General features: G+C 41.5%; 2 protein-coding genes and 1 long non-coding RNA gene across 27 annotated transcripts; 1 reads left to right on the forward strand and 2 right to left on the reverse strand.

Moving 5' to 3' along the window:
- Nucleotides 1-10628: 10628 nt before the first annotated feature.
- On the reverse strand, nucleotides 10629-121574 carry dysf (dysferlin, limb girdle muscular dystrophy 2B (autosomal recessive)). 24 transcript variants are annotated; one of them, XM_077228239.1, is made up of 57 exons: nucleotides 115708-115923; nucleotides 107837-107892; nucleotides 107607-107698; nucleotides 105890-105995; nucleotides 103024-103138; nucleotides 102636-102853; nucleotides 97962-98090; nucleotides 97796-97858; nucleotides 97660-97710; nucleotides 97399-97429; nucleotides 97072-97187; nucleotides 96835-96961; nucleotides 96653-96756; nucleotides 95731-95799; nucleotides 95607-95650; nucleotides 95234-95316; nucleotides 94106-94138; nucleotides 93704-93819; nucleotides 90936-91049; nucleotides 90641-90818; nucleotides 89201-89325; nucleotides 89006-89112; nucleotides 88727-88922; nucleotides 86145-86291; nucleotides 85900-86031; nucleotides 84891-85057; nucleotides 84664-84778; nucleotides 84375-84480; nucleotides 84118-84260; nucleotides 82075-82245; nucleotides 80186-80273; nucleotides 80019-80096; nucleotides 75061-75242; nucleotides 73431-73571; nucleotides 72910-72939; nucleotides 72195-72230; nucleotides 72031-72072; nucleotides 61773-61874; nucleotides 61476-61637; nucleotides 60495-60660; nucleotides 60057-60130; nucleotides 51666-51722; nucleotides 44021-44119; nucleotides 41638-41766; nucleotides 40219-40374; nucleotides 39519-39610; nucleotides 39022-39192; nucleotides 38012-38154; nucleotides 36365-36504; nucleotides 36075-36163; nucleotides 35884-35979; nucleotides 35459-35600; nucleotides 28351-28450; nucleotides 27323-27495; nucleotides 20673-20782; nucleotides 20362-20509; nucleotides 10629-12315 (listed from the first exon to the last, which is right to left on the reverse strand). In XM_077228239.1, the coding sequence occupies exons 1-57, from the start codon at nucleotides 115799-115801 to the stop codon at nucleotides 12262-12264; spliced, it is 6348 nt and encodes a 2115-aa protein (XP_077084354.1). In that variant the 5' UTR covers nucleotides 115802-115923; the 3' UTR covers nucleotides 10629-12261. The 24 variants fall into 24 exon arrangements, with proteins under 24 accessions (XP_077084354.1, XP_077084352.1, XP_077084351.1 ...); XM_077228237.1 differs by having other exon boundaries at nucleotides 44021-44116; nucleotides 82075-82248; XM_077228236.1 differs by having other exon boundaries at nucleotides 82075-82248.
- On the reverse strand, nucleotides 64079-67010 carry LOC143737193 (uncharacterized). Its single transcript, XR_013203637.1, has 2 exons — nucleotides 66924-67010; nucleotides 64079-64146 (listed from the first exon to the last, which is right to left on the reverse strand). It is a non-coding gene; the product is annotated as an uncharacterized LOC143737193 (long non-coding RNA).
- An 11167-nt stretch (nucleotides 121575-132741) lies between the features above and the next one.
- Nucleotides 132742-138166, forward strand: LOC143737194 (zinc finger protein RFP-like). 2 transcript variants are annotated; one of them, XM_077228263.1, is made up of 8 exons: nucleotides 132742-132813; nucleotides 133086-133138; nucleotides 133346-133932; nucleotides 134530-134625; nucleotides 134783-135016; nucleotides 135097-135262; nucleotides 136629-137015; nucleotides 137102-138166. In XM_077228263.1, exons 3-8 carry the CDS (start codon nucleotides 133354-133356, stop codon nucleotides 137668-137670), a joined length of 2031 nt encoding a protein of 676 aa, XP_077084378.1. In that variant the 5' UTR covers nucleotides 132742-132813; nucleotides 133086-133138; nucleotides 133346-133353; the 3' UTR covers nucleotides 137671-138166. The 2 variants fall into 2 exon arrangements, with proteins under 2 accessions (XP_077084378.1, XP_077084377.1); XM_077228262.1 differs by lacking the exon at nucleotides 133086-133138 and having other exon boundaries at nucleotides 132748-132813.
- Nucleotides 138167-144179: the final 6013 nt, after the last annotated feature.

Below are 144179 nucleotides of genomic sequence, written 5' to 3' on the forward strand. Positions count from 1 at the left end.
CTGGCACGGCTAGCGTTACCACACCCGAAGGGGGCAACGCAGTCGAGTCTTCATCTCCAAAAAATGACCGCTCTCCCTCCGATGCAGCGATCGACATCTGGTCCTCCGGCAGAGCCCCGAAGGAAACGACTGTGACCACACGGGATGGCCCAGTGCGCTCCTCCGGAGGCTCCAATGGCAGCGATGCGGAGGAGTGAGGAGCCTGCGGGGGTCTTTCACCCAGCTGGACATTCCTCACTGTAACCCTTAGACCACCAATGGGATTAGCCGAAGTAGCCTTCTTCTGCAGTGAACCAGAAGAAGAACTAGATGGGGGAATCTCCAAATGGACTCCCCCTCGTTTGAGGGATCTTAGTCTCGATCTAAGCATCGCGACGGTCATGTTCCCGCAGTGCGCAAGGCCCAAGCACGAGAGACAGCGATCGTGACCATCAACCGGCGGCAGATATCAACCGCATCCAGAAACACACGGATGAAACGTCATCCTGAAAAGGACGCAATCTTCACCCGTGTTCCTCTTTTATAGAATGCTCTCTTATTGTGCTGAAGCACTCAACCGAATACCAGCTGTGAAAACAGCTCTTTTGAAAGATGTAGATGGCGTGTAATCACAACCGGCAGCCGGGAGCTCGCGAAGATCACTGAAGCGCCGTCACACCAACACAGAGAGATCCAGGCAAAGAGCAGACTCGTTTAGCACGAAAAAAACACTTTCTTGAAACTCATTCACTCAGAGGTCGGTCGGCTCCGAAGCAAAAAGCAAATGTTTGTGCGCTTGATTCCACTTTATACCCGCACTTGTAGGCGGCGCGCGAAATGCAAATCTTACATGCCAATGTTTATTGGCTCGTTTTAGTTCACTCAAAGGCAGTTGGTCTCCCTAGCGTGATCCCAATTAGTTGGAAACTCCTCCGACGAGACGTAGGAGTTCCCAAGAAAGGGAACCACTGTTCCTTTAATTTGAACTTGCGAACTATGTTTCCAACGGTGTCTCTAGGAACATTTAGTGCCTTTACTATCTTTTTGTTTCCTGTTCCTTGTTTGTGAAGGGCGGTGATATCTTCTCTTAACTTTTTGGACAGTCTTTTAACTTAGCCATATTTATAACATGCAGATTTGTGCTGTTGTAGGGGATTCTATTCAGTGAGTTGAATAATTTTCAGACTGCAGAAGTCATTATAAGTTGCATTTGGGGAAACCACTTGAACATTTGTTGTGTTGAACTATTTTAATTTCTTCTGTTTGATTTCGATTCCAATGGTATTTGTACAGTTACATTATATTATTACTCTTTTCATTGAATTTATGCGCATGTACGCAGAACCTGATTTTCCCAAGTGCAACATGTTCCTGGATCAATGTCTTTCAATCAGACAAATCAGATTTGAGGGACAAGTTTACAGTTTATGTCAAGTTAAGGCTTACAACCAGGGTTAGGTGCTTCTACATCAGTGTTAATCATCTATGATTTCCCTTTGATTTTAGGTATAAAATCTGATGTTTTGTCCATCTGACAAAATATATTGACCCAGGAACGTGTCTAATTCAGCAAAATCAGGACATGCATAAATTTACAGTTACAATTTAAGTGACAAATTCTTAAGCAGGAATTTTGTGAATGTAACCATTATATGAAAATGGGTAAAATAAGTTTGATAATTAATCTTGATTAAATATGATAAAAGCAACCTATTCATTTCATAAATGTAATATTCTTGGAACCTACAAGACTTTTCTTAGGTTTATATGTCTCTAAAGGTTTAAAGGTGCTGTAAATACTTTAATAATGTAGGCTATGGTTGAGTGTCTTTGCACATGTACAAAAATGTAGAACCATACTTTATGTATATGATTACTAATGAGATTATGTTTGATGATCGAGTAATGTCTAGAAAAGATTTCTTGATTTTTTAAGTGCATTATTTCGCTATTCAGAGAAAGCAAACATGTTAAAGCTCAGGCATTGTCAAAACAAGGGCAAGAGAAACAAAGGTGACTCAACACATCAAAATCTAGTGATTGCTCAGCTTGTAAAATTATATAGCTTTTTCCACTTCGCAGTTCAAAATTCCGCCTTGTTTATTCAGTTGATAATTAAGTGTAAAATGAGATAATACATATGTATATGCTTGCAAAAAAAATGCTTTAAGAGGCCACTTAGCGAGACTATTATGCAGTTAGCTGCCATAAAGGCAGAGAATAAACATGCAACAAATGCAAATCTAAAGATGGCTAATTATCGAGGACCCACGTCCAACATCATCTACTTCTTACAGCACCCATGATGTTCCCATAGTTCTGGGGTTATTAAGATTTGGTCTATGGATGTGAGATAGTGGCTGGGGGCGATCTTGGCAAGATCAGAGCAGTCAATGCAGATGTGGTTTTATAGGAAAGGCTTTTTGATGTTGATTGTCTGGATTTTTCCATGTTCTCACTCAAGAAACATTAAAAAATAAGTTCTGTTAAGCCCAATGATCCTTTTCCATGTGGAGAACAAGTCACGCCTTTGCCTCAAACATAGTGAATTTCCTTACAAAGCACATTTGAAAACTCTGAGGCCTATTCTAAACTAGGCTATTATGAAGTATTATAGATATCAGCGTAAATTTAAGCAACATTTCCATATTTCCTAGCTTCATCAGGAGCCTAATTTACAGGAACCTCTCAGCTGGTGACATCTGATATTTCCTCAATACAAAGGAGAGACCAAAAGTGGTGACAAGGGTCTGGCTCCTGCCTCCCACCCATGCAGAATGTGGACAGCAGTCAGGGAGCACAGGAAGTTCACCAAGGCTGAAATAACACACCCAAACCAAGCCTGACATTCACGTGCCTGTTATCTACACAGGGCGAAGTGTAGAGAGCAGGAGAAACGCGGCAGCAATTAAGGAAATCTAGAAGACTGTTGAAACAAAGTTACAGTCAACTTTTTGCAGACTTCACAAGTAGGTCAGTGAACAGAGAATGTATTTCACTTCTTTTTGCTGTTTAAGAGAAGAGTTAATTGTCTTGTAAGATTGACATAACTATGATGTCACTTCCTTTACAGAAAGACAATTCAATGCCTAAGCAATATTAAGTTGATTTTGTCCACGGGGATATTGCTTTTTTTTTTCTCCTATAGAAACAAAATATGTCCTTCTCTTGTTCGTATGTATAAAGTGTCAATGAGCATGTTTTTAAGCAACTGAATATCAACTGTCACATTAATAAAGCTCTCCTCGAGCTGGATTTAATCCTAAAGTCCTACGTTAAAAGCAACAAATAAATAAGCATGTATAAAGGGAGAAACTGACATGGAAAAATTATTTATATGTTTGCCGAATTAATACTTTGAATACTAGTATGCCAATAATCTGCACTGACCTGATTTTCTGATTACTTTTAGTTCTGTCATGACAAATCCCTTAGGGACTAGCATGGTAATGGCACTGGATATGGCAATGTTTATGTATTTGGACTTGGCGGAATAGATCTGTTACGCTGCTGCTGCAGAGCAAGTACCGAGACTTGCTACTGCTAACACATTCACAGACATTGCTGTGAGCATGTAAGACATTCTGCTGCTGTTGCACATGTAATGAATAACCCTCTTAGCAGATCTATACAGGTGGAGCTGGGGAAGTGGAGGGTTTCTGAAAGCATGCTGCAGTCTGCTAACAGCAACACTACCGGTATTCATTTAAATGTTGAGCCGCAGCTCATTGGCCGCTGATGCAACAACAACTAATCAGCTGCGCTGTGATGATGATGATGATTCGATTGCTACCAAATGACTTAAGGACCTATCAGCCTGCGTCATCTAGAGTTTCATGCCATAACTAGTTAATAATACAAAAGGAATACTGAAGGAGTGACCATGTTTACATACACAAAAATTCTTCAGTAAAAAAAATCATATTATGGGAAAATTACGAACAGCAATGTTGCATCCTTGAAGGGCACTTCGGGAAAAGGGGATGCCATTTGTAGGGGCATTCCAAACGAGAGTCTTAAATGTAATGTAAGAATGCACAAAGTTGACAACAGATGCCCCTTTTGGAACAGTTTTGAGATTCCAGTTTCACTAACTGTCTGTGACTTCACTAAACTTCACTAAACTAAGTAGAAGAGGAGCTCATGACCTGGTCATCGAAAGAAAATTACAAACAGCAATGTTGCGTCCTTGAAGGGCACTACGGGAAAAGGGGATGCCATTTGTAGGGGTGTTCCAAACGAGAGTGAACAACTGAATCCCTTCACAAAGGGCCCTTCCTCGAGTCAGTTAGTGAAGGATACATGTGATGCTTACTTCAAGTAATTTTATCGTTTATGGTCATGTCACCCAGGGTGGCGAATCCTCGTGATTCATAGGGATGCTCACTTCCGATTGGAATTTGTCCTAGGCAGTATATCATTTGCTGAATTGTTTGCATCCAATACTCCAGTTTTCAGTGTAACATGACCCTTCAGATATCATTTGAATATGTTGGTTTGGTCCTCAAGAAACATGTATTATTATTATTATCAATGTTGAAAACGTCTCGGTTACGTATGTAACCCTCGTTCCCTGAGTAGGGAACGTAGACGTTACGTCGGATGATGACGAATGGGGGTTTCGCTTAGAAGCCTATCACTTTCGAGTATTAAAAAACGAGCCAATGGCAAAAAAATGCCATGGGTCTGCATAATTGCATAGCGTAGCTCCGCCCCACCTTGTGGGTATATAAGGAAGGACGCTGGCAACATGCAGATATGTTTTCCTGCTGAGGAGCCAAGACTGAACCCGGCTTTCCAGCGGAACAGCGGAAGTGGCAGGAAGATATAACGTCTCCGTTCCCTACTCAGGGAACGAGGGTTACATACGTAACCGAGACGTTCCCTTCCGTTGTCACTCCGAGTTACGTCAGATGACGACGAATGGGGGTACCAGTCTAATCACGCCAATTCTCGGCTGTCTTCCAGTGCCCTGCGTAAGTGTGAGCTCCCTGTCGTGAGACTGGCACGGACGAAGGACTCCAACTTAACACAGGAGTACCAAGGTACACTGGGAAGCATATCTCAGTGGAAATATGCAAACCATGCCCGCCCGAAGGGAGGTCTTAGGAATACACGTATGGCCCGAGAGCGGGTAACATACGGAGAAACACTGGAGTGTCCAGCCCGTAGGGTGGAATCTTTCAACTCCAGGGGTGGCAAGGTGGCTTGCCGAGGGAAAGACACATGCTCAAGGAGGCTTATAGTGGAAATACACATGTGGGGGTAACCCAGTGGGGGGACCATGCACACGGAGGCACCTAGCCAACTGCGAAAGCTGCCGGAGGCATAACCTTGGCGTTGACATCAACAGTGGTGGAGGGACCCAGGGTTTCTCTGGGAAACTCACCTGAGGAAATATCGCACTCTCCAGTCTGAGGAGTGGAATGGCGAGCAAGCGAAGACACCTGAGCGGGTCCTAGTTACTGGCTAGTTGAAGCGAGTACACGAGACGACACTGGCTCCACTCAGAGATTATAGAATCTCGCGAATGTGTTCGGTGTCGCCCAGCCTGCAGCTCTGCAGATGTAGGTTAGCGAGGCGCCATGCGCTAGAGCCCAAGAGGAGGCCAGACTCCGAGTGGAGTGGGCCTTCACACCGAAGAGCACAAAGAGCGCGTACTGGACAGAGCAGTGGCAAGGCTGGGTCTTCCTCCTCTGAGGGCAGCGCTTGAAGGCTCACCACCTGGTCCCGAAAGGGAGTGGTAGGAACCTTGGGCACGTATCCAGGCGGGGGTCTCAGGATCACGTGAGACTTAGCCAGCCCGAATTCCAGGCACGCTAAGTCGACGGAACATGCCTGCAGGTCCCCTACCCTCTTGATGGAGGCCAATGCAATCAAGAGCGCAGTCTTCATCGACAGGAACTTAAGCTCCACTGAATGCAGAGGCTCAAAGGGAGCACTCCGCAGGGCAGTCAAAACCACTTAGAGGTCCCAAGAGGGAACGAGAGGAGGACGAGGAGGATTTAGTCTCCTCGCTCCTCTCAGGAACCTGATGATCAGGTTGTGCTTTCCAATGGACTTACCTTCAACTGCGTCGTGATGTGCAGCAATAGCGGAAACATACACTTTCAGGGTGGAGGGAGTGAGCCTTCGCTCCAACCCGTCTTGCAGGAAGGAAAGCATGACACTGATCGGGCAATTCCTGGGGTCTTCTCGGAGAGAAGAGCACCAGCCGACGAAGAGGTTCCACTTCAACGCATAGACGTGTCTTGTGGACGACGCTCTAGCGGAAGTGATGGTAGCCACCACCGCTGGTGGTAGGGTACTCAAACCTGCCTCGTCCCGTCCAGGAACCACACGTGGAGGTTCCAAAGATTGGGAAGAGGCTGCCATAGGGTGCCCCGTCCCTGAGAAAGGAGGTCCTTCCTCAGAGGAATAGGCCAGGGATGTGCTGTCGCGAGGAGTTCAAGTTCGGAGAACCAGGTCCGGGTGGGCCAATGAGGCGCAACCAGAATGACCTGCTCCTCGTCCTCCCTGATCTTGCACAAGGTCTGTGCGAGAAGGCTCACTGGGGGAAACGCATACTTGCGGAGGCCCTGCGGCCAGCTGTGCGCCAGTGCATCCGTGCCGATCGTGCCCTTGGTCAGGGAATAAAACGGGCTGCAATGGGAAGAGTCGTGGGAGGCAAACAGAACTACCTGAGCGTCCCCGAACCGTTCCCAAATCAGCTGAACCGACTGGGGATCGAGTCGCCATTCGCCGGAGACAGGCTGAATCCGTGAGAGCTCGTCGGCTGCACAGTTCAGGTCTCCTGGAATTTAAATAGCACGAAGCAACCTCAGATACTTCTGACTACATAGGAGGAGGTGGCGGGCGAGTTGCGACATACGGCGGGAGCGTAGACCACCTTGACGGTTGATGTACGCTACAGTCGCGGTATTGTCTGAACGGACTAGTACGTGTTGGTCTTTGAGGAAGGCATGGAAGCGGTGCAGAGCCAACCATACTGCCAGCAACTCGAGTCAATTGACATGTAGAAGGTGCTGGGGTCCTGTCCAGGAGCCCGCGGCAGCATGTCCATTGCACATGGCACCCCAGCCCGTGGTGGAGGCATCTGTTGAGACAACAAAATGCCTGGAAACTCGATCTAGGGGCACACCGGCCCGTAGAAAGCTGAGGTTCGACCACGGGGTGAAGGTTTGACGGCAGGTCGGAGTAACTGGTACCCGGAGCGTGCCCTGTTGCCATGCCCACCTCGGGACTCGATCGCGGAGCAAATGCTGAAGCGGTCTCATATGAAGCAAACCGAGTGGTATGGCTGCCGCTGCGGATGCCATATACCCCAGGAACCCCTGAAATAGTTTCAGTGGAACCGCACTCTTGTTCTGGATTTGACGCAGGCAAGTCAGCAGTGACTGCGCGCGCTCGCTCGTAAGCTGCGCGGACATGGCGACCGAGTTGATTTCCATACCGAGAAAAGAGATCCTCTGCACGGGGCAAAGTTTGCTCTTCTCCCAGTTGACCCGAAGGCCCAGACGAGCCAGGTGCCGGAGCACTAGATCTCTGTGTTCGCAAACCTGGTCTCGAGAGTGAGCTAGGATTAGCCAGTCGTCGAGATAGTTCAGGACGTGAACCCCGTGTAGCGGAAGCGGTACAAGGGCTGCCTCGACGACCTTCGTAAAGACGCGAGGTGACAGAGCTAGCCCAAAGGGGAGATCCGCGTACTGATATGCCTTCCCCTTGAAAGCAAATCGAAGAAACGGTCTGTGTTGAGGAAAAATGGAGACATGAAAGTAGGCGTCCTTCAGGTCGATCGCTGCAAACCAATCCTGTGGCTGAACACATTCGAAAATGCGTTTGGCCGTGAGCATTTTGAACGGAAGCCTGTGAAGGGATCGGTTCAAGACACGCAGGTCCAGGATTGGCCGTAACCCACCGCAATTTCTTCGGTACAATGAAGTAGGGGCTGTAGAACCCGGACTTCATTTCGGCTGGAGGGACAATCTCGATCGCACCTTACGCCAGCAAGGTTGCGACTTCCGCACGCATGACAGGGGCATTGCCACCGGTCATAGTGTAGCGGACTCCCCGGAAGCAGGGAGGAGATCGTGCGAACTGAATCGCATAGCCGAGCCTGATGGACCTGTAGACCCAGTGGGACAGGTAAGGAAACTGAAGGCCAGGTTCCCAAAAAGCTGTACCAGCGGAGTCATGGGGACCACAGACGTACCCTCGGTGAGGCAGCGAAACGGTATGACTGGCCCGGACTGGGGAGGCATAGCGTCCCGGTGTGAGGGCACAGTCATAGACCGCGTCCTGACAGAGGAGACCAGGGAAGGACGTGCGTTCCGCTGGGGTCTCGTCTGACAGGGGTCTGGCTATAGAGGGGGATGCGAGAGGCGAGGCTCGTGAGCGGCACACACTGTCATCCGCGCACTCTGGGGGCTCAGAGATGGGGGAGTTAGTTCTGTCCTGAGCGGGCTGGGGCACCTTCCTGCAGCTACCTCAACGGCGTGGCCCAGTAAAGGCTGCTGCTGGGGCCAAGCGGGAGGGGCGGGAGTCGCAGGAGGGCGCCCTCGACAGCAAACAGACTGAGTGAACTGACCTGTCTGAGGGCGGCCGAGAACTTTTGGGCGAAGTCCTCGACCGCGCCGCCAAAAAGGCCTCCCTGGGACATAGGGGAGTCGAGGAGACATATCCGCTTGACATCCTGCATATCGGCCAGGTTAAGCCACAGGTGTCTTTCTTGGACCACAGCTGTGGACATCACCTGACCAAGGGAGCATGCGGTCACCTTCGTCGCTAGAAGAGCAAGGTCAGAGGCGGCGCGCAGCTCATCAAAGAGCCCTTGGTGAGCTCTGCCCTCGTGCATGTCCCTGAGCATCCTGGCCTGGTAGACCTGGAGGATGGCCATGGCATGCAGAGAGGCGGTGGCCTGCCCCGCAGCTCTGTAGGTACTCGCCACCAGGGTAGACGAAAACCTACAGGCTTTGGAGGGGTGCTTTGGGTCACCACGCCACATCGAAGCACACAGTTGCATCGCAACAGAGCATTCGACAGAGCTTGTGACCTCCTCATGCACTTCCGGGAAGAAAGGAACTAGGAGGGGTGCACCGACAAGAGTCAGCGCGTGCAGCCCCCAAGAACCAATCATCCGACCGCGAGCGTTCAGGAGAGGGTGGAGAGTACCACGCTAACCCGACACTCGCAGCGGCCCGGGAAATCATAGCTGTTAGTTCCGGGTCGGACTCGGACATTGCTGCGACCCCGGGGGGCGGCAGCACATCCTCATCCTCATCCACAGAAAATACCAGCTCGCCTTGTGATGCGTTGATCGACATCGCATCATCATCTGGAGCACCGAATGAGACACGGGGCACATCAGGAGACGGCCCCGCGGCTGCACCTGAGAAACTCGCGGGTTGCTGCGCTGGTGAGGGGGGTGTGGCCCGAGGACGCATCGTCGGGGCAGAATACCACACCGTAACCCTCAGATCACCCTGGCCACCAGCCAAAGTGTCGCCTCTCATGGAGGGGACATAACGGGGTGTGGCAGAGGGGACTCTACTCTACTTAATAAGGTCACGGAGTCTCGATCTCAGTGCAGCGATGGTCATGTTCCCGCAGTGAGAACATGACTCATCCATGAAAGCTGCCTTTGCGTGTTCTAAGCCCAAAAACGCAAGACAACGATCATGCCCATCAGATAATGAGACGGAACGACCGCACCCAGAGATACACGGGCGAAACATCTTGAAAAAGACGTGCCCGTGCAAGCTCTTTTGTGAAAGGACGCTCAGCAGCCTGTGCTGAAGCGGCCAGGGAGAAACACACACGCTGGATGCAGGCCACTGCACAGATCAGCAGGCAGGAATGTGAAACTCGCTGGAAAATCGCCTTTGCACCAACACAGACTGGAGAGCTGCTCGTCTCAAAGTATACTCGATGACACTCAGAGAGAATTGAGGCTGTAGGAGTGAAGAGGACCTCTTGGCTCCGAAGCTAAAACATATCTGCATGTTGCCAGCGTCCTTCCTTATATACCCACGAGGTGGGGCGGAGCTACGCTATGCAAATTCCGCAGACCCATGGCATTTCTTTGCCATTGGCGCGTTTTTTAATACTCGAAGGTATTATGCACAAGTTCATGTGTATATGTGTGAAAATATTTGTATCTACAGGAATATATAATATATGTACACAACCATTCAAAAGTTTGTAGTCATTATGATGTTTTTAACAAAAAAAAACATGGTCTCTGGTCCCATTCCGATGGAGCGTTACGCAGAGCTACAGTGAGGATGTGGTGCCAAATACACATGTAAGAGCACCCTACAAGAAAAGCGAACTCAGAACACTGTATTATTGTATCAAAAAATGTGCTGCATCATTTTTTTAATCACTCACTTTACAGAACAGCTGGTAGAAATGCAAGAGTAAGTTGCCGTTGGCTACATGAATCCCTGGCTAGGCACTAGAGTGTTTCTAATTTGCTCTCAAGTCAAACACCCTGACCAGTCCGTTGTGGTTTGGCTTTAAAAGGTTAAATCTGCACATAAGGTGGTCCGAGAATCTGGTGGGGGATATAGAATCAGTTCTTTAGAATAGATTTCAGTTACATCTGACTCAAAGTGGCTCAATCAGAAAAGATCAAAATATACAAAATAGAATATATATAGGTATATATTTGATATATTACACCGTGCTCATGAGGAGATACAAATACAATGAATTTAACACAGTGAATTCATTAAAGCAGAAGCTTTAAGGCAATTAGACGTCATGCATCATTACAGTAAAACGGCAGCATATCATTCTTAAGTTCAATAACAGAAATATCCATCTTGATTGTCAAATTAAGAGACTTGTTGTGAAACTTGTATATGAATGACAACTTTTCATAGATGCTCAGCATTACCAGAGATGATTTGTGTTTGCATAAATCCAGTTATTCAGCTATATACTGTACAGTATTTGGTAAGAGTGTTTTTGCTTAAATGCAAGGGTTTTTGGTTCATCTGATTCATTTTACTTTCATAAATCAGTGATATTTTAGATCCATGCACAGAAAATAGTTATAAACGAATAAAATAAAATAAATTGTAATCACTCTTTTTGTACTTTCTTTGACAGATGCAGAATGCATTCTCATTACTGTCAAATCAGTGACGTTTATGGAAACATCAAATCCTTTCCTCTTTACATTTACCCTACTTTCTTTAAGAATAAAATGTAAGCATTTCTGGAAATCCTAAAGATCATGTCGGATTAACCTAGATCTCTTGACATTTCCTGTTCATAGAGAAGATAGTATGATTCTTGCCATCAGATAAATGTAATGTGAGAACGCACAAAGTTGACAACAGATGCCCCTTGTGGAACAGAGTTTTGAGATTCCAGTTTCACTAATTGTCTCACGACCTGGTCATGGAGAGAAAACAAACAATTTGTGTATTTTATTATGTAACAGCTCGTTCACAGGCATGTTTAGAAGTCTGGCAACTTCTTCCAGATGCGCCTGTTCATTTTCATACTTAACAGAGTAAAAAGCAAAAAGGCACAAAGGTGCGAGTGTAACATTTAAACAAATAAACAAGACTTTTTTCTCTTGTTCTCGTTTGCACCCCACATTCCACACATGTACACATTAACACACATGATGGGAACCCACAGGTGACCTTGAATCCCTTTAGTAGGGATTTCGCTAAAGCAAAATAACATTGTTTGATAGTAGTAATCAGAGAGGTGGGCTTGCTGACAGCGGGGGCTCAGCTAATAACCAGCCTGTCTTGGACCTTACAGCCTAACTGTACAAATCAGGGTTGAACCTAAAGGAAGGAAAGGAGAGGAACGAATGGATGGGAGGTGGTGCGACACGGCTCTGTCTCCCTCTCTCTGCGTGAAGGAAGAAGAAAGAAGCATCTGGCTGTGAAGAAAGAACCCTGTTTTACAGGAGACATGAAAAAGGATTAAACAGGCAGGGAGATGAAAGTGCAAGTGGGAGTTAAAGAGAATACTGAGAGAGTTCAGGACCAGGTCAGATAGCTTGATGTGTAATACATGTACAAACACAGATGTTATGCATCTTTCATGCATATAGGACTAGAACAGCTAACGAACACATGAAGGCACAAACACACACACACACACACACACACACACACACACAGAAGTCTTCAGCTTGCACATGTGCACGAGAAAGGCAGATCTCTTCAGTAGGATGGAGTTGTGGATTTTGATGGATTATTGGTGAGGTTGGTTTTGAACGTGAGGATCTATGTCCTTTTTCCCACAATAGTCTCACTCTGTTCCCTTTCCACTGAAGGGTCCAACCATCTTCATAGCAGCATAGTTCTGTAAAAAATTATAATAATGTTTAAAAATACTAAATTCTAACATGGGTATATTTACATGTATGCATTTCATTAATGTTATACAGAATTACATGAAATCTCTTAATATAATATACACTACAATTTGAAAGTTTCAGTGTTTTGGGGGATTTTTTTGAATGTTTTGAAAGAAGTATCTCGTGCTCACCAAGGCTGCATTTATTTGATCAAACATACAGTGAAATTACTCCAGTCTTCAGTGTTGCATGATCATATGATGCTCAAGTACATAGCATTTCACTATCAATTTCGAAAAACAGCTGTGCTGCTTAATTCTTTTGTGCAAACTGCATTACATTTCTTTCAGAATTATTTAAAGTCAAAAGAGAGTTTATTTGAGATAGATATATTTTGTTACATTATAAATTTCTTCACGTTTGATCAATGTAATGCACCTTGTTGAATAAATGTATTAATTAAAAAAAATAAGTACAAATTTTACTGAAGTACTGCTCTACAAAGCAAAAAGGCAGTAACTACGCAGAGTGCAGAACTGAGAAAAATGACTTTAAAGGTATCCTGTCATCCAGCCTATGTAGTTGTAGGTAGATTATTGGACATGTGACTGTTTTGTTACTTTATATTAGCTAATTCTTTGTACATATCAATCCTCATATTTAATTTGATATTTTACCCCTATTTTGCAGTTACTGTATTCTTGCTTTGTATTACTTACCAAAAACGTGGCACCATACCAAGGAAAAAGGCAGTAACTACAGATTCTCCAAAAATAGTTGCCACAACTTGGGCTCTGGGTGTGTTAGATACACTGTATTTGAAATAATTTGAACCATTTGTTTTCCTGAACATGGATATACCAAACCCAAACTAATTTGAACATTTTAGGTCAATATTTTCCACCCGGAAGCTGTTCTGGTGCTGAAACGGCTGCTTAAAGTTTCACAATACACATTATTATGTGTGAGTATTAGATTAATGTGTGTCTGGGGGTGTTTCTGTATCTGTAATGTATGTCTATATATCATAATATTTCATTGTACAGGGAATAACTTAAATTAGGTCCATTACAAAATAATGCATGAATTAGGCTAACACAATAAATTAATAATTTTGCACCCTTAATGAAAATGAAGAAAGAAAAGCCAACACACAAAAACGCAGCTTGGCTTCATAAGTTACATTAGGCCTACAATAATAGGATAAAACATAGAAGCTTGCAGTCATGCAGAGGGACAACATTTTCATAGGTTAATATAATTAAGGGGAATCCAAATTAAATAGATAATTTTATATTCAGAAGAAGAAACCGTGCAATAAATAAATGCTTAGGAACAGGAACCAATGTGTTTGAGCCTGAGCGCTAAGGGGGGGGGGGGGGGGGGGTAAATACCTGCCGGCTCGCTATGCAGAAGTTTGTTTTTGTTGAAAGCATGGATGCTTACAACAGTAAAGAGAAAGATGTCAGTTTTGCTCACAACTCGCTAACTTATCTAAACAGCGGACTGTGGTGAGGGGGGCGTGGTTCTCGCGGCGTCTGTAGGGAGAGACGAGTCAATGAGCTGTGCGGTGAGTAAGTGGGTCAAGTGCAGATGATGAACACCTGTGTCTGATTGCAGTTATTGGCGTGGGGAGACCGATAAAAGCCACACAGTGGGAGAATGCGAGAGAGAGAGAAGGAACTGGAATCCAGGAAGCTGAGACCTAACTGATCATCTTGAAAAGAACTTATTTTCTGTGGACTGAGTTGTGCCGTACTTGGTATGGTGAATGCGCTGTGCGCGCGCCTTTTATTTTGTTTCTTTGATTCTGAATAATAAAAACCTACGAGTTCCAGTTTCGCCGACCCCGTCTTCTTCTTCCCACCACACTACTTTGAACCGTATTACACTGGTGCCGAAACCCGGGAAGAAGGAGACTGCCGCCGCCATGCAGAATCCGTCAGCATCGCCATTTGCGGAGATCATCCAATCACTCGCGGCTCTTCAAAGGGAACAACATCAAGCCCTGCTGAGCGTAAAGGACGAACATGAGCAGCGTTTTCGGATGCTGCTCCAAGGCCAGCAGGAAGACCGCGAGTTGTTCCGGAGCTGTTTAGACCGGGAGATTCCAGCCACCCCCTCTCAAGAGTCGGCCTCGGCCCCGCCTCTCACGCTGGGGAAGATGGGTCCACAGGACGAACCGGAGGCGTTCCTGGACCTGTTTGAAAGGTCGGCCGAGGCCCGGGGGTGGCCCAAAGGAGACTGGCCCCTGCGTCTCATCCCGCTGCTATCCGGTGAGTCGCAGATTGCAGCCCACCAACTGCCAGTCTCGAATCTCCTGGTCTATCAAGATCTACGACGCGCCATTCTTCAGCGGGTCGGCCGGACCCCTGAACAGCACCGGCAACGCTTCAGGTCCTTGACCCTAGAAGAATCCGGCCGGCCCTTCGTGATGGCGCAACAGCTCCGGGACTCCTGCCGCAGATGGCTGATGGCCGGGGGAAGCGACGTCGAGAAGGTTATCGACCAGGTGGTACTGGAGCAGTTTATTGGAAAGCTGCCCAAGAAGACTGCACAATGGGTCCAGTGCCACCGCCCGACGTCGCTGGACCAGGCCATCCAGCTGGCGGAAGACCACATGGTGGCGTGCTCCGGGGTCGGCGAGCCCCTACCGGCTGTCTCTCTCTCTCCCTCTCTGTCTCCATCCTCTCTCTCTTCCCCCTCTGCCAAACCTGTTCCCCTTCCCAGGTCTCGAAGGAGGTCTGGCGCCCAGACCAGCGCCGAGGTGGAGGTCCGGATGGTCAGGGGATACCACTTCCCACGGGAGGGCCGCTCCGAGGGGGATGCCTGCTGGGGATTCATCCACCCTGGCTCCGCTGGCGCCGCTCTCCCCACGTCAATCTCTAGGCCCACTTCCCGCCGCTGGGACAGCGGTAAAGCCTGGGCCGGCCTGTTGGCGCTGTGGGGACCCGGGTCACTTTATTGACCGGTGTCCAGTGATGGAGGTGGGGACGCTGCTTCGGGTCCCCGACGCGCCACGGGCCGCCCCCGATCAAGCTGGCCTGTACCAGATACCTGTGAGTATCAAGGGGGGTACTTATCAGGCTTTGGTGGATTCAGGGTGTAACCAAACCTCCATTCATCAAAGCCTGATTCAGTCTGGGGTATTGGATAAAAGCCGCATGGTTAAGGTTCGGTGTGTTCACGGGGTGGTGGTGAGTTATCCTTTAATGTCCGTGGCGATTCTATTTAGGGGACAAAAACATAGTGTAGAGGTAGCAGTTAACCCGCACCTCCGGCATCCGATAATTCTGGGAACGGATTGGCCAGGCTTCGGGAAGTTATTGGGGTTTTTATGCGCGGATGCCTCTTGGGGAAAGAAGCAGAAGGGGAAGACAGCGGTGGTTCAGGCGGGAGATGCTGTACCGGGGCCTCTGGGTATTGCTATAGGGGAAGAGAGCTCTCTAGAGAGATTTGTTCTCTCTGAGCGCGATGACTTTCCCCTAGAGCAGTCCCAGGATGAGACGCTAAAACACGCATTTGATAAGGTCCGTTCTATCGACGGTCAGGTACTCCAGCCGAATCAACCGCTCTCTTACCCCTATTTTTGCGTGATTAAAGACAGGTTGTATCGGGTGGCCCAAGACGCCCAGTCAAAAGAAGATACAACTCAGTTGTTAGTTCCTAAGAGCCGCGGGGAAATGCTTTTTCAGGCGGCTCATTGTAATCCAATGTCCGGACATTTAGGGCAAACGGCGACACTAAACCGTCTCATGGCCCGATTCTTTTGGCCGGGCATTCACGAGAATGTGCGCAGGTGGTGCGCGTCTTGTCGTGAATGTCAGTTGGTTAATCCACCGGCCAACCCAAAAGCACCTTTGTGCCCCCTTCCGCTGATGCAGGTCCCCTTCGAACGAATTGGCATGGACCTCATCGGGCCATTAGAACGGTCGGCACGAGGGCATCGTTTTGCGTTAGTCCTAGTGGATTACGCAACACGATACCCGGAAGCAGTCCCGCTTCGCAATATCTCGGCTAAGAGTGTGGCGAGCGCGCTGTTTTCATTAATCTCCCGGGTGGGGATCCCTAAGGAGATCCTCACCGATCAAGGCACGGCGTTTATGTCACGAACGGTTCGCGAACTTTATGAGTTACTGGGCATTAAATCGATTCGCACCAGCGTCTATCACCCACAAACGGACGGACTGGTGGAACGGTTTAATCGTACTTTAAAAGCCATGATTCGTAAGTTCGTTCAGGAAGACGCCAAAAATTGGGATAAATGGCTAGAACCCCTGTTGTTTGCTGTACGCGAGGTCCCCCAAGCCTCCACGGGGTTTTCCCCCTTCGAGCTTCTCTTCGGTCGTCAGCCCCGCGGGGTGTTAGACGTTCTGAGGGAGACTTGGGAGGACGGACCGTCCGCTAGTAAAAATGAAATTCAGTATGTCCTGGACTTGAGAACAAAACTCCACACATTGGGGCGGCTATCCTTGGAGAATTTGTTACAGGCCCAGGACAGACAAAGACAGCAGTATAATAGGGGGGCTAGACTCCGTCAATTCTCACCGGGAGATAAGGTACTTGTATTACTCCCCACGTCCAGCTCGAAATTACTCGCAAAGTGGCAAGGGCCCTTTGAGGTCACACGGCGGGTTGGTGATCTCAACTATGAGGTAATTCGAACAGATAGGGGCGGGGGACGTCAGATTTATCACCTCAACCTTCTTAAAAAATGGGTTGAGGCTGAAGCGGTGATGCTGGCGACGGTTGTGAGCGGAGAGGAGGATCTCGGGCCAGAAGCGAATATAAAACCTCAATCACTCGCTCTGGCTCCCGCTGGAGACCACCTCTCACCCTCCCAGCTCACTGACATTAAGAAGTTACAAGCAGAATTTGCAGATGTGTTCTCGCCCCTGCCTGGTCGAACGAATCTCATTCAGCACCACGTTGAGATGGATCCGGGGGTCGTTGTGCGTTGCCGCCCGTATCGTTTACCTGAACACAAAAAGAAAACAGTTCAGACCGAATTAGAGACAATGCTCGACATGGGGGTAATAGAAGAGTCCAACAGTGACTGGGCGAGCCCGATAGTTTTAGTGCCTAAACCTGACGGCTCGATTCGTTTCTGTGTGGACTATAGAAAGGTGAACGCGGTGTCTAAATTCGACGCTTATCCAATGCCGAGGATTGACGAATTGCTTGATCGGCTTGGTTCTGCTCGCTTTTACTCGACACTGGACTTAACGAAGGGGTATTGGCAGATCCCCTTATCTCCAATGTCCAAAGAAAAAACAGCTTTCACCACGCCGTTCGGATTACACCAGTTCGTCACGCTTCCTTTCGGTTTGTTCGGGGCACCTGCGACTTTTCAGCGTCTGATGGACAGAATTCTCCGGCCGCATGCGGCATATGCGGCTGCTTATCTGGATGACATTATCATCTAAGCAATGACTGGCAGCGGCATATGCAGTATTTGCGTGCTGTCCTAAAGACGCTGAGGAGGGCAGGGCTCACGGCCAACCCAATGAAGTGCGCAATTGGGCGGGTGGAGGTAAAGTATCTGGGCTTCCACTTAGGTCACGGACAGGTGCGTCCACAAATTGATAAGACAGCAGCCGTTGCAACCTGTCCGGGTCCTAAGACCAAGAAGGGGGTTAGACAGTTCCTGGGGCTAGCGGGATATTATAGGAGGTTTGTGCCTAATTGACCTTGCTAGCCCGCTGACTGATCTAACTAAAAAGGGGGCTCCAGATACGGTCCAGTGGACGGAACAGTGCCAGCAGGCTTTTACCCAAATAAAGGCTGCTCTGTGCGGTGGACCGTTTTTACATGCTCCTGACTTTTCTCTCCCTTTCATCCTACAGACGGACGCTTCGGACAGGGGTCTGGGCGCGGTACTGTCCCAGGAGGTGGAGGGAGAGGAACGGCCGGTGCTGTACATCAGTCGGAAGCTTTCTAAGAGAGAGACGATGTACAGCACCATTGAAAAGGAGTGTTTGGCCATCCGATGGGCTGTCCTCACCCTTCGCTACTATCTCCTGGGCCGGGAGTTCACCCTGTGTTCGGACCACGCGCCCCTTCAATGGCTCCACCGCATGAAAGATACCAACGCGCGGATCACCCGTTGGTATCTCGCTTTACAACCTTTTAAGTTTCAGGTGCTCCACAGGCCGGGGGCACAGATGGTGGTGGCCGACTTCCTCTCGGGGGGGGCGGCTGCAGGCCGGATGGCTCCCCGGCCTGAGTCGGGCGGTGGGGGTATGTGGTGAGGGGGGCGTGGTTCTCGCGGCGTCTGTAGGGAGAGACGAGTCAAGTAGGTGGGTAAGTGGGTCAAGTGCAGATGATGAACACCTGTGTCTGATTGCAGTGGTTGGCGTGGGGAGACCGATAAAAGCCACACAGTGGGAGAATGCGAGAGAGAGAGAAGGAACTGGAACTCGTGCGGGAGCTGTGTAATCCAGGAAGCTGAGACCTAACTGATCATCTTGAAAAGAACTTATTTTCTGTGGACTGAGTTGTGCCGTACTTGGTATGGTGAATGCGCTGTGCGCGCGCCTTTTATTTTGTTTCTTTGATTCTGAATAATAAAAACCTACGAGTTCCAGTTTCGCCGACCCCGTCTTCTTCTTCCCACCACACTACTTTGAACCGTATTACACGGACATAGTCTTCCAACAGCGGCCGCGAAGAGAGTGTGTTTCAAGTTGAACAGACACCTGTCACGTTAAAGAATAACTGCTACACCGATAGCTGTGTTTATGGACAGTTACATTCTCCTGCTGGACAATAACGCCGTGAATGATTAGTCTATGAAAAAAGAAGAGCCGGTCATGTAGGCTAATAAGAGCGAAGATCATGCTGACTGCTTGGATGTTAGGGGATAGCCTGATGCCTTTAGAAGTTTTACCTCCACCCAAAAGATTATCTTTTGGTGCCGTTTATGTTTGTCTGTTCATTAGTAAGATAACTCGAAAAGTACTGTACGGATTTGGATGACATTTTCGGACAACATGGGTATTAGGACAAGGAACAGATTTCTACATTTTTGTGGTGATCCGGAACACGGGACATTTGGAATTGCCTCGGTGACCTATTAGGCTACCTTGACAGAGGTTAGTGCTCTCCGAGTGCTTTTCTAGTTATTGAATATTTATCACCGCTGGTTGGATTATAACTTTGTGACATGAACAACGAAATGATGACATGGCATCGGCGATGATGTGAAGTTACAGAGGATAAAGTTACAGCTAGGAGCAGGGTGGATCAGGGGGCAGGTAAGCAAAGCTATTTAAAACATCGCCTGTTAAATAGCACAATGCTATCTGAATGGACCTCTGAGAGGAAGTTCCGCCCTGGCGGAACAGGTGTTTATATTGTGATAGCCTAGCCTCTAAATGTTTAATCTGTCACTGTTCTCCGGGTATTTTCTTTTCAACGCCAGTTCTACCATCTTCTTTCCCTGGCTTTGTGCCATCTCAAACAAAATATGTGTGAAGTCAGAAGGGTGAAATCGCAAATGTTAAAACTGTCCCGTGAGTATGCCGCGAAATCAGCTGTGTGTGTTCACCATGGCAACAGTAACTACACTGCGCAGCAACACGGTTATTTTTTGTTAGGTAAAACATAACAAGAATACAGTAATGGATGTTACTGTATTCTTGCTTTGTTTTATAGGGCTTTTTGCAGTTACTGTACAAACGACTACCATTTTTCTCCAAAACGAGACATTTGAGATAAGATGTTTTGTCACATAACAAAGGATGCCTTGAATGTCATGAAAATGATAATAACTCATTTTTGACCAAAAATGCAGTTACTGCCTTTTTGCTTTGTAGGGCAGTATATATTACAGTACATTGAGTAATATGTTACACAGAACTGTATGAAATATCTTCAATGTGCATGACTCTGTGTGTATGAGTGTGTCTGCAATACTGAATAACACATGCCACATTCATGAACTACGATCAGAGACACACATCTCTGATCAAACATTTCATGATCACAGAAACCCCAATTTTCACTTTAATCCTCTTCTTTTATTGACACAATAACGCACAGATACTTACAGGGAAGGCGTAGAGAAAGACTCCAAGGAAGAGAATAATGAAAAAGAGAATAAAGAAGCCCAGAATAAGCCACTTAAACCTCCTCCACACAATGAACCTAAACGTCTTATATGGGGACGAGAACCAAAAGAATGAGGTCTCAGGACGCCTGGAGAGAGAAACAGAACCCTATATTAGCAACCTTATATTAAATTCTATAATTCCCACCTTGAGAGGGGGACTAATAAAACGGCTAATAATAAAAGCTGTTTTTTGTTCTTCTTGTTGTTATATGGTAAGAGGAATGACTGTGATGGTTGTGCTTGACTTACCGTGGCTCTTCTAGATGAGGATTCATGTTGGGCTCATCTCTACCGTGTCCGGCAGGCCTCTCATCCTGCTCCTGCTCCGAAAGGATCTCCAGTGACATTTCCAACTTTCCCTGAATGACAAAGAAAGAGAGAGAGAGAGAGAGAGAGAGAGAGAGAGAGAGAGAGAGAGAGAGAGATAGTCCTTAAACTGGTAGTTGGGAATTATATAGTTCCCTTTCAAGGGAACTCGAGCTGCGTCAAACGCTGTGGGAACGCCCCTGCGTTGTGCGTCATGAAGCACGTATGGAATCAGCCCAATGGAGAGATGGAACGTCATAGGCGGGTGACGTCATCGACCAGGAAACTATAAAGCACCCCATAAACACAAGCGCAACAATTTATATATATATATATATATATATATATTAGTGCTGTCAAACGATTAAAATATTTAATCGCGATTAATCGCATTAATGCCATAGTTAACTCGCGATTAATCGCACATTTTTATCTATTCTAAATGTCCCTTGATTTCTATTTGTCTCATTATTTTTTCTAATTTTAATGCTCTTATCAACATGGAAAAGTGGATCAGCATTAAGTTTGTTCTTAGCTGTGGTATCCATGTGCTTCTGTCTGAAGTCATCCATTGTAGAGCTTAGATCGGGCCCAAAAAAATCAAGCCCGACCCGAGCCCGTGCGCATTGTGTCCGAGCCCGGCCCGACACATAAACTGTAATTATGAGCCCAAGCCCGATTTAAACCCGTCAATTTTTTTCATACGTGGGTCGTTATAACTGACGTTCTCAACTATTTTCTATGTTACTTTCTCCCGCCCGCAACATTTTTGTCCCGCTCCCGCCCGCAAATACACTCTTTTTTTTGTAGGCTACCTCCAAATACTTTCGCCTACGTGTCGCCACCATACACATCAGCATAAATGCTCCTGATAAATTATTTGTTATTAAAGCATTAACACACAAACCACTGTTATAACATAAAAGCAAGCAGGCTACTGAGTGCATGGTTTGGCATGACTGAATGCGCGCAAAGTGCGCTCCCTTAATAATTCCTAAAAAGCTGACATCAATTCATCGCAATCTCACACATCTGTTATTATCAGTGAAGCTGACTGCACAATGAATCTTTCATAATATATACACTTTGTTTGTTATAATTTGAGGATTTGCCAGCTTACAGAATTCAGCACTGAACAAAAAGTCTGTTTTGAGCGGTGAGGGGAGTCTATTTTAAATGCTTCTGATGCTTCTTCATATGTCTGTGATTGGCTACATCCCTCAACGCTGCAAACATGTTATAAAAAGAAACTCTGGCCTGTAAATCGTTTCTATTTTGTTTTAGTTGTTCTTGTTGCTTTTCTGCAACATATGAATAAAAATGTATTAGTTTTTATGTTTTATTCATAGATATTTCTAGTTTGCGGGAGTCCCGCGAATCGTTTTATTCTCCCGTATCCGCACACAGAGTGAGTGCATTACCGCTCGAGCCCGCCCTCGCACTCGGCCATCAAATCTAGTCCCGCGCCGCACTCTATTGCGTTGAGAGTGCACGTCTCTAGTTCGGCGTCTCGCGCTCGCGCCATCCACTCAAAACGTACCGTTAGCCTACTACTCTTTGGCCGGCGCGCAAGCCCAAACAAGTACGTGCGGCGTGCCTGTTGTTTTGTTTCCGTCTTGCTATCCGGTGTGGTGTTGTTTGCTAGGCCAAAAAGAGCGTTAATCTCGCGATAAAAAAATTGACGCCGTTAAAATGTGTTTGCGTTAACGCCGTTAATAACGCGTTTAACGCACAGCACTAATATATATATATTAAGAGAGATATGGCGAACGAACAGCAGTTTAGGAAGTGTGTCCCTCCCTGCTCGCGTTATTTTACGAGTGGGGATACACACGTTCTTTGTGTTGTTTGTTTGGGAGTGCAGCATGCCCAGTCAGCTCTCGAGGGAGCTGATTGTGAGCATTGCGAGCGTCTGCCATTAAGGACGCTCCGCTCCCGCCGGGCGCTCTTCGAGGAGAGCGGTTAGGTGCCCGCTCCCCGCGGTTCGGGTCCCGCTCTTGCCGAGGCAGAGCGACGACGCGTATCGTGGGGATCGCAGATGGATCTCTCAGCGGGGTTAGAGACGGGCTCTGCCTTATCTCTCCCTTCACCTGTGAGATCCAGTGCCTCAGTCCCGTGTTCGGAAGCACGCACTGCGGTTTCTTCCGCTCGGGCTGAGGCACCAGTTATAAATGAGGGAGATGTGGAGGATTCGCCACATTACACTCCCGAAAGTGATGAGCTAGTGGAGGTATTGACAAGAGCTGTAGAAAAACTCAGCATTGTATGGCCAGTGACTAGACAGGAGTCTGTTTCTAAATCAAAATTAGATGAGAGATTTTTGCCGTCACGAGTGCAACGTCCACGCCGGTGCTTGCCGTTTTTTCCCGATCTCCACACTGAGGTGTCGAAATCGTGGAAAAAAATGGTGTCATATAGAGTGTTTAGTGCCCAGACTTCAACATATTCTAATATTGTATGGTTATTCGGCTATGCCTCGCGTGGAAGAGCCGCTTGCGAGTTTTCTCTCCCTCGAGGCTGCGTCATCTGTTAAGGCACCGGCATTACCCACCAAGCCTCTTAGAAATATTTCGGTTTTTGTGGGTAAAGCGTATTCGGCGGCGGGTCAGGCTGCATCATGTCTGCTTACTATGTCTATTATGCAGGCATACCAGGCTGACCTGCTGAGGGACGTGAGTGAGAGTGAGGAGGTCAGTGCTGACGTGGTTCGCGAACTGCGTCAGGCTGCTGATTTATCCCTGCGCGCAACCAGAGAGTCGGCCAAGCTAGTGGGTCGATCTATGGCAGCTCTGGTGGCCGCAGAAAGACATCTGTGGTTAAATCAGACAAATATAAAAGAAAAAGAAAAAGCTTTCCTTTTAGACACTCCTCTCTCCCCCCGGGTTTATTTGGCGATGCTGTAAATTATGTCATCGATAAATTCCAGGAGAAGTAAAAGCAAACAACAGCTTTTAAGAAATTTCTCCCTTTAAAAATTCATGTCCCTGGGGCTGCTGAGCCCCGGCAGCCCTGGCCGTCTGCGAGCTCATCATATAGGGCGCTGAAGCAGAGTGTCGCGTCTCGTGCTCCCCCTGCTGGACAGTGGGCTCAGCCGCGGCACTCTCAGCCGAAATCTCCCAGTAATAGAACTGATCTGAGGACAGTTATATTAGCTAAGAAGGCTTCGGCTAAGAAGAAGTCCTGGCGCCACGGCGCGCAGGACACTGAGGGTGGTCCCCACCGAGGCGGAAAGGTGTTCACCTCTTTCTACGGTGCCCATTTTTCCTTGGTGCCCTCAGGGGCCCGTTCTGCCAACCCCGCCTTCATGCCGGGGCGCAGACGGTCCCAGCGAGCGATTTCCCGAGGGACGCTCGCTCCCTCTGAGGAGGGTTTCAGAGTGGTTAGACCAGTTGTTCCCTGCCGGTGTGCCGTTACAGGGCGCTGCGTTTGCTGCTCAAGTTACACCAGAGGCCAGCCTCGAGAGACTGGTACCCTTAGTAGAATTTCTGGCAGAGTGGAAAAGCCTTCCAAAAATATCTCATTGGGTCCTGCAGACAATAGAAAGGGATTATGCTATCCAATTCAGGTGTCGTCCACCAAGATTCAGAGGGGTTCTGCCTACAGTGGTGGGCCCCGAGCAGGCTCTGGTTATGGAACAAGAGGTGAAAGCACTCCTTCAAAAGGAGGCTATAGAACGGGTTCCTCCTCCCAGTGTGGAGTCAGGCTATTACAGCCGATATTTCATCGTTCCAAAATAGGATGGGGGGTTGCGTCCAATTTTAGACCTGCGCCTATTGAATCGCTCGGTAGGGAAGCCAAAATACAAGAGGCTCTCTATCAAGCAGATCGTGTCACAAATCAGATCCGAGGACTGGTCTGTCACGATAGATCTAAGGGACGCGTACTTCCACATTTCCATCCTTCCACAACACAGGAAGTTCCTGAGATTCGCCTTCGGGGGAGGGTGTACGAGCACAGGGTTCTTCCGTTTGGCCTAGCTTTATCTCCCCGCACTTTCACAAAATGCATGGACGCAGCACTAGTGCCCCTGAGGCTCCAGAGTGTTCGTGTCCTCAATTACATCAACGATTGGTTGATTTTAGCTCAGACAGAGCAGATGGCGGTTCGACATTGAGATGTCGTTCTCGTTCATATCAGGAAGTTGGGGTTGAGGCTGAACGCAAAGAAAAGTGTATTATCTCCTCAGAAGACCACTTTTCTGGGTGTCGTTTGGGTTTCGGTTTCGATGCAGGCGCGACTCGCTCCGACCCGCATCGTTTCGATTCTCTCAGCTGTGAAACAAGAAAAGCTAGGCCAGGTACTTACTGTAAAACAGTTTTAGAGACTGTCGGGTCTGATGGCAGCAGCATCCGACGTTATACCTTGCGGCCTATTGTCCATGAGATCGCTACAGTGGTGGCTCAGGACCAAGGGATTCTCCCCGAGGGAAAATCCGCTCCGCACGGTCAAAGTCACGCGGCGCTGCCTTCGTGCTCTGGTCATGTGGAAAGAAACTTGGTTCCTATTCAAAGGGCCTGTGTTGGGGGCTCTTTGTCGTCGCGTAACGCTAACGACGGATGCTTCCCTCACAGGGTGGGGGGCGGTCACGAGTGGTCGTCCAGCCCAAGGGCTGTCGCAGGACCATCATCTATCACGGCTTATAAATTGTCTAGAGATGTTGGCGGTGTTCCAGGCTCTGAAACACTTCCTAGCAGACCTGAGAGGTCATCATGTGTTAGTTCAGTCAGACAACACGTCGGTGGTCTCTTATATAAATCATCAGGGGGGCCTGCGGTTTCGCCGGCTTTACAAGTTGGCCCGTCAGATCCTCCTGTGGTCCCAAGGGAGGTTACTATTTCTCATGGCTCATGAACTCAGAGCTCATGAACTCTGGTCTCTCAACCGAGGTTGTTGAGACCATTCTTCACTCCAGAGCTCCATCCACGAGGAAGCTTTATGCCTTGAAGTGGAAACTCTTCACTTCTTGGTGTGGAGAGCACCTGCAGGACCCAGTTAACTGCCCAGTGGGTGCAGTGCTGGAATTCCTGCAGGAGCGCTTCTCCACAGGGCTATCCCCCTCCACACTAAAGGTGTATGTGGCGGCACTGGCTGCTTACCACGTCCCTTTCAGTGGAGTTTCTCTTGGGAGACACCCGCTTATAACTCGTTTCCTTCGTGGCACACCGAGGCTGAGGCCAGCAGTTCGTACGAGGGTGCCGGCCTGGGATCTGGCCATCGTATTAGAAGGTCTTTCCCTAGCTCCTCTTGAACCTATCGAAGAAGTTCCTGAGAAGTTTCTCACGTTTAAGACTATCTTTCTTCTTGCTATCTCCTCACTAAAGAGAATCGGAGATTTGCAGGCTCTTTCGGTTTCACCCTCGTGCCTGGAATTTTCGCCTGGCATGGTTAAGGCTTTTCTGCAACCTAGACCAGGTTACGTTCCCAAGGTCCCTACTAATGTTGTTAGACCTACAGTTCTGCAGGCCTTTTGTCCTCCTGCATTTCTGTCGTCTGACCAGGAGAAACTTAATTTACTCTGCCCTGTTAGGGCGTTAGAAGCCTACGTCCACAGAACTGCCCTGTGGAGGAAGTCAGAACAACTATTTGTGTGCTTTGGGCCACCAAAGAAGGGGTGTCCCGCGTCTAAACAGAGAATGAGCAAGTGGGTGGTCGAGGCTATCTCACTTGCCTATGAGTCGGCTGGTCAGCCTTCACCTTTGGCTGTACGAGCCCACTCTACCAGGAGTATGGCGGCTTCTAAAGCCTTACTGTCAGGAGTTTCCCTCAGTGACGTTTGTGATGCGGCTGGATGGTCTTCACCGCATACTTTCATTAAGTTCTACGACCTAGACTTAAGTTCTACCCCTGGGGCACAGGTGCTCTCGTCCTCTGTGCGCTAGTTCTCACATGGCGGTCACTTGGTCCTATGGCGACGTGGGTATTAGCGTTCCCACAGCGTTTGACGCAGCTCGAGTTCCCTTGAAAGGGAACGTCTCGGTTACGTATGTAACCCTAGTTCCCTGATAGGGAACGAGAAGCTGCGTCATTCCACCATACTCCCGGCATTCCTGCTAGCGCTTCCTTCAGGCCTATCAGAAGCTGTTGCGCTTGTGTTTATGGGGTGCTTTATAGTTTCCTGGTCGATGACGTCACCCGCCTATGACATTCCATCTCTCCATTGGGCTGATTCCATACGTGCTTCATGACGCACAACGCAGGGGCGTTCCCACAGCGTTTGACGCAGCGTTTCGTTCAATATCAGGGAACTAGGGTTACATACGTAACCGAGACGTTTTGTATTATATTATTCAATTAATCCAATATTTGGATTAATTGAACTTGTAGGATCATTAAAAAAAATATATCCCTTCCGTATCACCACTAACCTCTATTGTATTTACAAGAAAATTACTTTAGTGTTTATATTTTTAATCAATGCATTACAGTCTGATTTAATTATTCTTACAGGTGTACTGTATGTTGTATTGTGTCAAAAATACAACAACTGCATAAATAATTATGAGTGGGTTGAATTGATAGTCATTTTCTTTTTGATATGTGACATGTAAAATTTCTCAACACAATAAAAACCCTGGTTTGTGTGTAACTCTTACAGCAAGTATCTTCTTGTTTTCTCTGTCACACACGCAAGGCCACCAGCCTTTCATTGTCTTCTGCTCAAACAAAGACACCAGTCTGTCCTGGGACTGAGAGAGCATCTCAAGGCCACACTTCTCTGGAGACTTTGCTGGACTCAGCATATGGTTCAGGTCCATCTCCAAAGAGCCTTAGAAAGAGGGAGAGAAAAAATAAAGCACCACAATCCTAAAGTTCAATGATACACTAAAGCAGATGACTTTACCTAAGACTGCACAATAAATACAAGAAAAGAGAATGTCTGTGAATTTAACACAAGAGGAAAATATGAAAATGTATGTTATCTATGTAAAAGAACAGAACAGAACAGAAGCAAAAGTTAGCAAGCATTTGAATCTTTTTTCCCAATCATATCAAATAATATCAGTCGGACAAAGTGTTTGTCCTTCAGACTTTGCTGTTGGCAGTCTGTCTGTAATTTTCTTTGAGGTTTTCACATTGTGGTTAGATGCTAATTATTTTACAAATGTACATAGATCAGTGTATTTTATAGAGGTTTCTAAAGTGTCAGGTCATAACTTATTTCTCTTCTAGTTGTGCTGACATGTTGGAAATTAGGTTCAGCTGATAATAATAACATTAGCAGCCAAGATGTTATAGGACTTGTGTGGTCTGAATGTGTATTTGCGTTAAGGTTGTTAAGTGCATTTATGCTGATGGTCAATCTTCACAGTAATGTGGTGGGTAACCTCTCACAGGTTAAGGATGTTCAGGTTTTGGTTTAACCATCTCCCTATGCACTCATGTCCATATACACAGACGCATAGGTTAATGACAATAAACCACACACAGGGTCCTATCAGTGTGGTCCAGTCCCACAAAAAGTTTTTCATCTGTCATGTCAAGGCTGAAAAATATGCTTGAAAAACAGCTTTGTGGTGCTGTACAAGGTTAACACAACTGAATTTGCTGAGGGTGGCAAAGCTAAGGGAGGGAGTTGAGATGTGATCTGGCACAAGGGACGACTATTAGGTTTTGGTCTTACCAAGGAAATCGTCAAAGGAGAACTTGTCATTGTCCCAGATCTGGATAGTAAGTTTAGGAGGAAGTTTTGTTTCAACTTTATCCAGACTCCAAAAATGCTCCTGCAGAAAAAGGAACATGGTGGGATTCACAGAAGTACAATCAGAACTACTTGCTAATTTATCATTTTACTTGTGTAAGGATAACCGATCATTTCATTGTGTGTTACTGTAACCATGACAAGTGTAAATTATTTTCTGTTGTAATCGACATTATGTAGAAAATGCTGTCAAGAAGCCTACATTGTATTGAACCTGAAATGTTCCTTTAAGCAACCTGGACTAGTGACCAATATTAACATTTCAGCTGATAGCGTTGATAATTGTTTTCATGTTAATATATAAATTATTATCCTGAGTATATATATAATATATGTAAGGGTTTGAAATTAACTTTTTCACTCACTGGCCAATTTGGCTACTACATTTTTAAGTTACCGGCCATTCAAAACTTCTACTAGCCAAAAATAAACTAACCAGATTAACGTCTCAGGTTACGTATGTAACCCTGGTTCCCTGATAGGGAACGAGACGCTGCGTTTGAGACGCGGTGGGAACGCTCTGCGTGATTACGTCATGAAGCACGTGTAAAATCAGTCCAATGGAAGCCCACTACGACATAGGTGACGTCATAGACCAGGAAACTATAAAGCAGCCCTGAAATCAGACCGCGACAGCTTCTGAAAAACCTGAAGCAAGTCGATCAGGGCATGTAGGAAGTATGGCAGGTAAACGCTGCGTCTCGTTCCCTATCAGGGAACCAGGGTTACATATGTAACCTGAGACGTTCCCTTTCAAGGGAACCCGAGCTGCGTTTGAGACGCGGTGGGAACCCCATACCCACTACGCCATAGTGACAAATGCCCGTTCTGTGTGAAGTCCTGCGCACACTAAGAAGCAAACAACCTCGCCCCAGGAGTGGAGAGGTCAAGGTCATAAAACCTGACAAATGTAAGCGGAGAGGACCATCCTGCCGCATTACACACGTCAAGAAGGGAAACTCCCGAAATTAAGGCCATAGAGGCCGCCATACTCCGAGTAGAATGGGCCCGCAAAGCCATAGGTGAAGGCTGTCCGGCCGCTTCATAAGCCAATGAAATAGCCTTGACTATCCATTTACTCATCACCTGTTTAGATGCAGGGCATCCTCTCTTGAGTGACCCAAAACAAACAAATAATTGCTCAGATTTACGCCACAGAGCAGCTCTGTGAACGTAGGCATCTAAAGCCCAGACTGGACATAACAGGTTAAGCTGTTCCTGATCTGGGGTATTAAAGGGAGGAGGATGAAAGGCCTGCCGCACTATTGGGCCCCCAACATTTAGTGGGACCTTAGGAATATAACCCGGTCTAGGGTAGAGGAATGCTTTCACCATACCAGGTGCAAATTCCAGACATGAAGGAGCAACCGACAGAGCATGTAAATCACCCATTCTCTTGATAGACGAAATAGCAAGGAGAAATATAGTCTTTAGAGTGAGAAATTTTTCTGAAACCTCCTCGATGGGCTCGAAGGGAGCCAAGGCCAGACCCTCAAGTACAATGGCCAAATCCCAAGCCGGTGCTCTAGATTGCAGTGCAGGCCTGAGCCTCAATGTACCACGGAGAAAACAAATAATAAGAGGATCTCTCCCAAGAGAAGAAGCCCAGAGAGGGGTGATAAGCAGATATAGCCGTTACGAACACCTTTAAGGTGGAGGGAGATAATCCAGCAGAGAAACGGTCTTGAGGAAATCGAGAACTGTACCAACCGGGCAGTTAACAAGAGTTAAAAAACGTTGTCCACGCCATGTAGAGAACAGTTTCCATTTCAATGTACATAGTTTTCTCGTGGAAGGAGCTCTGGATTGAAGGACGGTCTCAACGACCTCAGTCGAGAGACCGGATTCTATGAGCTGGGCCCCCTCAGAGGCCAAGCCCACCGTTTCCACAACTCCTTTTAACCCTTTTCTATTATGTGCAGGACCCATAGAGAAATATTTGGCAGAAGTTTCCACACTGCCAGAAATTCCGATAAGGGAACCAGTCTCTCGAGACTGGCCTCTGGATTTGATTTACAATCATTTCGGCGCCCTGAAGCGGCGAACTGGCAGGGAACAACCGAACTGACCGTTCTACAACCCTCCTCAGAGGATTGCAAGGGGACGCTAACACCTCGGCGCCCTGAAGCAGCGAACCGGCAGGGAACAACCGAACTGGCAGCGCTGCGACCCTCCTCAGAGAGTCGCACCCCAGGTAGAACTCCCGGGAGCATTGATATCGGGGGCTTGACCAAAGATCTCCCATAGGAGCTCCACCACCTCGGGGTGAAGTCTCCATTCCCGGGGCCTCAGCCCCTGCCTCAACAGGATATCTGCTCTGATATACGAGATCGTCAGTGTGTTATCCGGACCCTCCGCCGAGGGACCACTCATGATCACTCCCGACTTGTGAGGGAAGCATCCGTCGATAGCATTATGCGTTGACAAGAAACCCCCAACACTGGGCCTGGGCGAGGAACCAAGGTTCTTCCACATGACCGAGGCACGTAGGCATAGCCGCGTGACCTTGATCATGCGAAAACGGATTTCCCCTCGGAGAATTTATCGCCCTGAAGCGGCGAACTGGCAGGGAACAACCGAACTGACCGTTCTACAACCCTCCTCGGAGAATTGCACGGGGACGCTGACACCTCGGCGCCCTGAAGCGGCGAACCGGCAGGGAACAACCGAACTGGCAGCGCTGCGACCCTCCTCAGAGAGTCGCACCCCAGTGGGCGCCGAGGAGAAACGATTTCTCAAAACCGTCCCTCCTTTTTCTTTCGGCAGGACTTCTTGTCTAAGCTTTATTAGAGATGGCGACAGTCCTCTTTTTATTTAGATCTTGCCTACCTCTAACTAGCTTAGTTCCTACGACCCTCCTCGGAGGATCATAGGAAAAAGCAGGCACCTCGGCACCCTGAAACGGCGAACCGGCAGGGAGACCGAACTGACTGCTCTACGACCCTCCTCGGAGGATCGTATGGGGACGCTGACACCTCGGTGCCCTGAACGGCGAACATGCAGGGAACAACCGAACTGGCAGCGCTGCGACCCTCCTCAGAGAGTCGCACCCCAGAGGGTGCCGAGGAGAAACGATTTCTCAAAACCGTCCAGAGGGGACCACCCTTAGAAGCCTGATAGCCTCGGCATCAGGTCTTCTTTTTTTGCACTCTATGTCAGTTTCAGGAACATAGATTGGTGAGGAAGAAACCTCTGGAATGCCACTGAAAGGTTTAGTTTTCTTGAAAGCGGAGCGTCCAGAAGAACAGACATTTTTATCTTTCTTTTTCTTTATATCAGAAAAACGTATACATATAAACACATATATATATATATATATATATATATATATATATATATATATATTCTCGAATATATTCTCGAATAGAGTCAATGCTGACATCCTCACATTCATCTATGTCCTTTAGTGTCCTAAATACTTTACCCACCAGTACTGCCTCATAAAATGTATTTATTATTAAAGATGGCTGGTGGGTAACGTCGGGGTTAAAAAATGATGACGTCGACTCGGGAGAGAGAAAGCTCGCAAGCGTCTCTATAATCAAAGGCACTGTCATACCATGATACTTAACACCCATAACAATACTCTAGTTAGACGTTTGGGTATTAAACACATAAAATAGAAACCGGTTCATTCCACGATCTCGACACCTCAGTGTGGAGATAGGGAAAAACCAGTAGTCCCCGACGAGGAGGCTGAGATACAGAGTTTTCCTGATTTTTTAGATATATTTCATCTAATAAACTCTTTTTATTGTCACTCTCATAATGTTCAGCTGTCCAGTAAATATTTAACTAGCAACAGCATTAGAAAAGCCTCCTTTTAAAAGCTCCTCTTTATTCAACAGAGTTATGAGCTGCCTATTTATTGAAAAATCAAACATCTGCCTTTTTCTTAATATTTTTATTTGTTTTGTTCGCAGCACACTGGATCTGCAGGTGAAAGCTGAGATAGGGCGGGGCCCGTCCAAACCCACGCTGTCAGATCCGTTTGCGAACCCCAAAATGCGAGTCGCCGCCATGTCTAGGCAACAGCTGGACCAGCGCGGGGAGCGCGAACCAAACCATTCTCCTCAAAGAACGATCGGCGGGAGCGGAGCATCTTCATAGATAGACTCATACAATGCTCACAATCAGCCCCCTCGAGGACTGACTGGGCATGCTCCACTCCCAAACAAGCAACACAAAGCTGATGTGTGTCCCCACCCGTAATATAACGAGGGCAGGGAACAACACACTGTCTATAATCTTGCTTGCTCGCCATAATAATGATATATATATTGGGCTTGACAGACAACAATAAATAGACAAGGACAGATATACAGAGAGCGCTTGCTGAAGGTACAGAAGCTGTCGCGGTCTGATTTCAGGGCTGCTTTATAATTTCCTGGTCTATGACGTCACATATGTCGTAGTGGGCTTCCATTGGACTGATTTTACACGTGCTTCATGACGTATGAAGCATGGTATGACATGGTATGACAAATATATATATATATATATATATATATATATATATATATATATATATATATATTTTATATATATATAAAATTAGTATTTTGCACATTCATTTCTTATACAAACAAAATCCTGTCATCCAGCCATCTCCTGCCTTCCTCTTTCATCCTCATCCTTTTCACCAAAAAAATAGGGTGTTGGAAAATAATGTATTTTCTGTTAACCAAATGGTTTTTAATCTTCGCTATTGCTTCAACGCAAATGACCAAGCGCACCGTTATTTTTAGCGTAGTTACTAATAGACTGACGTGCATGTTCAAGTAAGCTAGATATGCGCAGATTCTGCGCAAAACGCTGTATTTAATATATCATGATGACTCACGAGTTGAGTATTTGCGCTAAATCTGCGCAGATTTAGTTTACACAAACTTAAACAGCAAAGTGAGTAAATATAAGTAACATGCCAAATTGGCTAGTGATCCGACAGTATTACCAGCCACAGCTAATTTTTTTACCCGCATGTGGTGGGTTGGCGGGTGTTAATTTCAAACCCTGTATATATATATATATATATAGACAAATTATAGAATATGATAGATACTAAAATTCTATAATTTGTCTAAAAAAAATAAAAAAAATCAACCATTTTTAATACTACAAGTGAATTTAAGCATCAAAACTTTATCATGTACAGTAATTACTACATTTAACAGGAGTATTAGTCTTTTAAATATTAATGTGATGAGGGGGGCGTGGTTTTGCGGAGTCTGCAGCGAGAGAGTAAGGGAGGAGCCGAGCGGTAAGTAAGTGGGTTAAGTGCAAAATGACAAACACCTGTCTCTGATTGCAGTAATTGGCGTGGGGAGACCGCATATAAGCTGGCTGATGCAAGAGAGCGAGAGAGAGAAGGACTGGGGGACTCGTACGAACACTCACGACCTGCTGGCTGACAAAAGGACTGAGTTGCACGTCGGAAAGAGTTTTTGTGAATGGACTGAGTTTACACATCGGGAAGAGTTTGATAAAAGTGAACTGAGAGCTGAGTCCAGTGGGAAAGAGTGTCTTTGTATTGTGCTGTAGTTTTACTACGGTAAACGCGCATGTGGCGCACCTTTTCTTTGTTTTGTTTTTGTTATTAATAAATTGTACGAGTCCCCGTTACGCCGACCCTTGTCTTCTTTCATCCCACACAAAGAACCTTCGCAACAATTAACTTAATGGAGTGTTAGATAATGGAAAAGGTCATATAAATGTAGAAATGGGGAAAATGAGCATGCAAAATTAAATATCCAAATTTGAGATACCAATCAATTAAAGCATCAGTAATATCGACAGATAACTGTGGAAGCTTGTTTCCGCCACGGAATAAAACTATTTAAAAGATAATTGCAACTTTTTCTCTCACAATGACTTTTTTCTCAGAATAGTGAGATATAAACTCGCAATTGCGAGTTATAAAGTCAGAATTGCGAGATATGAACTAAAAAGTTTATATCTCTTAATGCTGACTTTATAACAAGTGCCTCACTTGTGAGATAAGACCCAACAACCTTTTAGTTACCAGCCCTAGAAATGACCTACACCACCTCTAGAAGAAACAGAGAAGCAGAAATAAACTGACAGACCAAGACAACGACTGAGAAAGACAGAGTGAGGAAATGATCGCGTGAATGTGCGAAGCAGAATTAGAAAGAGGGTGAGAGACAGAGCGAGAGTGAGAGCAACCGTGAGCGACAGAAACGTCCCAGTCAGAAAACAGTGTTAGCGACTCCCACTACAACCCTGATTCTGCACCCCACCGCCAGACAGGATTCCAACTGCGTGACAGCATTCCTACTGTACTGTACCCGTGATGGATGTGTGGACAAACACATGGAGGATAATGAACTCCCACTTCACAGAGCTGAACTGCTGCCGTTCATCGGTAAATAGGCCCCGTCGGTTTGCACATCCTGCCTGACAACTGCACACAACTCCATCAAAACAAACACTGCAAATATGGAATCACTTCCAATTATCACTGAGAGCCGTGTTTCATACAAGAGAATCTGTTTCACCATGTATCCGCTCTATTGTGTGTTGCTTCCAACAAAGCTCAGCCAAAGCGGATCTATCGTTTGACAGCTGTTGCGGGCTGCCCTCAGTTTAATGGGTGGAACCGCTATCTTCAATCTTACTATAACTGATCTCTTGCCTGCCAAAACCTCACTTTAAGTGCCTTGTCCATCACAGCTGTTTTCCCTGAGCTGGCTAGTCTGAAGGCTGGACTGTCTTGCTGTTACAAGATGTTCATGTACCACGTTTGGTCAGTGGAAGCATGCCAGATGCAGCCAGCAACATTTCTGGGTTTGAAACATTGCATTAAACACCTGCCAACAGCAGTGATATCCTTCAAAATGTGGGCGTTAGACAAAACCTCTGCAAATCACGCAGGGTGACCTGCGGATCACCTTTTCAGATTCAATCAAGGCAGAAGATTTTTGGATATAAATCCTGACAGGGTTTGAGTTTCTCTTTCATTTGTTTCTCACTTGTTTTTTGTTTCCACTAAGCCTAGATCACACCTCACCTTCTTATCAATGGTGCAGAGCTGTTCTGCAGGTAAATAGTGGAAGGGGTAGAGGAACCGCCAATTAAAGTTGCCTTCACCTCCCAGAGATCGATAGTGCACGTCTGTTTTCTGCTTGTTCTCTTCGTGGCCGTGCATCCAGCTAGGATTGAAAAAATAACATTCGCAATTACCCGACACATCATTTCCAACACATTAGAAGACAATGCAGCTTAGCTGTAATTGACCTACAGCTAGGGTCTATGGTTGCCTTGCAACTGTGTGTTTGTAGCTACTGATCGATAATTTTTGCATGCCCTTGTTACTATTGGTCACAGTGGCAACAGACAAGCAACAGGCCCCTGACATGGGAAACAATAACAACTTAATCTAACCAGAGCTCATATACACAAACCCAACAACCCATTTATGACACCCAGATGTACCCTTTCACATAAATGTCACTCATCTTCTCCCCAGTAACACTGACATCATCCAAGATAACATCTCTTGTGTTCCATATAATACAGCGCAGGAAGAACCTATGGGAGCAGAAAACATGTAATGCTGATATGTTATGCTTCTGGATGTGTTTCGAGGCAAAATGATAGATATTAAACAAAAGCAATGCGTTTACTTTTTAGCTTTGCGTGGTGTGATGTTAAATGGAGGTCCTGGTGGACCTAAAGATTTAGGGAACAGGTCCACCCACATGTGTAACCGACCCTGTGTGTTGGAAAATAAAATAACTCCTTGAAGACTGACAGGGCAACACGTAAAAAACATGAAAAATAATAATAATAATAATAATAATAAAATAATAATTACATCAATATAAAATAAAAATATAAAATCATAAATGTAAATAATATGTTTTAATATATTATTTAATATATAGTATTTTTTTTGTAATAAGAATACTGTTACCTGTTCTATATCTGGCTGCAGTGGACTGTAGATTGGTCGAGTCTCTACGTGTTCTGGCACCAGACCCTGCCTTCTCAACACCAACAGAGCTAGACGCTCCAACACTGGTCCCAAGTTAGGGTTTAGAGGTTTCCCTTCATCTGAGGGCCAAATGTAGTCAACCATAAGGTCATTGTAGATTATATTCACATTGACGCAGAAGGTCCCAAAAAAATGTTTAGCTTAAAATTGTTTAAGATATAAGGAAGATTCATCATAATGTTATTTTCCATAAAAACCATGAAATGGAACCACTATTTAACCTTTGATTTGATATGAAGAACACTTGGGCATTGGGTTTTATGAAGTCATAACCTAGAGCAGAAAAGAGCCAACATTCATGAAGCATTCCACTTAAATAGTCGGAAATGTTTATCTTTCCCCTTTTCTCAGATGATGCGTTGATTTCATTGCTGTTGATCTAATAAGAGAGTTTCCCCTTTCAAAAAGCAAAAAGAGAGAGTGAGAGAAGAAAAAAATAAACGTCCACTGTTGAGTTTATGGTTTGAAACCCTGTGTCATGTCCCTGAGGGAAACATGGTCGGAGTGTGGAGAAAAGAGGAAAAAGACTGAAGTGGAGGAAGATAATTTCTGCCATGAAGTTGGATGCCCGAAACGGCCACCTGATAATTGCTTTGACGAGCGGGTTGCCGCAGTTACGTGGGCCAAACAAAAAGATGTAGTATTCTTCCGCGGCGAGACACGGGAGCAGGAGGCTGAGAAGCTCACCACAGTGTTGACCTTGGCTGAACATGCCTATATGCTAGTTCCCCATAAATCTGAAGCCGGCCTCATCCCAAAGCATCATGGAAGGGAAAATGACTGGAGAGCTTGGCTTTCTGTTGGCCCTGTGTGACATCTGACTGGTAGAAAGACGGCCATGGGACTTAAAGGGCTTAGAGGTCAAACCAGAAGTGTTGGGAGGATCTGATCAACATAATACACACCTAATGGTGAACTATCACTAGGTAGCATTGTCATCCCAGGGGCACACTTTAAAACAGGAGGGGACGTCAGGTTGCTGTGGCAAGGAGTGATATATTTGCTGTGAATGAATGACTATGTCATAGGTGCTGTATGTTTACACAAGTCCTTCGTCTTTACAATATCACACTTGTTTTTCTTCACACAGAGGAACAACTCATTCTTTCCGCTCATAGCGCCCGAGCAGGAACAGCCAAGCGGCCTCCCCGACAGCTCTGTGATCCCACACACACAGATATGATGTATGGCACAAGCCGAGACATATATCGTTATTCTTTTTCTGTCAGTGTTTTCACAGAACCGCAGCCGATCTCGTGCTCGGCTCACTTTTTTTAATGACGGAAGATGTGATGGAGTCAGGCTGCTGCTTTGATTAGCTCTTAGTCGTGACTAATGCTTTCAGCAGCTCCAAAGAAAAGACTTCCACTTTCTTTCGGCGGGTTTCATAGTTCGTGATGCCCGTGTTTATTCGTACGTACACATTCATGTGCATTGCTGCGCACAATTCTCCAAGAAGCCGCTCTTTGGGAATGGCAATTGCAGAATTAACGATCAAATATCATGAACATTAAATTCACTAGTAGGAAACTAGGTCTACTTGGAGTGTGTGTTTAGGACACTGACCAAGGTCTGCGATGGTGTACTCCTGTCCTCTGAAATAGACTCTATCCTGCTTGTAGACAGGCAGTTTGTAGTTTCGCCTCTCGCACAGACGATGAAGTAACTGGGATGGTTTTAGCTGATCTCGCCACTGGTTAACTCCCGAACTAGAGTCGGTACAGAAATATAAAGAGTTAATTTATAATCCAAAACCAAGGGTGAATCTGAGCAGAATGCATTATCACAGTTGTTATGACAGCTAACAGTATTTTTTTACATATAGGAGATGATTACTCTGGTAACAAAAAAACCTAAGGTGGTTAGCTGGTCTCCTAGCCAGGCCAAGCTTTTTAGGCTGGTATGTTTTTGCTGAACACCCCATAAAACAAGCTATTCTGAAACAGCATGGCTCTGCAAAATGGAAAATACATGTTACATATTTAAATATTTAAATGAAAATAATAAAAAATACTTAAGTACATAAAATAAGAAATAAAGTAAAACAAAGTATGCAGTTCTTATAATTAATATAAATAAATAAAGATTAAAAATATAAATAAATAAAAATATGTTATTTGGGGAAAAAGAATATGAGACTGTGTAACCTGAATAAGTCAAAAACAAGATTGCCCAAGCAGGATCACAACATGATACAGGATTCAACTCAATTTAAAAAATAAAATAATAATAATAAAAAGGTGGTTTGCTGGTCTTCGCAGGTAGACAGCTTGGGGAAACTGGTTTCAACTTGTTTAGCTGGTGGTCCAGGATGACAGACTATTCTTAACAGCTTGGCCAGGCTAGAAGACCAGCTATTCATCTTAGACTGGTTTAAGCAGTTTTTACAGCAGAGTCAGAGAAGATGAAAGTCAGGATCAGAATATGACTGAATCCGATGGGATTCAAAGGTCATGAATAGGTCATGACTCCAACATGGCTTAAACATTAACTACCTGTTCTTTACAGTTTTTATAATGACTACTAATAACTGTGAGGTGAAAGGAAATAGGATGAGAGACAGAGGGATTTCTTACAGACAGTAGGACTGTGGCAGCCCGCAGCGAGCACCATGGCGCGACAAGAAGCGATTCTCCAAATCAATGACGGTCTCTCCGATTTTCTCATCTTTAGTGACCATGTCATAATCATACAGCATGATCTTTAGGTCCTTCTCAAGAGGCAGAGAACACGTCAGCTCAAACATCCTAAATGAGAAGCAAAATACACACATTTCAATCTTTGAATAATTCCTTTTGTCAGAAATGATTTTGCTTAAAAATTCTCCAAGGTAATCATCCACATGCTTCATATTCTGTCTCTGTATCATTTATCCACCATATCACTCTCCTTCTTGTACGTATCCGACATCAAGACTAAAATTAGGGCGGTCATCATTATTATGAGTGTGGCGACCCCTGCTGGTATAATCAATCCTTGCCATGACGTGTTTCTATATGTGTGTGCGAGAATCTGTTCAAAGAGACAGAAAGAAAGAGAGAGAGAGAGAGAGAGAGAAAAGAGAGATACTCACTTTCCAAAGACGGGGTCCAAAGTACAGGGTATGTAATTGTCGTGGTCATCGATTGATTTCTTGCCAAGTGTGATCTTAACATAGGGGTCACACTAAGAAAGAACAAGAAGTGCTTGTTAGTATGTGTTAACATAGCCACACACTCACACATATATACTATAAGCAACAATATCCAAAACAGCACGCCCTCTTTTTGTACTTAAAACAGCCGCTGTTTGCTCTCGTGGTGGAAAAAAGCATCAAATCTCTGTGATCAGTGCGTGTTTAAAGGCAGAGAGTACATGTGTGAAATGTTCCATATCATAACTCCTGGCCTGAGTAGGTGATGAAAGGACGTCATCTTAGCATATTCGCAACTAATGAAGGGAAAGCCCATCTGACTCAGGGCCAGCGGTGGTGGCGTGTTGGCCAGGTCTCGGGCAGCGATTGAGAGTTTATGGTTGTGGGTAAAAGGGTGGCTCCATGTTTTCATAAAGACATTTCTCGGCTCTCTTATGACTCTGGCACTGCAGAGGCTTCGCAAAGGGCTCGTCTGGCTGACAAAAAAACTACAAAGATTTGTGAATGCATCTACTGAAAATACAAGGGCTGTTGTAACAAACTCTCCCAACCCTGATCCGTATACAAGTACACTGAAAGGCAAACGGCTAGTTAGCATGTTCCTTTCCTTTTTCATGTATTTTGGTTGTGTCATACCTACCTTGCCATTGGTATCTTTGGGCTGTAAGCCATAGGCCTGGATGATGTAGACGCGTACCAGACACTCCTCTATTCCGTTCGGGGGGAGCTTGGAGAACCGGCGTGGGGGTACAGACATCGAGGGATCGTCAGGCAATGGATAGATCTTAAATGAACCCTGAAGGAGGACGGGACAGGAGTCAGTGTAACTCATGGTGCAATTTAGTTTTACTTTTTTCTGGAGACCTGCTGTCTGGGGCCTCCAGACAGACCTCAAATTACACTTTAATCCCTCAAATTTAGTTCCCTCAAATCCGACTAGAACTAAACCAGTTGTAATCCAAATAAACCATGAAAAAGCATCTACACTCTTCAAATTAGAGGTTCCCATTAGAATCAAAATGAGTTTTAAAGCCAGATGCCATAGGAGAGTCTTTTTAAAGGTGCACCAAAAAATGAAAAGCATTTAATAAAAAAAATAAAAAAAATACAAAACCAAACGTTTCTACCCCATATTATTGTCATTCTTTTTGTTGGCTCTTGCATGTCATATGACCGATCGTACTTCAAATGAGATTTGAGAGTAATATGTGTTGTATTGTTAACTAAAACTTTTAAACAAAAACAAAAACATAATATGTTTTCAAAAACAAAAAACAAAACTATTAATTGAAATGGAGCTTAAATAAAATATAAATATTGCATGGAAAAAAATGAAAAAATTCAAATAAACCAAATAACAGTAAATATATATAAACTGGACTTACTATAATAATATATAAATATTACTAAAACATCTCTAGTCTGAAATTATATAAAACATGACCAATTGTTTTCCACAGAAGACATGACATGTTGACAAAATAAAAAAATTTGTGTGAATTAATTTTTTTACAAATGTTTTTTTTTTTTAGAAATTATAATTAAGTTCCAAAAAAAACCAACCTTTTATTCTTTAGTTCTTCAGAAACTATCAATGTACTGATGCTAAAGAACCCAGAAACCAGTACCTGTACAAGATAAAATGGTTCTTTATAAGAGGGTTAAGGTTAGGGTTACCTATAGGTCCTGCAAAGAACAATTGAAGAACCTCTGTATTTAAGAAGCAGTGTCTGTAAAAAAGGCAAGGAGACACATTTTGGGAGTTCATAGTTCACCAAAAGAATGGCACGAGACTCTCTGTAGCAGAACGGTCGAAATGAAAAAATTATTCAAAGGTAAATTTGACAAAGAACAAACTGAACCTGCCAGATGCAAGTATGTGATCTGTTAAATAGAAGGCCTGATTCAATTATCTTTATTAGCTCAGCTAATAAGCATCAACACCCATCCCTTGCTTCATCTGGCGACGCCTGAATGTTTTCCCTCTTGAAGACTGAATGAGAGCACATGTGGTATCAGACAGCTGATAGTTATAACTGAGATGTTATAATTACCCTACCTTGAACTCTCCAACAACAGAAGGGTCTTCACTCTCATTCTGGGTTCTTCCACGGTAAAGTTTAAACGTTTGACAGAAATCAGCAAACTTTTCAAAGCCTTCCGTTTTCTCCAGTTCTCTGTCATATACCTGAGAAAGGAAGCATAGGAGAATGTGTATTTTGTGATATATGATTTGCATGCAGATCTAGCTCTTTAAAAATGAGCTTCAATCAACTCAAAGGGCTGAAAGGACACATGCTATATACAAGACATCCATTGTTTGTCTTGCCAAAGCAGTTTTCTTTAAGAAGCTTGGACTCTGAGATCTTTAATTGTGGGTTTAACATTTCAGGCACAAGTCAAACTACCTCAAATGCACCATTAATGCAAAAAGATTTGGAAATTCCTTATTATGAGAATGTTTAAAACTTCAATAAAATGCGCAAAAACGATTTGTACCCAAGGAAAATATGCTTTGCCGTGACATTACACAACTTTTAACTAGCGGCGCACAACTCTCCAACCAAACGGCCACCCAGGAGACAACTTAGTGACAAAAGTATGAAGGAATCCTCGTAAGCGAGTCGATCTGTTTTTCTAGTTGACTCACTCAGGCCCGATCCCTGAACGTGTGACACGACACACATCACATGAAACCCTCTCCCAGTCTCTTTTGCTCTTTCCCTGCCTCCAGTCTGTCCCTCAGGCACCATAAGCCCAAAATAACAGCTCATCTCAGCAGTTTTAGGGAAAGTGATTTTGTCTGCCGCTCCTCCCGGTGCGTGGGACACTCTCACACGGTGGCAGCCAATAACTGGGCCTGTTCCCCGCAGGTAGCCCTGAGACCCGAGGCCCCTGCCAGATGACTAACGGACACGTTATAGATTGAAAGGTTGGAAAGAATGGCTAAGGAAAGTAGAGAGAGAACGTGGTGACAGGGGAGATCGCTGACAAACCGGCCAGAGATCGAGGGATGATAGGGAGGTGTGGGCTGGGGGGAAAACAGCTCGATGACGTCAGTAATGGAGCCCTTGTCTGCACTTGGCTATCCCCCTGCGGCAACCCCGACATGAATTCATCGGAAAAGTTGGGAATCTGGCAGCCACTGGCTCTATTATAAATGGATAAGCTTGTGGGAAGTGGGCTGGAGTGTATGGAGTTGGGGTGGGTGAGCATTTGAAAGTAGGCATATTCACTCCCTAGGGAGACCGCAGGGCTTTGAAGTTTGGCTGTGTGTGGAGCTGATGTTTCCGCAACCTCGGATTCTGGCATCCTTATGTTGGTATTGCTTGGGCACTGATAATGTCACTATATAGTTATGATAAACTTTTGCTGTTAATCTCCATGTACAGATTTCATACCGCTGGGATCATGTTAGACGTGCCAGTGGGAAGACATGAGCATGAATAAACAATGACAAAATGTTCATTTTTGAGTGAATTATTCCTTCAAGTTCCACAAAGAACTTTTTATTTCTCTAGCTCTGTAGGAAACCATGAACTGGTTCTTCAAGAGGATAGTTCCTCCCATATTGAAAGTTACTCATGTTACTGTTATATTATATATATATATATATATATATATTTTTTTTTAAGGGCTATATAAGTCTTTTATATAAGGCTTTTTCCATTCTAAACCCTGGGTAAATATAATCCTGGGTTACTTTGTTTTTTACGTCTCACACTCATACCTTATCCAGGGTTAAAAAAGAATCCTGTGTTAACGTTCTTATCTGAATATTTGCAGTGTCAGAGTCATTGATTGGAAGAACACAATAGCCTAAGTGACCTGTTTAAATAAAGGCTCTAGCATTGTGTATCCTTGTATTATATATTGCCCTGTGCCCTGTATATATTGACCTATATCAAGTTTTCCCGAATTAGACTTTTTGGACTATAGAATTAAGAATAAAACATGTTTCCCCTTCAAATATTGAAACAACACAACAACACAGTGTTTCTGTGACTAATATTATCCAAAGCATGTGAATATGAGGCCTGCAATTTGGCATGCAATCACAGTTTCTAGATGTGACATTCTAACATAGCATTGTTTTACACTGCACAAGTTTGGCACCACAGAGTGGGTTATCACTGCAAAAGTGTTGCTCAACCGGCTTCGGAGTTTCGCAACCCCAGGTCAAAAGCAGTGCTAACCCTGCTTCCTAATTACAAGTGTGAAACGTTCTGGGTTAAAAGCAGAGTTTAGAACACCTATACCCCAGGGTTAAGTGCAGTGTGAAAAGCCTTTTAATGTTTTTGGGGGGTCTAATGTTGTTTTGGGTCCCATTGACTTTCATTGTATGAACAAAAATCTTATTTTGTGTTCTGCAGAAGTATGAAAGAAAGTCAGTCATATGCATTTAGAAAAACATGAGGGACAACATTACTGTGATGCCTTACCTGCAGTGTATCAAAGCCCTTCTCCATATAACTTCCACACTTGTTCCTCTCACCTGTGGAGGCATAAAACTTGCTCCACCAGTCCATAAATTCATCCTGCTGTAGACACAGAGGAAGAAAATAAGAGAACAGGAAGCTTGAAGCATTAAAAGCAAGGAAGGTATATGCATTTCTGACCCCACATCCCTCATGCAATGGACCCTTGCTTAATTAAATCAGTAATTTCATGAATAGGAACGTCTAGTCTGAAAACAATGAAGGCCTTAACTTACCCACTGCCCCATCTAAATCATGTCCGACAAATTCAACATAAACAATAAGAAAAGGTTAGAAAAAGTGAAGAAAGAAAAAGAGTCAAGAGAAAATACCCTCAAATGTCAAAACATTTTAAGCAGAAACATGCATGAGTGACAGTGACACCATCCACAGACCAAACGACCAGTGGAAACAGCCCTTCCCATAACTTAATCTTTTCCATAAGTGACTGATAAATCATTCCTCTGCTGTAATGCTGGTAATTGTAAGCATATCAAATGAAACTAGAAAGAAAGCTTTCATATTGTAATTTTTCTGGTACTTTCACGGGTATGAATCAGGAGCGCTGATACTGCAAGTCTCGCCAACGCTCACTCATTCCACGTGGAAAGTGTGGGAAATTTTTCAAAAAGGTTAAATCAGGCAGTTCCCACCTCAGCCTGCACCACATTCCCATCCAACCAAAAGACAAAACAGTGTTGTTAATGAGGACAACACCCTCCACGAGTGACACTGCCTCAAAACAAGACACAAAAGTGTAGTCAGTGCCATGGAATGTGTGTGTACTCGTGTCAAAGTGTGTCATATAGGCTACCCCTCCTGTACATGATTATGTGTGACAAACTCTGAATGAAATATCTTTCATAAATACAGTTTGTTTTTAATCATTCATAGTCTGCTAAAATAAAAAGGTAATAAATGGGAAGAAATAAAAAACTTTGTTCAAAAGTTTGGGGTCTGTATTGTTTTTTTATATTTTTGAAAAAAGTATATTATGCTCACCAAGGCTCCATTTATTTGATCAAAAACAGTATAAACAATAATATTTTCATATGTATAAAAAATATATTCTAAAACTAAAATAACTGTTTTATATTTCAATATATTTTAAACTTAATTAATTCCTGTGATGGCAAAGCTGAATTTTCAGCATCATTACTCCAGTCTTCACATGATCTTTCAGAAATCCTTATAATATGCATATTTGGTGCTCAAGAAACATTTCTTATTATTATCATCAATGTTGAAAACAGTTGTGCTGCACAATATTTTTGTGGAAATCATGATACTTTAATTTCAGGATTTTTTTTTTTTTATGTTGTTGATGATGAACAAAAAAACTCTATTTAAAATAGAAACATTCAGTAACATTATAAATACAAAGTGTTGTCATGAATCTCTAGATGGCACAGACTTATTAGTCCTTAACTCATTCTGCTTGCAATCACTCTATAGGACACCGCTGATTGGTTCCTGATGTATCAGTAGCCAATGAGCTTGCTGCTCAACCTTCAAATTCGTGGTCAGCATTGGCGCGCTTACAGAAACCCTCCACCTTCCCCAGCTCCACTTGTATAGATCTGCTAAGGCCAATTCATCAACGCTATATTGTACAGCAGTAGCATGGCTTACTTGCTCACAGCAAGTAGCAACTCCCGTGCTTTCTTTGCAGCAGCAGCAATAACCAACAGCAGCAGCAGCGTAGCAGATCTATTCCGCCAAGACCAAACATATCAATATTGTCATATTCATTACCATGCCAAACAATCAGAGTCATTATGACAGAAATGCCTTTAAGCCTTTACTGACATGTTTAATCAACTTAACATGTCCTTGCTGACCCCAAACTCTTAAATCATAGTGTATTTTGCTCTTAATAACTTAGAAGATGCTAATAAAGCTATAGTATTGCAAATAAACAATCCTATGAAAAACAATCCAGTAATAATTATTTCCGGGGAGATTGTAAGATGAGAAGTGTCACAAAACAAAGCTCCAGAATTGCTCAGAAAATGTGAGACTTATAAAACAATTACAGATTTTTTTTTGTTTGTTTTGTTTACAAAAGAGATTTGTGTACCACATATGTGTAACCTGAAGTCAGAACAGGTTAAATGACTATGCCGTGTTTGGATAAATTAGTCACAAAAAAAAAAATAGTAAGTCCAATCATTTACAAAAGACACAGTAGTCAAAATAGGCTGAAGGGCTGTAACCTGAGGCTGTAACCTGAAAGCTCAAAAGAATGTAAATGTATGCAATAATTTCAAGTCAACATAACAAAGGAGAGAAATGAATGACTGAACAACATTGGTTATCCACAGAGAGAATGAGAGATTAGATCGTCAGAGAGATGAGCAGGAAGGTGAAGGTAACATGAAGGGAACGTTTTTTGGGGGGAAGTGTCCCCTGGTTCCTACCGTCTACCCAGAGGCGGCACACGGGGTCAATGGGACTGGGTGTGCGGTAAGTATCTGCAGTGTATTGTGAAGCTGCCTTCAGAATCACTTAAGCTGAGTTGGCCTGGCTGTGTGGCAGTCTAACAGCCCTGAATGGTGCTTTTCATAGTACTGCCACATCTCTTTTTGTCTGACAGAGCTATTAAAGCGGAGCCTAAGGACGCCGTGACAGCCATGTTTCCATCCGAGTTACTGTGTGTGCGTCTTAGGTGTTTGTGCGCAAGTTTGTGTTAATCGAATTGCATGTGACCAAGGAAATAATGTTCCATTTTGCCTCTGAAATGATGTGTAATGAGTGTGTGTGCATGTGCATCTGGTCACCCAGACACTTCGAGTCCACCAGATGTATGTGTTTAGTTATTCTATACTCTACCCAAAGTTTTTAGGGCTTAGGGGTATTATTAAAATAAGTACTGCTCCATATAAACCTGGGTGTATATGTGCGTGCATGCTCGCAAAAATGGAAACGCACTGTCAAAAGAGATGTTATACAGATGAAAAGATAATGTTAAGTGTATGATATGATTTCAGACATTAGGAACTTCAAAATTTATGAAACTGAGAGTATTTATATTGGTTGCTATGTCCTATGGTGGATTGGTACCTGAAACAGGGTGGTCGGAAAGGCAGAGGGAAAACAGGGAACTTCACTGCTCCTCCAAAAATGTATTCATGCAAAACCTGTTAAAATGGTTGCAAACATTCTCAATTCCTGAGGTAAAAGTTAACGCAGAGCAATGGTCATGTTAGCTTTGTGTCTAAAAATGCTTGTGTGCACTAGTGGTGAAAAATAACCAAATAAAGTTGGTAATAATTGAGCACTGAACAGACGTTTAAACACACAGTACAGACATTCCATGTGTTTTGATTGACGGCTCATTCAGAAATATAAACAGTATCCAAAACCTGTAGGTCCTAAAGCAGGTAAAGTTAATTCCACAACTTAACAATTCTGTTTTTCATGAATGCTGTGATGGAGTGCAGTAGAGGCTGTATATTCATATAGCGTACATACTATACAGTATACATTCTGAAAAGTACAGTACACTTCTGTACTGTTCTGCCTAGTGGAGTATATAGCCACACTGTTTACTAGCAAAACTTCACTAGTCTGTCTAGGCTACATTCACAAAGTCATTGTTTGAGGATGTCTGTCGTACTAGTATTTACATGCGTTTACTTTCCTACAATATAGAAGGCAAAAAACAGTGTGTGAAAAGAGAGTTATGTCCATATTAATAAAACAGTAGGCAAAAAGTACCTGGATGACCTACTACTTCCGATGAGTAAGGTAAGGTGACATAAATGACGTAACTGGCGTTGCACTGACCGAAGGTGGTTCAGTGATATACCCTCCGCGTGCCATAAGGTTGAGTTACCACATGAAAAAAGAAATGAAAAAATCCTGAAAAAGTTCCTGAAAAAGGGTGAAAGTTCTGTTCCAAAATGCAGTTGTCACTCTCACTAATAACCATCAGGCACTTATACACACATGCACAATTCCTATTCTTTGCCTTTCACCTCTGGCAGTTGCATAAACATAGCTACTAAGTTAAGACTGACTAACTTGTAAGACTAGTCTAAGCAGTTTATGCAACCTGGCTGGTCTAGCTTGTTTCCTAGTCTTACTTTATAATAAACATGTTCCTCTTCTGTAAGTTGCTTTGGATAAGAGTATATATGCATATATGTAAATGCGAATAATAAATGTTAAAATAAAATTGTATTTAGCATCCAAAATATCACATCAATATTACAACAATGCTGGCCTTCTCAACCATGAAGTTGGATAGACCTAAAGGGACTTTTCAATGCAAGTATACATTTATAACTGAATTTATTTAGGGTTTGGGCATCTCTTGTCTACTAAGAAGTGTGCTGTATTCCTTCACAGTCTGCACATTTCAGCAGAGTCAAGGCAGTCTTTCAAATAACCTCCAGCATATTTGCATGGTCTGAAGAAAATGAAGCCACCAACCAATATTCCATTTTATGAGTAACCACAGTTCGGCCATGTTTCTTTTTCTCCTCTTAAAACTACTGATGCGTTTTGGATGTCAACTGCTAAGACCGAAAAACTGGCAAAACTGTTGAAATACTATTTGTCCTCTGCAGTGTCTGAAGGCTTGGCAAAGACTTTAGCAAACACTGCATCATCACAGGGCAGACCTATGTGCGTGACAGTTCTCACAAAAAATAAGAATAGAATAGAATAGAATAGAATAGAATAGAATAGAATAGAATAGAATAGAATAGAATAGAATAGAATAGAATAGAATAGAATCTGGAAAATATTTACTTTGTATTAAGCTGAGAGTGTATCTCTTTTTCTATCTGCTTTTCACAAAAACATCGCTCCAAAGCAGTAGTTTTTTTTTGCATTAAACATATTTAATAAATACTTTAAGTTATGTAAAATTTGACAGCCCTAAACATATGTTGTAATATCTATCTCTTGATTTTGAGCCTCTCCAAAGACGCCTTGACTGTTCCATGCTGGTGAAATTACCTGCCTATCTCAACCCGAGCTTTTAAAGTTTTGTTTATACCATTTTCAGGAAACTGCTGAAGACGCATCTTGCCAACACTTCACCCATTACTAACACTTGCGAATCTATATCTATGAAAAAAAAAACTGGGAATAGTCACAACACTTATATTGTTGCCCTATTGTTGGTTTGATTGCTTTTATTGCTCTCCTCGTTTTGTAAGTCGCTTTGGATAAAAGTGTCTGTTAAATGATTAAATGTAAAAGTAAATGTTTTATCTTAAATATTTTTCAGAGCCTCTGGCACCCATTAGTGGGTCCCAGACCCCAGTTAGAAAATCCCTGAATTACACGACTTCAAAATAGTTAAACAAATCTCATCATAATAACAATTAGGAAAAAGTATGATGAACTGCTCTCTCCTCACCATCTTTTCTCTCTCCCTCCTGAAAGCAACATGACAGGACAAGCTCATAGAAGGTCTGCATCTTCAAAATTTCATTAGTGGAAAACTGATTGAATACACATTTTTCATCCCTCTCTCTTTCTCTTTCACTCATTCTTTTTCTTTCTGTTCTTGACATTTGGCAATGCGGGGAAATGCACTGGGAATCTTTTAACAGCCCTATTTACTTTGGCTCTGGTGAGAGAGAAAATTTGGATTTTTGATCATCTGGTTTTAATGTTTTCTAATAAAATAAATATCTTTGTTTGCAAAAAAAGAAACCTCTATGTCTTGGCAAGAGGAGGCAAAGAGTACTACATTTAGAGTGTGATATAAACAAGAAGTGGTATCAAAGGATTCTGCTTAGTCTTAGCCTGGTGTAATGTAGTCATAAGGACTAGAACCAAAGCCCCAAAGCTGTGGAGATCGTTTGAGTAGAAACAAATTGGACCACACTAAGACCTGCATGACTTCCAAGAGTAGATGGGCATAAGAAGGTGACAGAACACACCTTTCTCCTATATGCTTGCTTTTCATTTCTATGTCCCTCATTCACGATCCTGACTTTTCTTTGTTGGAGAAAGTGCAGAAAAGTGCAGAAAGAAGGATAGTTTGAATTCCATAAGTCTCCTTGATCTTAACACAAAACAGGATTCGTGTTTTGCAACCAATCTGAAGCGTCGAAGACAAATATGAGAGCAAATAAGCTTTACCTCAGAAATAAAATAAAATAAATAAATAACAATATAACATAAAATAAATGGGTCTGTCACCCAAAGTTCCTGCAGTCAGTCGCGTGTACAAAATCCTTCACTGAGTTAGTAACCACTCACAAAGCTAACTAGATCTTGCAGATCTTCATGATTAGAGGCATCCGTTAACCTAATTAGACTGGTGTAAATATCATTTTGAAATATACTTTATGGTCAGAAGTATGTGGACTCCCGCACACCACACCCATATAAGCTTGTCTGAGCATTTCATTTCAAAACTATGGGTATTGACAGGGAGTTTGTCTTCCCTTTGCAGCTATAATAGCTTTCAATCAATTGAGAAGGCTTGGAACATGCTGCGGGAATGATGTGGAACATGGCTGCAGGAATTTCCACACATTCAGACATAAGAGCCTTAGGGAGGTCAGGCACTGATGTTGAACAATGGGGACTGATTAAGTTGGAGTTCCAATTCATCCCAAAACAAGTGGGGTTCATGTCTGTACTCGGTATAGGCCAATCAGGTTCTTTCTCGATAAACTCAGTAAACCATTTCTATATGGACCTCACTTTGTGCAGAGAGGCATTATCATGCCAGAGAAGAAAAGGGTCTCAGACAGCTGAATGCTTGATTTTACGCACTTAACAGCCAAATCGATTCATTAATAGAGGGTGTCCACATATTTTTGTCCATGTGTACTTTACATTACAGTGTCTGCAGTACACATATTATCCAAATACAATTGCTTAAAATTGCAATTGTAATAATGTATAGCTCTACAAAATAAAGTTAAAAATTCTTACAGAGAAAGTAAAATAAAAATGTCATCCTAAACTTTCTTTTTTTTCTGTGGAATCAGTGTTGTTATTGTTATCTAAAACTATTAAAAATCATTTGTGGAAACGTAACCTTAAACAAACCTTAGAAATGCTGCCTTGGCAACTAAGTGAATTAAACTACTAAAGTACTACTAAAACTGAAATAAAAATAAAGTGAGTACATGACAGAAGTTTTAGTATTTAGAAACAAAGTTTCTAAATATCATCTTAAAAAATCTCTTAACATCCTTAAAGTAAGATAAAAATTAAGGAAGAATATTATTGATATTAAGACTTGTTTTGTGAGAATTCACCTTGAAATCGATTTTGTCATATTGTTTAGTATAAATCTTTATTAAAATGTCAGACCTTGGTCTGGGTGATGTCACTTGTCCATGCATCGTCATACACCAAGGGCATGCAGCACAGAACACAAGTCACATCGCATGTGTTTTCCTATTGTTGACTTTGTCATAGCTATTCTGACTGAATAAAGGTGACATGCCATGAGCCACAAACACATAAAGAGACAAAGAAAATTAAATATTTTCACAAGTAATGAGGGCAAGAAACCCCGGACTCAAACCATAACATTATACACTCAATGAACTAGTCACAATGAAATGAAGGTTACAGTGAGATGGAAAGAGATGTGAAAATAGGCAATGATGTCATACATACGTACATGGAGGCTGGACTGAGAAGGCGAGATGTTAATAATGGCAGAGCTGGTGCCGTCTGCCTGTTATAAACCAGAAGCATTGGTTAGTTGGTTAATGTTAGTAAATACCCTTAATTCGCTAATCAACACGCTTTCAAAAACATGCAATCATAGTAAGAGGAGCATTCATAGTTTCTCAGAAAGCCAAATCTTTCAATTTCACTATTCAAAGTTTAAAGCAAAACAGTGTTTCAGGTTTAAATGATAACTGTTTGAGGTTGTAATTGGAATGTATAATATTAAATACCCTTATCAAGACAAATCTAACTGAACAACACGTTATACCACACTCTACCAGCAAATAGTTCAATCCTAGCCGTAGTTGTGATGAGATTTTTTTATAGCATAATGAGAAAGGACATGAAAACAGAGCAACAAATCAGCAGCATATGGATGAAGTAAGATGACAGCATATATTACGGAGCAGACAGTGGATTGGATCGCCAGGTCTGAAACTCCCAGACTAAGATGCAACAGAGAGTGTCAATGAAGTACAGATGGCAACCATACCAAATGCTTTGACTCTAACCTGCGGTTTGTGCACTCAGACAGGACTGTGTTTCTAGCTGATAGATAAATCATTACCAAGGTCAAGACCATGAAATGTGATTCCCCGATGAAGAATGACACCCCAGGATTGTTGTTTTTCCTGGATGGGACTCAAAAGTGGGTTTATTTCCCCAATAGCTCTAACAGATGAGGGACTCTACAGTAGGATGAGTTCATGCTGCAATGTAAGCGTTAACGCTAATTAGCTGCAGACACAACACAACAAGCATTTATATTCCGCAGCGCTGTGCCTCCCGATGCTAAATAAAAGCATTGTATTCAATAGGAACGTGTTGCAGCGAAAGGACCGCGCCAGCTATAAAACAACACGGGTGAAAATGTTTTTTGTGGATTGAACAATGGAATAAAATAATTCTGAGGAGAGAGCTCTCCAAGGAGTAACAATAATCTAGCATAGCAATATAATTTTAAAGACGTTTGTCCCTGTACACATTATGAAATGTGTTGTAATAAATAACATGCACAGGACAAACATTTAATATAATTTAAGTGCAAATCTTATTACTTCTATGTCAACAAATGCTCCCCTCAAAAGGATAATATATCATGCAAAACATAACAACAGCAGTTTTGCTGTTACATGGAAAATAAAAAGCTTTACTGTAATTGTAACTGTTTGTTAAAGTCTGGGGTCAAAATTGGGGTGTAACGGTACATGTATTTGTCCCGAACGATCACAGTACCGATGTTTTGGTTCAGTGCATACATTTAGAAGATGAATACAGTCAGTCGCAGGCGATCCACTCTACAATCTTGCTAAAAAAATTAAAATAGCTTGCTAGTAGCCTATATGCTTAGTTTCAATTAGTTTTTGTGACACTCTCCACAAAATTTAGGAAACCGGGGAAGGCAGAAAGCGGCATTCTGTTTGTTTTCTTTATTTTCAAAAGCACAATGGGAGAACCAACCAAGTCCGTTTCCTTATGATTGGCCAATAAAGCTGGTTCTTAATAAAATGAAAATGTCAAAAGCTCTATTGTATTTTACCCAAAATCAATTTCTCAATTTCTACTCATAATACCACATGCACATTTTTAAATATTTTCTGCATAATTAAACAGGTAAGAGTTGGAAATGCGAAGCAAAAAATATTTTCATTTCATTTTTTATATCATCTGGACTTAAATAAAACATATTCAAAATATTTTTTAAAAAATTTGATGTATTTTGGATTTTATGATTTGTCTCCTGAGATACGTTGCCTGATTAGGGTATAAAAAAGGACCAAGTCAACTGACCTGTTAACTGTTACTGCCACTGTATGTTTAAAACAATTATATCCCATACTTCACCTGATGTAATGTTGCCAAATTATATATCATTCGAAAGCTTACGAACTCAAGATTCAGCCCGTGAAAACCGTTTTGAAATTGGACGTTGTGTTACCATAGAAACAGTACTCTAAATTATTTTAATTGGCTCCTCCCCTTTTGGGCATCCTCATGTTTCATAATTTATGATCAAAACCTTTTCTAATCTTGACAAAACACATATTTTCAGAAAGGTCTGAGTCTCAAGGTCCCATATTTTGTGACAGAAGTGATATTTGGACAGAAATGTATTAATTTGTTATGGCAGAATGCATACAATTAAATTCAATGGAATGTAAGTCACCCGGTGGCTATTTTTGGTATTATGCCTAAACAAAATCTCATGGGATCTTCAATTTTTGTGATATCAACTTCAAATTTGGAACACAGCTTGGTTAGATATATGGCTTTGATTTTATAGTAATTTTATAGTAAAAAATATTTTGTAAAATACATATTTTATAAAAAAGAATAAATATAAATATGAAGTGCTTTCACTTCAGCAATAATCAGCTGACTGTTTTCTTTAAAACAAGACCAAACTTAGGTCTTTACTCCAAAGCATTCTTGAATTACAATCATGTAAATTTGAATAGTGCATTTTAAATAGAGCTAGTTTAATCCCTTTTTTATACCCTAAACAGGCAACGTGTCTCAGGAGACACATACATTTCAAAACGTGCTAAATAACAACATGAACAACATATTACTTCATTTTCTCCTTCGCCACCTTAAGTCGCCACCTTAAGACAATGTTCACAATTAATGTTAGCAGTATTCTTTTTTTTTTTTTTTTAGAAGAAAAGTAAGTTTAATATATATTTACTTATCTCAAAATCTGAATGTTCTTCACCACTGGCAGCCATGTTGGATTTAGGTCAGGCTGACTAATTGATCACAAAAAATTTGAAGCAAATCATGTGACCAGCATACTCAAGACAGACCAGGCTGTCATAAGTGATAAAAGAATTTGATGAAAAAATCGTTCTTATGCCCAAAAAAAGACTATAAAAACTATGTATCTTGTGAGACACGTTGCCTGTTTTAGGGTTAAGTAGCACAGCTAAATATATTTTGTGCTAGTTAGATGTTAGAAGATAGATGGCAATAAATAAGTGGCACACCTATCTCTATTAGGGTAATTATTTATTTATTTATTTTAAAAACTATTAAAAACATCTTTGTTAATTGAAAAAAAAAGTTTCAGGCCACATTTGTAATTTTTGTTTAGTTTAAGTTGAAGCACTAAAATAATACTAGAATGCAAATAATACCTAGTATGCAAATAATACTACAATAACATTGGTCTCTATCTTGTGTGCATTGGTGATAAGCATTACATACAGTACATCATTTATTTTTACTTTAAAAATACTTTATAATACTTTACATTAACTTAAAGCTAATCATGCTGAAGCATTCCTGATTCTCTGTATTCTGATGCACATGGTATGGGTGATTACAACGCTATAGTAGGCTGGTGTTACAAACAGCAGAGCCGTGCCAGAGCTGGGTCTTCCCATGCAGCAACCACATCCTGAAGAAATTATGTGAAATCAAGCTGAATCTTTTATACCGCAATCTAAATACAATCAAGAATGCTGGATGTGATGTTAAACATCATCAAATAAACTGGCTAACTGTTCTAATAAGTGCAAGACATAAGGACAGTTCATACTGTCTATGCAAACATTTTCAAATAGACTCTTACAAGAAACTCACAAAAATGTAGCTCAACAGGCTATCAGACTGGCTGCTCATTAACAGGGACCTGGTCGCAAAGGCCTGTCATCGAGCGTTCTCGTTCCCCCAGAGTCGACCCCTGGCAGGGGAGGTGTGGGGGTAGGGGCTGGCAGTTATTGTGGCGCCGGTGGTGAGCAGCCAGGAGCGGGGGGATGCAGTTGCCCAAGACGAGGACTTACCACATCAGAGAGAGGACTGAACCCTCGCAGCGCCTTTTGCTGTGTAGTGCCAGGGCATAATAAATACAACAAGAGAGAGGACTCCACGCAGCTACTCAGTAGAACAGCTAATTAGGACCAGGCCGCTTTGTTTGCTGTTGTCCTCCAACTAGAGGAGTTGCATTACAGAACATTTTGAAGTACACACATTAGTAGGCCTGTTTGACTCTCTTGCGGTCTAAAGGGCTTTGGGCGAAGCCACCAAGACATAGGATCAAAATCAAACCTTTTCAGTAGTTCTCCCTCAAGTTTAACCACAGAAACCTCTTCAAAGCTCTTCTACATGGGCACTTGCTTTTAGCGCCCTGTTTCTGAAGTATATCGTTTAACCCACTCAAAACCGTGGCAAATCCATGAAGCTAACGGATTGGTGTTACTTTACCCTATGAGGTTGTGTTTGGTCTCATCAAAAACCTGCTTTAAGTGACGAACCTGATCCAGGGAGCATTTTATATGAGACCGCTAGGGAATAGTATCGGGGTCTGGGCCAAGCCAAAGTAAAGTCTTTGGGGAGATGATGGGGTTCAAGTTTCATTTAATGCACAGGGGAGTTCAGACCAGCTTAATGTACCACTCTGTACACCACCAAACACAAAATACAAGGCAATAGAGGGGAATATATTAAGTTATAATGCTTACGGGGGAATAAAGAAAAAAATCCCAATATATTTCAGTCCACTGGCACACTCTGTCTGTAGAATGCAATTTGCATGTCGCAATTCTCGATCATGGAGGCCGGTTATAAGTGCTAAAGGCTGTGGGGGACGCAAATGACTATCAAGATCTAGCATAATTTAGTGGGATTATACAATTGTCACATTGTGTATGGTCCAATCCAAAACGCTTGATGAAGGTACTATTTAATCCACACAGAGAATCACACAGGAGAAATCCAGGAGAGAAGAAGAAGAAGAAGAAGAAGAAGAAGAAGAAGAAGAAGAAGAAGAAGAAGAAGAAGAAGAAGAAGAAGAAGAAGAAGAAGAAGAAGAAGAAGAAGAAGAAGAAGAAGAAGAAGAAGAAGAAGCATAATCCACATACTAGCTAAAGACAACAACCGACAGGGAATAACTAAAACACAGGGCTATATATACAGGGGACACACAAAGGCATCTATAGCCTACTAGAAACAGGTGAAACTCTTAAGTAACTAAGGCAACTAACAAGGGAATTAATAAGACTAAACTAAAAGGAAACACAAGAAACAAGCACATGATTGAAAAGACAACAACACTGAACATAGCCCTGACAACATTACAGGATTCAGGCACCTGATTCACCACATACAAAATAAATGTACAGAAACAACTAAACCATTCAAAAGTTTTGGGACAGTATTTAAAAAAAAAAAAGAAATTAATACTTTTATTCAGCAAGATTACAATAAATCAATCAAAAAGAAAAGTAAAAAACATTTATAATTTTACAAAAGATTTATATTTTAAATGAATGCTGCTCTTTTGAACATTCTATTCTGGGGGGAAAAGCATCCTGGTTTCCACAAAACATTGAAAAGCTGTTTTCAACATTGAAAATAGAAAAAACATTATTGTGCTCCAAATCAGCATATTATAATAATTTCTGAAGGATCATGTGACACTGAAGGCTGAAAATTCAGCTGTCATTACAGAAATTAAACGTTTAATATAAAACACATTCAAATTTAAAAGTTATTTTTTGAATTGTAATCGTTTTTCACAATAGTACCCTGTTTACTGTATTTTTGATCAAATACATTTAGCCTTGGTAAGCATAAGAGACAAAAAAAAACAAATTTACCCCAAACTTTTGAATGGTTGTGTGTGTGTTTTTTTCCCCTCGCTTAAATACGATAAAAAAGTTTTCAGTGCATTCTGCAATGAGTGCAAGCTTGAACATGCAGGCTTTGTTTAAAAACAGAACACAAAAACATAGCAAAAACATGACAGTCAAAGGTTACTGTGCACAGGATATTGATTGCAGATATTGAGTATCTTCTTTCCAGATCTCACAGAGTGAGTATCAGACCATTTACTGCAATCGGGTTCCAAACAGTAGCCGCATAGAGATGATCATATTTTCTTCTTTGGCTTTTCCTGGTTTCCTGAGTGGATCACAGCAGCCACAGGCTCCCACTGGAACGCTAGAAGTCATGCAGGATAGTGGCTCATGGATCAAATTGCTTTTCCTTCTAGTGCGATAGACCCCTGAAACTTTATTATGAACCAGTGCAGCTGGCCGGTACGAAAGACTGTGCTACTGTATGTCAAAACCACCCTGGAGGAACCTGAGACGTCTATGAATGCTACATATTGTAGTATAAAACAGAATACGTAAAAAGAAGATGAGCTGCCAAAACTGCTAATCAAATGCATGTTCTACATGTGCAAAAGAACAACAACTACCCTCAAGCAAAAACAAAACTTGATGACCATGCAAACCCGTGAAACAATAGCCCTTCTTAACAGTTAACATAGCCATTTTCCTACAGTTCCTTCACTTCCTATATTCCATCAAACATTTTTGATAGACAAAAATTAGGGTTATTGGGGATTCTACCACAGATGACTGCGGTTGTGGTCCCTCTTTTGTTTATGTAAGCAAGAATAAGCCATTTGATGGCAGTCCTCATACAAATCCACATTTATAAATCAAGCCCATAGTGCAGTGGTCAAGAGACATCTGAAATCAGGAGCAGAACTGGAGGGGATGTTTACTGAGTATTCAGCAATACATTTCCAAAGTCAAACATGTGGTTATTTCTTGATTATTCAACTGATTTCATTAAAACCACAAATGGTGTGCCCATTGATGCCATCTGAATCGCCTTGAGAGTTTGGACTGACGTCCAGGACAGTGCACGTTACATAACATTTCAGGTTCATCATTGGGTTACAAATAGATGAAATTAAGGCAAGACATTAAAGGTAAAAACATTACTTTGTCGCATACAGTGGAATACAAAGAAATTGAATCTTGTTCTCAGATTAGATCAACGGAAAAGGTAGCAAGTGCAGAAGAATAAAAATCCCCATTAATGACTCTTAACTAGAGCTGGGCGTGGGCTTATAAAACTGAGCTCAAAAGGGCAAGCATGAAGTATTCCTCTTTCCACTCTGCATACAACAGAACGTCTCACATCCACAGGGAAGCACTGCCAGCCGAGCTGGAAGGTCAAAAACCTAAATAAACTGCCGTTTGTGAGTACGATACATTTCCAAGGAAACCAAGTGGGCCATGCGGGCCCGAATCTGATATTCTAGTCTCGTTATTCTTCCAGTGACCGAACAAATAAAGGCTGAGAGGTTAAAGATGAGACATGGAAACAATTTTTAAATTTTCCTAATCCCCCTTGATCATTTTTTATGTTGTTTTTATTTATTTTTTGGTTGTATTTTTAGGTCGTAGTTATGAGAGGGAATTGATGACAGCTCGAAGTGGCGTCATTAAAGTTGGCCTCTCTTTTCTCAGAAAGCGAAGCGTGTCATTGTCTCAAGATGGAGTAAACCTTCATCGTACACACTAGTGCCAAACAGTATTCCATCATGTTACTGAATTTCATGATTTCATCACACACACACACCCCCAATTATGCCGTAAGTTAACTAACATGGCACCATAGCAACATTACAAGGCTAATTCAGCCAATATTTTACATCTCATACTGAAATCACAGTCTAAAAGTAAAAAAAAAAAGTTTTCAAACTAGATTTAGAAACAGCATTTCTACTAATACCTAATTGAATTAAAGGCAATACTATGATGCCTATTGCAATCTTGTCTCTCAATCCTTCAAGAGGCAGCCTTTGACTAGTCTACAAAAGACTCACTTTAGTAGTGCCACAGACATTGTGTCCCTCTGGGGCAATGCGGTAACCCAGACTTTATAATGGTCAGGATGTGATTGTCATGTTTCATAACTAGAATCACACTTTAATTCCACCATTAAAGGCATGGAGAAAACTACCCCTAGAAGACCTTATAAAGTGGTGTGTATACTCAGAAGTGCTTAACCTTGCCATGACAGCATACCTCATACTCTAACAAGGCTCTAAAGGAAACCTGGAGAAACCCAAGCTATGTGACCAATGAGCTACTGACTAACAGCCAAGAGGATTAACATCATAACAGACAAGAAAAAAAATGAATGTCTATTCATAGCTATAAAGCAATGGTTCTGAACTTTTTGACTGCATTGTCCCACAACAATATTCAAAAACCCCATGACTTTTCCAGTTGTTCCTGATTTACTGGAAAATAAGTAAGAATAACGATTTTTACGTGTACCTGATAAAATATTTCAGAGCTTGGCAAAACTAGGAAAATGTATAATCATTAAATGTATAAAATGTCCAGGGAGATACTAGATAAATTTAAATGACATTTTGAGGCTCCCTTAGATTTTTGCTGTGGTCCCCTGGTTAAGAATGTCTGCTATAAAGCCATTTATCCAAAGAGATCTGGATACAGCACTTCAAGTCAATCAGCTAAAGAAAAAGAAAGACATTTTAAGTTGCAGGTAAAAAGACAGATCATACCTGTCCAGGAATGAGAGGCTCCTTGTCATCGATATCAACCAGAACTTCATCTCTAGGGGTATGAGCAATATCTTCTGTTGATGAAAATATACCATAAAATACTGTACGCATAAAGTATAATGTTTCATCTACATCATCAGAAGAATGCACACTCGAAACTGTTAATGAAACCGAGGATCAAGAAAAAATATTTGATTCATACGTTGTTGTTTTTTTAATTGGTTCCGAATAAGAACCAGTTCTCATATCCGGTCCTAAACATAAGCTCAAAATAGATCTACTTTTATCCAATATGATCGATTGATTGATTCCCTTGGCAGAAAACACGTACCTTAAATGTATCTGTTGTGTTACAATAATTCTAATACAGTATATTTTGATGTGCAGTTAGGAACAACATGGTTCAGACGGTTATTTTCTTATTTTCCTCCATCTCACCAAATTCCTCATCTGTAGGGTCTCTCTCCAGGCTCTCTGACAGACAGCGAAAGTCATTCAGTGAGTGGACTGTGCACTGGCCCACCACAGGCTTCCTGCCGAACTGTCGGTTGTCTATAACCTTGATGACCAATGGGGGCATGTAGAGCTCTTCCTTGGGCAGTCGCTAGAGTGTAGGAGAGATTGTGAAGGGCAGAGAGGGGAACATACTGTAAAGAGATGCCAGACTTCCAAACTTTTAACTTGTAACATAATGACTTGTTTATTTCTCCATTTCAGTTGTTATTTCAAAGAACCTCTCTCTCTCTCTCTCTCTCTCTCTCTCTCTCTCTCTCTCTCTCTCTCTCTCTCTCTCTCTCTCTCTCTCTCTCTCTCTCTCTCTCTCTCTCTCTCTCTCTCTCTCTCTCTCTCTCTCTCTCTCTCTAGTATTTCACACCCTAAACTGAGTCAAACATGACATGGTATGGCACAGGACTGACCACGACTGACAGTGCAAATAACTCTACCCAGTCATTCAGCATTCTTTCCATGCGATGCCTCCCAGTCTTAGATGAGTATTGGAACGGAATCCAAACTATCTTACGTTTTAGAATTAAGAACTGACGCTCATTGCTGGGGAACATTGTTACTGTGCCAGTCATCATCACTCATGAAACATCCACCATGTGAAGGACACCATGACCACATTGTATATAAGTCTGTCACAACTGGTTAGCAGTATGCTGTAACAAAAAAATGTGATATCTTAACTGTTTTTTTACAAGAAGAATCTACAAGAAACCTCTGAAGAGGGCTCAGACAAAGGTCAAATATTTACTATTAACCTTTGATAGTTACAATAGATTGATAGAGTACAATAGAGTATTTTTGTATTCATCCTTGATGAAAGCACATTAAAAGTTGAATTTTATCCAACTGCAGCTGCTTTATTGCAACAAAATTATGTAGAAAATAACTGACAAATCAAAATCCAGAGCTTACGACATCAATGAAGAGGGTGTTGACTTCAAAGTTAGGGTTCTTCTTAGAATTTCGAATGACGCATGACTGAACCACACTCGCTCCACATTCCACCTGAAGACTGGGAGATGTCACCGTGGCCAGCTGGAAACTCTTCAGGTTACGCAAACCCCACGCCAGTATCTAAGAGTTTAAAGGTTAAAAGGTTGTCACGTCAGGTGTAAAGGCCAGAAATAGCATTTTGTAAGGTTGAAATCAAGTCTATACTGTACTAAAAGTGTTTTTAAACTGTGTAAATTGATTAGGTTTTGGGCTCACCTCAATAGCAGTCCGCTGTAGAACAGGTTTTATCCCCTGTGGCACCATGTAGACATTAGGTTCCCTCAGTGGTGGTGGATAGGGCAAATCAGAGTCCTCTGACTAACAATAAAGGGCAAAGCATTATAGGAAAAGTCAATAAGGATCAGAGTTATTATCGTTAACTAAACCTAAAACTATTAAAAAATGTTTGTTCCTTTAACTTAAGCTGAAATAAAATACAAATATTAGACACAATTTTGAAGTGTTGTACACACTAAAATAATAATAATAATTTAAAAAAACAACTAAAAATTACAATGAAATAAAAATAAATTAAACCTAAACAGTAATATAAAAAAAATACTAATAGCAATGACAAAAGCACATAACTTAAATTAAAACATAAAATAATTAATACTAAAATAACATTGATAAGAATATTTCGTTATACGTATATACTATAGAAGTTCTTGTTTTATTGCAAGCATGCATTAACAGTTTCAAAAACCATGATATCTTCTTGTAATTGAAAGAGACAAAGAGTACATTTAGAGGGATCAACCTCACAAACAGCTTCAAGAAATGTAGTGCAAAACTTGGTTTAGTTGCAGGAAAGTAGTGCAGAACTTGATCAATGTGATTTGCTATTGCTGTGATCTCAATTGAGTGACAGGTTGTCCCGCCTACACACCAGTAAACACGTCATCAGAGAAGTGACGTTGTTGCAAACAGGAGACAAAGTTAATTTGATTAAAGATTATGAGGACACATTTAAAAAAATAAAATAAATAATGATGTGCACAGATAAATCATTTATAATAAATGCTGCAATATTCCATAAAAAAAGAGAATTGTTCATTTTGATTTCATTGAGACTTAAACAATGCTGTCTTAAAGGTAGGCATTCATTGCTATTATAATCTACTTGATAAATGAGAACCTTTCCTAACAATTATACAAACTCAGCACTCAAAATGCTCAAGCCTCTAGACACAAACATAACATTTTGGAAAGGCCACTGTATTCAAAGTTTAAACAGAACTTATAAGATCTTTAATAGGGATGCATATATACTGTATATACAGTGCTGGTCAGAATTATTTGCCCCCTAGGTAAATGTGATCAAAGATGGCTGTAAAAAATAAATAAAAAATTCTAGCAAAAAATCTAACCTTTCATTGAAATCGAATATGTGTGTGTGTGGGGGGGGGGGGGGGGGGGGGGGTCACATTATGAAATAAATGTTTTCTCCAAAACACAGTGGGAACAATTATTTGCTCCCTTTTATTAAATACTTTTTGCAACCTCCTTTTTCCAAGAATGCCTGATGAGTTTGGAGAACACCTGACAAGAGATCAGAGACCGTTCCTCCATACAGAATCTCTCCAGATCAGATCTATAATGGGCCATGGTTGGATCTTCCAACAGGACAGTGATCCAAAATCAAAACAGAAAATGGGTCACTGAGCACAAAACAAAGCATACTGTATGCAATGGCCATCCCAGTCCCTGACCTGAACCCTATAGAAAATGAGTGGGCTGAACTGAAGAGAAGAAGCGGCAACATGGATCTGGGAATCTGAAGGATCTGGAGAGATCCTTTTTGCAACCTCCTTTTTCCAAGATAACAGCTCTTGAGTCTTCTCCTATAATGCCCGATGAGTTTGGAGAACACCTGACAAGAGATCAGAGACCATTCCTCCATACAGAATCTCTCCAGATCCTTCAGATTCCCAGATCCATGTTGCCGCTTCTTCTCTTCAGTTCAGCCCACTCATTTTCTATAGGGTTCAGGTCAGGGACTGGGATGGCCATTGCATATAGTATGCTTTGTTTTGTGCTCAGTGACCCATTTTCTGTTTTGATTTTGGATCACTGTCCTGTTGGAAGATCCAACCATGGCCCATTATAGATCTGATCTGGAGAGATTCTGTATGGAGGAATGGTCTCTGATGTCTTGTCAGGTGTTCTCCAAACTCATCGGGCATTATAGGAGAAGACTCAAGAGCTGTTATCTTGGAAAAAGGAGGTTGCAAAAAGTATTTAATAAAAGGGGGCAAATAATTGTTCCCAATGTGTTTTGGAGAAAAATATTTCATAATGTGATTTTTCAACCCACTTTCAATTATTTTACTTCAATAAAATATTAGATATTTGCGGGGTTTTTTTTCTAAATAATACAATTTCAAAAAGGATTAACAATGCAGATTTATTTTGAACCATCTTTGATTATATTTACCAAGGGGGCAAACAATTCTGACCAGCACTGTATATATTATATATATGCATAATGTATTGCACTTACATTTATTCATTTGTAAGACTTAAGTGACTTTCATTGCATTTAAGGTACAATTTATTAGTCTATGCATTCCCTGGGAGTAGCTAGTGCCTGTCACGGTGGGTTGTGGAGAAATCGAGAACTCAAATGCGGAGTGAAATGAAGAATTTAATAAAGATAAAACATAAAATAAACAAACCAACAAAAGAATTCCAATGTTTCAAAACTAAATCCAACACAGACCAGACAGGACAGGCACAGAACTCCACACGACTAAACCACGTAACAATGACAACGAACGAGCACAGGACAGCAAACACAGGAAGACTAAATAGGGAGGCAAACAAGGAGGGTAACGAGACAGACAGGTGGAGCAAATAAACCAATAATCAATAACAAGAGGGAGGGGTCAACAATGACGAGAGCACATGGCTCAACATAACAAACACCCATGTGCAACACAAGACCGGACAGACATGTGACATAACCCCCTCCTTACGGAGCGGCTACCAGACGCTCCATCAGGCCGAGGCGGGACAGTAAGGAAACATCTGGGCGGGACGGGATGGACAGACCAAGGGGGAAACGGGAGAGACAGACCAAGGGGGAAACGGGAGGGACAGACCAGGGAAAAACAGAGTAAATCGGACGGCCAGGGCGAAACAGAGTTCATCGGGCGGCCAGAGTGAAACAGAGCTCATCGGGCGGCCAGGGCGGCGAAGACCCCTCGGGCGGCCAGGGCGGCGAAGACCCCTCGGGCGGCCAGGGCGGCGAAGACCCTTCGGGCGGCCATGGTGGTGACTCCGGCTCAGGAACCGCGGACCCCGGCTCAGGAACAGCGGACACCGGCTCAGGAACAGAGGACACCGGCTCAGGAACAGAGGACACCGGCTCAGGAACAGAGGACACCGGCTCAGGAACAGAGGACACCGGCTCAGGAACAGCGGACACCGGCTCAGGAACAGCGGACACCGGCTCAGGAACAGCGGACACCGGCTCAGGAACAGCGGACACCGGCTCAGGAACAGCGGACACCGGCTCAGGAACAGCCGACACCGGCTCAGGAACAGCCGACACCGGCTCAGGTACAGCGGACACCGGCTCAGGTACAGCGGACACCGGCTCAGGTACAGCTCAGGAATAGACACCGGCTCAGGAACAGCCACAAGAACTGAAACAGTTACAAGAACAGACACAAAAACAGAAACAAACACTGGCTCTGGCGCTGGAACAGGCACTGGCTCTTGCTCCGGCCCTGGAACAGACACTGGCTCCGGCCCTGGAACAGCAGACACTGGCTCCGGCCCTGGAACAGCAGACACTGGCTCCGGCCCTGGAACAGCAGACACTGGCTCCGGCCCTGGAACAGCAGATACTGGCTCCGGCCCTGGAACAGCAGACACTGGCTCCGGCCCTGGAACAGCAGACACTGGCTCCGGCCCTGGAACAGCAGACACTGGCTCCGGCTCTGGAACAGCAGACACTGGCTCCAGCTCTGGAACAGCAGACACTGGCTCCGGCTCTGGAACAGCAGACACTGGCTCCGGCTCTGGAACAGCAGACACTGGCTCTGGCTCTGGAACAGCAGACACTGGCTCTGGCTCTGGAACAGCAGACACTGGCTCCGGCTCTGGAACAGCAGACACTGGCCCCGGCTCTGGAACAGCAGACACTGGCCCCGGATCTGGAACCGACTCTGGCTCTGACTCGTAAACAGCAGATACAGACATATCCAGGATCCGCGGCAGACGTTCCAAATAGTCCGTAAGTGCCTTGGCGGCCACACAAATGGGCATTTCCGGATCTGTCTCTGACTGGGCAGACAGAGCGTGTACTGTCTCTCGCTGGGCAGACGTGACGTGAACAGTCTCTCGCTGGGCACACGTGACGTGAACAGTCTCTCGCTGGGCAGACGTGACGTGAACAGTCTCTCGCTGGGCAGACGTGACGTGAACAGTCTCTCGCTGGGCAGACGTGAGGTGAACAGTCTCTCGCTGGGCAGACGGGACGTGAACAGTCTCTCGCTGGGCAGACGGGACGTGAACAGTCTCTCGCTGGGCAGACGGGACGTGAACAGTCTCTCGCTTGGCAGACGGGACGTGAACAGTCTCTCGCTGGGCAGACGGGACGTGAACAGTCTCTCGCTGGGCAGACGGGACATGAACAGTATCTCGCTGGGCAGACAGGACGTGAACATTCTCTGGCTGGGCAGACGGGACGTGAACAGTCTCTGGCTGGGCAGACGGGACGTGAACAGTCTCTGGCTGGGCAGGCGCAGGTCTCCTTCTCCTCCTCCGTCCTTTCTGACGGATGTGTGCAAACTCGAGGCTGGCTAAAACCATCGATGAAGTCCCCACGCTTGACGGATCCAGTGATGATGACTCTGCTGCCCTCCTTTCCTCATTCCTTTGAACGCACATGGATAAATATTTAAACAAAGAAATCCCATTCTCCTTCTCCGCAGGAGAAAGTTCGCTCCGCTGAATCCACATTGGCTCGTTCGTTCTGTCACGGTGGGTTGTGGAGAAATGGAGAAGAGGACTCAAATGCGGAGTGAAATGAAGAATTTAATAAAGATAAAACATAAAATAAACAAACCAACAAAAGAATTCCAATGTTTCAAAACTAAATCCAACACAGACCAGACAGGACAGGCACAGAACTCCACACGACTATACCACGTAACAATGACAACGAACGAGCACAGGACAGCAAACACAGGAAGACTAAATAGGGAGGCAAACAAGGAGGGTAACGAGACAGACAGGTGGAGCAAATAAACCAATAATCAGATAACAAGAGGGAGGGGTCAACAATGACGAGAGCACATGGCTCAACATAACAAACCCCCATGTGCAACACAAGACCGGACAGACATGTGACAGTGCCATGCTCTACTGTTTGAGATACAGGAATTCAGAAAATAAAATGAATGTTTTATTACATATTGCTTATTGGCCAATATAACTTTTTTTATTTACTGGTATTGGGAAGTTCATTTTGCATGCTTATTTCTCCTATATTATTATTATTATTTTCATTTAGAATACATTTTCTGTCATCTAACACTTAATAACTCACTTAAAGTTAATATTTTAAAACACTAATAATTTAATAACAATGTTATTTTTATAATGCTTATACATTTATAATGCTGTGATGCTTAAATTCACTTGTAGCATTTCAAATAATTTATTTTAATATTTAGTGTTTGGTTTTTAATTTGTTTTGACAAAATATTATAGAATTTTAATATTAGTCATTTAAGATAATGGCATTCCTAGATCTTAATAATATCATGCATTTATTTCCAACAAAAAAGGACAGTAACTTGGAGTATAGAGGAAAGGGAAAAGTAAAAAAAAAAAACCATGAACGTCTCTGGTTACGTATGTAACCCTAGTTCCCTGAAGGGAACGAGACGCTGCTTGAAAACGCTGAGGGAACGCCCCTGCGTGAGTGCGTCATGAAACACGTATGAAATCAGTCCAATGGCGAGACGGAACGTCATAGGCGGGTGACGTCATCGACCAGGAAACTATATAAGCACCCCAAAACACAAGTGTATCAACTTCTGATAAGACTGAAGCAAGTGCTCACGGGCATGCTGGGAGTATGGCACAGACACGCAGCGTCTCGTTCCCTTCAGGGAACTAGGGTTACATACGTAGCCAGAGACGTTCCCTTTCAGGGAACTCGAGCTGCGTGAAAACGCTGTGGGAACGCTAATACCAACGTCGCCATACGAGCAAGTGTCCGTCGTGTGTAGTCAAGGCGCACATTTGGACGAAAGCACCTGCGCCCCTGGAGTGGAGCTGAAGTCAAGATGGTAAAACTTTACGAATGTGTGCGGTGAGGACCAGCCTGCCGCATCGCAAACGTTCTGAATTGATACTCCTGACAAAATAGCCTTAGAGGCAGCCATACTCCTGGTTGAATGAGCCCGGACAGCCAAAGGAGAAGGCTGACCGGCAGACTCGTATGCAAGTGAGATGGCCTCGACCACCCACTTGCTCAACCTCTGCTTTGATGCAGGACAGCCCTTCCTAGGGGGTCCAAACAAACAAACAGTTGTTCACATTTTCTCCACTGGGCAGCTCTGTGGACGTAATCATCTAGAGCCCTAACTGGGCAAAGCAGATTTAGTTTCTCTTGGTCCGACATCAAAGGAGGAGGACAGAAGGCTTGCAGTACAATAGGCCTAACAGTATTAGTTGGGACCTTAGGAACATAGCCCGGTCTAGGATGGAGAAAAGCTTCTACCATGCCGGGCGAGAATTCCAAGCACAAGGGAGAGACCGATAGAGCTTGAAAATCTCCTATTCTTTTTAAAGAAGAGATAGCTAGAAGAAAGATAGTTTTTAGAGTAATGACTTCTCCGAAACTTCTTCAATGGGCTCGAACGGTGCTAGAGAGAGACCTTCTAGAACAACCGCAAGGTCCCAGGTCGGCACCCTCGTGCGAACTGCTGGCCTCAGCCTCAAAGTGCCACGAAGGAAACGAGTTATAAGTGGGTGTCTCCCGAGAGAGGCTCCACTAAAAGGGACGTGGTAGCAGATAAGGCCGCCTTCAGTGTGGAGTGCGATAACCCTGTGGAGAAACGCTCCTGAAGGAATTCCAGCACTGCACCCACCGGCCAGTTAACTGGGTCCAACTGGTGTTCCCCACACCAAGAGGTGAACATATTCCACGTAAGGCATATTATTTCCTAGTGGCCGGAGCTCTTGAGTGGAGGATGGTCTCCATGACCTCAGTCGAGAGACCAAATTCTATGAGCTGGGCCCCCTCAGAGGCCAAGCCCACAACCTTCATAGTTCTGGTAGGGGGTGAAGGATCAACCCACTTGCCTGAGAGAGAAGGTCCCTCCTGATCGGAATCTCCAGGAGAGATCAAAGGAGAGCCGTCGAGGAGAGAAATTAGGTCCAGACACCAACGTCCAGAACTCCTGGGAGCAGAGCAATCGGGGGAAATGCGTACAGGCGTGACCTCGGCCACGCCTGTACCGTAGCGTCCAACCCCAGAGGGGCTGGATGGCTTAGAGAGAACCACAGAGGACAGTGTGATGTCTCCCTGGATGCAAACAGGTCTACCTCGGCACAACCGAAATGTTTCCATAGGAGCTCCATCACCTCGGGATGGAATCTCCATTCCCTGGGCCTAGGCCCCTGCCTGGACAGGATGTATGCCCCCTGATTTAGATACCCTGGTATATAAATTGCCCTCAATGAAAGAAGCTTCCCCTGGGACCATAGAAGAATCTGGCGAGCCGGCTTGTATAACGGGTGCGAACGCATACCTCCCTGGTGATTTATGTAGGAGACCACCGATGTGTTGTCTGACCGGACAAGAACATGATGACGTCTCAGGTCTGGGAGGAAGTGAGATGATGGTCCTGCCACAGACTCTGAGGAGGGCGACCACTCATGATCGCCCCCCAGCCCGTGAGGGAGGCATCCGTCGTTAGGGTTACGCGACTACAGGGAGCTCCCAGCACGGACCCATGGGACAGGAACCAAGGTTCTTTCCACATAGCTAGGGCGCGAAGACACCGTCGCGTGACCCTGATCATGCAGAGCGGGTCCCCTCGGGGAGAACCCCTTGGCCCTGAGCCACCACTGCAGCGGTCTCATGTACAGCGCGCCGCAAGGTATAATGTTGAATGCTGCTGCCATCAGACCCAGAATTCTTTTGCAGTAAGTGACTGGCCTAGCTTTGCCTGTTTCACGGCTAAGAGAATCGAAGCTAAACGAGCAAGAAACAGACGTGCCTTTTTAATAAAAACGTGAACTTTTTAATGGAAGAAACTTTTTAAAAGCTGCTGCCTGTTTCTTTTCTTTCTGAAATTTATCAATGACACAATTAACTGAGCCACCGAATAACCCCGCAGGGGAGAGAGGAGCATCCAAAAGAAAAGCTTTTTCTTTCTCTTTCATAGACGATAAATTAAGCCATAAATGCTTTTTTTTCCCTCTCTGCGGCCACCAAGGCTGCACGCAGAGAAAAATCAGCAGCCTGACGCAGTTCTCAAACTACGTCAGAACTGACCTCCTCACTTTCGCTCACGTCCCTTAGCAGATCAGCCTGGTATGCCTGCAAAATCGACATAGAATGCAGACATGACGCAGCCTGACCTGCCGCCGAATACGCTTTACCTACCAAAGCTGAGGTATTTCTTAAAGGCTTGGAGGGTAATGCCGGTGCTTTAAATGATGAAGCAGCCTCGGAAGAGAGATAGCTCGCATAGGCATAGCGCCATAACCATAATATTTTGCCCCCGCTATATTAGAATATGTAGATGTTAGAGGGCTAAAAATTCTATAAGAAACCGGCTTCTTCCACGATCTAGAAACCTCAGTATGGAGATCATGAAAGAACGGCAAGCACCGGCGATGAGGTTGAACACGGAAAGGGAGAAATCTCTCATCTAATTTAGATTCAGGAACAGACTCCTGCCTAGCCGTTGGCCTCTCAATGCTTAATTTTGACACAGCTCGAGTGAGAACCTCCATAAGCTCTTCGCTTTCGGGAGTGTGAGGTGGCAAGTCCTCCACATCTCCTTTTTTTTTTTTTGTCTCAATACTTTATGACAACATTCAGCTCCTCAGAACTGGATAATTGAAATGATGGTACCTCAGCCCGGGTGGAAGAAACCGCAGCACGTGCTTCCAAACCTGGATCTGAGGCACTGGATCTACCAGGTAAGGGCTGAGAAAAGGCAGAGCCCACCTCAATCCCCGCTGATAGATCCATATGCGATCCCCATGATTGAAGCCTTCGCTGTGCCTCGGCAACAGCGGGACCCCAAGGGCGCGGGAGGAAAGGGCTCGGCAGGGGCGGAGCGTTTTTATGGACAAACGCTCGCAATGCTCGCAATCAGCTCCCTCGAGAGCTCACTGGGCATGCTGCACTCCCAAACAAACAACACACAGATTATGTGTGTCCCCACCCGTAATATAACGTGGGCAGAGATGAACAAACTTTCTGAACTGCTGTTCGCTCGCCATGATAAATATAGTCTCTTTTATAGTTTTTTTTTATATATATATATATATATATATAAATGTGAAAAACTCCTGCCTAGCAATTTCTAAGGACAGACAAAAACACTTGAGACACAGACTTTTTCATACACAGAGCGCTTGCTGAAGACTCAGAAGCTGATGCGCTTGTGTTTTGGGGTGCTTATATAGTTTCCTGGTCGATGACGTCACCCGCCTATGACGTTCCGTCTCGCCATTGGACTGATTTCATACGTGCTTCATGACGCACTCACGCAGGGGCGTTCCCACAGCGTTTTCACGCAGCTCGAGTTCCCTGAAAGGGAACCCTTGTTTTCAGCACCATATTTCCCATGTATTGCCAATGTTTTCATTTACTATTGGCGACACAAAGCACATGTACTAGTCCAGTGAGTTTAACTCCCTGTAGTGTGTTTGTATCTAATGAAGAGCAGCTATTGTGCAGTCTAATAGCAGCATGTTAGTTCCACCATTAGCACATCACTAGAAGAACAACAGAACAATACAAATCTTTGTGCAGATTAAGTAGAATCCAGTAGTTCGGAGAGCTGGGAATATAGACAGATCAGAAAGGGCTCTAAATTTCCAAGTCACCTCCCACAAGATCTTGTCCTTGGCAGGCCTCATAAAAATCGAGGAGGTGCGTACATAGTATAGAGTTCTGGAGGAAACTACCCACCAGGAATAAAAAAAAAAAAAATGTAGATCTCAACACCCCATATCTACAGCCTAATGAAAATCAGTGGGAATGACAATTTGGAGCTAACTACTGGTTCCAGCTATCTTCCATATTGAGTTAGGTTTAACATTTGAAGAGATGCTTGGCTGCTATAGATATCTGAAGGACTTTTATAAACCTTTTGGTTTAATATGGTGGAACCACATATCCTGTGTTTTTTGTTGAGTTTTTGAGTCAAAAGTCCCTGCTTAATACAGTAAAATGTGTTTGCGTATGTGTGTGCATGCTGAATTGTACCCATTGCTGTTGACTGTCAGAGATGAACCCTGGAAGCACAAGCTTGAAGATGCCCAAAATAAACAGAGAGGGGAAAAATGAGCAAGAGAACAGGAAAGAGATGCTCTGGGACAACTGCAAACAAGATTCATTGTCTATTCACTGAATCCTTTACCAACACTTACCTCGTCCATGATATGTGAGGGTGGTAAAATATCCCCCTAGGGGAAAAAAAAAAAATTCAAATAAATAAAGTGTTACTGTGTGGGCATTTGTTTGTGTGTGTGCGTGGGTGGGTGGCTTGACTGTTCTCTAAAAGTTCACTTTAATTCAATTTCCCTGTGATTATCCCACTCTAACAGATGCCAGCTGGTCCGGTCTGGACTGGGTGGGACCTCTGGCACTCTTAAACTCCACTGGCATCTCCAATCAGTCTCCTGGCTGTCTGCATTGCCCAGACAGAGCTGTTCGCCTGAACTGAGAGATGCAGAGCTGTGCCAGTCTCCAAACAGACAGGGCTAGTGAAACCGGTTCAGATACAGTGATGTTTATGTCATTTACAGCAGCTCTATCCAATTACTCAATCGTGCCTGACTGAGAGAACAGGGAGTAGCGGTGACTTAAAGGAGAACAGAAAGTGTGTGTGTGTGTGTGTGTGTGTGTGTGTGTGTGTGTGTGTGTGTGTGTGTGTGTGTGTGTGTGTGTGTGTGTGTGTGTGTGTGTGTGTGTGTGTGTGTGTGTGTGTGTGTGTGTGTGTGTGTGTGTGTGTGTGTGTGTGTGTGTGTGTGTGTGTGTGTGTGTGTGTGTGTGTGTGTGTGTGTGTGTGTGTGTGTGTGTGTGTGTGTGTGTTTTTAGAGAAGATGACAAAAAAGGGATTAAACTTAAAGAAATATGACTAACCTCTTGACCTGGGATGTGATGGACTGCAGGCTGTGAAGAAAGAAAATAAATGAATACATTATTTCAACACACATCTGTGTGTACACAGATGCACTATAAAAACTGAGAGCAGTTTTGAATTTTAAATCATATGTTGTCAGACGCTATGCATACAAATGCAACTGCGTGGGTGAAGGAGCCACTGAACTTCCTCTGTGGTGCTGGAGAAGCTGTGATATGTGCCATGTAAACACTTGTGGGTTAAACTCATAACAAAACCATCTCTTTCAACAGAGATGCTGCAGACAACAGCTGTGCTAGATGTGTCTAGAGGACGCAGAGAATCCCACAGAATCATCATTGAAGTCATCTTAATTATGATGGCTCTTTATGGCCTTATATATTTGACCTTTATGGCCTTATATCATGGTATCATGACTGTATCCTTCAAAAGGAGCACTGAAAATAGTAAAATTGAAGGCCAATGATGCCAGTTACAGTATCACAATTGATGGTGATAACTATGAAGACTATAATCTTACTTTATCTCTACGGATCAGTTCGAAAGCAGCAAGCAGTTCCCCAGCAGCCTTCCCAGCTTTCTGGATGGGATACCAGGCGAGGCGAGGGGAAGATACCATTGAAGGTTGGCAAACACATCGGCCCATAAACTCATCAGCACCCTGCAGAGTTAAAATAACTTGTCAAGCATTTTCTGTTTCAAGACCAGGTTAACAGGAGGAAAAAGCTACTGTTCCTGAGGAAAAGATAAACACTGGTTTTGTCAAAGTTTGCCAGGTTCTAGCTAGGGACATTTGGTAGCAAAAAGGTAGAACAAAACCCTGATGAAGGCCAGTGGGCCGATACGCGTTGGTGTTTTTTAATAGTTTAGCCCTTGATTAAGTAATAAAGGCTTTTTTTTACTTTTGTAACCTACTGAGTGCCTGGACTTGGATTTTTTTAAATTTTTTATGAACATTTAACCCTTCCAAGAGCACCAGAGGATACAAGGGACACCAGCAGCGCTCCAGCTTCCTTTTGCCATATCTATAATATGTTTAATAATTGTATGTTCATACTTTATTAATGATCAAATTATCATTTCTAAATGAAGTATAGCATTATTTACAAACCAGTTATTTAGGATTTGTCCTTGATTTATAAGATCACTTAAGTGTAAGTAAATGTAGTAAGTTCAGGTAGTTATAAAGCATTTAGTAGTGGTCAGTTAACCATTTTTGTGAGCTTATCTAAAGTGAGGACTATTTATGCCTTGTAAAGCATTTACAAAGGAGATTTAAAGGCTTCATTTATCTTCTAAACAGAAAAAGGAAACAAACAACACAGTGATACAGAACAAAAATATTCAACTGAGCCTTTAAATCTCCTTTGTAAATACTTTACAAGGCATAAATGGTATTCACAGATGAGCTCACAAAAATAGTTAACTGACCAATACTAGATGCTTTATAACTACCTGAATTAACTCACACTTTCTAAGTAATCTTATGAACCACTGACAACTCCTAAATAACTGGTTTGTAAATAATGCAATACTTCATTTAGAAATGATAAATTGATCATTAATTAAGTATGAAAATACAATTATTAAACACATTATATATATGCTTTTGAAACAAGAATAAAGCATTTATAGCTGTATATATATAAACTGCTTATTAATGTCTATTAATGCTTTATAAATGATGAATTAACTGTTTACCGATGCTTAACTAATGATTAATACCGTGCAGTTTTTATAAAGTGTTACCAACATTTTTAATAATTTTAGTTACCAATAACATCACTGAGAAGAGCAATTTTTTACACCATCATTGTCAGATTTTAATAATTTAATCATTCTATTTGATAAATTTAATTGAAGCGTACATTTGTCAAACAGTTAAATGGATTCAGTCTTTCCATATTCAAGTAGATAAGAGCTGTACTTGCTTGGCGTTATGAATGTGACTTTGAGTGAAATTACTTGCTATAAAAAAAAAACTTTGGTCAGATAATCTCTACCTAACAAAGTTGGCGGTTCTCAACCTGAATAAGTTGTTAATCGGACCAGCCTTCATATCGCTGGTCAAAAGTCTGGATGCGCAAGGCAAATTTGACATGAAACACACCTGCTTATAAAATAGCACATACCAAACAACGAAAACTCACATAAGAGTCTTGATCGTACAGCTCCACCACAATGTGAGGAGGGCTCTTCTCAGTCACTTGATGGTCTCCAAATATTTCCACTTCGTAGAAGATGAGGGTCTGGTCCCAGGTGGGATTGAGTGTGTTCCGAACAGTCACAGTCTTCTGGCTCTGATGCAGGAAGGACACGATGGCATAGGGATCTAATCAAAGAGTCAAAGATCAAAGGCCACTGAATTGCAAGGCATTTTCATGTCAGGATGAGTGATGAAGTATGGCATGAGTTGCAAGTTCACATCGAGTGGGAATAGCATGGGTAATGTGCACTTGTATACTGTCAAAAACGAGATCTAAACTGTCAACTGAAACAAGAAAGGCTTCGGGAGGTCAGATGGCGGTTATTGCCACGTAGATGAATAAACGCAATGGAAAGAACTGCATCAAAAGTTGGGAAAGATGTGCAGCAATCAACTCATTGAAGTCTGTTTGCCATCAAGACTGAGGCAGTGATTTGGTAAGTTTTCCTCAGAACAAGACTTTCAATGCATCAGTAAACATAATAAACACAAGTATTTCTGTTTTTATTTGGTTCTATAATGAGGGTGACGTTGCCACGAATATAACATCAATTATGGACGTGAAAAGAACCAGAGATCCCCTGAGTTATGGTGCAGGGAGGGTGAGACCATTTTTGGTCTATGTAATGTCTGAAAGATGATGTGTGGTTGTGAGACAGAGAAAGGGGGAAAAAAGTGAGTGATTTAGCAAAAGCATGTGCATGCGTGAGTGTTTATGTATTTAAGTGAGTGTTTTAAACAGATAGTTCACCCAAAAATAAAGAATTATGTCATTGTCATTGTTACAAATTACAATTTTCTTGTCAAATAGGCATGTTTGACTTGTACTCATAGTAGTGACAAATTTCAAATTTGTTTTAATGTGATTTAAAGAACACTAGTAACATAGCACACGAGTAGTGTTGATTACTTTTTTGTCCTTTCTGGAGTGTGTGCGTGCGTGCGTGCGTGCGTGCGTGCTTGCGTGCGTGTGTGTGTTGTGTGTGTGTGTGTGTGTGTGTGTGTGTGTGTGTGTGTGTGTGTGTGTGTGTGTGTGTGTGTGTGTGTGTGTGTGTGTGTGTGTGTGTGTGTGTGTGTGTGTGTGTGTGTGTGTGTGTGTGTGTGTGTGTGTGTGTGTGTGTGTGTGTGTGTGTGTGTGTGTGTGTGTGTGTGTGTGTGTGTGTGTGTTTGAAAAATAATGCAGTGACATCAACTACTTAGGAATGCCAGAAATTGGAGGGACAGTCAAAGTTTATTATTTCAGTCGACGTAAAGCAGCCTCAGTGGGATAGTTTCACTAGGGAGGGAGAAATAGACACTTTTCCCAGCTCTTAAAAAACTAGCCCAGTCACACACATGCACACACAACTTCCCACTTCCCACAAACACAGTGGCTCAAATAAACAAAGGGATAAACGACCTTTGGGGAGCGTGTACTGTTACCCAGGAGCCAATGGGAAATAAACACAGGCAGTGTCTAATCTGCCTGCTTACAGTGAAATGTAAATAAACTGTCTCCCCCAAGGGCATTGTGGGACTGGACATGTCGACGGCTGCCCACGTGTAGGACTCAAACATGATGCATGAACTTGGGAACAATGACATGCTCAAAGAAAATAGGGAAAGGATTTTGGAAATGCATTATTTCCCATATATCAATACAATACAGTGTTTAAAATACTCTTTTTATACATTATGTGAGCCTTTAATTTGATCTGTTTTGTGTATGTATAAAAACTGTTATAAATGAATGTCAAAAAATTTACAGTAAACAATAGTTCGAAAGATCAGGAGACTGACAGACAGACAGACAGACAGACAGACAGACAGACAGACAGACAGACAGACAGACAGACAGACAGACAGACAGACATAGACAGATAGATCGATAGATCGATAGACAGACAGCTTTAGCACAGAAGGGCCTACAACCATATAGCATCTGGCATCTGATTTCGTCTAATCCCCCTCCAGTAGCCAAAGCACTGATGCAGATCAACATTGTCCCCTCCTTTATAAATATTGTGGTCCATCTATCATTTCCTTTTACCAAACTCCTTCTAAGGCGCACCAAGGACAAGTGATTTCTGCCTCGAGCTTGATTTATTCATTTTCCTCATACCTCAGAACTTTAAAAGATCTAGGCTGGGTTGTGTGCATCAGGAGACTGACCCAAAACTATTTGTAGATTTGTAATCAGAGCGCCAGACTGGCCTGATTTATACCAGGCCTGTATTTTTAAAAGGATCCTCAATGTTTTTTCATCTGTGCTTGCGGGTTCAGAATGAACCTTAAAGGCATAGCCTGGGTAGCTACATTTCCAGGATTTCGCAAAAACAAAAAAAACAATACACTTCAGATCTTTCTCCACCTTAAAGTCTCTTTTCTTTTTTCTTTTCATCCTTATCCGCTTTGTTCTCATTTTTAGACTATGGTTTTTCCATGCAGAGGATATTTATACCAGACATCTCTAATGGGTGATAACCAGCAGGCGTATTTTGCCTGCATTTTAATGATGGGGAGCACTCTGGGTTAAAAATTTCACTACCACAACTTTAAACCATGGCTTTAGACCATGGCAACACCCGCTATGGTTTAAAGGGGGTGAAATACTGCTCCGGTGTTGCCAAGAAAACTCTTTTATATTTGACTTTTACAGGGACTGTTTTTTTTTTTTTTGGCAACATCAACAATCAGTGTCACATTTTGAATGAAAACTCACTTCATGTTTATTAATAGGTAATACTAATATAAGGTAATAACAAGACCCACACGTAATCTGCACATTTATGAGGGGAATTCTGTGGAATGGCTTAAACAGAGCAGAGAACACTAGACATATTGGTGGCTAAAATACATTTACATAACTTTTTTTTGCCATAACTCTTTCAAATTACACTTATTAAAAGAATAACCAATAAACAAACAACAGGTGGCAGGGTGGTGTAGAGCTTTCGGAATGACAATTACACAATATTCACTACACAACTGTAACAATAAAACATTACTGAATTTTTTGAGTAACTTCTTCTAAATAGTTAGAGAAAACCACTACAAAAAATCTATAACCAATAGTTAATAAATACAGCATAAAGATATGATTATAAAGGAGACGGAAGCCCTTCTACAACAGCAAAACCAGAGAATGTTTCACCTGATGTGTGCATTTAGACAGTTTACTTAACTTTTGGAATGTGAAGTTTAAGTCCCTTTGATCCGGCAAAACGTCACATGTGCATCTTGAATAAAAACTTGTATGCAGTGCACATGCTTTTTGTCCACTTGTTTTGATACTTTCCAAGGACACAAGTCATGAAAGATTATTTCTTATGAAAAAATAGCTTGGCAAATAAGGAACCAGCGCAAGTACATCAAAAAGAAAAACGGCAGAGCAGAGCAACAAATTCAAAATATAATGTCTCATTGTTTTCAGGGCTTTTCACTTTTTAAAGTTCAGAGAAGACAGGATGTGATGGGAAGAGAAAGAAAGGGGTAATGGGATATGTTTCAAGCCAGATTCAAACTTGCTTCATCCATATAGAGCAACAGCATCAGAGCTCATGCACTAAGCACTAGACCATGGCTCTGACTTGATTTGTTTTACTTTAGTACCACCTCTTTTCTATACAAATGACATTTTTTACATCTCCCTTGCCAACGTCTTCTCTCATGGACACCATTGTAAATCTACTTCATTTCGCTTCTCTCGGCTATACTTGATCCAAACTTCCTCGGCCCAGCCTGTGCCAGGCACAATATTTCACCCCTCTCTGACGTAAGCTCAGTTACGGTTCCTCTACCATTTACTCTCAAAAGACTTCACTTTTATGAATTTGTTATTTATAAAGTGCTCCTATTATTCTAGGCAATACTGACCCTTTTTTAACAGAAAATCATTAAATCATAATTCTGCCATGTTAAGCTAATGCTCTCAATATGCTTCACATTAGGACTACCCATTGACCTCAATTTGTGTCTCCACATGACCTGGAAATATGTATCTTATTGTATGTTAACTTGAACAAAATTCATTGGAGCTGGCAAAGTGCTCTTCATGCCATGTGGCATTGTAGTAAATGTCTTAAAAGGCTAATTTCGCCAATGCCTGCTGTGTGTCTGAATGTCATTCTATTAGTGGATTCAGAAGAATATATCACTCAGAATCCATACAAATAACCACAAGTTTGGGATCTGAAAGGTCACAGTGCAATACATGTAGATTCTGACAAAGCTGCTTTGCAAAATGAATGACTGCATATATTTCTTCTTACTTTTAATGCCCAGAATGTGTTGTTGTCTACAGCACATTACTGTTTTAATGAAAAAAGGTATGTTACTGTCAGAATATGGCCTTAGCTTTGATCAGATTATACCCAACAAGATTGAGTAACCACCAAAGGTTTTGTTGATTTCTTAGGTTTTGACCTTGGAATTGTTACCAAGGATGGGCTGAAGAATTAGCTCCATAATTTCTCCTTTTTCTGTTTTCAAGCAAAAAGCACAAATATATACTACCCTTCAAAAGCTGGAGTCATTGGGATTTTTTTTAAAGATTTTTTTTAAATGAATACTTTTATTCAGCATGACTGCATTAAATGTATCAAAATTCATGTTAACAACATTTATTATTTTATTATTATAATACTTCTATTTCAAATAAATGCTGCTCTTTTGACCTATCTATTCATAAAAGAATCATGAGTATTATCAGAATATTAGGATATTTGAAGGATCATGTTACACTGAAGACTGGAGTAATGATGCTGAAAATTCAGCTTTGCCATCACAGGGATGCATTATATTTTAAAATATAATAAAAAATAAAATAAAAATTTTAAAATAAAATTAAAAAATCAATTTTGAATTGTGCACAACCCTGATTTACACAAACATTGATATGTTTGTAATAGTTGGTATGCTCACCTGAGAAACTGTCTTTATCCATTGCCAGCAGGTCTCTGGCCTGATACAAGTAACATCGCAGATGATACAGGGTCCCATCTGAAGAATCAAGAAGCAGCATGGTAGTGTAATTTCAGTCATCTCTCATTATTTTAAATGAAGTGAGAAAACTGCCATGTTCAACTTACTATCAAAGAAGCAGGAGATGGTTGGGCGGTTGACACCAAAGGTTGTTGTAACTGACTTATCGTCATTCTTTTCATCAGTAACACTGCTCTGTTGAAAACACACACACACACACACACACACACACACACACACACACACACACACACACACACACACACACACACACACACACACACTGTGAGACAGATTATGTTCCTTCAACCTAAACAGTAGACTCACACATTTTGGCCTTCAGACAAGACATGGCATTCTTGTTGGATCAAATATCATAATATTCCGACCAAAAGGGTAAACGGATTATGTGTTAATGATAACTGCTGTCAGTTGTGGAAAGGGCAACTGTATATGCACCACAAACCACTGGCATGAAAAGATTACATCACCACCCAAAGACACTCGAATATCATTTTGACACATACAAAAATCCTGATCTTCTCTGAATAAAATGCCTGATGATGTCTCTTAACCAAAATGAAAATGCTATGTCAATTGTGGCTCACAATATTTACATAACCCAATACACTTGTATGGTTTTGGAGAAAAAAATTAAAAGAAACACACCCTCCAAAGTGCCCTTTAAAAGAAGAACAGAATTTGGAATCCAATTCCAACGAGTAGCAATGTAGCGCAAACCCAAACACTAAAAAAAGCTATTTTTAATGTCACATTATTCACACATGCAGTTTTTAGTGCCAAGCAAGCTGATACTCGAACCTGATTTTCGGTCTCTCAGATTTTCTCACATTCTCTCTGATTTTCGGTCTCAGTGAAAAGATTGATTCATTGTAGTTAACCAAAACTCATATCCTAAATAACATTCTCTCTCTCTCTCTCTCTCTCTCTCTCTCTCTCTCTCTCTCTCTCTCTCTCTCTCTCTCTCTCTCTCTCTCTCTCTCTCTCTCTCTCTCTCTCTCTCTCTCGTATGTAGCAGTGAAAAGTCTGATTCATTCTAATGCATCAGTTCATCTTAATTGACTCTCTCATATTTAGCAGTGGATTAATTGTAATTAATTGGTTAGTCTTTAACTGCTCTCTTACTCATTTATATTGTGGTGGGTATTGTGGTATGATTCATTTTAGTTAATTGGTTCACTGTAAATAGCAATATCTCTCATATGTAGAGGTAAAAAGTCAGATTCATTCTAAAAGACTCTCTCTCAAAAGTTTGGCAAGTTATTGCAATGAATCGGTTCATTCAGACAGTCCTGACTGGTTAATTTACCAGTCCTGTAAATTAACAACGTATGCTCTAGCAGTGGAGATACAGGAAGAGCAGGATTTAAAAACAAGGTTAAACACTCTATATCATATGGAAATAATTGAAAATGACTAAATTAAGCATTTGATGTGATTAATTGATATGGATCTGAATATTCAGGTGCCCCAGAAGGCAGAGCAAGGGAATCATCTAGTTCACCTCTGTACGGCACTACTTGCACAATGGATCCGGTCCAGACCCTCATCAACTCTCAATTCTAAACTCAGCCAAGCCCACATGACATCTTGTGCCAAAGCTGCCTGGAATAGACCCGTAACAATGGACCCAGTGGACCAGACTATATGAGTAAAAGAATAAGCATACTAACTAGGCTTTATGCATACACCGTCCTTCACACTCATTGCTCCATCTCTGTCTGCCTGTAAATGATATCCCATGATGCCCTTATTTTAGACTGATTCCACTTTGCTTGCCCAGTCTCTCTCAGCACCTCCGATTTGTCCAAACTCAAAGCCCTCCACACCCATTCTCGCCTTTGCCTTGTCTAAATTGCATCTCGCCCTGTTTGATTCAGTCCGACCACTTTCCTTTCCTTCCATTAAAGTCTCTCTTTCTAAATCTCACCCCCAATTCCAGCTCCACACCACTCAAATAGTCAACCCTCATTACCAGCGAACACTCCAAGGCAAAGATGGCCGCCGGCCCTGTCTTTTCTAATGGTTCCATACGACATCTCCAGCGCCGGCGCCGGAAGGCGTCCGTCTTCCTTTGCTTGAGGTGAAACTTCCAGCCAAATAAAGAAGCATACTCCCAGCCCTCACGCTCCGACTCATCCGGACGCTGCTGTAGAAGAGTGAGCACACACAGAAGAGGACTCTTTTACATCATTTAACTTGATTGAATTAAAGCATTTTTCTCATATGCATGTTCTGTATGATCCTATCCAGTGGTGCACAGTGCAATAAACATAAAAAAAGACAAATAGCAGACATGAGTTTTTTCAGATTAGTGAGGAAAGGATTAGTGAGGAATTAAAGTTATCTAATAGAGTAGAAAGACGGAAGGTACCACAGAAGAAATGTTTTGAATTCTGTGCTTAAAGAGTGCCACCATGAGGACAACTGATTGTACTCATAGTAACCCAAAAAAGTATTTGGACACTTCAAAAATATATTATAATAATATATTATAATAATAATAATAATAATAATAATAATAATAATAATAATAATAATAATAATAATCTACCTATCTAAAAAGCACACGTTTCAAGCAAAACTAGAATGAAACATTTTATTAATGAGTATAAAATTACAAATTTGTAAAGTTTCAGAAGTTCTGGAAGAATTCATTTGTTTGAAGATGGCATATGGTTTCATAAAAATTGAATTGCATAAGTAATACGCTACCATTCAGAAGTTTGGGGTAAGTGCGATTTTTTTTTTAAAGAAATTAATTATTCTAAGCAAGTACGTATTGTATTGATCAAAAGTGACAGTAAAGACAACTGTAATGTTACAAAAGATTTCCATTTTAAATAAATGCTGTTCTTTTAAACTTTCTACTTAAAGAATAATGAAAAAAGTATCATCACAGTTAACTATCAGTACAACAATCGGAAATGCTTCTTGAGCTCCAAATAAGCATATTAGAATAATTGTGAAATATTATTACAATTACTCTAACTGCTTTACTGTACTTTTGTAAATATAAAATAAATGTAGCCTTAGCATAAGAGCAGAGACTTCTTTCATAAATATTAAAAAAAACTTTAATCTTTAAACTGATCCCTAACTTAATAATATATATTATATATAATTAATATATATTAAGTAAAAACCACCTTTTGAACCCAAACCTCTCTCTCAAACAAATTTTCCTTGAAATTCTTTACCCAGTTTTAGTAGACCTAATTGTTTATTGCGCAGATCCAAACGGAAACACAATGAATCTCATTCAGGAAACACGAGCAAACAAATTTTTGTGTAAATCGTTCATAAATCCATTATTATGTAAACTGACAATTGAATTGAATGTGACAATTTACATAATGGATTTGCAAATGATTTATACACAAATTTGTTCTGTTAGTGTTTCATGAATGAGGCTCATTGCCATTCTCTGTCACTCTAAAAAGCAAACATGATGAAGTTCTTCAGTCTAACAGCATCATTATTGTTATCAAAAACAGTTATCTCCAGAATTTAATTTTAGATCAAAGTGTGTTTTACCCAAACTTGTTTGCCTGTGTGGATAAGGACTTTCACAGATTGAAGCAAAAACGCGTTATCGCTCTCTCTCATGTCGCACACACATGCCCCTAACACAGACCCTCACACAGATGATGAACATTAAACGTATTTGCGGCGGGACTTTGGACCTTGGTTTTTCTGCCAAGTGGATTCGAGGTGTGGGATTGATTTCAGATTATTCTCAGATGGCATGATTAATTAGGTGTCCTCTCGAGCTCCATCTGCTTCTCACCAGATGCGTTCAGGGACAGGGGAAGACCTCCTGAGACTACACAGAGCTCTTTATGTCACGCCACCCTGAGCTTTACCAGAATCCCCCCAGAATTCAAAGGGAAACAAAATGAAGCTTGGGGCCAAGATTCCACTTTTGTTTACAAGCTGCTCTCAATGTGAAACTTCGTTATTTCTTTGACTGAAAACAAACCGAGCGGGAACATTTCGCTAATGACTGATGATGTACTTTTCTAAGGGCCTCCATTTTCTGCATATCTCTACGGCGGAGTCGGATCCAACGTCTCCGGCGGTTGGTGTGGTACATCTTCTCGGATGGAACCCAGGACTTTGGCCGGCGGTCCGGGGGGAGGGTTATTCCATATTCCCACCCTACAGGTAAAAGCTAATTTATTGTAGAGATACATTTCTTTTGAAAATCATCTTTATATAAAAAATAATGAAGAGCAGAAGTCAGTGGCATAAGACTTCTGAAAGTTTCCATACCTTGATCATCCACTGCACGCTTCAGATCCTCGCTCCACTCAATATCCCCCCACACCCAGCCCGGGGGACACTCAATCTCATCTTTAGGCACAGCCTTTTCTCCATTCTGCCCCCCATTGGACACATAAAGAACAAAAAGATCAGTTCCTGGCCAACTGATTTTAATGTAGAACATAAGTTCTTTTTAAGTACAGTGAAGTTATTAATTTTATTCATGAGGCACAAATGAATACTTATAGAAAAATATTTAAGTTTCATCAGTTTTGTCACAATACAACTACACACTAACCACATCTGTGTACCCCTCTGGCATGCCAATCCACTGTCCTCCTGGCAAACGCATCTGATTTTCAAACACCTCCTCCAAAAAGCTTATATGACCTGCATCAGCGTCGTACAGCATTCTGGGCATCAAGACACATCCATGTTATGCCATTTCACAGGGTGTTCAATGATGTTGATATCACTAATACTTTTAAAAATGTCTGAGTAAATTGATGATAAGATGGTACTCACGTTTTCTCTGGGCTGACATACCAGTCTCCTGCCCAGCTCCATCCTGGAGAGGGTTTGAAGCTCTCCTTCGGCAGTTTGATTCTGCCAGTCACATCGCTGAACTTGGGGTATGTCAGACCCGTCGTACCCCAGTTCCCCACCAAGGCCAACTTAGTCTGGTTCTCATACTGTGGATCAAAATAACTCCATTATTAGCTCAGAAGCTCAAACACACAATGCTACAAGACACAATCAACTCAAAAAGAAGATATTTAAGAAATTCAACCAAATAAGATTATCAAGGCTAAATATTGTGAATTATTATTAACATTTAAAATAACTTTTCTATTTAAATATATTTTAAAATGTAATTTATTCATATTATGGCAAAGTAGAACTTTCAGCATCATTGCTACAGTCTTCAGTGTCACATGATCATTCAGAAATAATTCTAATATGCTGATTTGCTGCTCAAGAAACATTTCTCATTTGTTATCAAATTTGAGAACAGTTGCGCTGTGTAATATTTTTTTGTGGGAACCATGATGGATTTTTTTCAGGATAATTTATATATATATATATATATATATATATATATATATATATATGATTAATTTAATTCATCTAATTTATTATAAAAGATCTTACTGACTTTTGAAATGTAGCATTTTTTTAATTTTTATTTGTGTTCCAGCGTTTTATTTTTTTGTTTGTTTGTTTTTTCATTTTATGTCAGGAGATTCAGTAGATTTCAACTTTTTTCTCTCTTGGAAAAACGTTATAAAATATTTTATAAAATATGATTTGTGACTATGATAATCTAAACAAAGACAGAAATAAACTATTTTAATGTTTATTGTGTGAAATTGATTTCCAAATCAATAAGTTGAATATACACTGCTGGAGATTGTTAATAGAGAGATTAATAAAGTAGTGATAGAGTGAAACGTGTTAGCTAAAAGTCCACAGGGCAAAGACCCAGAGGTGAAGAAACACCAAACAAATGCATGTTGGGTAACTGCCCACTCACCGTTTCTGCAAACACAGATAGTTTGCCCTCTGCAAACTGGTTAAAGGACTTGACATCAGCAGCGAGTCCAAACCACAGCTTGACCCTGAGCTGAGCTGGGATCTTACTACATCCCACGTCTTCCTGCGGACACTGAGCACAGCATTACACACAGAGAATCAGAGATTTATCACTACCCCTACGGTTCCATTCATCATTTACACTGTAGCATTAGTATGTCCTTTGCCTTCAAATAGTGTGTTTACCTTCATGAAAACCGTCTGAAGTTGTCCACAATGCCTGCCACAGTAACCCTGGGAAAAGAGAACTTGATGGGTGGGAATTCTGTGGTAGGCCACTCGTCTGTCTCCCTGAAGCATCCAGATTATTATATCTGGAAAACTGTTCTGGGGCTGAAAGAAAGAAAGTACTGCTGTCAATCGATTAAAAAAATATCTAATTAATCGCACATTTTTAGTAATTAATCAAGTTTTTTTTCTTAATTTCTGGGTGTGAAATTAGTAATTATAGCCATTAAAAATTACAATGTAATTAAAAGTCAACATTTCATAGGCTTTAAAAATATATATAACAACTTTTAATTTATCCTAAAACCATCTTCACGTAAACCCATTAAACCCAAATAAACCAAAATGCCACATTTAGCTGTGCTTTTAATATAGCAGGGCTCAACACCCCACCACGAGTTACAGTTTTCCTTATTTTTGACCCATGTAACCATGTATTTTAATATATTAAGTTGTTAAAACACCAACCCAGTGCCATTCCTTCCTATTCACAAAGTGTGCAAGTTGTGTAGGGCCCCCGACCCACCAGGGGGCCCCCTTGCTCTCAAAGAGGATTTAATGACTAGCATTTTAGTTTCGGTTTGGATTTTGGCTTCCAGGGATTATGAAAACAAGATGTCGCATCCCGTTCCTTTGCTTTAAAGTGGTGCGCTGTCACCCTTTACAAGTAGCATCCAAATCAGTCAAATCATGTAACATGACTGTCTTAATATACAGTCTCCTGCCGGATGTGCTCGATACTAAAGAAAAAAGGAGTTAAAAGCGTATTGAGCTGTGAAAGAGATGCTGTTCCCCAGGTGGCTTTCTGGAGCAAAACTCGGACAAGAATAAGCTACTTTGCATTCCGGGTGTGCGATTAAAAGGACAAATATACATAAAAAATTTCAAAATGCCCGAGTTTTAGTTAAACAAGGTCGGTTATGTCTTAAGTGAACATAAACAGTTGGGAAAGTAACTGAAAGCTTGTCAGTATATTATATCTGTGCATTTGGTCTTAAAGTGACAGCAGCCTAATAAACATGCTGCTCTCTGTGTCATTTAATGTTAATCAAACAACAAAAGAAAATGAGAGAATCATTCACTGCTCTTCACTGAAAAACTTTTAGGAACTTTAATAAGAATCAATGTATATTTCATTTATATGGTGAAGACTATTTAGAGTTTAATTTTGAAATTTTATAACTTTATTCAATAGACCTTATTAGCCAGAGAAACGAGGGTGCAGCCATCTTTAGAATATTGTCTTTGCACTTCCGTTTTTGCGGTTGCTCTGTAGATTTCTATGGCATTGCTGTCCAGGAGTAATTAGCTTTTGAAGTGGATTTACTTAATTTAAAGTTAACGAAAGTTATCATGAGGATTGTAATGTTTAAAGCAGATGTCTTAACAAATGTCAGTATCCCAGCCCTCACACTCCGACTCGTCCGGACGCTGCTGCACACACAGAAAAGGACTCTTTTACATCATTTAACTTGATTGAATTAAAGCATTTTTCTCATATGCATGTTCTGTATGATCCTATCCAGTGGTGCACAGTGCAATAAACATAAAAAAAAAGACAAACAGCAGACATGAGTTTTTTCAGATTAGTGAGGAAAGGATTAGTGAGGAATTAAAGTTATCTAATAGAGTAGAAAGACGGGAGGTACCACAAGAGAAATGTTTCTAATTCTGTGCTTAAAGAGTGCCACCATGAGGACAACTGATTGTACTCATAGTAACCCAAAAAAGTATATGGACACTTCAAAAAGATTTTAAAACGAGCCGTTCATTTATAAATATTCAGGATCGCTGTAAAAATACAGACCGGAAGACAAAAGACATCGAGCACAGCGCTGAAAAGGGGCGGGGCTACATAAGGTCTATAGGCTTAATTGTTTATTTCATTTGTATCTTTTTTTCTATTGTATTTGTCCTATTGTTTTTATGTTAGTTTTTTATGCTTTTAATGACTGTTTCAAGTCATTGTTGTTGATTGACAGTGAAACTGCTCTGAAAGAACAGATTAAGGGGTTGGAGGTCATTTTGTGGTTTTCATGAATGCATTGACATGGGCACCCCCTACAAAGTTTTGCTTAGGGCCCCCAGAAGTCTGTCACTGCACCAATCTTTTACATATCAGTAAAATTTCACAATTAATTCTCAATTACAATTTTTAAAGCGGATGGTCGAAGTTTACTTTAGACTTTAGCATAACTAATATAAAGTTCAAACATCTTTAAGTTGAGTTCAAACAGCTCAAAGACAAGTAAACAGCCAGTAATAAAATAAGAACAAATAAACAAATTACAAGTGACAACACAAATAAATACAACAGCACAGATTAAGCAAATGAAAAAAAAAATTGTTTTAAGATTTTCAGGTAGGTCTAACAGTAGTATTCAGGTTACAAATACTACAGAAATTAAATAATACAATCAAATGTAACATAACACTGCACAGCCTTCACTATATAATTCAATTAAATATTGATTAATCCCTATTAAAGCATAACAACACTAAAATATATCATTTTGACATGCAAGCTACAGCTCTTTCACCTCCTCAGCGAGGTGACGTAGTCTCATGGTCCAGTCCTCAGCCTGCTCCAGCACAGCACTCAGCTCGGTCTCTGGTCCGTGTTTGAGCGCCAGTGCCGTCTGCACGATCTGCTGCATGTTAATCTTGCGCAGATTCCTCAGAGCTTTATCCAGCGGAGTCGCACAGGGCCATTTATCCACCTCGGGGAGCTCCTCACTACAGCACATACACACAAGAACGCTTTAGTTGGTCATAGTGCGTGCGGTACAGCTTTACAAAACACTTGAACACATCTGCACCTGCAGTCGGCTATGACATCATCAAGCAGCTGCACAACCCTCTCTTCCACTTCCTGTTCGTCACTTCTTGCTTTGAGCTCCAGCTGTACCTGCTCTAGGTTTGATTCCTATTATGATAAACGTATTAGGAAATACAATTATAACTGTTTGTGGTTTGATATATTTTGATGTGTTGACCGAAGAGACGCTCCTCACCAGTCGGTCAACTATGCTGAGCAGCATGTTCAGGGCCTCTATGCGAGGGCCGATATCTTCCCACTCTGAAGACAAGACCACCACAGGTTTCACATTTCCCCATGGCAGGTAGTAGTAATGGCAGCCTAAATAACAATGTAAAACAGTGGAAGCGATGTTAGATACTTGAGTATAACTCATTGGCTTATAGGTAATAAGATCCTTCCAAATTTTAATATAAAATTAAATGTTATTGGGTAGGTCATGTAACACAAAGCTTCAATCCTAGCTTCAAAACTCTTTTTTCACAAAATCACATAGGGCTCTGCATTTTTCCTTTAACTAGTATAGATAAGCACTATCTGTCACAGTCATCGTCTGCACCGTTCTGTCTTCGTCTTCACTACACTTCCCAGCATCCTCCTTGTCTGCACACCTGAACTCATTCCCTCATTACCCACCTGTTCATCGTCATCATCATCTGTGTCACCTGTCCTCACTTCGTGAGTGTTCATTTGTACTTGTATTTAGTTGCCTTCTGTTCAGTTAGTCCTTGTCGGTTGTTAGTCTTGTTTAGTGGTGTTCATGCGTGTGGTCCTGCCTGTCTTCCTAGCTGTCTGAACCTGAGTGTTACTTTGAAGTAAACTGTCTAAATTGGAGCTTTTGCCTTTGAGTCCTTCTTCAACCCGCACTGCACCCGGACACTATCGTTCAGAGGTTTAGACTAAAATGTTTTAATGTTTTACAAAGAAGTCTCTTTTGCTCAAGGCTGCTTTTATTTGTAAAAATACAGTAACTTAAAATAACTTTTAATATATGTTATAATGTATTTTACTCATGTGATGGCAAAGTAGAATTTTCAGCATCACATGAACCCTCAGAAATCATTCTAAAATACTGTTTTGGTGCTCAAGAATCATTTATTATTATCATCAAAAAACAGTTGTGCTGCTTAATATTTTTGGGCACACCGTGATACCTTCTTTTTAAAGGATTCTTTGATTAGAAAGTTCAAAAGAAAATCTTTTGTAATGTTACAAATGAAATAAATGTCTTTTACTATATATATGAATATATTTTACTTAATTCACACACATATATATATATATATATATATATATATATATATATATATATATATATATTATATACAGTATATGTGCCATTTCTTCAAATGAAATTAATAGTTTTAGTCAGCAAGGGTGCATTAAATTGATAATGCACCCTTGCTGAATAAAACTGTTAATATCTTTCAAAGAAATGGCACATATACTGTACACACACACACACACACACACACACACACAGAAAAAATATTCTGGTGTTTCTGTTAAAGGAAGAACAAATGCCACAAGAATCCACTTCAAAGTGAAATTATAATATGGACATTTTATGTGGGGCATTCCAAAATTTATGGTTGATCTAAACATTTCAAGTCTAAATCATTAGGTGGTTTCTCACCATCAAACACAGCCCTGCTGAACTGAGTGGTGGAGGGCAGAGGCAGACAGGTGTTGTCGAACTTGTTGCCGTAGTTACCAATACTGACTTCAAACTGAATCGCATCATCCACATCCTGAAGAAGAGTGGCTGAGTAGAATGCAGCAAAGAGGGAGAACTTCCTCTTCCGCATAAATTTCTGTGCGACACAACACACCACTGTCAACTGGTCTTTCACTGATATTAAATGATGCATTCCTGTGTAAAATGATCTCATGTCTGATGCTAAACCCAGGAGGAATAACTGTGATCGCACCTCTACCACCAGCAGGTCATCAGGGTGTATGTCTTCAATCTTTTGCTCCACCTGATCAGACAGCTTCGTAATGAGTTCTAACAGCACACGTCCTCGATAGGCCACACCCTCTCCCTATGTCAAAAAACACACACATTGGAACTTATTATTAGGAAGTAGGCCTATTATTACAGTAAGTAATATTAAAGGGGGTATATGTAAGAATTCCCATGAATTGATCACTTTTTTTATTACCAATGTGTGAACAGCTTGTAACAAAACTTAAAAAACAAGACCTTCCCCGACTTCCTAGGTTTTCTGTGAAAGACTGTAGACTGTTATTTAGAAAGACGGGGGATGTTTTGCCGAGAAAATCAAAAGTATCTGATGTTCATGCATGGTCCCAAAAGCCTCTCTTCTGTTCAATGGCACATGAAATGCATTCTTATACAATGTTTAGGATAATGCAGAATGAGCCACTCTGTACTGTAATGTCAATGTGTCATGCAAAGAAAAGTGATTCATTCAAACTATAGTCTCACATGGTCAGATTTATATAGTCTATTGTCTCAAATGTACTTTATAATCAAATTATCATAACTGTCATTTTAATTACCTCATCTGTCGGCCTGATACCTGTGAATTGCAGAGCTTGTGCAAACATAACCGCATCGCTATGATCAGATGCTTTCTTAAAGCTCCAGTAGGTAGCTTTTGTAAACAAATATTTGTTAAAACTGTCACTATGTCCTGTAAGTAGAATATGAGACAGATAATCTGTGGAAAAAATCAAGCTCCTCTGGCTCCTCCCTGTGGTCCTACTGCCATTTGCAGAAATACACCGCTCCCGGTCAGAAACAACCAATCAGAGCCAGGAGGAATGTCTTAACAGTGTCAATCACACTCGTGTACGCGCGGATCACCCCTCTCTTGCACAGCGCGAGCGCGTACCGTTGTTCGTGACTCTCCTGTTCGAACTCGTTCATCCAAATGAACGAATCTTTTTTCGAGTAATTTCGTTCATTCAACGAACGAAATGACTCGAAAAAAGATTTTTTAATTTTGAACGAGTCTTTTCCGTTCATTCAACGAACGAAATGACTCGAAAAAAGCTTAGTTCATTTGGATGAACGAGTTCGAACAGGATCACGAACGTGCATCACAGAACAGAGCAAGGCGAGCATTTGTGCTTATAAGACTTAAAGTTTTTTTTTTTTTTTAAATGACCGATCGTTTGCTAGATAAGACCCTTATTCATCGTCTGGTATCGTTTAAAACCCTTTGAAGCTGCGCTAAAACTGTCATTTGGTCCTTGAAACGTTTGTGTCCTATTGAAGTCCATTATATGGAGAAAAAGCCTGGAATGTTTTCATCAAAAACCTTAATTTCTTTTCGACTGAAGAAAGAAAGACATGGACATCTTGGATGACATGGGGGTGAGTAAATTATCAGCAAAAGTTTTTTTTAAAAGTGAACTAATCCTTTAACGTTATCTTAGTAGCTATTTATAACTTATAGAAAGAGTGCAACCTTATAAAGTTACATGTAGGCTATTGCAAAATACATAATGATTTGAGGACCAAGTTTGTAGTCAAAGTATGGGCAGGCCATAGTCAATGTAAAGCATATTGTTGATGTTTCGTCCCTATTAGTGAATGTTCCATAACTGTTTATAATCCGCCGTCATCAGTGGGCCTGCTTACTAGCCTGCGCGTTCACGGCTGGCTCCGCTGTGGGGGAGGAGCTGTGGAGGGAGGGCTGTAGAGCAGCAGAGGGCAAGGGGGTTGGACCTGTAAGTTGTGCTTGTTCAAATTTTCAGGCTAAGTCAACATTTTCTTAAAACTCCCTACTGTAGCTTTAACTGCAGTTTTCTCACCGCTGTCATTTTTGTTGTGTGTTTATATTGTTATTGAGGGGAAAGCATGCACATATTTACATATTAACCTAAACGTCACTCTCAGCAGCGTGGGCGACATCTGGATGTTCTTTAACAGTGTATTGCTACAAAAGTTATTTTCTACATATTTTTTGTTCGAAGCAAAAAATGAAAAAGTTTATTTGTCGCACCCTGATGCATTCGCGTGCATCTAACGTAATCACAAACGTGCACAGCGCATGATAAAAATCAGAACACAGTTCAATATATTGTGTTTTTTTATTATTAATTTGGTGCTATTATGCACAGCTGAGTACAAACTTGTGTTTACTATGTGTGTCACATAAGGCGGCTTTCTGCTGCATGCAAACAGATTATTTTGAGGAGACAGTGGATTGCCGTTCATTTGCCTCCCTGACTGCACTTGCTATGGACCAATACACTGCAGGCTCACTCGCGCTCATATCCAAGGTAAATCAATAACACTAACATCCCTTACAAGCGTTTTATTTAACTAAATACATTGTAATCGGCTAAAACGCATGCGCAGTTTACTTTACTTCCTGAATAAGTGCACACCCGAGTCCATGTTTCTTTCACATTTACGCATTTATTCAGAGCACCTCCTTCAGGTAGTCTCGGGTTCGGTAAAACGGTGAGTTAGCATGACAGCTTTCACATTAACAATTTTTCATTAGAACCATGCCCCCTTCCAAACTAAACTGGCAGTGTAAAAACGTCAAGTGAAATTAATGTAGTGAAACAACTTTGATGTTTAAAAATATAAAGACAATATTTTACAAACAAGCTTCAAGAAACTCTGTAAAAGTATAATTTATATATATATATATATATATATATATATATATATATATATATATATATATATATATATATATATAGTAAATCTCACCTTTCCCAGGTTTAGTGCCTCATGTGGGTCTGAGAAGGCTGTGAACTCTCTAGGGCTCCCATACATGTTGACAAAGCAGGGGCCAAAGGTCGGAAGAAAGCCTATATTGTCATCAACTTGTTGATATAAAAGAGCAAGAATTAGACACACAGCAGTATACTCTAGCTTTAGGAGCAGTAAAAATAAATAGCAAATTGCAAACATCTTGACACATTCAAATGGCAAATACATTTGTCATTTAGTCATAGAAAACACCTTATCTAAAGACTATCTGAATAAAGCTATAGGCAACTTATAAACTATAAGCACTATGGCCCAACAAAAGGCAAAATCTGACATAGGCATTGGTGCGATCTACAGGAAGGGTAGCACAGATTTTTGAGATCAGTAAGACACACATACTGGTGCTGTGGAAGGTCCTGAGAAGGAACTCATCTGAGTGCAGAGAGAAATAAAAGTTGAGACAAAATAAGAATAGATGAAGTGAATATTGCCGGCAGTGCAGCCGATGCCTTGCAAACGGACTCATGCACGATTCTTTAGTAATCATGTCTGCACCAGACGTAGAGTTAAATTTGCACACCAAACTCACTCTATGCAACACACAAAATATCACAACCAACTGCAAACTGCTAACATACTGAAACCAATTTCAGTTACACTAAAATATACTACAATCACTTGTTTTTTTTTTCCCTCAAATGCAACAATACAACAATTGTGATCAGTCATTCCTCCTTGGCAATCGCATAGATGCCAAAGTTTAAAAAAGTAGCTAAAAAAATAGTAGTTTTAGTCATCCTTGTCTCTAATTCAGAGTAAAACATGCAAGCTAATTTTACACAACACTCCCCAAAATGCAGTGTTAATTTCATTCTTGAGGTTCAAATCACTGCCAATTCATTACTTACATGATGACAATACAAAGTGATACAAAATCAAATCAGCTAGCAAACAACAAGTAGTGTTTTTCCTCACTTCAACACTGGAACCAACAAATTACCCAAAAAATGGGATGTCTCTCAACATTGACAAATGCACTTAAAGGTGAAGAATATTTTCTTTTGATGATACGTTACAACTACTAGACAAATAGAGTAGACAGACTCTACAAATAAATGTATTGATGCTGTTTGACTTCCCAAAGAGAGTGGCAAACAGCACTGCTGTCTGAGTAACTCAACGTGTCAAGTTCTGGCTCAACCAATGTGAGTTTTGGGAAGGACTGATTGTAACAAGCTCTTGCACAGGGAATTGACAAGATGTACCATTTTGTCATTGTTTGGACTGATAACCCTGTGCTTTTGACTACTGCCTGTTATACGGTTTATGATTCTTGGATTTTCCCATTAAAAATTGCATTTGGATTCTCAACCTTCGTGTCTCGGAGCAGTTTGTTACAGATATAGAGAGTACAAAAATTGCAAAGCAAGACAATGACCCTCTAGATTTGCCACTGCACCTAACAAAAGCCTTCAATCAAATTTTTTATTTTGAGAAGCAATTTGTACACAACAAAACATTGCCTACCCTCAATATCTCCTCCAGGTGCTGAGATTTTGGACATACATAAGTGTGTAGTGCCAATAACATCATTGTGGCTAGCGCGATCCCTGAGAGAATGAGAATGGGAATGTTTGTAAGATAACACATTTTTATCATAAATAAAGCAATCCATATTAACATAATATGGTGGTTAGTTTATTTATTTATATAGCACAATAAGACAACTGTCGCTGACCATTGTGCTGTACAGATTTTTTAAAGACAACACCATTTAAAACAATAAAATAACATACAAAGACATTTACAAACAGAAAAACCAAGCTCAAATAGACTCTGTATTCTGTAGCGACTACCCTACAAGTAAGTTTTAAACACATGGAAGAAAAATGTAACTCACCAATCTAAAATGCGTATCCTCATCTTTTCACACATGGATGGAAACTGGAGTGAAAAACAGACTGTTAATAAATCTATTGAAGTACTTGTTAGGTTGTTCTGTGAGGTGAGTGTGTGTAATTTACCCTGATGGGCAGAGTGAGGCTCTGGTTCCACTGAGGGTTGGCGTTTTTCTCCAGAATCTTACTACTCATCTAGTAGAAATAGAAAAATATAATATCGGTACCTCTTGAGCAAATTATTAATCCTATAAAGCATGACATATAAAATAATAGTCCAAAAAATTATATCATATCTGATACATTAGGCTTTTATGGCTCGTATAGTATGATATACTGTAGGAGAATATGGAGCTCATACTCAAAGAGGAAGAGGAAAAAAACAAGTTTTATTCAGAGGCTCAAACTGAGTAAAAATATGCAATATTTATCCAACAATTTAAATCAATGAGATCTTTATAACAATATATCAGACTTTTTACATTAAATGCACTTAAATATTGGTCTTACTCTATATCTGCCAATAATATATCATAAGATGATATTTAAATGCATAGTTTTATGATCAAAGCTCATGTTTAATGCAGTGCAATGTAATACAATGAAAATGAAAGATGTACAAATAAATATTCCTCAAAAGCCTGATCTATCATATTTGATATACAAACTTTTTCAGTTTTTTTCTAAATAAAAAAAAGATATACATTGCGTCATCAGGTAGACCACCATTGCTTTAGTCCAGTAAATGTTCATCTTGAAATATTACTTACAATAAAAAATGTGTATTCCTACGTTTACTTCATAAAAAGTAGCACAATGACTTATGCATCTCAACCTGAATGGGGACATTTTTAGAATTACACTAAAAGGCCTTTAACTTGCTTAAAAGTAAGATGACAGAAGTCACGGAGTAGATTCTAAACAACAGGTATTTTGAGCATAGATTTGATCATGTTGATAATTTAGAAATTTAAAAATCAAATATGATACGGTAGGTTTTTTTAGGCTTAATACCTCATGATTCAACTAGTTACAAAGACAGAAGTACCGTTTTTCCTGCAAAGTTGACCTCCACCAATGGATCCACCAGGTTCTTACGATTGGTTTCAAAACCAAGGAAGTGTTTGACATCGTCTATTAGAGCATCATCCACTGCCGAAGGAGGAGAGCAGATTAACAGAAGCAAACAGAAAAGGCACACACCTACACACAGACGTGTTTGATACTCACTCTGAGGCAGATCATCTGCCCTGTAAACTCTGACAGTAAACGAGGCACCCCTCAGGGTAAGACCAGCTGGTCTCAACAGGTTCCCCTCTATATCCTCTTTTTCTTCCAGACCCTCTTTCTTATCCATCTAACACACAGAATTGATGTTTTCAAAAAAGTGAAAGAAAACTTTACAATAAAGTTCAATTTGTTAACATGCTGCTGCTGAATCATAATCGATCTCTCTCTCTCACTTACCGGAGGTTCATCACCTGCAGCCAGCACACACATGCTGACCTTCAAATAACCTCTGGCCCCAGCAGAAAGATCATCAGGGTCTGACAGCAACAACCATTTCCTGAGAATAGCATGTCCTGTTCAGTGGAATAGAAAAAAACGGTTTAATATAAAACATTGGGGGGGGGGGGGGGGGGGGGCATTTTAGCTTCAATTTTAGAGGCAACAAAGCTTAATTGTGTCTAAAAAAAACAAACATGTCCAGAGGTTTGTTTGTTCTGAGACACAATCAAAACGGTACTTTGGAGAAGAGCAATTAACATCACATTATGACTGTGTGGTACTTACGGTGTTCTTTATACACCATGCCGACATCCAGCTGAAAGAGAAAACACAAAACCAGCACTATTGTTAGCAGAGCCTGAAATAACAGACACATGTGTGATGAAAATGATAGATCTAAGAAAAAACATGCTTGTGACCAGTAAAGAAAATCAAAATACAGATATCCTGGAACTCACAGTAAATGAGAAGAAACCGCCAAATGAAGACAGTGATTAACAAGAGAAGGAAAGAGGGAAGAAAAATAAGAAATAATAGCATATCTACCTTGAATTCTCCAATAACATAGTCTTTCCGTAGTGACTTGGAGTCAAATACCTTTGAACAGACATAGACAAGATAACTGCAGGTTTTTGTTCAATGAAACAACAACAACATTAATAATGATAATAATATAACTTACGGATAAAAATATAGGTTCATCAAAAAGATCTGAAGGTTTCTCATAGAAGTTTAGAAAGAAAGTCTGAAAGGACAGAATATATGTGTATAATTACATCTGAGCATTTACTCGATTGTTTACATAATTTTTATTCCCAGAGTGATAAAACAGGGGGGGGGATAGTTACCTCATCAAAAAATGGATTATTGCCCTTCTTGATGCGTGTTCTCTTTGTCTGTCCTCCAACTGTGACCTTGACAACTGGTTTAATGTTGACACCAGGGAGCTGCCTTCCCTCAATAATGCGCACCCGTACCTAAAAGTAGCATTCAATAAATAAATGTTTCTGGACTTTTGAAATCAAAACAACTCAAATATATCAGCTAACGATTGAATTATCACATAGGAAATTAAAGCACTTTTTAAACATATATTTGGATAAAACCAAAATGCTTAAATTGGTGGTTCTTAACTGGTTTTGTAAGTTTACATCAAATGGTGACAACACAGTATCAAAACTGTTCATGATACAAAAGTAAACAAAACATCCTTAAAATTAGAATTTTATTATAATTTAATAATAATCATTATCCATATTATAGTTACTATTGTTGTTACTGCTTATAATTATACTTAGTATTATCTGCCTAATTCAGCAGGCCTCAACCAATGATAAATTAATGTTTTACTATAAATTGTTTTGTTTCCACAAATCTTTCATTTGAGTTGAGAACTACTGGCTTAGATGTACTTAAATATTGTAACTTTTTTTTTTATTGTACAGTTACAATTTTCAAAATCTAAATTAAACTCTTGGTTATCATTGGATTCTACAATCCAACGTTTATAAATAGATTGTCTTGCCTTGAGCAAATAGACAAGTTCACAGCCAAAGTAATTTTTTGATTTATTGCACAGTACTTTTTATTACCACAAGGTGGCCCTATTTTCAAAGCAGAAGCACAAGAGTAGACAGTGATTGTCATGTGACAAAGATACAGACTTTAATTAGGGAGTCCATTCTGTACTGAGCAATAAGAAAACACTATTAATTGGATTTTTACAATTTATAGACAAAAAGTAATTTTTGTTGTTAGCATATGCTAAATATATATATATATATATATATATATATATATATATATATATATATATATACAGTGTTGTGCAAGTTACTTCCAAACTGTAATACAGTATATATTACTTGTTACTGTTATTTAAAAGTAATTCATTACCTTACAATATTACTGTCTCAGAATTGTAATGCGTTACATTACTCCTGTATTACTTTTGAGTTACTTTCACCAAAATAACTATACAGAAGTAGAACTTAACATTCTAAAATGACTAGGGCTGTAACGATATGCCATATCATATGAAACCGAAATCGCGACACTCAGATCCACGAACCTGCAGAATGTCGACACACCCCTTCCAACTCCCAGCGTTATCCATACCGTCCAGATCCAATGCTACCACATCTTTAAATTACTATTAGTATTATTTGAAGTTAACTTAACATTATAAAATATGTAGACCTACACCACAAAACTAGTTGAGGATAAATTATTAAAAATTTGGGAATTCCAGCGTTATGGACATGACATTTGCAGACTTGCAGTCAAAACTTATATAATTATATAAAAATGCATTAATACCAAAATATTGAAACGTCTGTTTATCCATAGGCTCCTCCCAGAAAAAATATCAGTCTACACATGCGTTTTATATTTAGCCTAATATTAGGGAAATCGACAGTCATGTGTGACAAAAAAAAAATCTTTAACTTTTAGGAGGCAACGATTTTTGTTGTTGTAATTCTGTGAATTACACTGCTCAAATCTAATGAAGAAGGGTTGGCTCTCCACACAGGGCTGGACTGGTAATCTGGCATACCGGCCAAATGCCCGGTGGGCCGACGTGCTTTTTCGGCCGATACATCTCTTTCTTTTTTCTTTTTCTTTTTTTTTACGGCCCATAAAACTCGTACATCGGCAGTCCATTCGTTTTGTTTTGTTTAATTGACGGCGCTGGGTTAGTGCCGATGTAATGCATTGGTCAAAAAAAAAATCATATTTTTTTCCAATGACAGACCGGCCCATGAAACACGTAGGCTAGATCAGCGGCCCATTGGTTGTTTTCTTGATTGACACTGGGCTGGCCCAATCACATCTTGAAACACCTCCCTCTTTGTGCTTTGAGTGAGCGTGCAGTGTCACGTGTACTGTGTATCTGACTGTCTATAGTCTGAAGGCGCTATAAGGCTTGTTCGACTTGAACCGGCGCTGCAAAGACCGATCGGTTGATGACATCAAAGTACCGCGAGAGCGATTCAAAAGCATAAGGAGCCGTCTGCTCTCTAATCGCTCTCGCGGTACTTTGATGTCATAAACCGATCGGTCTGTGCAGCGCCGGTTCAAGTCGAACAAGCCTATAGACTTGAACCGGCGCTGCACAGACCGATCGGTTGATGACATCAAAGTACCGCGAGAGCGATTAGAGAGCAGACGGCTCCTTATGCTTTTGAATCGCTCTCGCGGTACTTTGATGTCATCAACCGATCGGTCTGCGCAGCGCCGGTTCAAGTCGAACAAGCCTTGAGAGATGGAGAAGAAACTCAAGGAATGTGCAGAGAAATAGCGTGAAAAATAGATATAGGCCCTTCAAGCAGACGCTGTAAAATGTGTCAAAGTATATGTGTTTTCTGCAGCAGCAGGACCTTCATCAGCTCCAGTGGCTGATGAGGAGGATAGTGAGGAGGATAAGGAGAGAGAGATGAGAAAGTGTAGAGTCTGTGGTAAGCAGAACTGCTTTTTAAAACACTTTGGCTATGAGTGTAGGAACCCATTAACTAGTTACGCATTATTTCCACATCTGCATTGATGACGATTACCGCAATTTACTAGAAGTTTAATGAGACGCGTTTGTATCCATGTTTTCCGCCAAAATAAAAGCTTGATGCAGTTTCCGTCAAAATAAAAGATCATGTGCTTATCTCTTTCAAGTTTATAAATTAGTACAAAACTAATTATGAAAGTTTTCTTTATTTTTCAGTGCATTTGTTTTACAATATATGGCTATTAGGCTACTGTCTTGAGATTAATTATAACTATTACTATGTAGTAGTGTAATATAGTAAATATAGTTCTATACTAAAAGAGTTTTTTTTCTGTGTTTAATTTGCACACTAAAAATGGGTTGGAGCTTTTAATTTTTAACTCTCAAAGTGCACCAGATTGATGAATTTAACATTAAAATGCACACAATTTTCTTAGGGGGGGCATGGCCCCAAACCCCCCTAGAGGGACAGAGGTCCACCCACCACAGTTTTACCAAAGATCCTGTGGGAAACACTGGTATAGCTATGCCAGTGCAGCTTATAGCTTGTTTTTTGATGCATCACTGCGGAGTATAGTTCAATTGTATTAATAAATTACAATTTGTACTTATTTCATCTGTTAACTCTCACTCGTTCCTACTCATTACATGCCATTAGTGGTTTTAATGAATAGGAGTTGAACATATTCAAGGGTGTGCAAAGATGGGTGGTGTTTATGATCATATGTAGTGGACCAGTCTGGGTCAAAATGCCAGGGCCGATTTTCTGTCCCAGTCCAGCCCTGTCTCCACAGAACATAAAATATTCATTTTATTTTATTTTTCGTGTTCGCTTTTATGAGGAAAAAATGTTAGAGACGTGACAGTTCTCCGTTACGGACGCGACCGTTCTGAAGCGGCACTAAAAGACTGCTTTAAAACTTTCACAGACACCTTACACAGAAGACACGAAGCCTTTCTTTAAAGTGAATTTCGTTTTGTATTAATTGTACGGACCTGAAAAATATATCTATATTGAAATGTCTACTTGTAAACAGAACAATTCAAAATGACAGAAAACAGACTGCTCTCTGCTTATGAAATGAAATGTGCATTTCTCTCTGGTGCATTCACTACTGCGAAGATCGCGAGTCAGCATCGTCAACTTCATCTTGACTTTATTAATAAACAATCAACATGTCTCCTTGCTATATTTGACATATTCATAATCATTGTTTTTGCCGGTTCTTTGTGACAGCTTTTAAGTGCTTTATCGGCAGCGCCGCCGCCCTTACATGAACGCGTCACCACGGCATCAAAAACATGATTGCGTGATGAAAACATGAAAAATACCACATAAACATAGCCTAACTGTTTAGAAAGAAAACACTGAACAAATAGCCTAATGCGCATACGTCCATCTCGCGAATGTAGTCTTCTTCATGCCATCTTCAGCATTAGCCGCTTTTCCACTGGCCAGCGCGAGCACAGAGGCCGAAATCATACCTCACGGCACTCCTGTAAAAAATAAATCGGACCTAATATATCAGACGCTGCCATTTAGTCTTTAATTACAGACTTGGACACCACACGCGGCTATTGACTGTCCACGAACAGGTAATTTAGCCTACTTGCATTTTTCATTCGTTAATGTCTGGCGGTCTTGCTGTTTTTTTTGTTGTTGTTGTTTTTTTTTGTTTTACAATTAAAACTAAAAGTCTGTTGTAACGCAAGCCTTACCGAACATGTACCGAGTAAAATATTACTGAAAATTGATAAGTAATGCCTTACACTACTGCGTTACAGCAAAACGTAATATGTTACTGTAATGCATTACTTTTGTAACGCGTTACTCCCAACACTGTATATATATATATATATATATATATATATATATATATATATATATATATATATTTGAAGTTTATGAAGGTGGCATATTTTCAGACGTCGTAGAGACTAGCCACACATGACAAAGCAAATAGTGGATTCATAGACACATACAGAGATGCACACCCAAACAAAGATTCATACTTATACACACCTGCAGGTCCTGGGGTTTGTCAGACAGAGAAGATTTGTTTCCCTGGTGTTTCTTTTTCTTAAGGCCGTGGTTAAAGTTCGGTGGAGCCTTTTTGGGTGGTGCTGTAGGGGCCCCGATGTCCTGCCCCTGTGGCCCTGGTGTAGGTTCAGGCTCCTCCACCACCTCCATCATCAACATGCTCTCAGTGTCATCCTCGCCCAGAGTGTCCAATGAGAAAACTACACAGTCATATACACAAGTCAAATGAATCACATTACTAAGGGCTCATTATGACATATTTGTGTAAACAAATATTAGTGAAATCAAATCTAAGCAATGAAACTTTTGCATCCTCTAACAGTACATGTGTGTATGAATGGGACCTACTGTATATTGTAAGTAGACTGACCTGTAACTGTGTCCAGCTCCACTGGGGTATGCTGGGCCTCTGGGTGTGGAGGAGGCTGGAAGATGGGCACCATCCCTGGAGGAGGGATGTAGGAAACCTGCAGGGTTACTGTGGCCTGGCAGAGGGAACACAGATTAAAGATGTTTTGACACTTCTCAGAAAGACTGAAGAAAAGAGTACAATATCTGCAAATGATGCAACGACAAATGTGCAACAAACATCTGTTTCAGAAAGTAAATATTTGCTGTAATAAAACTCATAGTTGGAACTCTGATATTTTCTCATTATATCACAGGCTCTTAATACATTTATTTGTAATCTAGAATCTTAATAATTTTGGGGTGTATTGGTCCAGAATTATATTTATTATTCATACACCTACAGAAAAAACAAACTACATCTGCAATATACAATAACCTGAGTATACTAATAGATGATAGATGTAATACTACAGGCACTAATTTGCAATACCATACAAAAGTATGGGATCAGTGAGATTTCTTCATAAAATTAATAAAAAATGTATTCAACAAGAATGAACTAAGACATTTTTATTTCAGCTTAGATTACTATTTCATATAAATGGTGTTCCCTTTCAGTCAGTTATGCTCAACATTATATCGATTCTGACATATAGGGTTTTACTTGGGAGCACAATCACGTTCGGGTAGTAAGAACACGATCCAATGAAGATTGACGAGTGAGATTTGCAAGCCAAGCCAATCCCCCGGACATACGGGTATATAAGCTGGCCGTCAACTCATTAATTTAGTTTTTTGCTTCAGAATCGAGCGCTTGTTTCGACGGGCTCTGCCATTCGCCTTTGTTAAAGAGAGAAGACGTTCTTCTGTTAGAGAACCAAGTGTTTCACCCCACAAAATGCACAGATAAATGCAGGGAAAACATTTATAAAATAAAAAAAATGTAACGAGCATAACACGGGTGACATTGCGTCTTTTTCAAGATGGTATTCCACCCGTGTGTTTCTGGATGCGGTTTTTCTGGCCCCCCCTGACAGTCACGATCGCTGCCTCACATGCCTGGGCCATCAACACGCTAAACCAGTATTTATTGATGGTTCATGTTAAGATCGATACCTCTTGTACCTTGAAAAAGTGGAGTCCCCTCCATTATTCCCTGTTCTGGTTTCTCGGCACCACAGAGAACTTCGTTTAATAAGCAGGCTGATCTGAGAATTGGCCTCCTGCTTGTCAATCTCTGCATCAGAGGGTGGACTTAAGTCCTCTTGGGATGAGGAGTCTTGCTGCCCCCCTTCTGGGAGTATGGTGCAGGTTGAGTCGGACCCAGAGTTTCCATGCTTTCCCGGGCCGCTGCGAGCGTCGGGCTTGAGTGGAACCCTCCACCCTGCCCTGAATGTTGCGGATGGACGATTGGTTTGGCCCCAGGTCTGGCCTCTACGCTCAACCTCGCTGCCCATCTGCATGTGCGTCTGTAGTTCCACTGATGCCAATGGCACGGAGTTTGGGGGCCTGGCTAGTGCTGCCCAACCCATCTCATTTGAACATTCGAATGATCAGACTTGGCTATGCAATTCAGTTCGCCTGGCACCCCCCAGGTTCAGCAGCATCCTGTTTACCTCATTGGCAAACAAAGACCCCCCTATCCCGCGTGCTGAGATTGCGGTCCTGCTGGCGAAGGATGCAATAGAGCAGGTGCCTCCAGCCGAGATGAAGTCCGGGTTTTTACAGCCCGTACTCTTGTACCCAAGAAAGTTGTGGGTCTCTCATAAGCTCCCGTTCACCCCCAAGATTGGTTTGCAGCACGTACCTTCAATGCTTTGATTTTGCCTTGACACAGACCGCTCCTACGATTTGTTTTCAAGGGTCGGGCATACCGGTACAAAGTCCTCCCTTTCAGTGGAGGGTGCCCTTGCCCCGTTAAGGGAAGTGGGCATCCGTATTCTCAACTATCTCGACGATGGGCTCATTCTAGAACACTCTCTAGATCTGTTGTGCGAGAACAGGAATCTGGTGCTCAAGCATCTCAGCAGTTTGGGGCTTAGAGTCAACTGGGAAAATAGCAAGCGCACCCCGCAGGCTATCTCTTTTCTCAGCATAGAGTTGGATTCGGTTAACATGACAGCCATCTCACAAACGAGTGCGCCCAGTCGGTGCTGAGCTGCCTGAACTCATTCAGGGGCAGAACAGCTTTTCCACTGAAACAGTTTCAAAGGCTCCTGGGGCATATGGCATCCGCAGTCACTGTCATGCCACTCGGATTGTTGAGACTGCTTCAGCATGGCTAAGTACCGAGATGAGCATGGGCATTGTTCATTATTTTGTATCATTTAGTATTTGTGTATCATTGCTAAATGTCAAATGGAAAAATTACTTATCAAAGTTCTAAATGAAGATGTAGCTGTTTTGGGAGGGGTGGGAAAGAAAAGTTACATGATGGAGTTGTTTTTGAGATAAGGCCGGCGTCAGGGTGATACCTTATAATGTACTTTCCTGTAATTATTTCCGGTTTCAGCTATTTCAAGAGCACACAGACGCAAAAGAGCCAAGAAAACCAACTCCACCTTTCCCTCTCCTTCGTTCTCTATCACCCAATGTCAAACTACACGCATAAAGAACCACACAATTCCAGGAAGTGGCACTCTGATGTGTAAGAAATAGCCTTGTTGTATTTCTTCAAAATGTCTTAAATTATATGTGGGACAGGGTTGACATGAATTTGAGATTCAAGTGAGGTACAGACTGTGGTAGACATGAAGGTGGGATGTTGCCACCAACAATGAAGGTCCAGGCTTCATGTAGTTCCATTATTCAATGTAAATGTAAATGTAAATGTAAATGTAAATGTGATAGACAATGTAAAATGAAATGTGAAGACAGAAACGCACCCCAGTGCTATTCCTTTTGGTGTCTACTAGGGACACAGTGAAAGTAGCAGCTAGGTTTGGAGAGTTGAGCACATCTCGAAGAGCTACTCGACACTCCCCCAGAAACCTGTTGAGATACACAAAGACTTATTTTAACAACTGACATGTTATTTAAAGATGAGGATTAACAATCTGATGCCAAGAAATAAACACACACACACACTCACAAACACACACACACACACACACACACACACACAGTTACTAAAGCTAGAACAATTGTGACACATGACAAGTCATCTAACCCTGAATGACAGTTTTTTCATTGTCTGGACAGCTTTTCTAAAAAATTGCTGTTCTTCTGTTGCTTTCTGAGGCTCAGATAAGGTTTAAAAGGAAAGAAGACAAACCGCCCTGACTCACTTCCTGTGGGCATTCCGTTCAATCCAATTGGCTTTTCCTTCCTTTTCTTTTCCTCCTCTCCTATTCCTTTATTCCATCATTAAAGTAACAATATTTCACCCAAAATTCTGTTATGCTAATATAGTGTTCATTGACCCTATTTTCATCTCTATTATGCATTTGTGAGTAAGCATTTACTGAGTTTGTATATCATATTCACATGAGATTTTGAGACAAAGCCTATGAACATTTTCCTAGGTCTAACATTTGTTAACATTGAGAGCTAAAAGACAAAACTGAATTTCAGGTCTAATGATGTAATAATATGCTTTAAATTAATCAAAAGTGACAGTAATGTTATAAAAAATGTAGTTCATAAATTTATAAATTAATAAATGTAGTTGTTTTTAACTTTCTATTCATCCAAGGATCCTGAAGAAAAATGTTGCACGGCTTCCACAAAAAAATATTAAGCAGCACAACTGTTTTAAACACTGAAAATGTTTCTTGAGCACACAATCAGTACATTAAAAAGATTTCTGAAATGTGTGACCAATTTTGCGTTGCATTCACATGATGAAACTACATTTTAAAATAAAAAAATAATAAAAAATGAAAAGGTCCTGCACATTATCAGTACTTGCATACAAAATAGCTTTATTAACAATATTTCGGTTCCATGACCTTCATCAGGCATATGAAATAAAATAAATTAAAATAGAAAACCGTTATTTTAAATTTTAATAATATTTCACAAAATTACTGTTTGTTACTGTTATTTTTGCAGCCTTGGCGAGAATAAGTTACATTGCTTAGAAACTTAATTTAAGTGTCAGAGTGGGATTCTGTAGTATCAAAGACTGTATAATGTAATATAGATACTAATGTGATGATATACTGTAGATAATTACTATGATTTTAAAACCTTAGCCACTCATTAGGGTGGCATTCAATACCTTTATAGATGTACAAAGTGGCCTAAAATCAGATTTAGAAAGTCCTATATCAGCCTAATGTCATGGGTATTAGATACAGAAAAAGGCCAGTTGAGAACCACTTCTGGTCACGGTGAGGATATGGGAACGCACAGCATATTGCGTTGTTGTTTACCACATTCCACACTTATTCCACTAGTCATTTAAACAATGGTGCATTCCATAAATTCTACAGCTCTCCCAACTGAATTGTTAAGCAATTGTTTTATGTCGGTAGAGAAGTGGCTTTTGCATATCATTCTGAGACACACTCTTACATTCTCATGAACAGAAAGTAAAAAGATAGAAAATGAGAGAGAGAGAGAGAGAGAGAGAGAGAGAGAGAGAGAGAGAGACCTTACCTATTCCTGCCCATTTTCTCATGGTCCTTGACAACAACATGAAGCTCTGCTGCAGAATCTAAAGGAACTCCCTTCAAGTCCCACTCAAAGCCCTGGAAGAAAGAAAAGGGAATGATGAAAAAGGAACAGAATGACAACTTGGAAAGCATTTATAAAGCTCATTATGGAAACAACAAGTATTAGTGGTTCATTGATATTAGTCAATTAGATGTAAGAATCAATTAACCAACCTCGTTCCAGACAGGACTGACATTATTTTTGATGATTTTGGTCTTCTTTTTTGTTCCTACAAGAACATGAAAAAAGGAAAAGTACAGTTGAACTGTTTATAAGTTTTTCATGAGATATACACTACCGTTTAAAAGTTTCAAAATAAAGATTTGAAAAACTATTTGATCAGTGAAACATCTTTTCAGATAGGACATATGAGGACAGTCTATCTAATATATTTTTTTGCAGTGGCTGGCCTCCAATAAATCTGTGATGAAAATGTTTCAGAGAGAGGAAGATGGACAATGGGTACTAACTTCCACCTGACAAATACAGAGGAAAGATTTCCACTGGAACACAGATTAGGCTTGACATTGAGCCTGAATTGGTGAAGGACAACTAATAGTTGATCTAATGAGCAGACACACATTGTCAATGTGAGACCTCTGGCTACATTAGAGCTAACAGTTGTCACATGCACAAACACGTAGGCTACCAATAGTATGGCATATCAATTGTATCCATATAAATTACCACTGCTCAGTCACGCTATAAAGTGTTTTAGGAAAGAGCTCTGTTTATCTTCCTGTTTTGATCGTAGATGTCAAGAGGTGTGAATAAAGCATAAACAAGTTCCTTTGGTAGATATACACTCAGTTGCATTGTGGGAAAACCCTCTTTGCCTTCCTGAAAAAGATCTAGAACCAGAAGAGGACAACAAAAGATTGAGGAAAAAAGCAACACTGGCATGCTATGACATCCTCGACCAGAATGTGATGGAAACTGGTTGGAATGTTTTTTACCAAATAAAGCCCAAGACTTTGAGGGTCAGATGGTTGCTTATTTCAAAGACACATCCGATACTAGTCAATGGGTGGATACAATCTGAGAAATAGCCAGGAAAACATACCTTTGAGGAGTACGAGTTAAAAACAACTAGACTGAGATGCTGGAGAATCAGGCCCAGTCTAAATACCTTTATTCAGTTAGTGTTAATGTTGTCAAAAGAACCGGTTCTTCGGTACCAAGTCAAAACTTAAATTTAAAAAACTGCAGTACTGTATGTACTGAGTCAATCCAGTACCCGCCTATTGTGACCTATTACCTTAACGACAGGAGTAAACCTGAATCGACACAGAAGGCATAATCCATATACAAACTAATGCACTAATCAATATCACCAGTGTTAATACCAGTTAAACTTTTACCAACTTGTACAATCAGATGTCACTTTTTTGACTGGGTCTGCCTTGATTATGATGCATAATTGTCAGTCACGTGTTTATTTGTACTATATTTCAAGTTTTGGTGTATAATTCCATTGCTCTTTTCTCTTCTCTTTTCAAAATGTATGTGTGATGCGTCAATTTAAAATACCTATTAAGTCAAAAATAATATTTAGACTCAAAATGTATTTAGAAATTTCTAAAATTTAATTTTTTACTAGAGCAAATATAATTGCAGATATCTCTAATTATCATTCTGACTTGTGAAATTATAATCATGAGTCATCAAAATACAATTGTAACTATTTAAAATGTATTTATGGATAGACTATAATTTTATTTGCCAATTCCGCCTGCCATAGTTTGAGCACTCTATTTACAACGTGTTGCGCTGTTGCCAATTACAGACATGTTTGTTGAGCGTATGAACGCAATGGCCAATCATAGGTGTTTTTTAAGGTGCTACAGCATTCCATAATGAAATGACCCTTCACAGTAATGCTTTACAATGAACTCTGTTAGAGAGCTACTTATGGCAATTAATTGTACAAAGTCTCTCTCTCTCTCTCTCTCTCTCTCTCTCTCTCTCTCTCTCTCTCTCTCTCTCTCTCTCTCTCTCTCTCTCTCTTGTGCAGTCTGCATATAATGTTGCTTACTCAGAGCTCAAACTAAGGACTCCGGCAGTTGGACCGGGAGGATGATTTGCTTCTGTGATGTCTATAAATGGAGATGGTATTTGATACCGTGCCTGAGGATAAAAACACTTACTGCAGCTACTTTTATGTCTTCCATACCCTCTCCCTAACATTCACATAGACCGGAAAACATACTATTCACAAACAAATAATTAAGAAGACACAAGATTGTTCTGATTACAATGCAATCAGACCAGTTAGTAAATTGTCAGCAGTCTGAAACTAAAACCTAAAGATGCATATCTATATAATTATTAGAACAAAAGTAAATGGAAAAACAAATAATAAAAGGTGTGACCGTGAAATGTGTTACAACCACAAGCCTAAAGTAGTGACCTACTAATTGTTCAACTCAGAATAAAGGCCAGAACACCTTATTTTCCTTCAATTGTTTGGTGTCATTGTTTATAGAGTGGATAGAGTGACTCAGTATCTGTTTCTGACAGAATGAGGGGAAGCCTTTACATCACATGACAAAGAGGTGGAAAAAGAGATGACCCTCAGTAATGATACAGAGAGTAATTTCTCAAGCTATGGCATAAAGTGCACAGAAAAGGGGGTTTAATGAAACTTTCTAACAAATTTCAAATAAATGTAATGAACAAAAAAATGAATAAAGTAACAAGAGAATGAATGAACAAACAAACAAATGAACAAATCAGTGTTAAAGAAGACAAGCGCCTCGGTTACGTATGTAACCCTCGTTCCCTGAGTAGGGAACGGAGACGTTACGTCGGATGACGGCGAATGGGGGTTTCGCCTAGAAAGCCAATCGTCTTCGTGTATTACAAAACGAGCCAATGGCGATGAAATGCCATGGGTCTGCGGAATTTGCATAGTGTATCTCCGCCCCACCGCGTGGGTATAAAAGGAGGACGCCGGCAACATGCAGGTATCTCTTCACTGAGGAGCCGAGACTGAACTCAGGCGTCTACCCAGCGGTACAACGGAAGTGGCAGGGAGACGTAACGTCTCCGTTCCTTACTCAGGGAACGAGGGTTACATACGTAACCGAGACGTTCCCTTTCGTAGTCACTCCGAGTTACGTCGGATGACGACGAATTGGGGTCCCCGTGTAACCACGCCACCTTCAAAGCTGTCTTCCAGTGCCCTGTGAAAGTCTGATCCCTCTGTCGTGATAATGGCACGGACGAAGAAGTCCTACTTAACACAGGAATACCAAGGTACACTGGGAAGCATATCTCAGAGGAAATATGCCGCAGCATGCCTACTCGTAGGGAGGACTTAAGAACACACATATGGCAGGGGGGCTTCATATGGAAGAACGCTGGAGTGACCAGCCCGAGGGGTGGCAACTTTCAACTCCAGGAGTGGCAAAGTGACTTGCCAAGGGAAAGACACATGCTCAAGGAGGCTTACAGTGGGAATACACATGTGGGGGTTACTCAGGGGAGGAACCATGCACACGGAGGCACCTAGCCGAAGCACAGGCAATAGACACTGGCGCCAGTGTCAACAGTGCTGGAGGACAACCTCTGCTTTGAGAGAGCCTTTCCCTTCAGTCTCTCACCATAACAGACAAGAGCTGGTCTGAGGTCCTGAAACATTGCGTCCTGTCTACGTAGGCACGGAGAACGCGTACTGGACAGAGCAGTACCAAGGCTGGGTCTGCCTCCTCCAGGGGCAGCGCTTGCAGGTTTACCACCTGGTCCCGGAAGGGAGAGGTGGGAACCTTGGGCACATATCCAGGCCGGGGTCTCAGGATCACGTGAGAGTGACCGGGCCCGAATTCCAGGCACGCTTCGTCAACGGAGAATGCGTGCAGGTCCCCTACCCTCTTGATGGAGGCCAGGTCTATCGCTGCAAACCAATCCTGTGGCCGCACGCATTCGAAAATGCGTTTGGCCGTGAGCATCTTGAACGGCAGCCTGTGAAGGGAGTGGTTCAAGACGCGCAGATCCAGGATCGGCCGTAACCCAACGGTCTTGTTGGGGACAATGAAGTACGGGCTGTAAAACCCTGACTTCATCTCGGCTGGAGGGACAGTCTCGATTGCACCCTTAGCCAGCAGGGTAGCAACCTCCGCTCTCATGATAGGGCCATAGCCACCGACCATTGTGAAGCGAACTCCCCCGAAGCGGGGAGGAGACCGTGCGAACTGAATCGCATAGCCGAGCCTGATAGTTCGGGCGACCCAACGGGACAGGCTGGGAAGCTCTAACCAAGCTGCCAGAAACTGAACCAGCGGGGTCATGCGAACCACAGGCGTCCCCCCGGAGGGGCAGCGAAGCGGAGTGACCGGCCCAGGCGAGGGTGGCATAGCGGCCCGGTGCGGGGGCACGGTCATGCTCCGCGTCCTGACAGAGGAGAACAGTGAAGGACCAGCGTTCCACCGGGGTCTGCTCTGCCAGGGTCTGGCCACAGAGTGGGACGAGAGTGGTGAGGTCCGGGGACGGCTCAAACTGTCATCCGCACCCTCTGGGACAGAGGGGGACGAGAGTGGCGAGGCCCGGGGGCGGCGCACACTGCGGTCCGAGAACTCTGTGACCCGGAGGCGTCGCGCACTGGCAACCGGCTCTGTGTGCTCAGTGATAGGTGTATCGGTTCTTTCTTTGACCATAATAGGGTACTGACCACCCGTGGGTGAGCAGCGGGAGAACAAAAGATTCTCCCCCGGCCCTCCGCCGGGGGAAAGAGGGGGCCTGCAACCACCTCCTGGGAAAAAACTGACACCATCACTGAGCAGCCCGTCTCAGGAGCGCCGCTTAGCCTGGCGTTTAGCAGGGCGCGGGGCTGGAGAGGGCTGAGGCGCCTTCCTGCGGCCTCCTCCACGACGCGGCCCGGGTGAAGGCTGCTGCAGGGGCCGTGCGGGAGGGGAGGGAGCCACAGGAGGGCGCCCTCGGCGGCGAGCAGGCTGAGGCGTCTGTACCGACGGCTGGGTGGAGGCAGCAGCAGGCCGTCGGGGCAGAATATGTTTGATCGCCTCAGACTGCTTCTGTAGGGTTGAGAGCTGTTGGGCAAAGTCCTCAACCGCTCCGCCGAAGAGGCCGGCCTGCGATATGGGGACGTCGAGCAGACGAGTTCGCTCGGCGTCCCGCATATCAGCCAGGTTCAGCCAAAGGTGACGCTCCTGGACCACAGGGGTGGCCATCACCTGACCAAGGGAGCGTGAGGCCACTTTCGTCGCTCGGAGAGCGAGGTCAGTGGCGGCACGCAGCTCATCAAAGAGCCCTGGGTCAGTCCCCGCCTCGTGCATATCTCTGAGCAGCTGGGCCTGGTAGACCTGCAAGGTGCTCATCGCATGCAGAGCGGCGGCCGCCTGTCCTGCAGCTCTGTGAGATCTCGCCACGAGGGTGGACGAAAATCTACAGGCCTTGGACGGGTGCTTAGGAGTACCACGAGATGAAGCACTCTGAGGACACAGTTGCATGGCAACAGAGCGTTCAACCGGGGGAATCCCAGTGTAACCATGGGCGACCGCCCCATCGAGGGGGGGAAAGGCGGAGAAAGCTGACGAACGTACACGGGAGGTCAAAGGAGCCTTCCATGACTTCGCCAGCTCCTCATGCACTTCCGGGAAGAATGGTATTGGGGTTGGCTGTGGCCGTGAGGCGGCAGCCGCACCCAAAAACCAATCATCCAACCGAGAGCGCTCAGGGCAGGGCGGAGGGGTCCTCTCAAGCCCGATGCTCGCGACGGCCCGGGAGAGCATGGCCGTCATCTCGGGATCTGATACGGACAACGCTGGAACTCCAGAAGGAGGCAACGCAGCCGCATCGTCACTTCCCGATGACTCGTGCCCGCCTTGTGATGCCGCGATCGACATCGAGTCCTCCTCTGGAGCGCCGAATGAAATACGTGGGGCATCAGTAGATGAACCCGGTAAATTCACCACAGCACCGCGGGTTGCAACACTGAAGAGGGGGGTGTGGTCCGAGGACGCATCGTCGGATTGTTACACACCGTCACTGTCAAGTCACCCTGTCCACCAGCCGAAGTACCACCTCTCGTGGAGTGTGTAGATCGGGGTGTGGATGAGGAGACTCTCTCTCGAATTAGATCATTGAGTCTCGACCTTAGTGTTGCAATGGCCATGTTCCCACAGAAGGAACATGAGTCATCCACAAGCGCTGCTTTAGCGTGCTCAAAGCCCAGACACGCAAAGCAGCGATTATGCCCATCAAAGGAAGACAGGAATCGACCGCACCCAGAAGAACACGGGCGAGACATCTTTAAAAAGACGTGCCACGTGCACTCTTTTAGGGAGGAAAACTCAGCGATGCTGAGGCGACCAGGGAGAACACACAGACTGGCAGATCACTGCTCAGATCACAGGCAATGTGAAACTCGCTGGGTACCGCCGTCACACCAACACCGGAGAGTTCGCTCGTCTCGAAGAGAAGATGATGTCACTGAAACTCAGGATTTGGCTTGTGGAGTGAAGAGAAACTCTTGACTCCGAAGTGAAAACATACCTGCATGTTGCCGGCGTCCTCCTTTTATACCCATGCGGTGGGGCGGAGATACGCTATGCAAATTCCGCAGACCCATGGCATTTCATCGCCATTGGCTCGTTTTGTAATACACGAAGATGATTGGCTTTCTAGGCGAAACCCCCATTCGTCGTCATCCGACGTAACTCGGCGTGACTACGAAAGGGAACTCATTTCATCAAAATGAACAAATATCTTAAGGGTTTGGAATGACATGAGGCTGAGTAATTAATGGCAGATTTTTTGTGTTAACTAGAACAAAAGTATTAAAAATATTTTTTGTTAATTAAAAATTAGGTTTACATAAAATAAAAATGTAAATATTAGATGAAAAACTTAAATGACAAACAATAAATATAACAACAAATTTGCTAAAACAAACTAAAATTTAAATAAAAAATATGAATGAGCACTATAATAATATATAAATAATGCTAAAATAACACTGTAACGAATGAATGAATGAATGAATGAATGAATATATAGTCAGATATAACCAAATTAATGCTCCAACTATACAGTTCTCTTTGTAAAAAACAAAAGGATATATCGGTCACAAGTATATCCAAATGAAAGCCAGAAAATCTGTTTTCCTTGATATTGACGAAAACTGTTTCCGAAGATAATGATCACCAATGATCTGCTAAATAACACAGGAACTGCATTGTTTCTCTGAGCATCCTGCAACAGCATATCAGAAAATAAATAAATGAAGTCATACTCAAAACAAAACCTCAACTTTATTAACTTAATATTTCTTAACTTAATTATACTCATATGATTTTGTTGTTTCGTAATAATTGAGAATCAAATGGGATCACAATATAAGAAAGAAAGGATTTTGTTGCTAAATGGCAACTCGAAATACAAAAACACTTCAAGCTCATCAATCCCACGCACTCACGAACGCATGCATGTTCCTGTACATCCCTGTGCTGGAACAGGAAGTATGGAACAATGAGAGGAACTGCCACTCAAGGTAGTTTGTAAGGTTTGTAAGGTAGTCTAAAACCAGTGCCCGTCACATTCATTCATTCATTCATCACAAGAACTTATAAAATTATTAACAGAGCTCAGATCTATCCAGAAATCTTTAAGAATATCTAGCATTTTCCAGTGATATAATAGCATCACTCTGCTATGGACAGTAATGATCTATTGATCTATCTAGAGTAGAGTTATCAAAACATTTGTCATATATTTGTCAGAGATCTGCTATCTCTTCTTTTCAACAAATGTCAGAATGACCTGCAAAAAGGTCCTTCTAACTCTAACATGAAATTATTTAATCATTTATTGTGTAAAATAGTATATTTTTAGTAAAGGGGAACACTACCAAAGTTCTGCTCACATGTTTCTTTTCCAGTTTGAATTTACAATTCCTGATAATTTTACATAATCATCTACAATTAGCATCCACCAACCCAAAAGAGTCTCAAAGACCGAAATCTGAAGATGTTACTTTTTCCATGCACTCAAAAAGCCTGTCAATCATATTTTTGGTGTCAATTCTTACCTCTGAATGTGATGCTAGCAAGTGGGTCGCTATGCCTCTCCCCCTTTTCTACATTTCTCAGGTTGGTCGCCCTCTGTAGCAAACACCTCAACATGCTGCCTTGATACCCAAACTCTCCAACAAGAAACAGGCCAAACTTGCATCAGACCACAGAAGAGGGACAGATCCCGGCAGGACCCCTGCAGAGGTTTCTCTGAAGATAAACGCTTCGTGTGATCTTTAGGTCCAAAGTTGAAGATGAGCGTGATGTCCCGAATGGAATGTATCAGAGGTTGTAAAAGCCCACCACTATCCTGAGAAAATCAATTTCTGCCTGCGTCTTTGATAAGGCGTCTGAATTGATAAATGAGTTTCACAATCTTCCCTTACAAGCACTTCTTACGTGTGTACACAGAGATTGTCATGTAGGAACTTAGCGTACTCTGGACCACACTTTCCTCTCCAGTGACCCTGCCCATAACTCAAGAGGAAATTTAAACATTTCCTGCAGCTTGTACTTCTCTCTCCTTATCTACATTTTCTCTCTTACTATATTACTTTTACTTGTATAGAAACCTTAAAGAATATAAAATCTTAATAAAATGCAGTGAACAACATCTTGTAATAATTAGTGTAAGCAAAGGTATTTGCGGATTTAACGTTACCTGTAGAGCCTACATCAATATACTAAAATCCACTCATTTAGGCACTTGCACACATCAGTTTATCATAGAGAGTTATTATATTATGTCAGTCTGTTATATTTCAAGAGTTTCTATGGTCTCTGTGTAGGCTTGATACTGGTTAGCTGACATTTTCAGTCGAGGAGCACCACCTACTGCCGTGACTCAGTCAGACTGAACTGCCATGACTCAGTTACTGAAGCCTGAATCCTTATCACCCTGAATCTTAGAGCTTTTTTTGTTTTTATGTTAAAATACTTTCAACGATTCTATTATGTAAACTAGAAGTTGATTTAGCTGAAAAAAATAACACTTTGGCTCTAAATATAGCGCCTCTTAACCAGCCTGACATAGCAAAAGTTGCTCAGTCAATTGCTTGAGTCTGGGTAGTGACTCTCCATTTGACCGACCAATCGCAGATGGAGGGAATGTTCACGAAAGTGAGGTCTTATTTTTGCAAAACATTTTGGTCATACTAGTCTACACACTTTACCATTTAGCTTACATAAACCATCCACAAAAATGGATTGAGATGCTATGCTAAATTTACACAGCAGAGGTTGCACTTCTAAAGTAGGATTTAAATCATTCCACAGACTTTTTAATACTGCTCAGAGGTGGCATAAATGCATTTACACCGCAAAAACTGTTTACTCTCATAAGAGATGGGTCAGAGAAAGCATAATTTAGTCTGACATTGCAACTTTACACTGAATTTTGGCAGGCATAGACCAGCCTTAACTTGGCTGTGTATAGATATATGAATGAATTACAGGAGATTTAGTCAAAACATGGGTCATTAGTATCTAGATTTCTGTATTTGAATTGATAGATCTTCCAAAACCTCAGCAATAAAAGACGCAGTAACAAAACAGCATGGATCAAATCAGCAAAATGAACACACTCTCATTATAGTTTAAGTTATTCTAAAACACACCACTGAATGGATGTAATGGAAGGTAATGCTTTATAGTATTGATCTAATATGGTGGTTTACAGCACTTTAACATAGCCATCTCTGATTGTGCCTGCATGCTGGTATATGATTGCCTCATGACTACAACAAAGACAAGCCTTCTATTGAGCAAACAAGCTGCATTCCTCAAGAAACACACAGGGTATAACCCCTACTTTTGTCTGTGAGGGGGGGGGGGGGGGGGGTAAACAACATTTGGTGCTCAAGAAACATTCTTATGATTATCAATGTCGAAAACAGCTGTATTTTTGAGGAAACAATATTCATTTTTTTCATTACCATCTTTACTGTCACTTGTGATCAATTTAATACATGCTTGCTGAATAAAAGTATTGATATCTATTTTAAAAAATCTTAATAAAAGTATTGATATCTGTTTTAAAAAGTCTTACTGACTTTTGAATGGTAGTGTGTGTTTGTGTGTATATATATATAGGCTATATACAGGTCCTTCTAAAAAAATTAGCATATTGTGATAAAGTTCATTATTTTACATAATGTAATGATACAAATTAAACTTTGATATATTTTAGATTCATTGCACACCAACAGAAATATTTCAGGTCTTTTATTGTTTTAATACTTATGATTTTGGCATACAAATCGTGAAAACCCAAAATTCCTTTCTCAAAAAATTAGCATATCATGAAAAGGGTCTCTAAACGAGCTATTAACCTAATCATCTGAAACATCTAATTAACTCTAAACACCTGCAAAAGATTCCTGAGGCTTTTAAAACTCCCAGCCTGTTTCATTACTCAAAACCGAAATCATGGGTAAGACTGCCGACCTGACCGCTGTCCAGAAGGCCATCATTGACACCTTCAAGCATGAGGGTAAGACACAGAAAGAAATTTCTGAACAAATAGGCTGTTCCCAGAGTGCTGTATCAAGGCACCTCAGTGGGAAGTCTGTGGGAAGGAAAAAGTGTGGCAGAAAACGCTGCACAACGAGAAGAGGTGACCGGACCCTGAGGAAGATTGTGGAGAAGGACTGATTCCAGACCTTGGGGGACCTGCGGAAGCAGTGGACTGAGTCTGGAGTAGAAACATCCAGAGTCACCGTGCACAGGCGTGTGCAGGAAATGGGCTCCAGGTGCCGCATTCCCCAGGTCAAGCCACTTTTGAACCAGAAACAGCGGCAGAAGCGCCTGACCTGGGCTACAGAGAAGCAGCACTGGACTTCAGGCATTTTGGCATTTCCTTCTCCCCAGTCTTCCTCCAGACTCTGGCACCTTAATTACCGAATGACATGCAAAATTTGCTTTCATCCGAAAAAAGTACTTTGGACCACTGAGCTCCAGTCCAGTGCTGCTTCTCTGTAGCCCAGGTCGAGCTCTTCTGCCGCTGTTTCTGGTTCAAAAGTGGCTTGACCTGGGGAATGCGGCACCTGTAGCCCATTTCCTGCACACGCCTACTCCAGACTCAGTCCACTGCTTACGCAGGTCCCCCAAGGTCTGGAATCGGTCCTTCTCCACAATCTTCCTCAGGTTCCGGTCACCTCTTCTCGTTGTGCAGCGTTTTTTGCCACACTTTTTCCTTCCCACAGACTTCCCACTGAGGTGCCTTGATACAGCACTCTGGGAACAGCCTATTTGTTCAGAAATTTCTTTCTTTGTCTTACCCTCTTGCTTGAGGGTGTCAATGATGGCCTTCTGGACAGCAGTCAGGTCGGCAGTCTTACCCATGATTGCGGTTTGGAGTAATGAAATAGGCTGGGAGTTTTTAAAAGCCTCAGGAATCTTTTGCAGGTGTTTAGAGTTAATTAGTTGATTCAGATGATTAGGTTAATAGCTTGATTAGAGACCCTTTTCATAATATGCTAATTTTTTGAGATAGGAATTTTGGGTTTTCATGAGCTGTATGCCAAAATCATAAGTATTAAAACAATAAAAGACCTGAAATATTTCAGTTGGTGTGCAATGAATCTAAAATATATGAAAGTTTAATTTGTATCATTACATTATGGAAAATAATTAACTTTATCACAATATGCTAATTTTTTGAGAAGGACCTGTATATATATATATAGGCTACATATGATATTATATATATATATATATATACACTCACTGAACAACTTTAGTTTTTGCCCTCCATTTTTCATGAGGTGAACTCAAAGATCTAAGACTTTTCTATATACACAAAAGGCCTGTTTCTCTTAAGTATTGTTCACAAGTCTGTCTGAATCTGTATAAGTGAGCACTTCTCTTTTGCCGAGATAATCCATCCACCTCACAGATGTGGCATATCAAGATGCTGATTAGACAGTATGATTATTGCACAGCTGTGCCTTAGACTGGCCACAATAAAAGGCCACTCTAAAATGTGCAGTTTTATCACACAGCACAATGCCAAAGATGTCGCAAGTTTCGAGCGAGCATGCAATTGGCATGCTGACTGCAGGGATGTCCACCAGAGCTGTTGCCCGTGAATTGAATGTTTATTTCTCTACCATAAGCCTTCTCCAAAGGCGTTTCAGAGAATTTGGCAGTACATCCAACCGGCCTCATAAATGCAGACCACGTGTAACCACACCAGCCCAGGACCTCCACATCCATCATCTTCACCTACAAGATCGTCTGAGACCAGCCACCCGGACAGCCGCTGCAACAATCGGTTTGCATAACCAAAGAATTTCTGCACAAACTGTCTCAGGGAAGCTCATCTGCATAGTCGTCGTCCTCATCGGGGTCTCAACCTGACAGCAGTTTGTCATCGTAACCGACTTGAATGGGCAAATGCTCACATTCGATGGCGTCGAGCACTTTGGGGAGGTGTTCTCTTCACGGGTGAATCACGGTTTTCACTGTACAGGGCAGATGGCAGACAGTGTGTATGGTCGTGTGGGTGAGCGGTTTGCTGATGTCAACATTGTGGATCGAGTGGCCCATGGTGGAAGTGGCCAGCATACTCACCGGACCATATAACATTTACATTTTAGCTGACACTTTTATCCAAAGCGACTTACAATTGCTATATTTCAGAGGTCGCACGCCTCTGGAGCAACTAGGGGTTAAGTGTCTTGCTCAGGGACACATTGGTGTCTCACAGTGGATTCGAACCCGGGTCTCTCACACCAAAGGCATGTGTCTTATCCACTGCGCCATCACCACCCGGACATGTTACCCATTGAGCATGTTTGGGATGCTCTGGATCGGCATATACGACAGCGTGTTCCAGGTCCTGCTATTATCAAGCAACTTCGCACAGTTATTGAAGAGGAATGGACCAACATTCCACTGGCCACAATCAACAACCTGATCAACGCTATGTGAAGGAGATGTGTTGCACTGCGTGAGGCAAATGGTGGTCACAACAGATACTGACTGGTTTTCGTTTTATGCTGTCTAATCAGCATCTTGATATGCCACACCTGTGAGGTGGATGGATTATCTCAGCAAAGGAGAAGTGCTCACTAACACAGATTTAGACAGATTTGTGATCAATATTTGAGAGAAATAGGCCTTTTGTGTACATAGAAATACATAGTCTTAGATCTTTGAGTTCAGCTCATGAACAATTGGGGCAAAAACAAAAGTGTTGCGTTTATAATTTTGTTCAGTGTATATATAATATTTTTGTCTTAATATTAAATGGTATCATCTAAATATGTTTACAAAAAAAAAGAGAAAGAAATCAAAGAAACCAACCAACTGAACACCTGGCTGACACAAGAGGAGACTCTTTGGCCAGTCTCATGAATTATAACGTAAAGCAAACAGGAGCCCCACATTGAACCAAACTCTGATGACATAGCATCTCTTAGAAACACAGAGCAGCTCTGCAGCAGTCATTCAGACACACATATTCCAAGTGCAACAGGACACCCATAAACATACACGAGGGACAGAGTGAGAGAGACTGCAACTGCTTTTCCAATAATAGCCCGCTTGATGGAATGTCGAACGTAGGAAGACTGACAACAAAGCAGTGAAAGAGAATGATTGTGATTGTGCAAAAAAAGAAAGTGCCAGTCTAAGCAAACTCCCTACAACATATTTGATATAAAACCCTTCCTCATTTACCCTGGTTTGGCTCCTACCTTCATAAGTGACGGTGCAGTAGGCATCGCTAATGTCCTCATCATGCGTCAGCACATTCTCTGCGCACAGGATAAACACACGCAGCATGGGTGGACAGTAGTTACAGCAGGATCCGCTACAAATAACACTTGTGAGTCACAGTACAGAGCACTGTGGTCCCGAACAGAGATGGACCACTGGGAGTGTGTCAGGATCCTAAATAAGTCCCCAAAGAATCAATTTCACTCCAAGACTAGAAAATGAAAATAGATGAAGAGAGTAGAGAGAGATAGAAGGAAAGAAAAGCTCTGCTACAAACTATGCATAGGACAGCAGTCTGATGGGACTGTAGCTGGTGTAGTTGCTGCCCCTCTTCCTGGCAGCTTGCACACACTCACACAAACTGGCTCTAATGCCCCCGAGTCTGACTCATACACACTCTGTCCTTTCAATCACAGACTGCAGCTCCTCTTAAAGGCACAGGATGCTTTTGGTCAGCACCTGTTAAAGCAACTGTGACTCAAAAGTTTTGGGAAGTTCACTTCTTCTGCTGTCTATGTTTCAAGTAAACATTTAGAAAACAACGGAGATCTCATTATAAATAGATTTTAACATTAATAACAATGCCATTAGGCCAATGAATTATTGTTCACTATACAAAATATTTATAAGGTTGCATACTTAAAATTTAAGTCATGCAAGCAAAAATTATTTGACAGTGCCAATGGCCAAAAACATCCACCCAAAAGTTTTCCATTTTCCTGACACTATTAAGAATGTGTGATTCCAATTTAAATTATTGAGTTTCTAGTATATTAAAATTTCTTACAAACACGAAGCCATCCATTCTCCAAACCGCTTGTCCTCTGTTGGGCCATTCCATGGGAAACATTAAGACATTATTTCTAAGACAAAGCTACATTAGTGTAGAAACTCAATCTTAAAGTTATTTAGCATTCATTTTTATTATTTTAAAAGCATTAAATAGCGCTGTTCAATGTCCCATAGAATACCTGGGTTTATGGCTATGTACTGTACACTGTAAGAGAAATATTATTGTTATGTGTATGTTATGTGTATTCGATCAATGCCACTGCTTATACATGATCAATTTTGTTAATCTTACATGAGTTACATAGATTTTCTTACGTAACTTTTAAATCATGAAAATACATAATGTATTTTTTATACGTGTGTGTAAAACAGTATTTTTATTGTATTGAAAACAGATTTTCTACCTTTATAGTTTATTAAGATGCGCTTCTGATAGAGGGATTAGGGAAGGAGGACAAAAGTAATGGTTACAAAAAAAAGTGTTAACTGTTTAAGAAAGTAAGGGGACGAACTGAAGGTTAATAGTCGCTGCCCATCGGAGTTTATGGCATACATGTAGGGGTTAGATTTGACTGATAAATATGGAGATGTTGTAAGTAATCTGAGGCCTTACATTTAAATACTTATCAGTTCAAATCTAACCCTTACATGTACAGTATGCCATAACCCCTGTTGGTCAGTGATATGCTTGAAACCTTCAGTTCAACTACTGAGCAAAGGCCCCCTCAATTCCATCACACTCTTGGTAGAAGACTCAGATATATTGTCCTTTTTATCTCTTTTCTCTTTTTCTCACTCTGATGTTATAAGTTTGACCTACAAATTCTGTGAGAAGCAACTTGGGAATTATAACTCTTTCTGCAGTCAAGGTCAATAGGCCTGGGGAGAGTCTAGGGAAGCAGATAAAATGTTTCCAAATAAAAATGTATTTACGTATGTCAGGTGGGCATATTATGCAATGTTGAGGAAGACCAACGTGGATGAAGATGAACTGGAAAGTGTACATCTATCATAAAAGGAAGTTGTAGGCCTTATGATAATCTGTTCATTTGTTTATTAAATCATTTTTGAAAGTCTTTGTTCAATGATAAATTAATATGTAAGATTTTACTGAATAAATACTCTGTTTTACATAGAGCTCATTTTTCAAGCTCTCTGAGACATGTTTGAGTTGTGAGAGAGACTACCCTGGATAGCAGATTCAGACAAATACATTTTATTTGTAAACCATAACAACGTTCTGGGATAATGTGTGTTCAGTATCCGCTCTTTTTGACCCAAGAAATATTGCAGTGAATTTTAACTAAACCACCGTCAACAGAGGCATTGTGTTTTGTATTGGAAGGCTGCTTTGTAGAGCGCTTTCTTAAAGTCGGCATAATAGTGAGGTGTGATAGTGTTCTCTTCCCTATTGTGACGTACTGTATAAAATGTAGGGCAGGACTTAATTTTGTTTATTGGGAATTGATTGGATTGTTAGTTTGTTATGGTTTGCTATTGCTGTGATGTCATATGAGTGACAGGTTGTCCTGACCTCACACCATCATCAGAAGAGAAGAGATGATGAGAAGATGGATTCTGATTTTGATTAAAGTTTACAGACACATGAATTAAAAAAAATAATGATGTGCATCGATAAACCATTTATAATAAATACTCCAATACTCAAAATAAGAATTGTCAATTTTGATTTCATGGTGACTTTTAAATGTTTCCACATCCTCTTATTATAAGCATTTTGGCCTTATTTGTTTTTGGCTTATAAAACGATCAAGTTGGTTCCAAGTAGGCAGGTGCGGGTTGGGATATTTTAGTCTTGTTATTATGACAAAGCATTTGGATTTATTTCAATTTATCATGGCCTTGCTCTTGTTCGCGGTTTTGTCTAGCAAGATCTAGCAATACAAATGAATGAGTCCTTTTTCCCTCTTTCCCTGTGTTTTTATTGCAGCGTACCACATACAGAAAAGAGAAACGATCTCTGCACGTTTAAATACGTAATTAACAAGTAATAATTTTTAAAATGCGGTTGTAACTATCAGAATGATTCGTGAGTTAATTTGGTTCCCTTTCAAGGGAACTCGAGCTGCGTTTGAGACGCGGTGGGAATGCTCTGCGTGATACGTCGTGAAGCACGTGTAAAATCAGTCTAATGGAAGCCCGCTACGACATAGGTGACGTCATTGACCAGGAAACTATAAAGCACCCTTGAAATCAGACCGCGACAGCTTCTGCACCTTCAGCAAGTGCTCTCTGTATATCTGTCCTTGTCTATTTATTGTTGTCTGTCAAGCCCCTTATATATATATATATATATATTAGGGCTGTCAGTTAATAGCGTTATTAACGGCGTTAACGCAAACCCATTTTAACGGCGTTAATTTTTTTATCGCGCGATTAATGGTCTTTTTGGCCTAGCAAACTTTGTAGTTTTTTTTCACATGCTTTTGCAATAGGACGCGGCTTGGACGTTTTGAAAGCGCAAGCGGATCTAGCTAGACCGGAAACAAAACAACAGGCACGCCGCACACACTTGTTTGGGCTTGCGAGCCGGATGCGCGAGCGCGAATCTCTCTGCTCGCGCGTGGAATATAATTTGCCGAGCACGAATCTCTCTGCTCGAGTCGCGCGCTCTCAGATACACGCTGCTCTTGTTAGAATTTTCTCTGGGCTCGCTCAGACAATATGTGCCTGCACTTAAAACGTGTTCAGTGCAATCGCGAATCTCTCCTCTTCCCCAGCTAACAATTTTAGGTTATAAGAACGTTTTCATAACGTTCCCATTAAGTTATAAAAACGTTATTTCTGAATGTTATAGGAACGTTCAAAACGTCCAGTTTTGAGTGGATGACGAGCGCGAGACACCGAAATGGATGCCAATAAGATTCTGAATGGAACGTTTACTTTTAAAAAGTTGCCAAATGGTTCCATTGACGAGACCAAAGTGATCTGTGTGTTTTGTCGTTGTGAACTGAGCTATCATAATCGCAGCACGTCCAGTCTGAAATACCACTTGATGATGGCCAAACACACACACACACACACACACACACACACACACACACACACACAGCTGATGCGAATTCTCCGCCCCCTCGTCAATATCAGGACCTCGTCAGTATTTCTTTCACCCTTTTATTGATGGACAGTGTTACATTGTGTGAGAGATTATTTGCTCCAAGTAAGAATGTTTTAGTGTGAAATTGAACACAATATATGCCAATGTTGTTTTCAATAAAAAACATTTGCACAAAGCAAGCCGATCCACTTTTCCATGTTGATAAGAGCATTAAAATGAGAAAAAATAATGGGACAAAAAGAAATCAAGAGACATTTAGAATAGATAAAAATCTGCGATTAAATGCGATTAATCGCGAGTTAACTATGACATTAATGCGATTAATCGCGATTAAATATTTTAATCGTTTGACAGCACTAATATATATATATATATATATATATATATATATATATATATATATATATATCACCATGGCGAGCAGGCAGAGTTATAAGCGTTGTGTTGTTCCCTGCCATCGTTATATCACGGGTGGGGACACACACCGTATGTGTATTGCTTGTTTGGGGGTGGAGCATGCCCAGTCAGTCCTCGAGGGGGCTGATTGTGAGCATTGCATGAGTGTGTCTATGAAAACTCTCCGCTCTCGCCGGGCGTTCTTTGAGGAGGACGGTTCGGTTCGCGCTCCCCGAGGTGCGGGTCCCGCTGCTGCCGAGGCATAGCGTCGGCTTTCATCTTGGGGTTCGCAGATGGATCTAGTAGCGGGGTTTGAGACGGGCCCCGCCCTTTCTCAGCCCTTAGCTGCTGGATCCGGTGTCTTTGCCCAGGAAGGAGCCCGCTCTGCGGCTTCTGCTTCCCAGGCTGAGGCACCAATATTGCGGCTGTCCAGTTCTGAGGATCTGGATGTCGCTGATATGGGGGATATTGAGTGTTCGCCAGCTCATTCCCCTGCTGATGAGGAGCTTTGGGAGGTTTTATCTCGTGCTGTTACTAAATTAAATATTGAGTGGCCAGCCGATGATGTTGATGTTGAATCTAGAAAAAGTCTTTTAGATGAACGATATCTGCCATCTAGATCACGACCTCCTCGTCGGGAACTCCCGTTTTTTCCCGATCTCCACACAGAGGTCTCGAGATCGTGGATTAAGCCGGCTTCTTTCAGAGTGCATAATCAGCAGACTAGTAACTATAGTAAAGTTCAAGGGATTGATCACTTTGGTTATTTGACTATGCCTCGTGCTGAAGACACGCTAGCAAGATATCTCTCCCCCGAGTCATCGTCTTCTCTGAAAGCCCCGACATTACCCACTAAACCTTTAAAAAGTACATCTTTGTTAGTGGATAAAGCGTATTCGGCAGCAGGTCAGGCAGCGGCATGCTTACATAGTATGTCGATTCTCCAAGCATACCAGGCTGACCTGCTGAGGGACATGGAAAGTTGTGAGGAAGTTAGTGCAGAGGCAATTCGAGAATTGCGTCGCACGACAGATCTGTCTCTCCGGGCTACCAAGGAAACAGCCAAATCTGTGGGTCATTCTATGGCAGCCCTGGTGGCCACGGAACGTCATTTATGGCTAAATATTTCAGATATTAAAGACAAAGATAGATCTGTTCTTCTGGATGCACCGCTTTCACCATCAAGTCTGTTCGGCGACGCTATAAATTGTGTTGTCGATCGGTTCCAAGAAAACAAAAAACAAGCGGCTGCGTTTCAGAGGTTTCTTCCTCGCCGGTCCAGTGTCCCCGAGGCTGCTCGCAACATAAAGGTTGAGCAGTCTCGTCCGTCTACGAGCTCCGCACACACACACAGATATCAGCAAAAACAGAGCGTCGCCGCTCGGGCTCCTCCTCAATCTGGGGTTCCTGAGTGGCGGTCGCAGCCCAAGCCTGTTAGAGGTAGACAGGATCTGAGGGCTGTCATCACTAAGAGAGCTGGGTCTAAGAAGAAGTCCTGACGCCAAGGCTATCAGGCTTCTGAGGGTGGTCCCCTCCAGGGAGGAACGGTTCCGAGGAACCGTCCCTCCTTGGCACCCTCCGGGGGGCGATTCTCCGAGGAGAGTCGCAGCGTTGCCACTTCGGTTGTTCCCTGCCGGTTCGCCGCTTCAGGGCGCCGAGGTGTCAGCGTCCCCGTGCAATCCTCTGAGGAGGGTTGTAGAACGGTCAGTTCGGTTGTTCCCTGCCGGTTCGCCGCTTCAGGGCACCGAGATGATTGTTCCATCAAATCCAGAGACCAGTCCCGAGGGACTGGTTCCCCTATCGGAATTTCTGGCAGCGTGGAAACTTCTGCCAAATATTTCTTCATGGGTCCTGCGTATAATAGAAAAGGGTTACAGAATTCAGTTCGGTTCTCGTCCGCCCAGATTTCAGGGGGTCCTCTCTACGTTAGTGGACTCACAGCAGGCTCTGGTTATGGAGCAGGAAGTACTGACGCTTCTTCAAAAAGGAGCTATAGAAAGGGTTTCTCCTCCCAGCAGAGAGTCAGGGTTTTACAGCCGTTACTTCATTGTTCCAAAGAAGGATGGAGGATTGCGTCCTATTCTAGATCTGCGCCATTTAAACAGCAGAGTTCAGAAACTCAAGTTCAAAATGCTTACACTCAAACAGATTGTATCACAGATTCAGTCCGAGGACTGGTTTGTCACAATAGACTTGTTGGACTCGTACTTCCATGTATCTATCCATCCTCATCACAGGAAGTTCCTGAGGTTCGCTTTCGGGGGCGAAGCTTACCAGTATCGGGTCCTTCCATTCGGCCTAGGTTTATCACCCCGCACCTTTACAAAATGTGTGGATGCAGCTCTGGCTCCTTTGAGACTCCAGGGCATTCGCGTATTGAATTACATCGCCGATTGGTTGATTTTAGCTCAGTCAGAGCAGTTGGCAGTTCGGCATCGAGATGTCGGCTCAACACCAAGAAGAGTGTGCTCCTCCCTGCTCAGAGTACAACTTTTCTGGGGGTAATTTGGGATTCGACCACAATGCAGGCACGTCTGTCTCCTGCGCGTATCTCTGCGATTCTCATAGCCGTAAGGAATGTGAAACTAGGCCAGTCACTCACTGTAAAACAGTTTCAGAGACTGTTGGGTCTCATGGCAGCTGCATCCAACGTAATTACTTTTGGCCTTCTGTACATGAGACCCCTGCAGTGGTGGCTCAGGACCAAGGGGTTTCCTCCGAGGGGAAATCCGTTCCGCAGGATCAAGGTCACGCGCCTATATCTGCCTACCACACCCCTCTGGGGGGTGCTTCTATTGGGAGAGATCCTTTAATCACTCGCTTTCTTCGTGGTACATTGAGGTTGAGACCTGCACTGCACTCTAGAGCACCGGCATGGGACCTGGCCATTGTACTTGAGGGTCTGGCCTTGGCTCCCTTCGAGCCCATTGAGGAGGTTTCAGAAAAATTCCTCACCCTAAAATCTTTATTTCTCCTTGCTATTTCCTCTATCAAGAGAATTTGTGATTTACATGCTCTGTCGGTTGCTCCTTCATGTCTGGAATTTGCGCCTGGTATGGTGAAGGCATTTCTCTACCCCAGGTCAGGTTATATCCCTAAGGTCCCACTGAATGTTGGGGGCCCAATAGTGCTGCAGGCCTTTTATCCTCCACCCTTTAATACCCCAGACCAGGAACAGCTTAACCTGTTATGTCCAGTCCGGGCTTTAGATGCCTACGTTCACAGAACTGCCCTCTGGCGTAAATCTGAGAAAATATTTGTTTGTTTTGGGTCACTCAAGAGAGGATGCCCTGCATCTAAACAGGTTATGAGTAAATGGATAGTCGAGGCTATTTCATTGGCTTATGAAGCGGCCAGACAGCCTTCACCTATGGCTGTGCGGGCCCACTCTACTCGGAGTATGGCGGCCTCTTTGGCCTTAATTTCGGGTGTTTCTCTTCTTGACGTTTGTAATGCGGCAGGATGGTCCTCTCCGCATACATTTGTCAGGTTCTATGACCTTGACCTCTCCACTCCTGGGGCGAGGCTGCTTGCTTCTTAGTGTGCGCAGGACTTCACACAGAACGGGCATTTGTCATTATGGCATAGTGGGGATGGGGTTCCCACCTCGTCTCAAACGCAGCTCGAGTTCCCTTGAAAGGGAACGTCTCAGGTTACGTATGTAACCCTGGTTCCCTGATAGGGAACGAGACGCTGCGTTTGCCTGCCATACTTCCTGCATGCCCTGATCGACTTGCTTCAGGCCTTTCAGAAGCTGTCGTGGTCTGATTTCAAGGGTGCTTTATAGTTTCCTGGTCAATGACGTCACCTATGTCGTAGCGGGCTTCCATTGGACTGATTTTACACGTGCTTCACGACGTATCACGCAGAGCGTTCCCACCACGTCTCAAACGCAGCGTCTCGTTCCCTATCAGGGAACCAGGGTTACATACGTAATCTGAGACGTTTTAGAATGCTGATGTCACTCTCGTAAATTACTAAATAGTGTACAGGATTAATCATCCAGGATTAACAGGATTAAGCACTAAAAGGTGAATTGACAACGGAATTTACCAACAGTGTGTGGCCTATAAGGTATTAGACTGCGATAGGGCCTATACTTTTTATAGATATGGCACTGATTTAAAGGTGTTTACAAAATACATCAGGGGCCGTTTTCACAAAAAAACCCTAAGGCTTTTTGCTCCATCTCACGCTCGTCCATATAATGGCAGTGAATAGCGACCAATGTGACTTCTGCAATATATTTCAAGTGTTTTGGGAGTATAATAGGGTTTCGTGAAAAACAAACTAAAATTGAATGTATTATTTAATGAAAATCCTGACTTTGGCCGCTGGTCTTCTGTGAAGTTCACTCCAACTTGCCCACTAAAAACAAATTGTGACATGAAATACAATCCCTTGAAATCCCAAAACATTATCCGTGTACTTTCTTCACTGAGGTAAATCTCTCTAGACAGGAATTCTGGTTGTCAGCTGGCAGTCAGAATGACAGTTGATAGATATAAACACGATAACTTCTTGTTACGACGAGCACAACAAATATGTGAACAAATACCTCAGAGAAAAAAGTACATGGAATGTATTTTATGTCACATTATTATCAGGTTGATTTCTCACAACTCTTTATCTGGTTGAGTCGCAAGGTCTTGATTTTCGTTAAATAATAGGCTACATTAAATTTTAGTTTTTTATTCACCAAACCATATCGTATACCCCCATAACACATGTAATATATGACACATATCCCATGGGACCATTATGTGATACTTTTGCATCTTTTTAAAAGCTTGATGCTGGTTGCTATTCAGTGCCATTATATAGACGAGAGTTAGCGGGACATTTTTTTTAAATTCACCGTCTGTGGTCCAAAAAAGAAAGAAGGGCATACGACATTAGAACACCAGGGTGATTAAATGATGACTTCATTTTAATTTTACTATCCCTTTAAGAGTTTGGTTTTAAGCCAAAACTCCAAGCTAGGAACTCTTCCATGGACTCCCATAGTGGTAAAATAAAAAATTGTGAATACAGCCCTATTTGTGAATACAGATCTGAAATGCAGCAAAACATCTTTAGGAGCATTTCTTCCATTACACCCAGGAGCGTAGGCTACATGTTGCACACCAGTAAAAATTTAAATCCTCAGAACCTCAGAAATCAGATTCCTTTTCCTTGTCACTCATTTGCGTGTCTGGGACAGAGTTATGATTACCTTTAAAGTGAAGACATCCCCGATTTTATCCCAAAATTTTGGCAGCTTGTGGCAGTGATTTATAATGACGAGGAAGCATTTCCGATTACATTTCGGGAGTTTACATTTTGTGAAATGCAAATACTACGGACAAATACAAATACAAATATGTATTTAATAAAAAGGCACTTTTTTTAAAACAAAGTTCCTTTTTTCGCATAGTTCAAAATAAAAAAGTAGCATTAAAAAGTTTATTTTAACTAATAGTCTAATTTTCTACCATATACATTTGACTACAATTAGCAGCTAGCTAACAACAACTTGCTTTGCAAAAAAAAATTCTGGTTTCACCTCACTCCAGTCTTAACTAAAAGTTTTTTGGGTTATTTTTGGTTATATTGTCATATAAATAACCTGAAAATACTGTAGTTTATTAAGGTTAAATCTTGCAAAAACGGGATAATCTCACTTACATTCTCATTTTAAGAGGTGTTCTGAGTAAATGTGGTTTGATTTGCTAACATTAGTTAGTGAAATTAGTTTCGCTTTCCATTAGTTTCGAAATGCCACCAGCACCAGCAAAGAAACAACAAAGGAATAGTTAAAGGCATAGGTAGGCCTGTTGACATTTGGGATCGTATGACGTAAAGAGGATTTAGCACACATCTTTACAATAAAGTGAAAGTGAAACTATATCACCTTAAAAACCTTACCTTTACTGAACATTAAGTTATTCAATCTTTGGTTTTAAATAACACGGACAATCAGTTCTACTATGTATTTTATTCTGAATGTCAGAGGCAACACTAATACAGAGATAAGAAGAATGAGTGTTCATACAAGAAAACACATTGAGCACTACTGCCAAGCATTGCAGCGTTCATAAAGCTTTTGTTATCTGTTGGTAGATACACACATTTTTCTTAAATACATTATTAAAATGAAAGACAAATTAAATACGTATTGTATTTAAATCAAATGTAATAATTTAATCAAAACTCTTTGCTCTAAATCAAAAATGATTTAACAAGAGCTGGATCAGGAGATCACTGAGCTGAAGAGGAGAAACACTGAGCTGGAGCAGCTCGCACACACTGAAGATCACCTGCGCCTCCTACAGGTCAGCGTTCTTTACTCAGTAGTATTCAATGTTCTTTAACCAGAGCAAACCACATGCTCAGGGATCTCCTCTCACTTGCATTACTGCATCTGCATCTACATCTTTATGCAGCCATCCACAAGTCAAGTCCTGGACCAATAACAACACTACTACTAACGTACAATGTATCTGTACCTAACTGGGGTAGGGCAAGCCTGAATATAGTCTGAAGACAAGAGCCACTATTGTAGCTTCTCCTACTTGTATTGCTTCTATTAATAATGCCAGCAAGGTTTAAATGCCATTTTCTTTATTTTTATTATTTATTATAACATAATAATTATAAACACATAATATAATAACACTTTACATTTTATAATAACTATGTATTTAAGTTTCACATTTTTCATACTTTTAATAAGGAGTCTGTTTGTTTGAATGCACTTAAAATGAAGCATAATCATTTAGCAGAAATAGACAGACTATTACAAATATTATTTGCAAATAATCAATCAGGTTCTGTCACACTCTGTGTATATATAGATAGCTATAGATAATAAAAGAAGAACATATTGAATTGGTCTAGGGTCAAAATAATCCTCAAACATTTAAGTGATAATCGTATTACAGTCTTTAAGAAAGCATGACTAAGGGACAAGGTGTGTTGGCAGTATGTAAGATTTACAGAAAGAATAAAACCAACCTTTACTGTGAAGTGAAACTGAAACCTACCTTACCTCACTATAAAAGCCCGCTGAGTTCTTGGTCCTGAACAAATGAGGAGTTGAGATCTGATGTGACTGTGTACTGCATTCTTCTCCTGAGAAAACATGAACAGTCAGGTGAGATTTCGTAGACCAAACCTAAAAGCGATATATTGTAAAGCAATTAACTTAATGTTACTTGTATATAAGATTATACAATATAAATCTTAGGAAGAACAGACCGTGCACCATGTTTATAGGCTATAGTTAGAACAATTCTTAAATAAATACTGATCATGTGACATTTGACATGCATCAAATTATGTAAATTGATATTTTTTTCATAGATTTTACAGAGACTTAACACAATGAGTACTGGTATTCAAAAATATTATTTACCTGTTTTTCAGTGGCATTACACATCCAAGTCAAATTAGATTCTGAAGAATTGCCAAAACATCCGGTATTTTACCATTAGCACTGTTTTAAGCAATTTTTTACTTATGCTGCCTTTATGGCAAAACAGCCAGTGTTCACTGCCTAAACATAAAGTTTAAGAGAACAATGCAATGTTTAATCTGTTAACTGCTTTTCTTACTTGTTATATAATGTATATATATAATCCTTGGTCAGTCCAATATAGAGCCTCATGGTGTCACTGTTTCTCCAGTAAGAGTCATGACTTCCTTCAGCTCCTCACTCTCTGGTGAGCTGCTCCAGTGCAATATATGTCTGGAGGTGTTCACCGACCCAGTCACCACTTCATGTGGACACAACTTCTGTAACATCTGTATCGAGGCATGCTGGGAGAGTGGACAGCTCTTTCTGTGCCCTCTCTGTAAGGAAGACTTTCAAAGTAAACCAGAATTGAAGATAAATGCAGCATTTAAAAAGGTTGTTGACCGTTTCAAAGTGCATCAACAGCCAAATAAACTTCAACAGCAAACAAAACATTTTCAACAAATTTTATGTGATGTCTGCTCTGAAAACAAGCAAAGGGCAGTAAAGTCTTGTTTGCATTGTGTAACATCTTTCTGCGAAACTCACCTTGACCATCACAAAACAGCACCAAGGCTCACAAGGCACAAACTGATCAACCCCGTAGAGAACCTGGAAGATTATATCTGCAGGAAACATGATAAACCACTGGAGATGTTCTGCAGAGATGATCAGACATGTCTGTGTCTGTTTTGCACTGAAACAGTACATAAGACTCATAACGCTGTTCCTATAGAGGAAGAAAGTGGATACAGGAAGGTGAGAAGCTTTAGAAGATATTTGATCATATTTATTCCATTCTACTTAGAGGAACTGTTCACAATTAAAGTTTGTTTACTCATCTCATGTCATTCCAACTTCTGTGAAACAAAGAGCAGCTCTTTTCATTCCAAAACCAGTCAATGCTGATTTATAATGTAAAGCTTCAAAAAGACAAAAAAGCAGCATACAATTCTGAAAAAAGTAGTCCATAAAACTCACATATTACAATTATTTCTGAAGCCATTTAATAGCTTTGTGAGACATTAGCTTATCATTTTCTCTCCCACATAGCTCTGAACAATCAAATCGAAATTACAGAAAAAATAATACCAGTTAATAACATACAAATTTTGGCCTGTTCTTCAAGTTTGGGCAGGATCTATATTCCTATTCCATAAAAAAAGACACCTAAATGATAAAAAAAATTAACCTTACTGCCAAAGTATGAATCAAATAAAGCATAAAGTAAATTAAATTGGTGAAATCCAAAATCACTGAAAATAATATTTTCAAGACAGTAAGAGAATAGTTCAATGCATGTTTACGTTTTTGCATTTACTTCAACATAATATTGCTTTCGGTTTCTGTCCTCAGATTCAACTGGAAAAGACACAGGCAGAAATCAAGGTGATGATCCAGGACAGACATAAGAAGATTAAGGAGATAAAAAACGTAGTAAAGTCCAACAAGGTGTGTCGTTATAGTGAAGTGACAAGAAAAATTCTATAAATACAAACTGAATGACATATTATTTGAGTACGATTATCTACAGTATAGAGGTGGGGGAAAGAATGGTTTGGAATTTGACTGTGATTTGACTGTCTAATATTCTTCTCAACATGACCAGAGCACCACAGAGAGAAATAAAGCAAACAAAGTTGAGCTGTTCACTGCTCTGATCCACTTCATTGAGAGATGTCAGTCTGAGGTATTGGAAGGAATGGAGCAGAAGCAGAAAGCAGAAGAAAAGCAGGCTGAAGAGCTCATAAAAGAGCTGGATCAGGAGATCACTGAGCTGAAGAGGAGAAACACTGAGCTGGAGCAGCTCTCACACACTGAAGATCACCTGCGCCTCCTACAGGTCAGTGTCCCTCTGTCTGCTCACATCACATGACAACACTCATCATTCTGAAGCAATTTTCCTCTCCTTTATTGCTCCAGGTTTACTCATCTATGTGCAGCCTTCCACAAGTCAAGACCTGGACGAACATCAACATTAACACTGATCTACTGAACACAGAAAATCTGGAGAAAGCTCTTACTTGCCTCAAGGAAAAAGTCAACAAGGAACTGGAAAAAGTCCATGAGATCAGAAAGCATTATGGAGGTAAATTTGTATATGAACCAGCATTCTCAATCCATTCTGAATGGTAACCAGCATGCTTTATCAGGCATGATAAAGAGAGAGAGAGAAAAAAAATCAAGACTTGGTATTGTGGCTATACTGACAGTTTTGAGTGTCACTAGCTAGGCTGCTTTGACATGCAACCAGATAATACGTTAGTAATCGGATTGGCGGCTCAATCAGACTGAAAAACCTTCATGTAAACACCTTAATCGATTCAATTGAGCTAAATCCGAATGAAATTTCGATCGGATTGAAAGGGGTGGTTTATTCCTTTTCGAATCCGATCGAGACAACATGTAAACACTTGATCGGATTGAAAACCAAAACTGAAAGGACTGCACATGTGCAATGCATTTGAAGTAGCGTGATGACGTATGACACGCGGAACGAGCTGTTCTTCCTGTTGAATAAAGTTTCATATAAATGAGTGTCATTCATTATAAAAGTCTCCTTTCACTCAGCGTCTTTGAAATGGAGCAGGACAACGTCCAATCAGTCCTTGTTTCGGACTGTCACCCACAGACGACTGGTTTTGGGCGCGGGAAGGGGCATTTTTACAGCTTTATATAAGCAGCACGGCACAACAGTTCATATGATCATTGTCTCCAAATTATGACCAGAAATGGATAAATATTAAGTCTGCTGTTTAAAACCAATAAATAACCAATGTAGGAGAATGGTTATTATGCACAAACAGCAGGAAACTCTGTATATTCGTGCAGTTTGTGTATGTCAAAAAATCTATTCCGATTTGAAGCTTGTGACATACGTGCACATCAACGCAATCAGCGTTCATGTAAACACTACGTTCGGATTCATCAATCGGAATGAATTCAGTCTGATTGAAACAAAAGTTGTGCATGTAAACATAGCCACTGTTTGTCTAGAGCTGGTGTGCTGCTGGCAACTAACAACCAACTCTTACTTGTATAGGCTACTCTTGTACTGTATGTTCTTTTTATAATTTTCATCTTTGCTTTATTTTTCACGAAGACATCCACTGATAAAAGACATCCACTCTTTCATTGTGTGTTTGTGCATTTTGGGTGCGGAGCAATGAAAGGGAGGGGTGTGTTTGTTTGGGTTGATTTAAAAAATTAACAGTGTTTCTCAGAAATCGCTTACTGCGCTTTTAAATGTGACTGCAAGTCAGCTTAAATGTATGCTCAGTTTTTTTTATTCTGGTCAGAATTCTGATTGGCCAGCAACATTTTTTATAAGTTATGGCTGTCTAATGGTGTGTTTTGCTCAGTTCTTGATCTAGTGATAAAATAAGGCTTCCGTCTTGTTGCTTACTAAACAAGTATTAAAACATTTAAGTGAATTTGAACATTTACTTTCACAGCTCAACCTTCTGTTCTTCAAAGATTCAACTTCATTCAAGCAACATCACAACCTTCAGCCAGTAGGATATTTGTATTTGGCAGCACTAACACAGATTCTGTTCCCTCACTTCCTTCATGGGTACCTAAAAATTCTTCAGTGATTGAGAAAAAAAATGCGCCTGTTTCTCTGAGAACACAGCAGGGCACCCTGACAGAGATTTCAAAAATGAGAACAAGCAAAGTTCAGACAGAGGGCAAAATCTACTTCACTCTGGGTAAAACTACAGACTGTGGCACTCCCTCAACGAAGATAGTGGAAATGATTAATAAACAAGTGGGGGTCTCACGCTTCGGTGTGGGTGCTTCTCCATTGCCAGATCTGAGCTCAATACAGAAACTTTATGCAGGTAAGATATACTGTAAATATGATTAATAATAGCATGAGCTTCAGGGCTGCTTGTAATGCATATCACTTTACCCCTTTCTCCTGCAGTGGATGTGATTTTGGATCCTAACACAGCTTACCCTAAACTCATCCTGTCTAAAGATGGAAAACAAGTGAGTCATGGTGGATCCTGGACAGATGTTCCCAATAACCCTGAGAGATTTGACTCCTCTGCCTGTGTCCTGGGAAAGGATGGGTTTTCCTGTGGGAGATTTTACTTTGAGGTCCAAGTCAGTGATAAGACTGAATGGGATTTAGGTATGGCTCGGGAGTCTGTTAGGAGAAAGGGGAAAATAACAGTGTGCCCAGAGAATGGACTTTGGTGTATATGGCTAAGAAATGGGAGTGAATATATGGCTAATGAATCCCATCCTGTTTCCCTTTCCCTGAAAAAAAAGCCCCAGAAGGTGGGGCTGTTTGTGGATTATGAGGAGGGTCTGGTCTCCTTCTACAATGTGGAGACCACGGCTCTTATCTACTCCTTCACTGGTCAGTCTTTTACTGAGAAAATCTATCCATTTTTCAGCCCTTGCAACAAAAGAGGTGATATGAACTCAAAGCCTCTGATTATCCCCAAGTCTAATTACGCATTCTTTGTTACTGTAGAAAACAAGTAATACAACAACATATAAAGGTCATTGTTTAGTGGACACACAATTTTTAACTCAAATTTGAGGAACTACGCTAACCATAGGCCTACTTTATTAGTGTGTATTGTAATTACCATATAACTTGGGTTGTTAGATAAAAACACACTACTTGAAGTTCTACTGTTAAATATTGTATTATTATTGTAGTAGCCCATTTAATGGAAATTTGGTACGGTACGACTAGACTTGTATTGTTTTCTTCCTTAAATGAATTGCTTCTTGTTATTCTTGTTATATATGCCTAAATGAAAATACTCACCTTCATCTCCTTGAAATCATGTTTCACAAACATGCCACCAGATGGTTCGCTAGTACTGTAAAAACTCTTCATCTAAATTTTGAAACTTGTGTTGTGTGAGGAAAAATCAATGTACAAAGGACTTTTGTCACAATTCAGAGAACATCAGATAACATACAGAACAGCCACTTTGGTTCAGGAATAAAATAATATTTCTGTCTCTAACTGAATTTGTGTCATTATTTGAGTGGCCTATATATTTTAAAAAGCAATTAATTGTAGATATCAGTACAGCAGTTCTTGATTTTTTAATTCCTCATAAATGCAAACTACAGAATGTCAGAACATCCCCATCATACCCCCACCCTCTTCTTTTTCTGCTCTTCCCTCCCTCCCTGTTCCCTGTTCTTTCCCTTCCCTCTTCCTGGGCTGAATGAATGGAAGGTCTCCCGCAGCACAATGGAAGCTGGTCTGGTAGGAATGACAGAAATGTCTGGAGTCAGCAGGAGGCTGGTGGCTATGGGTAACACACGCCCCCCATGACATCACAGACAGTGCATTCGCCAACCTCCTGTCCTGACTCCACTTCACTTCTCTCCCCCGTCCCACAGTTTTTACAAAGTAAAGCGGGACATTTAAGGACTGAGACAAAGGTGTGAAATGTTTGTTATAAATCTTTTTTGGGGGGTAATGCATGTGAAACTGTTTTTAGGAAGGAATTGTGTGTAATGTTCACATTATGTATGTTTAACATTGTTTTGGATTATTGCACAGCTCAATAAATCCAACAGTTTCCTCTTTATAACACTGAATATTCTAGGTCAAACAAATAAAGCAATGACCATGTTTCCACACAGCCATTCTCTGTAACATCTTTTTGACACTAACCCAAGGCTAGGTTTTAATTCTGTTCTCTACAGAGCAGCATGTGTGAAGGAAAAAATCCCTGGAGTGATTGTCATATGGAGGACTATCCATAAATGGAAAAGCACAGCAACAATCTGCACTGTTTGATTCATGTGATATTGGATTTCTCTCTTAGCTTTGTACAGATCCTTTTTTTCCCATTCCTTTGCTCTGTTTCCCCCACTCAGCCTCTCTCTTTCTGTCTCACTCTCTCTATTCCGTCTTCCCTCATTCTTTCTGGCAGGCATTCAATTTCACACTTGGGGGAGCAGAATGAGGGGAAGGTCAGGGCTGTGTCAACAGAGGCCAGCATTTTTTTTATTTATTTTTTGCTGATACAGGGAGAATGAAGGGAGAAAAAGAGACCTAAGTGTCCCTTTTCTTGTCTCCTTCACACGTTCACCTACTTCTCTCTGCTCTCTCACACACTAGCAGACACTGATTCCTTCCCTCGGGTCTTTCTTGCTGTAGTTCTTGCTGTCTATCCGAGCAACAACTAAGAGTTACTAGTGAAAATTACCTTTCTTTTATAACACTTCAACCTCTCAGTGATGAATACCATGGAGAAAAAATGGCACACAGGTTAACAGCTTGTCCATTTATTGGCTTTTATACACAAGCTTCGGAAATATTAAAATCAACATGAAATTGGCGCTACCCGATGACAGGGAATGTTCTCAGAACTTTGTCTAATGTTCTGGCAAGGTTCTCACAGAGTTGTGAACAAACGTTAATAGAAAATTCGTTAAAAGATGTCACAAAAACATTAGCACAAAACGTACTCGGTTACTAACGTAACCTCGGTTCCCTGAGATAAGGGAACAAATATTGTCTCTTAGCTTAAAACACTAGGGGAAAACTCCTTTCTCTGAAATACTGAAGCCTTTATAAAATAACGCCAGATGGTTTTGTCTTTAAAAACCATTTGCTATTTAGTGATCTTTAATTTGAAGTATAAACAAGGGGGCTGATTTTATTGCATCAGACATGTACCACTTTGCTCACAGCTGATTGGTTAAATTTTGGTTTGAGATCTCTTACCTGGAACATAACCTGCCCCGGAGCAGGTTAGCCGTGGAGCACAAGGTACTATGGCAATGAACACTGCTAAAAGTGGGTGCCCAATCCTGTTCCTGCATGGAGATCTTCTAACTACCTCCAAAGTTCAGCTCCAACCCTGATCAAACATAACTGAACCAGCTAATTTAGATCTTCAGGAGCACTTGATCATTACAGACAGGTGTGTTTGATCAGGGTTGGATCTGACCTCTGCAGGTAGAGCTGCAGGAACAGGATTGGGCACCCCTACACTTGACGAACGGCTTTGACCTGTGAAAAAATAACGTAGTTATTATAACGTATTCCATTAGATATTGAATCTACAGCGCATCCAGGGTAGTCTGATTCCCAAATATCAGTGCTACCAGTTTTCCTAATGAATGACTGTGATTTTAGTGAATCAAAAACAACCAGTGCAGTCAACACATTTTAGGTCTGTTAAATATGTTTCACTCAGAAATATGTCATATTACAGAAGTAAATTGCATAACCCTACATTTACATTCAGACCTATCAACTGATGTATATGTGTGTTTGCATGTACATGAGCAAAGTTCATGTGGTGATTTTCTGACACACCCAACTGACTGACTCACATTGGCTTATGAGTGCAAAAGCAAACAAGGTGAAGCAGATCAACAGATTTAGTTACAAGTCTCACTCTACCATACAGTGCCCCCCCCCCCTCTCTCTCTCTCTCTCTCTCTCTCTCTCTCTCTCTCTCTCTCTCTCTCTCTCTCTCTTTCTCTCTCTCTCTCCCTCTCTCTAATTACTCAGTTGTTGGCAGTGAGTTTTGTAGTGTGGCAGTGCCAGCTTTGCCAGCAGGGCACAAAGAATTTACTGACCTATTGCTAACACTGGGAGCTTCCTCTAGTAAGCTCATAAAACACTGCACACACTTACACTTCAGAATCACACCAAGCAACCCCAGTCCCCAGCATATGGCACTTAATGCAGATGAAGCTTTGTGCGTAAAGACATTATAAAACATTATAGAATTGCTGTTTTAGGGCTCAATTGAAATGTTATATTGTAGCACTTCTTGTGCTTTCTCTGTATTTCTGACTGTGCTTGCTTCTGCTCATGTTGTTCTCTTTTGTAAGTGATTTTGGATAAAAGAATTCGCTAACAATCTAAGAGTAAGTATATTCTCACCAATATGGCTCCAATTAGGAGTGTTTTCTGAACCATAACAATAGTTAAAACCAATCATGTTTTCTGCATGCGGTACTATTATTGCAAAAAAGGTGTTTGTTAAACTGCCATTAAAAGTGCTGTCAGCCAACACCCTCTCTACAAAAAACAACCTTCAAACACATAATAGAAGCAACCCAAAATTCACAAATTGATTCACATGCACAGTTTTCATAATTGGTTAAGTTTTCTGATTGGCTGTGATAAGAATAGGCCTGCCCCTTTGTTCTTTTTTTCACTGTTACAGAAGCAGGTGTGCTTTCTCAGGAGATTTATTTCAGTCATGTCTGTCAGGTAGTCTAATTCGTTTAATTTACTTCAACTGATTTTGTAATCACAGAACATTATGGGATCATACGTGCACCTGGGACAACTCAAGGCTGCACTTATTTTTACTCTACACAGATATTTATATTGCTGATACTGTAGAAATCGCTATGAATTTTTATTGAGAAACGCTCAAATGAAGGTCGATATATTGATTTATATTATGTTGTGTCTGATTGGATGTTGCCAATTGTTTGGCCACATCTTTATTACAGACCTATTTGCAAAGCTGTTTAAATAACTCCAATAGTGCACAACAATATGAACAGTAGCAATTGTGTGAAGAAGTGAATTGTGTGAATTCCTAATCCTCCTTAGGAAAATTACATGATTGGAACATTTTTCGGAATTGAAAAAAAATTCACTTAACTGTTTGTAGAGGAAATAGTTTGATTACTTGATTGTGCAAATTATGCATTATAGTTCTGAAAATCACAGACAATCATTTCCAAAGAAAAAAAATATTTCAATAAGGATAAATGTTTGTGAGACTTCCAAAATAAATAATAAATAATAAGTTTCTTTATTGTCTATTTCTATACTGTGAGTACAGTTGTAATCGAAATGATTCAACCCCCACTGCAAATCAGGCTTATTGGTAAAATGTACAGACTTTCAGCTGTTTGCAATGAACAAATCAAACAAGTACTTGAAATAGCTCAACACAACAAATGTTTCAAGTGTTTTCCCCATATATGCTTTGGCAGTATTGTTAATGTTATCGAAAATGCTTTGTTGCCTTTGCCTCATGTGAAATATATAATCAAGAATGCTTTGAGTAGGCCTACCTTTAAAGCACTTTGAATCACCACATGTAATGATATAGAGGAGCCTGATAAAGAGCTGAATCTGTGTCGCTAGTCAACAGTTGTCTGTAACTCAGGAAAAGTCATTAGTCAGTGTGTCAGGAAAAGACTGCAGACTTTGCAAGCAGCCAAGAGATTAAGCAGGATGTATTACAGGTGACTTGTCAAACAGAACAAAGAACAGGTGCTAACAAAGAACAGAAACCATGACAACACCAATAACATTTTGCATTGCAAATGTATTTGATACAAATGCCTAAGACACAATGCCATTTCAAAGATTGCGCTTAGTAAGATTTATATATATATATATATATATATATATATATATATATATATATATATATATATATATATATATTAATATTTTTATTCAGCAAGGATGCACTAAATTGATAAAAAATGACAGTAAAGCTTTGTTCATTGTTTTCAAAAGATTTATATTCAAATAAATACGGTTCGTTTGAACTTTCTATTCATCAAAGAATAAAAGATGTGTCCTGGTTTTCACAAAAATGTTTTCAACATTGATAATAATAAGAAATGTTTCTTGAGCACCTAATCAGTAATGATTTCTGAAGGATCATGTTACACTGAAGGCTGGAATAATGATGCTGGAATTTCAGCTTTACCTTCACATAATACTGTTTTCATTTCTTTCTTTTTTTTAGACTTCATTTCAAAAACATAAAAAATCTTACCGACACCAAACTTTTGAATGGCAGTGAAGCCCTTGGAAAAAACATCAGGACAAACTTACTTTTAATACTATGGGTACTGTGTTCTAGCTTTGTTTGAGGACCTCCAGGAGGATTGTTGATAACATAAATTGGGCTTCATCCATCTGGTTTGGTCAGAGTAGGACGGACAGATGTCTTTGTTGTCTTTTCCATTTGGAGCTCTTTTGATAATGTTTAATGTTTTAGCAGAGGTAGGGAAATGGTGTATCATTTATTTCCTTCAGATGGTGGAAAACATATTGAAATGCTAGATGTGCTTCAGTAGAGTAGTAACATAAAGCATGCATATATTTATACACATTTCGCAATAAAGTTGAACATGAAAATGAGAAACAAAATAAATAAAGAAAAGATTCTTTATTTATGCATTCCACATTTATTTCAGTTTAAGAGCTGCCTCACAGCAGGGGGTCTTTATAATCACTAATCTCTCTTTGGCTTAAGAGTAAAGTTCTACGCTCTTGTGTGTGTTTTTGGGGTAGATGGAAATTACAATTCAATAATGGGAGGCCTATAGGAGTAGAGCTGAATGCAGTGGCAGACTGGTGGCTTGGAAAGTTCAGTTCTTGTTCTTTTGTCAGTTCTTTTGGTTTTGTGCTAATGATGGTTTTAGGGGGTGTTCTACCCTGCTGTTCAAAGAACAAAACCGAGAGCGAGAGAGAGAGAGAGAGAGATTGAGAGAGAGAGAGAGAGAGAGAGAGAGAGAGAGAGAGAGAGAGAGAGAGAGAGAGAGAGAGAGAGAGAGAGAGAGAGAGCTGACCTTGCCGAGTGAGAGGAGGGTAAATAGATTGTATTGAGGTTACCTTGACAACTGGCTATGCTGATTTTGGCCATCTCTGGGCCTATGGGAAAAGGAAAGGGGGAAGTAGGGAGAGGGGGTCAGTTATTTTATGTGTTGTGTGTGTGCGTGAGTGTGTATGAAGGAGAGAGAGAGAGAGAGAGAGAGAGAGAGAGAGAGAGAGAGAGAGAGAGAGAGAGAGAGAGAGAGGCTGCCAGGCATAGACTTCATATTAATCATTAACACAATGTTCCCGAAAGTTCCTGCCAAACTAATACGGAAGAAATTCATGATGCGTTTTTTTTCCCTAAAAATGCTTTCTCTCTCTCTTACACACACTCTGTCTCTCTTCCTCGTTCCTTTTTCTTTTTGTTACACCATGATAATTGTAGTGGAATTTACTTGCTATACTTTTCCTAATATAACAA

This window comes from Siphateles boraxobius, unplaced genomic scaffold, assembly GCF_051911475.1.
Source record: "Siphateles boraxobius isolate OS27281-9 unplaced genomic scaffold, OSU_SipBor_1 130, whole genome shotgun sequence".
Taxonomy (NCBI): Eukaryota; Metazoa; Chordata; class Actinopteri; order Cypriniformes; family Leuciscidae; genus Siphateles; species Siphateles boraxobius.

Excerpts from the sequence above, each read along its gene's own strand:
- dysf (XM_077228236.1), bottom strand. The coding sequence starts at position 115,801 with ATGTTGAGGTGTTTGCTACAGAGGGCGACCAACCTGAGAAATGTAGAA. Across the intron at positions 89,326-90,640 it reads CAGCAGGGCTGTGTTTGATG|GCTGCCATTACTACTACCTG; the intron begins GTGAGAAACCAC and ends ATTGTTATTTAG. Across the intron at positions 86,032-86,144 it reads TTCAGACGGTTTTCATGAAG|TGTCCGCAGGAAGACGTGGG; the intron begins GTAAACACACTA and ends TGCTGTGCTCAG.
- LOC143737194 (XM_077228263.1), top strand. The coding sequence starts at position 133,354 with ATGACTTCCTTCAGCTCCTCACTCTCTGGTGAGCTGCTCCAGTGCAAT. Across the intron at positions 133,933-134,529 it reads AAGAAAGTGGATACAGGAAG|ATTCAACTGGAAAAGACACA; the intron begins GTGAGAAGCTTT and ends TTCTGTCCTCAG. Across the intron at positions 135,017-135,096 it reads ATCACCTGCGCCTCCTACAG|GTTTACTCATCTATGTGCAG; the intron begins GTCAGTGTCCCT and ends TTATTGCTCCAG.